Here is a 114,083-nt window from a genome sequence, read left to right on the forward strand (position 1 = left end):
TTATTCTATGTCTTTGGAGCCTCATGTTTCTCATCTGCAAAATGGGGATGCTATTCCTAACCCGACCTCACAGGATCCCCAGAAAACTTGAATAAGACAGTAGTTGTGAAGTACGACGTGACTGCCGTATAAGGAGTTAAGAAAACTCGGCAAACCCAAAGCTGCTCTAAAGCATGAAAATGCCTCTGCTATTGGTTCAGCTTCTCCTCGCTGTTCCCCAGCCCCCCAGGTACCTCCCGATGGGGTCAGAGCCTCTGCCCTTGCAATCCTGGGGAAGCTGGGGGAGAAAGGAAAGGGAGTGTTTTCAGTTCATTGAAAACAGAACTTCCTGGATTCGAATCTTCTTTTCTGGAAGGAGGAAACCACCTCTGCCTCTTGCCTCCAGCAGGTCAGGAAAACCCCCCCACCGCCCACCCCCATCTGGCTGGGCCTGATCTGGCCTTGGGTCACTGTTGCCGAGAAGCTGATTTGGGACTCAAAGCTGTGACTGCTCATAAGCAGGGAAAATCCTGGCTTAGTCCCGTCTTGGGCCCTGGACAATTCCACACTAGAAGGGGCCAGGCAGGGGCCTCGGCCAAAAGGTTTAGCAGGAAAATCCTAGGCCCCTTTAGTCTTCCTGAGACTGTTCCATCTCCTTGACTTTGCTCCAGGATGAACCCATGCCCCATAGCTTTTCTCATCATCCCCGGCCCAGAACTACATAAGGGGACTGGGAGGGACCATCGAAATCAACTCGTCCAGCCTCTCCTCTTACAGACAAGGCAGCTGAGGCCAGAGAGGGGGAGTGACATGCCCAAGGACATACAGCCCAGCTCAGCGTGCTGCCTCCTCACGGTGCCTCATTTCTAACTGTCTCGCATCTCATGGGTCCAAGACGTAGATGTTTAAATGAGAGGATGGAGTCATAAGTCAATTCTTCCAGTTATGATGTTGGCATCTGCCTGCTGTTGTATTAATGGTTGTCAACAGCTACATATCCCAAAGACTATGTCTTCACGCCGGGGTGGTGCAGGGAGTGTTAAATCTCACCCAACGCTGGGACCGTTGGGGCCAGGAGTGAGCAGTGGGCTTGAGCAGAGTCCACCACCCCAGACCCCAGATCCCTGGACTCTCCACTCAGCTCTGGGCTGAGCTGCACCCCGTTTCTCCAGGAACATTAGGCCCTGGTCTGGGATGGATGCCTGGGTGCCAGGAATAAAGGGATTCATTCAGCCCTTCCTTCCATGAACATTAATTGAGCACCTCCTGTGTACCTGGCACGAGAGGAAGCTCTGGGTTTATATTCATTTTTTACACAGTTAAATTCCTGAAAAGTGGTGGGTCACCGAAAACAACATATATCAAGATGTACTTCCTCACAAATCATCTTAACAAGCAGGAAATAGAGTCCCATGGTTTGAAAAAGTAGCCAGCCACGTCCTTTTTTGCCAGATTACATTAATGTCAATAGTAAATAAAGAGTTTATGAAAAAAAGTGAGTATATTGAGAAGTTCATGATACAAGTCACTGTCTCCATCCAGTCAAGCCATTTACAGCACTAACCCAGGAGCATGGGCTCCATCATGTCCACCTTCTCCTTATGTGGATTCTTTTTTTTTTTTTTTAAGATTTTTTTTGATGTGGACCATTTTTAAAGTCTTTATTGAATTTGTTACAATACTGCTTCTGTTTTATGTTTTGGATTTTAGGCCACGAGGCACGTGGGATCTTAGCTCCCCAGCCAGGGATCAAATCCGCACCCCCTGCAGTGGAAGGCAAAGTCTTAACCAAAGGGACCACCAGGGAGGTCCCTCCTTATGTGGACTCTTGCCAACAAAGTCTTTTTCTCTTGAAAGGAAGCTCCAGATCTAGCACTTCCCCCTAGCTTTACTGAGACATGATTGATGTATAATGTTGTGTGAGTTTAAGGTGTACAACGTCCAGCACTTTCTCCCATCCTAGTGGCCCTGCCATGTCTCAGGCTCTTACTGCAGGAGGCCTGGGCTGATGCTAGTGACCCAACATCTTTCTCATGCAGGATCCTAGTTGTGATAGCATTTCTTGGCTTCTTCCTCTGATTCCTCCCTATGGTGTTAATCTACATTTTCTAGTCAAGTGTTCTCTTAGTTTTATAGAGACACACAGAAAACACACACACTTACAGAGCAAGGTCTTGATGCCTCCAAGCCATCCAGGGTCTGGTCGTGAATGTGAAGGTGGTCCAGGCTCAGGAGGAGCCCTGTGCAATGCTGGTGTCAGGTCCCCTCGGTCCCCTCCTCCACACTGGCTTGACCACTCTGTTTGATGACCTCTGAACTAAGCCACTCCTGGGACAGCCCCAAGATTTGGGTGGGGAGTTTTAAAGTGGGTTGTCCTGAAATCAGAATGTGCATGTTTAAAAAATATTTTTATTTTAAAAAATTTTATTTATTTATTTAGGCTGCACCACTCAGCATGCGGGACCTTAGTTCCCTGACCAGGGATCGAACCTCTGCCCTCTGCAGTGGAAGCTTGAAGTCCTAATCACCTGACCGCTGGGGAAGTCCTCAAAATATTTTAATCGTGATCTTAATTTTTTAAATTCCCTAATCCTTGTAAATTAACTGCTCCTATGGGGAGGGCTGGGGGTGGTATACAAAGGAGAGCTGGGCCCTGCCCTTGGGAAGTTCACACATCAGTGGGGGAAGCAGAAGTAGCTGATGAGCGACTTTGTTGCAGTCCCCAGGGGGAGGTCACTGAGAGGTGAATGTGGAGAACTAGTGGCTCTGGTGAATTCTGCTTGGGGAGCGGGGGCAGGGAGAGTGTCCTAAGGAGATCAGGCAGGCTTCTGCTCTGTTTTTCTCCTTCCCTTTTGGAGGGGTGAAGTCTGGAGGTGCAGTGTGGAGGAGGGCCTTCTGATCATGAGGGGTCAGGGAGAATGCGGGGTGCAGGGCAAATGGGAGCAGGGCAGACTGCAGAGGCCCATCCCTGCCGGAGGGCAGAGGGGGTCCCTGAAGTTCATGCTGGGGTCAGCCTGGCTCACTCAGACAGGGAAGCAGACCAGGATTAGGGCTGAGACCCTGAGAGGGTGAGGAGAGAGCCTTTAGGAAGAGGGAGGGGGCCGTCCTGTGTCTGACCCATGAGGAATGCAGGGGAAAACTCCCAACAGCACCACCTGCGCATAACCTATTTCATGCAGCAGCTGATGCTATGAGGATATAAAACATTGCTTGAAGCCCGTCCACGGGGAGACTTCAATTGTCCACCCAACAGACTTACTGGGAAGCGCGGTCCCAGGCCCTGTGCTGGCCCTGTGCACCACGTCACAGGAGCCCGACTGGCCTCTGACACCCAGATCTAGGCTTGGGATGGACAGTTGATTAAAACTGTGCTCTTTTCTCAGGAATGAAGTGAAACTGGAAGGAGAAATGGTGAGAGGAGCAGCTGGCCCGGGATGGGGGCATGTTCCCCGCAGGGGCAGCTGAGCCCTGTGGTTCACCACCCAGAGCAGAGTCTGAGGTGGGAGCTGGGGCCCATTTCAGGGTTTTAGGAGTGATGAGCCGAATCCAACACTCACCTCAGATGGAGCTGCCCTGGCCCACTGACGCTCAGATGTTTTCACGTCTGTTCACATTCAATGAACTCCGTGTGGTAAGGCTAATGCATGAAGCTCATCATGGCTTCTACCAGCAGTTACAGAGGCCTTTGATGACAATAAATGATACCGTAAGATAACAAACAAATAACAGTGTAACAAACATAATGAAAATATGCACTTTCGCAGACAAAATCTTTCAGCATCTGATACCCATGTAGCAAAAACATGGAGGTTTTTTTGTTTTGTTTTTTTACTTCTAGGCAAAGACAATTCAGGGTCACTCCCAAATACAAAGATGAGTGGAATGAACAAATGAGCCTCCTCCTGCACCCTTCCCCCGCCCTCAGGTGGCTTCCCAGTTTGTCATCCCAGGAATCCGGAATAAAGTGTGGGAAGGACGTGTTCCCTCCAAATCCAGGGATATGCCTCAGCAACTCCTGAGTCCTGTTAATAAGTCCTCCCTGTACTAGTGACCTCTCTGATGCCTGCTGGTGCCTGGCCCGGTGCAGGGCGCCCCCCTGAGTTCTCACAAACCCTGTGGTCCTCATGAAACCTTTAGAAACTCTATTCTGGTTTCACTGCTTAGGATTCTAGGGACACTCAGGCTGCAGGCTTCTCTCCATGGAAGGGCCTGCAGTTTAAAACCATGTTCACCAGGTGGCGCAAAGCCTCTTGTGTTGGTGTTCGGGCCACTTTCTGCTGAATGTCTGTTCTGTGACAGAGCATGCCTGCCCTCTCCTACTAAGATGTGAGTACAACTCTCCAGCTCAGGCATGCTCTGTAAGGAGACATCCAGCCCCTGCTTGAATACAGGGATGGGGAGCTCACCATCTCCCTGGGCAGAGTTAGTAGCAGGAGTGAGGGTGGAATTGAAGGTACCAAAAAGCTACCTGTTCAGTGATGTCACCCACCCTCTCCCAACCAGCAGGGCAATGGTTTCTGAAATTCCTAGATTCCCAGTCTCTTTGTTGGGAATAACTTACCTGCTTTTCTTATCACCTTTTCCCTGAGTAGTTTACCAACTTTCTGAGCAGAGGCCAGGGGTGTGTCAAAAATCTATCTACCCTCACCCCACACACTCAGCCACTGATTAGGAATCAAAAGGACTGAGGCTCCCTCAGTTCCCTGGTGGCTTTAGTGCAGTCAGCCTCCTGGGCCTAAGTTTCTACAGCTGTTAAATGAGTAACAGCATCTTCTGCCCTGCTTACCACATTTTCTTGAGAAACTTCAAATGAAACAATGTATTCATTTACTTCACAAATATTTATTTAGCACCTATGATACACTAGGCACTGTTCTAGAAAGTGGGGAATACAGTGGTAACCAAGACAGATGAGTAAGTGATAAACACAGCATATGATGTCAGGTGGTGATAAGCACCATGAAGGAAAATAAGACAGAGTTAAGTGAAGGGGCCAGTTTTAAATTGAGCTGCCAGAGATGTGAAACGCTTGTGAAAGTAGAAGCAAGTCATCGTCACGTACATCAACTTTCCCCCTGTAGTCTGCTATTTATTTATTTTTGGCTGTGTTGGGTCTTCATTGCTGTGCATGGGCTTTCTCTAGTTGTGGCGAGCGGGGGCTACTCTTCGTTGTGGTGCACGGGCTTCTTGTTGCGGTGGCTTCTCTTGTTGCAGAGCATGGGCTCTAGGTGCGCGTGCTAAGTAGTTGTGGCGCACGGGCTTAGTTGCTCTGCGGCATGTGGTATCCTCCCGGACCAGGGCTCAAACCTGTGTCGCCTGCATTGGCAGGCGGATTCTTAACCACTGCACCACCAGGGAAGTCCCTGCCTGACCCCTTTTATTTGGCCTATGGTTCCAACCATAAAAGTCACGCCTGATATAGACAATGTTGTTAGTTTCTGTTATGTGCAACCAAACTCAATCCTAATGGGTATGCATAATGCAGACAGGAAGGCCGGGAGGAGAAGACCAACATGGCCCAGAGCTATCCCTCTCTATCCCCCTCCTTTGCCCATGGGGGAGCCACAAGATAAGACCAATGAGATCATAAAGTCTCCTGAACAGACCTCATCGCTCCAAGTTAGTCTAAACATCCCAACTCAAGGAAGCCCTGTGTATTGTTCACAGTGCTCTGGCTGGAAAGCCCCAGGGTTCTAAATATGGCCCTTGAAATCCCAGTAATTCTGATCAGGAAGGGATTTCCCCTCAGTCAGATGATTGCCCACTCCAGCCAGTGACACACTTAGGTTCTCAACCTGTGGCATGGGGTGGGGGTTGGGGGGTGCATATCAGGTTCTCAGGGAGCAGATGGTCACAGTATGCAAATCTCCAAGAGATTCTGAAGCACCTGAAAGGCACTTTTCTTCCCACCAGCCCTCCCAAGCATCAGGATCTGGCCCAGTTTTAGGGATGGGGAAACTGAAGATCGAAGATGTCGAGGGGAGCTTGAGGGTCTGGGATCTGGCTTTCACTCAGAGACCCCTCCAAGCTTTGGAATAGACCACGCCAACTCTACCCCTCCACAAACACTAAAGTGATTTGCAATTTTTAAAAAGTTTTGTTTCCCTGGCTGAACAGTGAATAAATCACCAACTTGGGTATTGATCGGCATCAAAAAGAGAAAAGGGACTTTGACAAGGCAGGAGATCTGAACTAGAGCTGACAGCGGAAGGTCCTCAAAGAAATAACAGAAAAAACTTGGTGGCTCAACCACATCTTATTTTGAGCAAGATGAAGTTCTTTTCTGATACTACAAATTAATTCATCTGACTCTATAGTGAGGAAGACATGCCCAGATCAAAATCCAGCCCGCCTTCAAAGGGAGCCAGTCCTGATGATTCTGCATCTACTGTATTAATTAAGGTATCTACTGTATCAGCTATAGCTGTAGCATACAAATGGAAATCTCAGCAGCTTATTAGCATGATAGACATTTTGTTTTGTTTTGTTTTGTTTTTCTTCCACTTTTATTGAGATATAATTGACATACAGCACTGTATAAGTTTAAGGGGTACAGCATAATGATTTGACTTACATACACCATGAAATGATTAGCACAATAAGTTTAGTAAACATCCATAATCTCATATATACAAAATTAAAGAAATAGAGAAAAACTTTTTCTTCCTTGTGATGAGACTCAGGATTTACTCTCAACAAGTTTCACATGTAACATACAGCAGTGTTAATTATATTTATCATGTACATTACATCCCTAATACTTATTTATCTTTTAACTGGAAGTTGGTACCTTTTTACTACCTTCCCCCACCCGACACACACTCCACCTCTGGTAACCACAAATCTGATCTCTTTTTCTATGGCTTTGTTTGTTTGTTTTTGAAGTATAATTGACCTACAACACTATGTTAGCTCCTAATACACAACATAGTGATTTGATATTTCTATACCTTTCAAAATGATCAAGATAAGCCTAGTTACCTTCCCATCACCATACAAAGATATTATGTAATTATTGACTATATTCCCCACACTGTACATTTCATACCCATGACTCATTTATTTTGTAACTTAAAGTTTGTACCTCTTAATCTCACTCACCTATTTCTCTCCTCCTCCTATCCCCTTCCCCTCTGGCAACCACCTGTTTGTTCTCTGTATCTATGACTCTGTTTCTGCTTAGTTATATTTGTTCATTTGTTTTGTTTTTTAGATTCCACATATAAGTGAAATCATACAGTGTTTGTCTTTTTCTGTCTGACTTAATTCACTTAGCATAATACCCTCTAGGTCCATCCATGCTGTCACAAATGGCAAGATTTCATTCTTTTTTATGGCTGAGTAATATTCTGGTGTGTGTGTGTGTGTGTGTGTTTGTGTATCACATCTTCTTTATCCATTCATCTATTGATGGGCACTTAGGCTGCATCCATATCTTGGCTACTGTAAACAATGAATATCTTTTTCCATCCCCTTTCGGTCTGTGTGTCTTTAGATCTGAAGTGAGTCTGTTATAGGCAGCATATATATGGGTCTTGTTTTGTTTCCATTCACCCACTCTATGTCTTTTGATTGGAACATTTAGTCCATTTACATAAAGTAATTATTGATAGGCACCTACTTATTGCCATTTTAAAAATTGCGTTTGGGTTGTTTTTGTAGTTCTTTTTTGTTCCTTTCTTCTTCTTTTGCTCTCTTCCCTTGTGATTTGATGACTATCTTTAGTGTTATGTTTGGATTCCTTTCTCTTTTTTTGTGTGTGTATCTATTATAGATTTTTGGTTTGTGGTTACCATGAAGTTTATATATAACTATACAACACACACACACACACATACACACACACACACACACACACATACAAAACCTTGCATAATCCGTGGCCTGCCATGTATCTTCTAACTTCCTCTTATAGATTGAATTGTATTCCCCCAAATTCCTGTGTTGAAGCCCTAACCTACAATACTTCAGAATATGACTATGTTTGGAGATAGGGTCTCTAAAGAGGTAATTAAATTAAAACAAGGCCATTACAGTGGGCCCTAATTCAATCAGACTGGTGTCTTATAAAAAGTGGAGATAGGAACTCAGAGGGATTCCAGGGATATGTATGCACACAAAGTAAAAACCATTTAAGGAAACAGAAGGTAGCTGTCTGCAAGCCAAGGAGAGAGGCCTCAGAAAAAATAAACCCTGCTGGCACCTGCATCTTGGACTTCCAAACTCCAGAACCGTGATAAAGTAAATATCTGTTGTTTAAGCCACCCAGTCTGTGGTACTCTGTTCTGGCAGCCCTAGCAAACTAGTACCCGTTCTTCCTTTTGAGGATTCTCTGTGTTATGGTTCAGTACTTTGATAAATTAACCTGTGATGATGTTTTAATAGAGGTGATGGAGTCCCTCAAATTTCCCTCAGTAACATATCTAAGCTTGAAACATGAATCTTCAATGCCTAACCCCTAAAAGAGATTGGCAGTGAGTTAATACAGGTATCAGCTCAGCACCCCTCTTGCCATCCTCCTGCTAATAATTGATTTTGCCTATGGAAGCAGCTCCTCTCCTACTCCATCACAGTCTCCTGGTCCTGGCAGTTGAGGAGGGCCCTGTAACCTAGGCAGGGCCACTGAGAGAAGCTCATTCCCCTGACCACAGTGATTGGTCCAGAGATGGCACATGACCCAGGACAGGCCAATCAGAGATCTTCCCTGGGATTTTTCTAATTGGAGCTGGCAAGGAAGTTATCCCCAAGCTGGTGGTGGCCATGTCCTCTGCCATGAGGGGACGCCAGGGAAGAAGGAAGGTGATGTGGGGTCCCAACAGGGGTTGGTCTCTCACGTCCAATTGGTGGGATTTCTGAGCTGTCCGAATCCCTGTGGATCTCCCTTCAATTCTCTGACAAACTCAATAGCTTTTTAATAAATCTCTCATTTAAAATGGTTTGAGCTGGGGTTCTGTCTTAGGCAAATAAGAAGAATCTGACTATATTTTGAGGAGAAGGTATAATTTTCAGTCAAACAATTGCTTGGAACCTTTCAAGTTCACTCCCAAGCCTGATACTTTTCTTTTTCTTAGGAGGTAAGTTCCCCATCATTAGAGGTTTTCAAGCAGAAAAGTGATGTCCTTTGGGATGACACAGAGGGAATTATTGCATTGGAGCTCAAGAGATTTAACTGGGTGGCAAGAATATTCTCAGTAATAATCACTGATCCCATTGTGTACAGTGTCCTCCTGCTAGGGATTAGAGGCCTAGTATTTGAATATGGTCCTAGTATTCTCTCAAACCCATGGACCAAGAGTTTATGATCATCAATGTAATACACCATATTAGTAAAATGAAAAACAAAACACACATGATCATCTCAATAGACAAAAGAAGCAGTTGACAAAGTCCAAATGCTTTTATGATAAAAAATACTCAAGGAACTAACACTATAAGAAAACACCTTCAACCTGATAAAGGCCATTTATGAAAACCCCACTGCTACCATCATAGATGCTTTCCCCCAATATCAGGAGGTTCTAGCCAGGGGAATTAGGCAAGAAAATAAAAGGCATCCAGATTGAAAAGGAAGAAGTAAAACTACATCTGTTCACAGATGACATGATATTGTATATAAAAATCTTAAGGGAAAAAAATTTATTAGAACTATTAAATGAGTTCAGCAAGGTTGCAGGATACAAGATCAATCTACAAAAGTTAACTGTATTTTTAAAACTAACAATGAACATCTGAAAATGAAATTTAAAAACAATTCTATTTATAGTAGTATCAAGAAGAATAAAATATTTAGGAATAAACTTAAACAAAGTGCTAGAGATATACTCTGAAAACTACAAAGCATTGTTGAAAGAAATTAAGGAAGACCAAAATAAATGGGCAGGAACTTCCCTGGTGTCCAATAGTTAAGACTCTGCACTCCAAATGCAAGGGGCCAGAGTTGTATCCCTGGTCAGGGAACTAGATCCTTCATGCATGCCGCAACTAAGAAGTCTGCATACTGCAACTAAGAAGTCCGCATGCCACAACTAAAAAAGATCCTACATGCCGCAACTAAGATCTCTTGCAGCCAAAATAAATAAATAAATAAAATGAATTTTTAAAAATGGGCAAACATCCCATGTTCATGGATGGGAAGATTTAATATTGTTAAGATGGCAGAACTCCTCAAATTGACCTATAGATCCAGTACAATCCCTATCAAAATTTCAACCTTTTTTTTTAGAGAATTGGAGACGCTGATACTAATAGTCATATGGAATTGCAAGTGACCCCCCCCAATAGCCAAAACTATCTTGAAAAGAAAAACAAAGTTGGAGGACCCACATTTCCTGATTTCAAAACATACTGCAAAGCTACAGTAATCAAAACAGTGTGGTACTGGCATACTGATAGACATGTAGATCAATGAAATAGAATTGAGAGTCCTGAAAAAAAAAATAAAAGAATTGAGAGTCCTGAAATAAACCCATGCATCTATGGCAACTGATTTTCAATAAGGGTGCCAAAAGTATTCAGTGGGGAAAGAACAGTCTCTTCAACAAATGGTGTTGAGAGAACTGGATATCCACATGCAAAAGAATGAAGTTGTACCCTTACTTCACACCATATACAAAAATTAACTCAGAATGTATCAAAGAGATAAATATAAGAGCTAAAACCATAATACTCAGAAGAAAATTACGAGTAAATCTTCATTACCTTGGATTAAGTAAGAGTTTCTTAAATATGACAGTAAAAGCACAAGCAACAAAAGAAAAAAACTGACAAATTAGACTTCACTAAAATTTAAAACTTTTGTGCTTCAAAGGATACCACCAAGAAACTAAAAAGACAACACAAAAATTGGAGAAAACATGAATCTGACAAGGGACTTGTATCCAGGATAAAGGAAGAATTCTTACAACCTAATAAAAAAAAGACAAATAGCCCAATTAAAAATTGGGTAAAAGACTTAAATAGATGTTTCTCCAAAAAAGATATAAAAATGGCCAGTAAGCACATGAAAAGATGCTCAACATCATTAATCATAAGGAAAATGTAATCAAACCACAATGAGATACTACTTCACATATACTAGGATGGCTGTAATAAAAAAGACGGACAATAACAAGTGTTGGAGAGGATGTGGAGAAGTTGGAACCCTCATATAAGGCAGATATGCAGCTGCTATGAAAAAACAGTTTAGCATTTTCTCAAAAAGCTAAGGTAGATTTACCATATGGTCCAGGAATCTCATTCCTAAGCATATAACCAAGAGAATTGAAAATTTATGAATATATATATATATACACACACACAAATGTTCATAGCAGCATTATTCATAAAGCCCCTCCCCCCAAAAAAAACCCCAACCCAAAGAAACAAACAACTGAAGAATGGATAAACAAACATGGCATATCCACGCAATGGAATATTATTTGGCTATAAAAGGAATAAAGTTCTGATACATGCTATAACATGGATGACCTTGAAAACATTATGCTAAGTGAAAGAAGGCAAATACAAAAGGCTACCTATTGTATGATTCCATTTATGTGAAATGTCCAGAAGAGGCAAATTCATAGAAATAGACAGTAGATTGGTGCCTGCCAGGGGCAGGAGGGAGGAGGAAACGGCAAGTGACAGCTAATGGGTATGGGATTTCTTTTCAGAGTGATGAAAACGTTCTGGAATTAGACAGTGGCAATTGACACACAACTGTATGAATATACTAAAAACCGCTGAACTGTACACTTTAAAATGGTGAACTTTATGGCATCTGAATTAGAGCTCAATAAAGGTGTTACTAAAGAGAAAAAGAGTTTATGAGCAAATAGAGCCTCTGTGTAGAGTGTCAGTTTCCTCTAAGAGAGCAGCAGGTCAGGGGCACTTTCCTAGGGATACAGGAGTGGGACACAGCATAAAAATTAAAACCCAGACTTTGAATCCTGATTGTTGTGAGTTTGAATCCTGCTTCCACCTCTTCTGAACTGTGAAATGTTAGGAAATTGACTGTGAGCCTCTCATCTGTAAAATGAAAATAATCTCTACTTTGTAGGGTTCTTATAAGGATTAACTGCATGGTAGCTTAGAGTATTCAATAAATGATAGTTATTTTTATTATTATTTCCTCTTGGACACAGAGGAAGGAGGTCTCTGGAAGGAAACTCTGGCCTTGGATGAAAAATGGGAAGAAGAGGCCCAGTTTCAATAAGTAGACAAACAGACTTCAGGTTAGCTTGGGCTAAAGGCATATGAAGGGCCCTCTCCAGGCATGGGGAGTGGTCAGTGTGGGTCCAGGGAGGATGATTGAAGAGAGAAAGAGTACAGATACTCAGCCTCCCACTACTGCTGCCAGATCTATGGATTAGAACTAGGAGACAAATTGGATAAGTTATTATTATCACATTCTGCTGCCACAACTTTTCTCCCTTATTATTGGGAAGTGGCTGGGAGCTGCTCTGCATTCTCAAATTAGATGTGAGCACCAAAATCAGCCCAGGTTCCCCTTGGCTGAGCTGGTCATTCTGCATTCAAATAAACAGCAGCAGCTGATGATTAGGACCAGCATTTTAGAGGGGCTGAATGTTTTCTTCTCATCAATATTTGATTCTTGTGGAATAACAGATGGTTTTTATTTCATTCTTTGCACGCTTTATGTACTTTTCAAATTTCCTACAGGGACGAGGTATCTGATTAAAGTGCTATTAGGAAAATCATAATAAGTGTGATTCATGCCCACATGGCCATTTGTCTAGACTTTTCTTTCTCGTATCTCGCATGGCTCCTTCAAGATAAGTATTTGTGAGCTGTATCAGTCAGGGTTCAGTTGGAGGAAAACAGAAACTATGTCAGCTAATTTTAACAGAAAATGAATCAGAGGTTTACAAAGTCATTGGAAGGGCTGGAGAAGTGGGTTCCGGGTAGGACCTCCAGCAATGTTCCAGAACACCACCACCAGACAGCAACATGCTGGAATCCTGCTGCTAAAAAGTACACAGCTTCTCTTAATCTTGCTTGTTCCAGCAGCAGCTAAATCCACAGAAAGATCTGGGAAATGTACTTTTCAGTTTTCCAGCCTATGAGGTAGAGGAAGAGACCCTTGGAGGAGGTTGGGATGAATGTGAATGGGGTCAATCCATCAGGACAATCAAGATTTTAATATTTCATAAAATTTAAATAAATTTAACATTTAATATATTAAAGTACATTTAACTTTGCTCAATACTTACTTGAGGTAAACAACTGATGGTCCTTTTTTTGTGTTATCTGTGTAAAATTTGTATCTGCAGTGTGAAATGACTTTTTCCCATCTGTGAAGTCTATAAATTTACCCCTGAAGCCCTATCTGTGACACAAGCCCTTGAAATGTGGAGAAGTGGTTTTCCTTTGAGAAGTGCTCATATCTGACTCTTGAGTGCTTTGCATTTGGCTGACACTGAAGTGAATAATTGCTTTCTCTACAGGAAGTGAGAAACTCCTGTGCGTTATGGGAAGCAAGAGCTTCCTTATATTCTCTTGAGAATAATGAGCACTTCCTGGAGGAAACAATATAACTTGATAAGTTGAATATTTCTTTTCAATTAAAGAACCAGCTGCTCAAGAATAAACTCCGAGTCCAAGAAGCATCTGAGAAGATGCTTAGCTTCACTAATAATCGAATAATTCAAACAACAGTGAGTGACTCATGGATTGACAGCAATGAACAGGCTCAGTGGTGGTGTAAGTGGGAAGCAGCCACACTCACAAACCACAGCTGGAGGTGTGAAGAGGTGCAAAGTTTTGTAAGGGAATTCGGTAGAGTCTACCAAAGATTTAAACGTGTCTCCCTTTTAACTCAGCCATTCTATTTCTAAGAACATACCTTTCAGAAATGTTCTCACATAATACAAAAATATATTTAAAGAGAGATTCTCCGAAGCACTGGGTTACAATCACAAAAGCTTGGGAAAGATCCAAATGGCTAGCGATGGGGTTTGGATAAATAAATACAATGAAATACTATGCAGCTAATGTAAAGAAAAGCAGATCTGTAAGTAGTGACGTGGAATGGACATGTGGAACCCAGGTGCAGGGCTGGGGGTCTCTTGGTCATTTGCCAAATGTTGATGCTATCCTTGTCTACGAATGTTTGGAATTGGTAAAACCGTGATTCAGAGAACATGGCACAGCGAGGCTTAGGTTTTGTTATATAAGATAATTTATATAAGCTGTATCAAGGAATTAAACTAAAAGCATGGGATATTCTCTAGTCTTCATGTCTTCCATTAAGTCATGAGAATTTTACTTACCTCTCAGTGCCTCAAGTGAAAAAGGAAAAGTTGAACTTGGATGTCCTAATTGTCAACCACCTTGGGTTTAAAAGAGGGAGGGGTGTTACCTTGGAGAGGGAGGTAGTGACCTAGCTGTGGACAAGCTGATTCGGGCCCACCCCCTTGTCCCCTCCCCTCCCCACTGCTTGCCTAAGTTGAGTTGGGAGTGGGGGCTGGGAGTTCCACTCCAACTTTTGAAAATTTCAAGGAGAAAAGTTATCTGCAGAAGGCTGAGGAGCCAGTGTGTGTAAAATGCTATTTTCTTCATGTCACCTTGCGTGGGAAATACAGGGACATTGCTGAACACCCCTCCTGAGTATTGACTGTTTCTTGGAGTTCTGAACCCTTTCACACACTGAGTTAAAAAAAGAAACTATCTGGGGCTTGGAAGGGAGAAGGGGGTCTTCCCTGCTCTTTGGCCAAAAACTCCCTTAAGACAATGTTTATTGTGGAACCACCACCACAAGAACATCTAGGGGGGAAAAAAGCAAGCTGTGGAACAGTATATATTGAATGCGCCCATCTGTGAAGAAGATGATGATAATAATAAATGAGACGATGCTATTTTCTATTAAAAGTATCCCAGAGGAGCATATTCAAAACAGCGACTCTCTCCCACATGTCAGGGTGTTTTGGGGTCCCTGGTGTTTTAAGTCTCATACACAGATATGCATTATTATAGCAGTGCAACAGCTCTGCTCTCAGCCAAGTTAGCCCAACAGGCTTGCCTGCCTGTCAATAAGGCTCTTGCTTTGATAAGACTTTCAAAGTCTGTCCTGGATAGCTCATTTTCTGGTTCCCTGGTGGAAGTAGAGTGATTTTACTTATCAACTGAGACCACAGTCACCTGCTAATGCGAAGGTCCACGTATTCCTTGAAACACAGTTCCTTCTGGGTTGGATCCTAGTGCCTGAAATCCCACCATCTGATAAGGTTCCCCAGGGAATTTCAGAAGTGTCAGAAGAGACTGGCCCTCAAGTCTCACCTTGTGGGCAACCTCTGCAGGTGGAAACCTGGTCCTACCCCATACTTAAGTGGAAGGTCAGCGCTAACTAAGAATGAAAGTCACTAAGGGCCGAAAAAAGCTGTAACGCTCTAGGGATCAAATTTGGCTTTAGTTTCCTCAATACTCGTTTCACATTTTTTATTTCAAGATGAATTATTTTCTCTTTTATTTCATTTTATTTGCTTATTTTTTAGAGCCCATAAAGGGAACACTTTGAAAGGAACAGGATGGCACTGTCATCTGTCTGTCACACACCCCTTCTGCTGGACAGACAATTAAAGTGAGTGCCCCTAAGTGCTTCCTCCAGCAGGAAGAGGACTATCCCAGTGGGTTCCTGACTCAAAGGAGATGGGCAGCTGAATCGTGAACCTGGATCAGAGTTAGCTGGGTAGGGGTGCTGGCACCTGGAGACCCTGGAGACTGCTGAATGGCCGTCTGTGAAAGAGTGTATATTAGTTCCCTGTAGCTACCGTAACAAGTTGCCACAAATTTGGGGGCTTAAAATAACAAATTTATTATCTCACAGGAGACCAGAGGTCCAAAATCAAGGTTTCAACAGGGTTGGTTCCCTCTGGAGGCTCTGAGAGAAAATCCATTCCATGCCTTTCTCCTAGATTCTAATGGTAATCCTTGGCATCCGTTGGTTTGTAGATGCTTCACGCCAATCTCTGCCTCCATCTTTACGTGGCCATCTTCCCTCTGTGTATCTAAAATAGCCTTCTGCTTTTCTCTTGTAAGAACACCTGTCATTGGATTTAGGGCCCACTCTAAATCCAGGATCTCTCATCTTGAGGTCCTTAACTTAATTACATCCACAAACACTTTTTCCCATAAGGTCACATTCACAGATTCCAGGGGTTAGGACTTGGACATATCCTTTTGGGGGTCATTGCTCAACCCACTAAAGAGAGGGATCCACTGGGACTGAGGACAGTTGCTGCTCTCATTTCCCTTCGAGCTACTGCAATTATTCCTGGCATGTTGCAAATCTCTCTTTGCCTAATAATTTGCATAACCTCCTATCTGTAAAAGAGGTCCCAGCTCCTGGGGACTAAACTGCATCATTTCAGTCTAGACCTGGCAGGAAGATGGGTGTAATGAAGCCCATTTGCAAAGGAAACTGGGATGCTGAATGGAAGGAGAAATAGACAGGCATCTGGGGTCAGGCGGCCAGCTCCTGAGGAACAGGGCCTTCTTGAAACTCCTCTCTTCCCCTCTGCTTATTGTCACTCCCAGGCCTTGTCCTCCCCACGAACCCTCCCAGATGGGAAGATTTGATTTGGGTTTGTTCAGTGGCCAGAAAGCCAGAGCCACTGCTTGGCATTCTTTGGGAGGGAGGTCGTGACAGACAGGGCCCAGCTCACAGCCAGAGTTTCTCCAGGGTGACATGTTTGAGACCCCATGTGGACAGGAAGGAAGCTTCCTGTGAGACATAGCAAACTGGAAGCTGTCACTGGGGGAGATACTCCAGGAATCCTCCCTTCAAACCCGCTTTGCTAAAGGGGCAAGCCATTTCTATAATTTGCCCGGTGGGGACCAGCCAGGGAAATACTATACTGTTAACTAATTTTCAGTAACAGGGGACTTCCTTGGTGGTGCAGTGGTTAGGAATCCACCTGCCAATGCAGGGGACACTCGTTCGATCCCTGGTCCTGGAAGATCCCACGTGTCGCGGAGCACCTAAGCCTGTGCACCACAACTACTGAGCCTGCGCTCTAGAACCTGTGAGCCACAACTACTGAGCCCGCGTGCCACAACTACTGAAGCCTGCGCACCTAGAGCCTGTGCTCCGCAACAAGAGAAGCCACAGCAATGAGAAACCCACACGCTGCAACAAAGAGTAGCCCCCGCTCGCTGCAACTAGAGAAAGCCCGTGCACAGTGACGAAGACCCAGTGCAGCCAAAAATAAATTAAAAAAATGTCAATAACAGGATATGTAAATACACATTTACTATAGAAAAGTGGCAAAGAATAAAAAAAAATAAAACCATCTATAATTCCAAAGGAAAGTTATCTAAAATATTTAGGTGGTTGTATTTCCATTTAAAAAAAACACACATGTAGGGAGTTCCCTGATGGTCCAGTGGTTAGGACTCGGCGCTTTCACTGCCATGGCCCTGGGTTCAATCCCTGGTCAGGGAATTAAGATCCCACAAGTCAAAAAAAAAAAGAAATTAAGAGGCCCCCTGTCATGGGGCTTAAAAAACAAACAAACAAACAAAAACTAAAAAACACATGTGTATGTTTTAACATCATTTGGATTACTCTGCATATGCAGTTTTATATCCCGATTTTTCTACTTAATGTTGTGTCATAACATATATAAATGAAAGTAAACTGTGTTTATGAGGTGGAGTTAAACACTGACAATGCAGTTAAATGTTTATTATGTGCTTATTGATTACTTTTAAATTTGTATTTATTTTTGCATCCTTTATAAAATAAGGAGAGTATTGCCTGTATTATTCATTGCAAATTTTTCTAGTTTTGTTATTTGCCTTTTAACCTTTTATGGTGTTTTTGATGGGCAAAAGTTTATAACTTTGACTTGTAAAGTCTACCATTCTTTTCTTATGTGATTCCTCTCATTATTGTTGGTTTTTGTTTTTATTTCAACATTCCTTTATTGAACCATGTATACTAGTGAAATATAAAGAAACCATAAGAGTTTACAGGAAGATTACCAAGACTGATGTCATTAATTCAATATGAGGCTTCATATACTGAAAACAATTCATCTTCATTATAGAGCATAGAACCTTAAATTTTTGAAAAGCTAAATAAAGCAGTCTGCCTAATTTCAAATCTGTTCCATGAACACGTCTTGCATAATCATCTGACATACTTTTAGGTGCTATACTAACAGCAAATAATTTAACAATAACTTTAACAAAACAATTTTGTTTAACTCAAAAAAAAAGTATAAAATTCTGGTCAGTCGTATTTTTTTTTAGTGATGTGGTAAAGGCTATAAATTATTGAGTTCCCTGCCCCCTGAGGATCTGGAGTATCCCTGTATACAATCAAATAATGTAAGTATAAAATGTTATTGTTAAACTATTAATTGCATAAGGAAAAAACATAGACTTCACTATAGCAAAGATGACTACTAGCTTTGGTTACTATTAGATTCAACCATCATTCATTCACCAAATTTTCTGAGTACCCACTACAAGCCTGGCACTCTTCTAGGCACTGGGGATACAATGAACAAAAACAATAATAGTTTTTAATCATCATGGGACTTGCATTCTGCTGTGGAAAACAGACAAAAACAAACACACAAAAAATAAGAATTATAAGTGTGGTAAATGCTATTAAGGAGACAAACAAGGCTTTGCTACAGATTAGTCTTTGAAAGCTGAATTGTGGAATCCTAAAACCTAAAAATAAAAAATTCATGAAAAGTTACATCAAGATGACATAGATTCTGGGACTTCCCTGGTGATGGCAGTGGTTAAGAATCCGCCTGCCAATGCAGGGGACACGGGTTCGAGCCCTGGTCTGGGAAGATTCCACATACCGCGGAGCAACCAAGACCATGTGCCACAACTACTGAGCCTGCGTGCCACAATTACTGAAGCCTGCGTGCCTAGAGCCCATGCTCCGCAACAAGAGAAGCCACCGCAATGAGAAGCCTGAGCACCACAACGAAGAGTAGCCCCCGCTCACCGCAACTAGAGAAAGCCAGCGTGCAGCAACAAAGACCCAAAGAAGCCAAAAATTAAAAAAAAAAAAAAAAGATGACATAGATTCTACAGAGCTTTGCTAATGTATAAGAAAACTACAGACACTGCCAGTGAAAACAGAGATCGATCTCTCATTGTCAAAGCTATTGGATGGTATTACTTAGCAATATAGTAGCCTCAGAAGATAATTAACCTCACAGTTCCACAGAGTTAAAAAGCACGTAAACATGATACTAAAAAAAAAAAAAATTTAAGAGGCGCTTAAGGAGACAGGACAACCAAATGTAATGTGGTATCCTGAATGGAATGCTGAAGCAGAAAAAAACAAAAACTAAGGAAGTCTGAATAAACTACAGATTTCAGTTAATAATGTATCAATATTGGTTCATTAATTATAACAAATGTACCATACTAATGTAAGATGTTAATAACGGGAAACTGGGTGGGGCTATCTGCATAATCTTAATTTTTCTGTAAATCTTAAACTGTTCTAAAAAAATCAAGTATACTTTAAAAATATATATATAAGATGGCTTCAGGAATGACAGTGGAAGGGAGGGGAGTTAGTAAAGACTTAAAGAAATTAAGAAATGAGAAGCCATAAAACTCTGCAATGTGAATTAAAATATAACTTAAGAAATTCAAAGAAAACCTGCAGATACTTAAGTTATGATCTCTATTCATACTAAAATCTTCCTAGGACAGAGATCAGTGGGTTTTTCATGCAAACTACATAACTCTGCATCACAACATAAGCAGGCAATAACATCCCTGGAGTGCACAATAAGCACTTTAGATTCTATTTAACAATAATGACCAATAGGCTACATTTTATGTATGGCGCTGTCCTGAAATTGTCATAAAATGCCTGGGCAAGGATCAACCTCATAGGTCTTACTAGGTTGCTTACTTCAAGGAACAAGTTTATACTGACTTCAAGAAAAATAAGCAAAGAGGAGACTTGGTAAGGGGGACAGGGAGAAAGGATTATGCATGAAAGGAGAAAAATGATTTCCAGGTCTAACTGGAAGCAATTTTGCCACTATTACTAACCTACTTTAATGCCATACAAATTAGTATAAATAGTTCAAGGTAGTAATAAAAAGGCTCTGAATTTATATCAGTTATCTTCTTTCCAATCAAAAGAAATAAATGTTTTCTATAGCCTAACTTAAAACACCTAGCAGGTAACTCAAAGTCTGATGACTTGGGAGGAACTAATCTCTCAATGTCTCAGTTTTAAAGATAGTCAGGAAAAGTGTGAGAAAAACAACGGAGGATGATAATCTCTAAATTGTAGAGTGTGAAGTTTGCATAACACAGCATAAAATTGGAATTACCACAAGAAGTAATTTTAGAGACAGCCATCGCAAAATTAGAACCTTATATCTAATACAAAGTACAGCCACAGCAGAAGCCTGATCAGGTAAATGAGATAACAATTTCACTCATCAGATACTATGGAATATTAACCATAGAAGAATCATTTAGCCAAGATGGTATTATATACTTAAATCTAATTGAGATAACTAGATGATGAAGTCTATTCCTTCTCTATCACTCCCCAACCCCAAAGGAAATCCTACAAAACAAAGATGTTTGTTATTCTAAAGCCTTCTCTCACAGGAATCTAAAATATATAATTGGAAAATATTTAAGAAGAAATGCAATAATTAGCATTTCCCCAGTAACTCCTGTTTGCCCCACCGTGAGGAGAATCACACACTGCTTCCTGCTGAAACGAGAAAAAGGAGAGGTGAGGTGTGAAAACTTCCAAGTAAATCGATCAATGACGTTGCATCTGGCAGAGACTGGAAAAGCATCAACATTGCCAAAAGAACTGTCAGTGATGGAAGTCAAGAGAAGAAAACGAGGTTTTCCAATAAACCACAGCCCAACCCAAGGGACAAAAATCGCCCCTGCCCCCGTCACTCCCTCACTCCCCAACCACTCCATCCTCAAGCCGCCTCCGATCCAAATAGACACCTTCTATAACCCACACCAATTCCCCATCCAGGTGAAAACAATCCAAGAATCTTCTAGAACCTCCACTTCCCACTCTCCATAAGATCTGCACTTCTGGGGGCCAGGCCTCGGGAAAACAGCGGCCAGATCCCACCCTCCTTTCAAGGTGGAAGAGGCCGGGTCCCTCGAGTGGGGCTTCCCGGGTGGGCCTCACAGAGCTGACCTACTGGGACGAGAGCAGGGACAGGGTGGGGCTCAAGAAGGCAGCTGGGGTTGGTGAGACCACGCGACGGCGGGAAGAAAGGGTTGCACTGGAGTCTGGGGCTGGGCGGTGTGAGGACCGGGGAGGCAGGTGGACGGGAGAGGGCCGGGCTGCGGGAAAGGAGCCGGCGGAGTAGGGGACGGGAGGTCAAAACCTGACCCTCGACAGCCGCGAAGAGGAACCAGTGGCCAAGAGGGGTCGACGATCGCGGGCAAGGGCTGGGGGTGGGGGGGGTGGAGCTGGGCGCGGACTGAAGGGCCGCACTGGGGGCGGTGCTGGGGAGCCGCGCACTCACTGCTCTGCGCCCCCAAGAACGGGGACCGGAATTTCATCAGCGGAGTCCGGGGGTCTCCGCCCGCGGACGTGAGGGAGCCGGCGGAGCTACCGCCGCCTCAGCCCAGGGGCCTCTCGCGCCGACGCCGCTCCCACCCGATGACAAGAGATTCTCGAGGAAGGGCGAGCGCCGAGCTCCTGCGGCTCCTGCAGGGCCCGGCGGCGAGCGAGGCTGACGGCAGGGATCCTCTACACAGAGCAGCAGCCCTCGGAGTCGTCTAGCGCCGAGCGAGGCCCGCGGCTGGGAAGCGAAGGAGGGCGGTGTCGGAAGCAGCCAGGGGTGTGCTTGGGCATCCGGAGGCTCGAACCGCTCCCTTCTCAGCGCCCGGAGACTCGGGTGAGGGCGGCGGGGCCCAAGCGCGGACGCATCCGGACCCTCTTAACCGCGCGCAGCCTCAGCGCTGCCGCAGCCACAGCCCAGCCAGCTGAGTGCCGGGCGCGGGGCGAGCCTCTCATTATTGCGTTTATTCTTACAAAGCCCTTCATACAAATTTAGTTATCTACCTTTTTTTAAAAAAGTTTTTTTTTAAGTGACGTTATTGTTATATGTAATGGTTTAATGCGTCTGGAAAGTACAGTGTTTTATACTACAGCATAAAGTGTAGATCTAAACTGATCCTCCTCTGATTTCCAGCCACTTTCTCCAATATCCATTTGCTGCGTAATAAATCCCCTCTTCTTTTTGGTTTGTGAGCTTTCTTTCTCAATAAATTCGTATGGTATTTTGAGTGGCTTCAGAGCTTTTTTTTTTTTTTCCTGATTGATTTGCCCATTAATTCTTGTGGATGCAGCCTTGTTTTACTTTTTTGTTTATAATACATTTACTATCCAGCAGAGAAAATGTCCCTTCCTCATTTCAATTATTTTTCTTTTCCAAAATTTTTACAGTAAACTCATCTAGTAATTCTCCAGTGAAATATATAGCCAGGGAAATTTTGTCAATTTCTATTTATTTTTAAAATAAATTTATTTATTTTTATTTTTGGCTGCGATGGGTCTTCGTAGCTGCGTGGGGGCTTTCTCTAGTTGGTGGGGGAGGAGGTGTGTGTGTGCACAGGCTTCTCACTGTGGTGGCTTCTGTTGTTGCAGAGCACAGGCTCTAGGCGAGTGGCCTTCAGTAGTTGTGGCACACGGGCTCAGTAGATGTGGCTCGCAGGCTCAGTAGTTGTGGCTCACGGGCTCTACAGTGCAGGCTCAGTAGTTATGGCACATGGGCTTAGTTGCTCCACCGCATGTGGGATCTTCCCAGACCAGGGCTCGGACCCATGTCCCTTGCATTAGCAGGCAGATTCTCAACCACTGCACCCCAGGGAAGCCCCGCATGTGGAATCTTCCTGTACCAAGGATCGAGCCCGTGTGCCCTGCATTGGCAGGCAGATTCTTAACCACTGTGCCACTAGGGAAGTCCTCAATTTCTAAATTCTAACTGTGTCAAATTCTTTTGAATTTTAATTGGAAATGTGATGAACTATGAATTAACAGAGAGTTGACATTTTTTTTCATCAGCTTTCCATTCAAGAATATGGATGTTTCTGTATTTTCTCACATCTTTCATATCATTTATGGATCTCATTCATTTCTTCTTAGGGGTAATTAGAATATTTTAAAATTGCTTATTGTGGCTGGAATATTTTCTGCTATCATACCTTCTAAGTGGTTATATAGAAATACAGTAGATAGTAAATAGAAAATACAGTAAATAACAGTAAATAGAAAGATTTGACTTTTTTGTGTATTCATTTTGCACAGAGGCTCTTTTGTGTTATTCTTAAAGTTTTCAGTAGGTTCCAATTTTCTGGCTGTATAATTATATTTTTACAAGTGATAACAATATTGCCTTTTTTTAAATTAAACACCATATGTATATTTTTTTAAATTAATTAATTTATTTATTTTTGGCTTTGTTGGGTCTTCGTTTCTGTGCACGGGCTTTCTCTAGTTGTGGCAAGTGGGGGCCACTCTTCATCGTGGTGTGCAGGCCTCTCACTATCGCGGCCTCGGGAGCACAGGCTCCAGACGCGCAGGCTCAGTAACCGTGGCTCACGGGCCTAGTTGCTCCGCGGCATGTGGGATCTTCCCAGACCAGGGCTCGAACCCGTGTCCCCTGCATTGGCAGGCAGATTCTCAACCACTGCACCACCAGGGAAGCCCGATATTGCCTTTCTATATGTGTATAATCCATATCTATATCTATAAAGGATTTCAATCTAACATGAATGAAAATATGAAATGGAGAATCTCACATGTGTGCCCTCAGAAGAACAGTACTTAAGAACAGCAAGACTGATTTCCATTAAACGTCTGATTTACAGAAGACTGAGGCTTATCTCCTTACCAAAGAACATTTGCCAAGAATCTCTCCCCATCCTTAAGCCAATGAACTTACTGCTTGGACTCTGGCTGGACTTCCCCACTCTTTGCACTCCTTGCCCATAAATAGAGTCCTTCTCAAACCCTCAATTGACTCAATTGACTGTAGCTTGCTACAACAGGCATTTCCCAAATTGCAATTCTTCTGCTACTCCCAAATAAACTCAAGTTTCTGGTAATTTGAGATTGCCTCGGTTTACCTCCTTATTTAGGTTGACATTCAATGGTGTCAGAAGTGAGATCCAAAGGAGATGACTCCTGGAGGGACAGTGACTCTCAGAACTGAGCGAGGTACCTGCACTGAGCCCCTTAAGCTCAATGCACCTTAGAGTCACCTTCTTCTTCTGGCTTGGTGAGTCTCCTCTTGGCTTTCAACCTCCCTCCTTTTAGTCAAGGTCTCCAACTTTATTCGGGATTTGGATAAGGACAGATTGTCCTTCTGGTGAGTGCTCTTTTGGTTTCTAAATTAGGATACACTTGGTTTAGATTTAAACTAGTGGATTTTCCTGAGAGCAAACCAAAAAATAAAATTGGTGAACACAGATTGAGCACCTAAATGCTGCCAGAGTGCTCGCCACCTGTATATGAGAGACAACCATCCTCCAAGCACAAGAGTGTAAGGATAAAATGGTCACAGGTGAGCAAGTTTTCCAGTTTTCCTCTTACCACTCACAGGAAAATTCTGTGCAACAAAGGACACCTGGTCATAGGTTGGGCAAATAGGGCAAAGGCCATCTGCCAGAAAAAAGAGGTATCCCATGAAAGGCACACTGTGAAACAAAACACAAGCTCCAACCCTAAGCATATCCCTTCGGCTCTCTAGGACTTTTTTTCTTCACTCTCGGGAAAACTCCAAAAATGGGATCCCAGTCATTTAAATGCTTTAAGGGTGGCCCCCTCTTTAGGGACCTCAGCCAGTTTTATGTTTAAAAAATTATGGTTTCTCCACATGTGCATGGACCAATCTTACTGAAGACAACCTAGAATTACAATGGCCATTATGAGGAATGTTCCAATTAGACAAGATCATTCATTTAAGAGGTGCACTTGAAGACAAGGGTTCCCAAATCAAACAAACAGAATGGGATAGCTATTTTAATTGGCATGCAGAAACCCCCAAGAAGCTTCAAAATTCCAAAAATTTGAAGACTTCGTTGAAAGATTCATTGCAAAAGGCTAATGAAAAATTAAAGATATAAAAGGTACATATAACAGAAGACTATGAGACTGATGTAGCGCCTACTGCTCCCCTCTATCCTCCTTTACTTGGTACTCATTCTATTGATACTAATCCTCTGTCTGAATTGCCTTTCCACTCTGAAGAGACTACATGACTGCAAACACAAATTCACCAATTTAGTTATCCTCATATCTACCTTCAAAAGAATGGCCCCCATATTGGTCTGTCCCAGAGTTGACAAGACTCTGAGGGATATTCTGGTAAACTGCTACTGTTCCCAGTGAATTTGAGGTTCTTTCTTCGTCGCGAGAGAATTCAGACAAGTGATACATAAAAAGTGGGTGTTTTTAAGAGAGTAACACACTCCACAGACAGAGTGTGGGCCATCTCAGAAGGTGAGAGAGAGCCTCAAAATATGGCATGGTTACTTTTTATGGGCTGGTAATTTCATAGGCTAATGAGTGGGAGGATTATTCCAATTATTTGGGGGAAGGGGTGGGGATTTCCAGGAATTGGGCCACCATCCACTTTTGGCCTTTTATGGTTAGCCTCAGAACTGTCATGGTGCTGGTGGGTGTGCCATTTAGCATGCTAATATATTACAATGAGCGTATAATGAGGCTCAAGGTCTACTGGAAGTCGAATCCTCTGCCATCTTGGACCTAGTTGGTTCTCACTAGTTTTTGTCATGTACTATGGCTATGTCATTCTTTTAAAGGTTGTGCCCTGCCCCCTTCCCTCCTGTTTCACTACCAGTTATTCCCTTAAATAGCCAAGGGGAAACTAAATTTAGAAGTAATGGAAAACCTTGCCAAATTTTGGTAAATACCTGAGCTACACTGTATTTTAAACCCCACTCACTTTGGAGCCTGCAGATTGGATCCTAGAAAAACTGGCAGAAGCCAAGTGAAGGGTGAGAATTCTTACCAGAGTCAGCTCTCCTGAATCTCTGTCTGTAGTACCCAGTCGAGGGAAAAAAATAAAATTTCATATTGTCCCTGCCTTTCCAAACCCAGATCCATTGGTTATTGGTCCTTTCTCTCCTGTGATAGCTTTTACCTTCTTGTTTGTCCCATTTTGTGTCCTTAGAACTTGGCTTGGCAATCATCAGGTTGGGGATCCCAAACTATGGTCAGACAGAAATGTCAGTTGCACCCCATTTATGACTAGATGTGGCTAGACAGAAATGTGGATTCCACTGCATTTGCAGTTAGGGTCTATGGCCAGCCCTCGGGGCAATTGTCTAAGTCTTTCTTTTATTCGGTTATCTTTGGGAATGGCTCTGGATCCTGGGAAGGCAATCCCTTTTGCACTCTCTTTGGGACGCCTGTATGTGTTTATCCCATGTGTGTCTTTCTCTTCCTAAGGAACCCTGTTTATTGTTGAATGTGTATCTTTTTGCATGTGTTCTTAACAAACCTGGCATTGTTGTTTTGCCTGTTTGTATTTTTAATTTACATAATGTTATTTGGTACGTCTCATTCTGTTTCTTACTTTTTTTCAGTAAACACTACACCTCTAGGATACTTCCGCATTGCTATGTGTTCATCCAATCAGTTGCCTCTAATATGTAAATAATTCTCCAGGGTGTACATCTACTACATTTTATCTGTCCTTCTCCCAGGATCTTTCAACTCCCTGCTAACACAAATAGTGCTGCCGTGGACACCCTTATTCAGGTGCCCTTAAGTAGCTGTGTGAGAATGGCTAGGAGTGGACTTGCTAGTCCCTGGGGAATATGGACTCCAGTTTTCACTAATACTGCCTGACTGTTGTCCAGAATGGTTGCACCAGTCCACATGCTCCCCCACCCCCAGCAGAGCATGGAATTCCTGTATCCCTACAGCCTCACTACCATTCAACACATCATAGTAATACATGAAACCCAGTTGAAGAAACCTAGCATTGCAGGAAAACTACCCTCACTTCCAATCCCTGAAGCAACTGGTCTCAATTTGTGTTTTCAGTTTTTCCAGTGGTTACTTTCATTTATCTAAATAATATTTTGGATATTTTTTAAGATAAATAATTAATTTTTATCACAAAAAAAGAAATACCCTTCCATGCCTAGTTTTAAAAATTCCCATTAGGATTGCATATAGAAATTGTCAAGCAGTTGTTTAAACCTATTGACATGGTTCCTTGATAGTAACAATTCCTTAATCTTAAATCATCTTGGATTTCTTTAAGTATGGGATGGCGAAGTCATTTAGTGTACTTTCAAGTTTAGTTTACTGCTTGATATTAAGAAATACTGTTATATTTATTGCTCTAAGTGATCCTGCTGCATCCCGGGAATGATTTGGAAAACCCAAAGCATGTGACCCTCAGTATTAATCAGGGTCAGTAAACTATGTTTTGTCACCTGTTTTTGTATGGCCTGAGAGTCTTTGAGAACGGTTGTTACATTTTTCCGATGGTTGAAAAAAACTTTTTTAAGAATAGTATTTCATTGGGTCATTTGTAGAGACATGGATGAACCTAGAGACTGTCATACAGAGTGAACTAAGTCAGAAAGAGAAAAACAAATATCATATATTAACGCATATATGTGAAATCTAGAAAAATGGTACAGATGAACCAGTTTGCAAGGCAGAAATAGAGACGCAGATGTAGAGAACAAACGTATGGACACCAAGCGGGGAAAGCGGGGGTGGTGGTGGTGGGATGAATTGGGAGATTGGGATTGACATGTATACACTAATATGCATAAAATAGATAACTAATAAGAACCTGCTACATAAAAATAAATAACTAAATAAAATAAAATTAAAAAAATAATATTTCATGACGTGAAACTAATATGAAATTCAAATTCAATGCCCATAAATAAAATTTTATTGGAACACAGCTAGGCTTATTTGTTTTCGTGTTACCTATGGCTACTTTCTTGCTCCAGCCACAGAGCTGCATAGTGGCAACAGAGATAATATGGCCCACAAAGCTGAAATTATTTACCACCTGTCCCTGTACATAAGACTTTTGCCAGCCCTTGGTATAAATGATTCAATCAACAAAAGTTTATGGCGAACCTACTAGTGAAGGACGTGCTGTTCTGGTCCCCATGGGTGTTTACTGTCCTGCTAGAGAGTCACAACCCAGGGTGACAAGTGCTAGGATGGGACAGCAAGGGGAGGTCCATGGGGATAGAGCAGAGGCCTCTGAGCCAAACTGGGGAGTTCAGGGAAAGCTTCTCACAGGCATTTCTGGTCAAGCAGAGACCTACAGAGTGAGAAGGAGCTGGCCATGTGAAGATGGATGAGGGGAGATGGCAGGAAGAATGTTCTGGGTAAGAGAACAGCAAGTCCAATGGCCAGAGGAATCAGACCATGTTGCTGGAGGAACAGGGAGATGTTTGCATTATCATTTGCATGATAGGCTTATTTGTAGTTAAACCAAGTTTAGTTTGCATATGAATAAATAACTGCCTATATAGGGCTCTTAGTGATATAAGCAAGGAAGGAAGAAAGTCTTATCACTGATTGATTGATTCACTCATCCACTCACTCATTCATTCATTCATTCATTCTTTCTTTCAATAAGAATTGATTGAGCACCTTTTTAGTGCTGAGCACTGGGTTAAGTCCTGAGGATGCAGAGGAAAACCTGAGGAGGGCTCCGCCCTAAAGGCGCTCACAGTTTATTGAGGACAGCAGACAAAAAAATAATTTCTGCAGGTGCGAGGACTGCCCATACTGCCGTATCATGGAGGGCCCACCGCATTTCCAACCCCCTTCTCTCTGGCCACCTAGTTGATTTCCCAGCCTCCTGTGCAGCTAGGGGTGGGCATATAACCGGTTTTGGCCAATAAAACGTAAGAGAGATCTGCTGAGAAGTGTCTGGGAAAACTCTTCAGATTAAAGGTGAAGCCACAAAGGATACCACCACTTTGCCCCTCTTGCCTGCCTTTGAATAGAATTGTGATGATGGCACAGTGGGTTTTGTGGCAGCCACCTTGTGATCATGAGGTGATGAGCACCAGCATAAAGCTGGTCCCTGTTGGCTTCCTCGAGCTGCTGCACCAAACCTGGAATTACACCTGCCTTCAGGGACTGCTGGTTGAATTAGATAATTGCATGTTATTATTGTGTAAGCCAGAAGTTCTCAGCTGGAGGTGATGACATCCAGGGGACCTTTGTCAATGTCTGGAGACATTTTTGGTTTTCACTATGGCAAGGGGGTTACTTCTGGCATCTAGTGAGTGAAGGCCAGGGATGGTGCTAAACATTCCACAATGCATAGGACGGTCCACACAACAAATAATTATCCAAAATGTCAATAGAGCCACGATGAGAAACCCTAGTGTAAGCCATTATTGACCAAGTGCTTTCTTTTTTGATACAGGGAGTGGGAGAGCCTGGCCAGAGCCACGGGAGGGGTAGATAGCAGGAGGGGCAATGTCTACCTTAGGACACAGGAAAGAGGAGTGCAGGGAATTATTCCAGCTGGCTTCACTCACACTGTTAGGCTTGGAGCAAGTTCCATGAGAGAGTTGTGGACCCTAGTCCCTCAGGTGAGACCCCACTGTGGGCTCCTCTAGACCTAACCCTGCCTGTACCCAACTGCCTACTCTGTGCCCCAGGCTAAGTGCTCATGTGGATCGCCTCCTCGAAATTTCCCAGTGATTCTGAATGGTCAGTATCATTTATTCCTGATGAAATAAAATTTCATATTCTAAGGCAAGTCAAGGAAAATTTAAACATAAATAATTTTCTCTGTCCTTTGGCCGCCTCTCTCCCCTCTGCTGTGCATTGTGTGTCTGCATTATGCATCAACCAAACCTCCCACTGGCAGAAATACCTGCTCAACCATAAGGAGCAACTTTCTCCTAACGCCAACAAGACAACTCCTTAAACTATAACATTCCTTCTTAATCTTGTAAGGGACCACCATGACCCATGACCCACTACTCGCTTTGTGTCACCTGTCAATAATACGTCACTTAATGTACAGCCCTGTGTCTCAAAACCTTATATAACTGTGCTTTGACCTCTAATGGGCAGAACAGTCCCCAGAACTTTCTGAGTGACTGTTCCTGGGTTATAATCCTCAATTTGGCTCGAATAAAAATTTCCATTTCTTCCTTAGACTGGTTAATTTTTTCGTTGACATTCCCATTGTACAGCTGTGAAAACTGAGGTGCAGAACAATGGGGTCCCATGGTTAATGACATGTTTTGGAGATTGACTAACAGGTTTTTTTAATCGGCCATTTAGCAGTGTCCCTTAAGCATCTTAGTTTATCATTTTGTTTTGTTTTGTTTGTTTGTTTCCCAAGTCAAAAGAGCTTTTATTCATTTTTAAAATATCACAAATGAGTCTGGCCTCTTGCGGTTTCTGTAGCTGGATCACTCAGATCTTATTCTTCAGCCTGCTGAACTGTCTCTTTTTCAGAAACATAGATACCATCCAAAAATTTTCTGATATCCTTGTTTTCAACTGTTGTGGCTTGCTGAATCAAAGCAGCCAAGTTTGACACAAGTTCAGTGCTGTTTCCTTCAAGAATCAACTCATCTTTCTGGGCTTGAGATACTGAACAAGCAATGCCTGGCCTCATCCAAACCCTGCGGATATATTTTTCACCCAAAAAATTTCAGATTTCAACAAGAGAAGCATTCTCCTGAATAACAACGTTGATGGGGAAGTAAGCATGCACAGACCTCATCTTGCAACGGAAGCCCAGTGTAACACCCTTGATCATGCTCTGTACATGGCTACAGATAGTGCAAACAGTCACCAGTTCCTTTCTAATCCCCCACCATTTGTCAACCCGGAGCCTCTTTTTCTTTCCAAGGAGACTGAGTTCTACATTGATGTGATTGAAGTCTCTCTGCAGGGTACCTCTGGGGCCCTTCACAATAACTGTGCATCCCTTCAGAGTAATGTTGACATTTTCTGGAATGTCGACAGTCTGATTGCTGAGAATGGTCTTCATTCTCACAGTAGATACAGCAAAAAGCTATTTTATCATTTTGATCATCACTTTCCAGATCTGTAAAACAACACTATCTACTTTATAAACACTATTATGCGGTAAAAATAAATAATGCATGTAAAGGGCCTGACATATGATAAACATTTCACAAATGGCTGTTGTTGTTCCTACTATTTCTTTTTTTTTTTTTTTTTAATTTATTTATTTATATTTATTTTTGGCTGTTTTGGGTCTTCGTTTCTGTGCGAGGGCTTTCTCCAGTTGCGGCAAGCGGGGGCCACTCTTCATCGCGGTGCGCGGGCCTCTCACTGTCGTGGCCTCTCTCGTTGCGGAGCACAGGCTCCAGACGCGCAGGCTCAGTAGTTGTGGTGCACGGGCTCAGTTGCTCCGCGACATGTGGGATCTTCCCAGACCAGGGCTCGAACCTGTATTCCCTGCGTTGGCAGGCAGATTCTTAACCACTGCGCCACCAGGGAAGCCCCCTACTATTTCTTAGTATGCCCACTGGGGCTAAGGAGCTGGGGCTGCAGCGCAAATGTCAAAGCCAGGCCATCGTCACGGTCGCCTGAGTCACCCACTTGCAGTGGGGACCCAGAAACAACTGAGGGAGGGGAGATTCTGGGAGACACTGGGGAGACAAAAAGTCATTGAGATAGGGGAGTGTGAATGGAGACTGAGATTCATTGAGTGTTTTAGGCACAAGACCTAAATACAGTTATTTTGCACAGGAACCAAAAGACTTCTTTTTGGCCACGCCACACGGCTTATGGGATCTTAGTTCCCTGACCAAGGATTGAACCCTGGGGCCCTTGGCAGTGAAAGCACTGAGTCCTAACCACTGGACTGCCGGGGAATACCCACAAAAGACTATTCTGAGACTACCTTCTGGCCGGGGGACTTTGGTCCTTGATCCTTACCTGGCTTGGGAATGAGTGAGGTCACAATCTTTCAGGTATGTCTCACCGAGGAGAAGGAAGAAGACATCCCTCCAGGAAACTTGGAGGGTTGGAGTCCAAACACAGATGGGGGGTGGACCTTGCATTGGTTGATTCCCGGTAGAGAGTGTGGCCCTGGGAAGGAGGGTGTGTTCACACTCTTGCTCTTTGCTCCTGGGAGTCACCAAAGGCACGTGTGCTCCATTTCCATAACGCAAATTCTCTTGCCATGTTGCAGGCAGATTTCTGGGAATTGAGGCTCCAAACATAGACAGGTGTGAGTGTCTCTCGTGAAAATTCTTCTTCTCTTAAATATGTCACTTAGAGCTACTCTACCGATGGCTCCTGAGACTGGAGCCCTCTCTTCTACCCACTCCTCTGCATTTTCACTCAAGAGCAAGTTTATCTTCTGTGTCCCCGTGTTGCACACCCAGGCCACACAAGAGGGTAAATAGTCTTTCTAAACAAACAAATATACAGACTCTCAGGAGGAAATAATATCCATTTTGTGACTATACCACCATTTATTTATTTGCTCACCTTATTGTTCTGGGGCATTTGAGTAGTTTCAAGTTTTTGAGTTTTCGGCTATTACAAATAGTGCTGATGTAAGCAGTCTTATAAATGTTGTTTTGGGGGAGCACATGCCTGCATTTCTGTTATGCACGTATCTAAGTGTAGAGGTGCTGGGTCAGCTTTACTAGATGTTACTACTCAGTTTTCCAAAGTAGCTGTACCATGGTCCACTCCCACCACCAGCAGTACATGAGAGATCAGGTGGCCCCACATCCTCTCTGACATTTGGTATCACCGGTCTGAGAATTTACAGCTACAGCTGCACACAGGAGCATGGCTGCATCTCACAAACATGAAAGAGAGTGAAAAAGGCCAGACATAAAAGTAAACATGCCACCTAATTCCCACTTACATAAAGCCCCCAAACAGGCAAAAATAATCTAAGGTGTTAGAAGTCAGGATAGTGGGACCTATGAGAAGCAGGAGGGGGGCTTCTAGGGTGCTGGTGATGTTCTGCTTCTTAATCTGGGTGCTGGTTACACTTCACTCCCTTTGTGAAAATTCATCAAGCCATGTAGTCAGGATTCATTCACTTTTCTGTTTGTTATACTTAAATAAAAATTTCAAAAAAATATTCTCTCAATCTCCCTCTCTCCCTTCCTCTGTCATCTTTCCTCATGGTACTTGGCTGGGAACTGTCCCCATCAGAGTCCCCTTCATGGCCCTGCAACCTGTACAGTTGCACAGGTTCTGCACTCAGAAGGACCTGTGATTGGTTTCATGCTCTGCCATTTTTGTCTTGAAATTCTTAATACTTTTGGAACAAGGGGCCTTTTGCTTGCTTGCTGAGCCTCACACATCACGTAGCCACCCTGGCCATGGGCAGCTGCCAGTGTCTCTGCACAGATCCCCACCTAAGGCTTGGTCTCTGATGGGCACTGAGGACAGGGCCAGGTTGCCGCCCTGCCTGATCAGGGAAGGTGCCAAATGCCCATTCTGGCCCCAGGATGGTTCTCCCTCCTGCGAGAACCTGGGATTGTATTTACCTGCGGATGGAATTACTGGGTCATAAGGTAGGTTCATGCATAATGCCCCTCATGGTTCTCTGCCCCTGTGCTTCCATCTGCCTTAAGAAAAAGATTGTAAAATATACATAACATAAAATTGACCATCTTAACCATTTTCAAGTCTGTAGCCCAGTGGCATTAAGTACATTCACATTGTTGTACAACCATCTCCACCATCTGCCTCTTGAACTTTTTCATCTTCTCAAACTGATACTTTGTACCCATGAAACAATAACTCCCCTTCCCTTTCACCTGCTTTTACGATTTTTTTCCTGTTTGTCTCTCTTCCCAGTTACACTGTGAACTCCGTGAGGGCCGAGTGGGGCTTACTCCCCTTCAAATAAGGAGGAGTATATATGATGTACACAGGGCCTGGAGGACATGGGGAAGAAAATAGTTTTGTTAAATAAATTAAAAATATGGGATATAATTTAACCCTTGTTTGAAATCTGGGCTGATTCTTGGGCTAATAAATTCTCTAAATTCAGTGCTGAGCCAGTACCCAGCACAAAGCTGGATCCAAAACCTCTTTGCTGACAGAATGAATAAGGCATTAACTCTGCTACCAATAATAAAATATTGACTCTTTATTAAGCACTTACTAGGGGCTCAATATACAGAAAGGACTTACTATTTGACACTCAGTATATTTTCTTCTTTTCTTTACGAGCATTATCACATTTGACCCTACGGTCACCTTCTAAGGTGGCCACTCAGTTTTCGAGTGAGAAACAAATTCAGAGACATTGTGTCCCCTGCCAGAGGTCACGCAGCTGGCAGATGGCTCCAGTCTGGGCGACTCCAAAGCTCAGTGCTTTCAGTGTTTACTTTACAATGCCTCCCTGGCTCAATTAACCAAAGCAGAGTTTCTGACATTTTTTTTACTTTTGTTTGAATAAAACTAGTTTTTCTTTTCTGATTACAAACATGGATAAATTCTGTTTTAAAAAAAATTCAGGGGCTTCCCTGGTGGCGCAGTGGTTAAGAATCCACCTGCCAATGCAGGGGACACGGGTTCAAGCCCTGGTCGAGGAAGATCCCACATGCCGCAGAGCAACTAAGTCCGTGCACCACAACTACTGAGCCTGCGCTCTAGAGCCCGTGAGCCACAACTACTGAGCCTGCGTGCCGCAACTACTGAAGCCCGCCTGCCTAGAGCCCATACTTCGTAACAAGTGAAGCCACTGCAATGAGAAGCCTGCACACCGCAACGAAGAGTAGCCCCCGCTCGCCGCAACTAGAGAAAGCCCGCGCACAGCAACGAAGACCCAACACAGCCAAAAATAAATAAATAAATAAAATTTAAAAAAAAAATTCAGGCACTACATAAAGTGAAAATGTGAACTTTTAAGACTTCTTAGAATGTTCTGTGAAGACTCGTGGTGACCCTACCAGGGATAGCAGAATTTGGAAAATATGCTCATCAACTCTTCCTTCTGGGTTTTATCTCCAGGTCAAGGAATATATATTACATACAATGACCTTTCTCTCTAGATCATTCCCTCTTCAGAGTTCTTTGGAGAGAACCGAGGAAGGTATGCAGGTGCTAAAACTACCTCCTCCTCCTCCTTTCCCCTGACTCGTGTTTCCCATAAGAGTTTTTCTTTCTGTTTCATGGACTGGCCTTCCTCCAGCCAGGCCTAAGTTTGTTTTCTGAGCATTGGTTTCTTTTCGGGTGTAATAAGGAAGTTGTCAAGCAAAATTGTTTTTTCTAGGGTAGCTGAGGTAAGCGTCCTATCTGTGGAGGAACGGAGAGCAGCCCTGGGATAGGGTGACGGGGCTGTAGCAGGTGGCCCCTGGATTGGCTGCCCATGAGCTCATCTCCTGGGACATGTGATATATATGGCTCTGACCAAAGCATCTTCTGCGACAGTCTGGAAACTGGCAGCATATTCTCCCTGGGAGAGCTGGGACTACTACCCCTCATTGGATACAACTTCCAGCAGACAGGGAGTGGTGCTTACACGTTGCTGGGAGTACCCAATGCAGAGCCGCCCGGTTGGGAGGTCTGGACCAAAAGTACCCTGGGACAGGAGCGACTTTCATGGTCTGAGGTTGGTTGAACGATAGTCTCCCCTTTGAAGGCTGGAGTAGTAGGTAGGTATCTTGGGGTCCTGAAAGGAGGGTAGACCCTGAATCTAGTCCAGTGCTGCTTCTAGCTTGCTAGGCTTCAGTCTCTTCATCTCTAGAAAGATAGAAAATTCAATGATGTGATCTCAACCAGGTGTCATGCAAAGAGCTCTGAACTAACTTGGACACAGAAGCGCTGAACTCAAGTCCTAGCTTAGCAATCCTGAGCAGGGAACTTCACTTCTCTGGGCCTCAGTTTCCTCATCTGTAGAACAGGGACAGCATTACATACCTCTCCTGCTCATTTCCCTAATGGAGGTTGTAGAGGTCAAGTTATAGGCTTTATGTGAAGGTACATAGTAAAGGGAAACTTCACATAAATGGGGGCGTTGTTATTTCCTATGGCTGGATGAAGATTTTATCATTTTAAGTTTCTTGGAAGCTAGCCCAAGGACAGGGAGATCTTATGAAAAGAGTTCTGGTGGCCTGCTGCTCTGACAGGGATTTGAGGGGGGATTATAACATTGCATGGTCTGTGGTCTTGCATAGAGGACAAGACGGGGGGAGAGCACAGACTCTAGTGCTGGATGGAGGGGAGCTGCGGTCGTTTTTGGAGCTCTCCAGCTTTGTGTGTGATGACCCCACTGTCCCCGCAAGTCTGCCCCACTGCTGTATCATGGGGCCTGAAGTTCCACCATTAGGGAGTTCAATCTTTGGGGTTTCGAAAGATCCTCGAAAGATGCAAATCCCCAACATTTTGGAAAACAGGTACCAGGTGATGTGTGTTTGATGGTGACAATTGGATTGGGCAGATGGTACAAGTCCAGCCCTTTACATTGAGCTGTGGGTCGGCTCAGGCAGAGCTGACCCCCACAGGGGCACCACGTGGCTGCTCAGATATCTCTGTGATCTGAAGCTTTGTGCAAAATCCCACTGGGCCCTGCTGTGGTCAGCCCGTGGCTAGAGCCCTCCGTCCCAGCCTGGCCTCACATTTTGAAGTGGGCAAGGACCAGCTGGGGAGTTCCCAGAAACGGGTGCCCAGGCAGGGGATGGGTGCAGAAGCAATGTGATTTGAGGAACCACCGAGAGACCCAGGTCATCGGGTGATGGGCTGGAACAGAGAGGACTCAGGGGGTGAGGTGACCTCTCCTCAGGGCGCAAGGGCCTGCTGCCAGCCGAGTCAGCTCAGTCTAAGGAGGACTGTCCTTAATTCCTGCTGGCTGACAGTGGAATGATTTGCCTTGAAGGGTGGTACATTCCCATTGCAGGAAGTGTTCCAACAGGGGATGCGAGTCTGCAAAGCAGTCCTACCCTACAGGAGGTGGGCTGGATACTTCTTAGGTCCCTTCCAACTCTAGGAACCTGCTAGGGACCCCACAGAGGAGAAGGAACACCTGACTTGTTCCCATCTAACACCTGGGAGCTGGGCGTGGGAGCAGGATGGGTCCGGTGTTGAGGGAAGAGTTGACCACCTTGTCCCCCACTCGAGTCCTGCCAGTGGAGGTTGGAGGTGTCCTCCCAGGAGCGTGTGGCCTGTGGATGGGAGGCACATCATCTCGGGAGCCCAGATGGAAGGCTTTGAGCTTGAACAGGCACTCACCCTTGGGGTTCTAAGTGTCCATGGGCTCACCTGTGTCGATGAAAAGTACACATGAGCTCAGGGTCAGCCCTTGACCCTCCAGCCCATTGACTGGCTTCCAGCCAAGAGTCTGTGAGCCCCGCCCTGTGTTTACAATCTTTGCCTCTGGGACACAGATTTCAATACCTGGGCACACGTGAATGTCTGACTCCACGCGGACAGGTCACGGCAGGCACGTGTGTGGACGTGGGTTATCTCTGTCAGTGTGAAATAGCAGATTTGCTCACCTCTAAGTGTGTGTGTGTGTGTGTGTGTGCTTATGGGAGGTCTCTCAGTGTGGGAGAAAGAATTTAGAATCCAGAGGAGTGGATTCAAGCCCCAACTCTCTCCCCTTCCAGGCTGTGGGACCCTGGTCAAGTCTCTTAATCGGCAGAGCCTTAATCCCCCACTGCCAGCCTGGCCCGTTGCCAGGGCTGTGGCCAAGTTGAACTGAGATCATGAAGATGAAGGAGGTGCTGGGTGCCATGTGGCTGGTGAGCTGGTTGTGTTTGCACATGTCTGTGTAGTGTATGTTTTTTCCACAAACACTGAGAGCCTCCTAGGCAGTGTGGACACACCAGAAACCAGGCAGGCTTGGGCCCTTTCTGTGGAACGTGGATCTAGACAGGAAGGGCATTCAGCAAATAAATACTCAGATAATTATTTCCTTTACACTTGGAGTAAGGGGAATTCCAGGGTGTTATGAGTCCTTGTAAGTTTACGGTATACATGAGCTTGTTGCTGGGTCACATGAGTGTCTTAGCCCGTTTGGGCTGCGATCACAAACTATCATAGACTGGGTGGCTTATAAACAACAGAAATTTATTTCTGACGGTTCTGGAGGCTGGAAGTCCAAGACTCAGGCACCGACAGATTCGGTGTCTGGTGAGAGCTTCCTGGTTCAAAGACCAGGTCTCTCCGTGTCCTCACGTGGTAGAAGTGGCAAGAGAGCACTTTGGGGCCTCTTTTATAAGGGCACTAATCCCTTTCATGAGGGCTCTTCTCAAATGACTTGATTATCCCAAAGGCCCCACCTCCTACTACCATCACACTGGGGATTAGGTTTCAACATATGAATTTGAGAGGGACACAAACATTCAGTCTACAGCAATGAGTGTCTGTGGGTGTGACTCTGGGTCCACACGAACTCTCCCTCGGAGTAACCAGCTGTTTATTGAGTATCTATTGTGTGAAGTCCAGCCGGGGGGGAGAAGGGGAGCGGCTAAATTCCTCTAGGATATGGTGCCAGAGCAGTTACAAAGTAACATGACAGGTGCATGAATTAGAGAATGGTGTACAGATGAGGTCAGGGTATAATTTAGAAAATAAACCCAAAATAGCAGCATGCTTGGGAAAAATTTGCAAACTCTCCGCTCCACAGTAACTTAAGGTCAGCTCTGTGAACTGTCTCTGTTGTTTTGCTGTTGTTACTTTTAAACACGTCACCGGTATACGTCATGTCTTATCAGAAGTCCTGTGATCTGCAGATCACTTGGGTATTTCTGAGCAGACTCGGACTTTGCCCTGAAATCCACTTCCTGCCAAGGCAATCAGCAAGTTTACAAGAGCAGCTGGGTTTCCATGCAGCTATGGTCTGCTGCTGTCTCAGGGTTGCTGTCTGGAAGCATGGACCAGACAGGGTGGGATTTCCTGACAGGCAGGCAGAACTTGGGTGAAGTCCCAGGCAAAGCAGGGGCACAAAACAAGAAAACAGAGGAAGGGAAAAGAAAGTCTTGCTTTGATGAATTCTGGATAGGCAGAGTTTTACAATCAGAAAGTCTGGAAAGATTTAATTCCAGCACACATAGAATTTGTGTGCATGTGTATGTATGGCATGTGTGTGTGTGTGGGGGGGGTAATATTAAAACACAATCTTCTTGGGCTTAGAGACTTTAAAAGTCTGAGGACACATCTGCCCCACAGAAGATCTTCCAGGGTGTCTCCCTGGGGGAGGGTAGGTTTACCCTCCTAGGTCAGCCACACTCTCTCAATCCTGTGCTTAGTGTTGGAAGACAGAATCTTTGGAACATTACAGAGGAGGAGCGGCCAGGGGGTAGGAGGAGAGAGGGTCTGAGCTCTGTCACAGCTTCCCAGAGAGGAAAGAATTGCAGGAAGAAGTAAGAGGACAAGGTATCAAACACTGCAGCACCTTGAGGGAGGATGAGGAATGGGAAGAGTTCACTGGATTAGGGTAGGAGACCTTGGGAGATCCTGAAGTTTCTCTTCACTGGGGAAACACTCTTGGATGGCCAAGGTCACACATCACCCATCCCGCCTCTCCCCGCCTCTGGGCTGGGAGTTGCTCCTCCTTCACCTCCCCTGGGCTCAGGGCACTGTTGTTCCAGGGAGGGGGTGGCCAAAACAAGGCAGTTTTCTTGAAAAAACATCACAAAAGAAAACCATTGCCAGGTGGAATTGTACTGATGCTCTGATTAGAAGTAGCAACGTGTCCTTTGAATGCAGTAGGAGGATGCTGCAACCATCAGCAATGGTGAAAACCGTTTCCATAGCAATGACAGTTTTTAAAGAAATTACTGCACCTCTTTTCTCATTAGCTGGGGAAGGATGCTGTGCCCTCATTGCAGTGGGCCCCTCGAGCCAAGTTAGCACAGGAAGAAAAGGGGCTGGTTTGGTGGTTCTCTTACTGAACAGCTTCTCTGCCAACCTCATCCAATTTGCCCTGATCACAGGAACATATGGAGTAAGCAAAGAGAACCCTGACACCATTCAGTGAATATTTCTTTCTTTTTCTTTTCTTTCTTTCTTTCTTTCTTCTTTTCTTTCTTTCTTTCTTTCTTTCTTTCTTTCTTTCTTTCTTTCTTTCTTTCTTTCTTCTTTCTTCCTTTCTTCCTTCCTTTCTTTCTCTCTCTCTTTCTTTCTCTTTTTTTTTCTTTTTTTCTCTTTCTCTTTCTCTCTTTCTTTCTTTTTTTTTTTCTTTTTTTTTTTTTTTTTTTCTTTTTCTTTTTTTTTTTCTTTTCTTTTCTTTTCAGCTGTGGGGCTTGCGGGATCTTACTTCCCCACCAGGGATCAAACCTGTGCCCTTGGCTGTGAAATGTGGAGCCCTAACCACTGGACCACCAGGGAATTCCCTTAGTGAATATTTCTGGATCAGCTTACTTGGATCTTAAAATCAAATGGACCTTCGACCTAAACTTATCTTCTCTTAAGACCACGTGCTACTAAAGAGAGAGAGTAGGGACTTCCCTGGCGGTCCAGTGGTTAAGACTTCACCCTTCCACTGCAGGGGGCGTGAGTTCGATCCCCAGTCGGGGAACTAAGATCCTGCATGCCTCACAGAGCACGGCCAAAAATAATAATAATAATGAAATAAAAAATAATAAAGAGAGAGAGTAGCTATCAGGGAAATAGAGCATTACTGTCATCACCACCTACTAACACCTCCACTCCCACCCATGTGAAGAACTGAACATTCTCTTTGAGGGCACAACCTGCATCTTGTTCCCTAGCACAGAGCAAACTTCCTGGTACATAGTGGGTGCCTATTAAAGGTTTGTTGCAAGAACTTAATGAGAAGAAAGCAAAATATTTTCTTCTGTGATTTCTTTTCTTACCCACTTATGCCACATTTGGAAGCACAACCATAAGGCAGCCTCTGAGGCTTTCAAGAACATTAGTCAATTTCCAGATAAATTAGAGATGTGTGTTGCTAAAAGTTTTCATGTAACTCAAATGTTCCTTTAAGGAACATTAAACAACAAATAAAGCCTTCCAAATTGCCTGCTTCTTCGTTTTCTCATTTCCTCCAAGACTGTCCATGTGTGGACACTCAGCAGTGCCAGTGGTACCCACTGGCCTCTAGCCATCCTCCCTACCCTTCCTCCCGAGACCCATGTTAGAAGGAAGAAAGGCATCCTTGACTGTTACTGTCACCTTCAAATCTCTCTGTTACGTCCCTGTGCCTTTTCTTCCCTCTATTTATGTATCTTCCTCACATTCACATGGATCCCTGCACATCTGAAATCATAATTATAGGTTCTTATTTTTGCCTCTAAGCTGGACATAGTAATAGAGTACATTTTAAAGTAATGAATCAGTTGGTAAACACAGAAGATATGATATGAATACATAATACATAAATACTTAATATACTAAATAATAGTAAATGCGTGATGAGGCTATAATTACAGATTAGAGTAGGCAATCCATAAATCTAAACTCCATAGGAATCTCTGGGAGCTCAGGATTGAGATTCAAAACCATATTTTATTTTTCTTTTAACTTCCACCAAAGGGCAAAGGGTTTCTGAACAACTCTGGAAAAATTGGAAAGCCCCAGGTGTTTCAGATTAAAGACACACAAATCAAGTGAGCTGCCCATGCCCCAGCCTACTTAAAAAGCTGCCCAGGAGAAGGTGGTTCTTTTGTCTTTTCCATGGGCAGCTGCTTCATTCTGGATGGAAAACGGAAGGGCCCCGGCTGCTTTAAGATGGAACTGGTGCAAATTCATTTATTGTACGTTAACTACACATTCTTAGGTATTGTTTATTTTACTAAATGTTTGTTATACATTTATTCCTTTGTCTAATAAGTACATCGTTCTAGGTACTCAGGATACAAGACCTAGCAAAACAGACAAAGGGGAGGGAGAGAGGCTCAGACAATAAACCACTAAACATGGGAAGATATGACATTGCCTAACATCGGGGGTGAGGTAAAGGGGGAGACGGTGTGCTAATGGGGGTGTGATGGGAGGGCCCCTATGGGAAGGTGACATTTGAGCAGAGCCCTGAAGGAAGTGAGGGAACAAACTGTAAGGTGGTCTAGACAGAGGGAACAGCCAGGGTGAAGACCCAAGGTGGAGCAGGCCTGAGGGACAGCAAGCAGGGCTGCATGAGGGGAGTGGAGTGAGTAAGTGAGTGAGAGGGGACGGGAGAGGTGATGGGGCCGGGTCAGTGGGGCCTTGCTGGCCATTGTAAGGACTTAGACTTTGAGCCATTGGAGACAGGAGAGTGACAGGCTCTAACTTAATTTGTAAAAGCACCCATGGCTGCTGAGGGGAGAAGTTACTGTAAGGAGGACAAGGGTAGAGCAGGGAGATCAGTCAGGAGGTGACTACAATAGTCCAGGTGAGCAGAGATGGGGCCTAGACTGGATGGTGGTGGAGGAGGAGGGGAGACGTGGTTCGGGGCCGGGTGTGCTTTTTTAAAAATTTATTTAATTAACTTATCTATTTTTGGCTGCGTTGGGTCTTTGTTGCTGCTCATGAGCTTTCTCTAGTTGTGGTTCGCGGGGGCTGCTCTTTGTTGTGGTGCGTGGGCTTCTCATTGCAGTGGCTTCTCTTGTTGCGGAGCACGGGCTCTAGGTGCGTGGGCTTCAGTAGTTGTGGCTCGTGGGCTCTAGAGCGCAGGCTCAGTAGCTGTGGTGCACGGGCTTCGTTGCTCCGCGGCATGTGGGATCTTCCCGGACCAGGGCTCGAACCTGTGTCCCCCTGCATTGGCAGGCAAATTCTTAACCACTGTGCCACCAGGGAAGCCCCGGGTGTGCTTTGAAAGTGGAGCCAACAGTCTCTGCTGATGGATCAGACGTGGGGAGCAAGAGAGAGAAAGGAGTTAGGGATGACTTCAAATGTTGGACCTGAGCAATTGGAAGAACAGAATTGCCGTTTACTGAGCTGTCTTGTGAAATATTCTTAACAGCCTGTGTGATAGACAGGTAGGTCTCAGGCACATTTCAGATGAAGACACTGGGCCAGAAAAGCTGCAGGAGCTGCCCGCAGTCCCAAGGGGCAGGACGTGGCCTCTGGCTCCAGCTGTATTCATTTCCTACTGTTGCTGTCACAAAATACCACAAACTCTGTGGCTTTGGAATAACATGAATCAATTACCTTACGGTTCTGGAGGTCAGAAGTCCAAACTCAGGGAATTCCCCGGCGATCCAGTAGTTAGGACTCAGCACTTCCACTGCAGAGGGCCGGGGTTCCATCCCCGGTCAGGGTACTAAGATCCTGCAAGCTGTGCGGTGCAGCCAAAAAAAAAAGTCCAAAATCAGTCTCAATGGACTAGAATCAAGGTGTTGGCAGGGCTGTGTTCTTCCTGGAGGCTCTGGGGGACTAGCTGTGAGACCTGGGGCATGACCCCCTGTGGATCAGTTTCCTCCTCTGGGAAATGGGACAAGGGTAGCCCTTCCTCCCAGGGATGCTGAGGAATTTAAATGAGACAACAGCTTCGAGAGCTGATAGCACTCACATTAAGGGTAGGTTGGATGGGCACTTGGGTCAGCACTGCTAGCCCACCCGGCAGACTCCGAAGCCTCTTCTAAGGGAGTTGTCTGTTTTGGTTGCAGTGCAATGGAGCCGCCGCGGGGCCCAAGGAAGCCTCTGTCAGGGAGGAGAGCCAGGTCTCTGGACAGGCTGCAGAACCCCCAGAAGGATTCAGAGTCGTGCGACCACCGGTGCATTTCCCGGCCCACCAGCCCCTCCAGGAGGATGCCGCGCCGGGCGGCCAGCGATGGGGCCAGATGTCCCAAGAGCCCAGCTCAGTCTGTGGAGGCTCAGGGCACCACGACTGCAGCCCCCAGCCCGGAGGAGACCAGGGAGTTTCTCCCCAGTGAGCAGAGACCTCCGCAGGACACCAAGAAGGACAAGGCCCAGTGTCGGGCCCAGCAGGGGTGGCTGAGGACCATGATGAACTTCTTATTTGGGATGGGCCCCGAGGAGCCCAAGGAAAAGACCAACAAGAGGGCCAAGGGGAAGGAGGGCCTCCCCGAGCCCGCAGAAACCCCCGAGACACCAGGCGAGCCAGCTCCCAGGAAGAAAGCCCATGGCAAGAAGGCCAGCCGCAAGAAACACGGTCATAAGAAACATGGTGCTGAGGAAACCAAGGGGACCCGAGATCAGGAGGCCAAAGGGCAGGAGATCAAGATGGCTGGTGCCTCATGCTGCAAGGAGGCTGATCTGGGCCCAGCACCTGGGGGTGAGCAGACCATGCCCGTTTCTATGGTAACCCCACAGCCACCATCCCCCACCCCAAGGGCTAGGGTGCTCTGAGCTGGCTGCTCAAACCTCTCAACAGAGGGGAACTTGGAAGGCAGGGCCACTATCAGGAACATCACCACTTCTTTTTTTTTTTTTATAAGATTTTTTAAAATATTTATTTTATTTATTATCATTTATTTTTGGCTGCATTGGGTCTTTGTTGCTGCACGTGAGCTTTCTCTAGCTGTGGCGAGCGGGGGCTACTCTTCATTGGGGTGCGAGGGCTTCTCATTGTGGTGGCTTCTCTTGTTGCAGAGCACAGGCTCTAGGCGCGCGGGCTTCAGTAGTTGTGGCATGCGGGCTCAGTAGTTGTGGCTCGTGGGCTCTAGAGCACAGGCTCAGTAGTTGTGGCGCACAGGTTTAGTTGCCCTGCGGCATGTGGGATCTTCCTGGACCAGGGCACGAACCCGTGTCCCCCTGCATTGGCAGGCGGATTCTTAACCACCGCGCCACCAGGGAAGCCCAGCACCACTTCTCTGAGGCAGAGCAGCACCGTGGCTGAGAACTTGAGGTCATACCCCAGTTCCACCACTCGCTGGCTGTGTGACCTGGGGCTGGCGACTTTCCTCTCTGAGCCTCCATTTTTTTTCCCCTTGATACAATGGAGATTATAACAGTTGCCATCTCGGGGGGTGGCCATGGCCCAGAGCTGACACATGGGAAGTGCTTCATAAGTGGCAAATGTTATTGTTAAGTACTCTGGTTTGAGGAGCATGGACCAGGGAGAAATAGGAAGACAGAGGGGAATCAAGGAGGGAAGCCCTACCCTCCAACACTAGTCTACATGTGAGGACTGGCTGTGGGTGACAGGGAAATAGAAGGAGCTGGCTGCTGGGGTGCAGGTTCTAGACTTGGCTCCATCAGGAATAAACTTGCTGTGTGACCTTGAGCAAGTTGCTGTCCCTCTCTGGAACCTTTGATTCTCGTTTGTAAAATGAAGGAGCTGTTCCCCAAGGTGCCTTCCTTTTCTGACGCTTAGTGTCCTGGAGTTGAATGTTCCACAGGCTGCTGGAGGAAGATGAAGCTTTGCCCTATAGGACTCAAAACTCACCATGTTTTTAATGGGGAGAAGGGATGCAAGGAAGATCCAAGATATTTTTGAGGTGGGGGGAAGGATGTCTGGGCAGAGGCAGCCTCTTTTCAAATGGAAACCTTGGTGGGTTTCTGATTTTTTTTTGGTTAAGCCTAGAGCTGCTCCAGCAGTCCCTGTCCCGCTGTGAATTCTCTGCTGTTTTATTGTGTCGATTAACAAAGTCAGAAGAATGTCACTGACACCCACACACTGCCCCACTCACTTGGTTTCACCTTTATTACAGGACGGAAAGTTTCTGACCTCCACCAGTTCTTGCTCCTTGAAGGTGGAGGTGCTGGAGTCCGGAAGGTTTCTTCCCAAGCCACAGGTCACCAGTGCGAAGAGGAGCTCGGAAAGCTTGACAGTGAGTCAGAATCTTCTCAGTGCCCTCTTTGCCTGCAGCTGGGGCAGCTGTTAGCAAACGAGATGGAATGCTCCCGATGCCTGCTTAGACCTTGGATGCTTAGACCTCTCAAAATGTGTGTGCTGATCTCGCCCCTTCTGGTGCTTCTGGTCACATTTACACTAGAGTTTCACAGAAGGGAGTCTCAGGAATTAGACTGGCTGCTGGCAAATACTCCTGCCTTGTGTGTTGAGCATGGAACTTTTTTTGTTTTTAGTTATTTTAAATTTATAGAAGGAATATATACATATATATACATATATACACACACATATATATACATATATATTTAAATATAGGGAAGAATGGAAAGAGTAGTTCTATGCACACTCATATACTCACAATTGTTAACAGTTGGCCATATTTGCTTCGTGTGTGTATAATTTTGTTGCTGAACCATTTTAAGTAAAATGATGCTTCAACCTTAAATCTTAAGCACATATCTGCAAGAAATAAGAACAGTCTCATATGCAACCATAGTCTTATTATTGCCCCTAATAAAAGAAATAATGCTGTATTAATCTAATTCCTTACAAAGAATGGGCATATTTTATTTTATTTTATATTTTATTTTTATTTATTTTTTAAATGAATTAATTTATTTACTTATTTTTGGCTGTGTTGCGTCTTCGTTGCTGTGCATGAGCTTCCTCTAGTTGCGGCGAGCGGGGGCTACTCTTTGTTGTGGTTTGCGGGCTTCTCATTGCGGTGGCTTCTCTTGTTGCAGAGCACGGGCTCTAGGCGCACGGGCTTCAGTAGTTGTGGCACATGGGCTCAGTACTTGTGGCTCGCAGGTTCTAGAACACAGGCTCAGTAGTTGTGGCGCACGGGATTAGTTGCTCCACAGCATGTGGGATCTTCCCGGACCAGGGCTCAAACCTGTGTCCCCTGCATTGGCAGGCAGATTCTTAACCACTGCGCCACCAGTGAAGTCCCAAGAATGGGCATATTTTAAATGATATGAAATGGAGAAGCTATGCATCTGTCAAAAAATAGAGAAAAGGCATTTAATTGGTTATTTTGCAGGATAATTGTTTTCTCACATGAGAGGGAGTTGGCTGGTAGACTGAGTCAAAGTACAAAAGCCTAACAGGATTTAGAAATGAGAGAGAAGAGAGGGGTGAAAAAACCTGCAGATAGCCTGGGAAGAGGGAATCTTGTTTGCACCTTCTTTTGTGTAAACTGATCAGCTGGCAACTAAGCAGAGGCTCCTTTGGGCACATTGTCTTTGGGTAGGTCGACTGGAATATCAAAGAAAACCATTTATGTTGTTTGGGCTTCTCTGTAAAGCCTTGGCAGTGTAGTTGGGGCACCAACGGGGCAGGCTACCTGTGTCATGCCTGCTGGAGTGCCTCTGTCCAGCTTAGTTAGGCCTGGTCTCCATCATTTCCCCTGCTGGAATTTTGTAGGTTGGATCAACATTAGCCTTGCAAAGTATTTCCAAGCACAGTCTCTCATTTGATGGCCTGACAGCCTTCTGAGGGGAACCAGGACGGGGATTGTGATCCACATTTCACAGAGGAAGAGATGAAGGCCCAGAGAGATTAAGAGACTTACCCAAGGTCACACAGCTTGTCAAACCCCAAGTAGATATGTACAGATCTGCAATGTTCAAAGGAAATCATGGGGCACAAGTTGAATGCTTGAAGGACTGACTTGAAACTTCCTGCATAAAATTTCGTGCTTTGGCCTAGTACCCTTCGCCTGTGGATCTTCCAACCCTCTCTCAGAAGGACCAGCCCTGGAATGTGATGCTTCTCCACACCCCACCTTCCGTGCTAGAGGAGTGTTTTAAGAGGACCGTGAAGGCCCAAGTTGGTCTCAGAACTCCAAGACAGTCATTAGAAAGAATTCTCTGTGCATCTAGAAAGATTAACTGGGTGCATTTGTTTTCTTCCAGAGGATACCATCATCCAGAAGATAGTGGAATTTCTCCAAAAAGTGGGAGACCAGTGGGAAGAAGAGGTGAGGATCAAACTGCCTGCACAGATGCCCGGGGGGCTGCTGCCTTCTCCTCCTCCTCCTTGCTCAAGCCCCACCTGTCTTTCTGGGCCCCCGTGATCCCCTGCTCCAGGCTCTGTCACCTCCCTTGCCTGGGGCCACCCTGAAGCCCTTGTTTGCTCCTCAGTTGCTTCTTGAGGAGTATTCCCTCTCCTCAAGGTCAGGGGCCTGACTCAGTTTCTCTCATCTCCCCCACAGCAGCGTCAAGCCCCTCAGCCAGAGGTGGCTCCTCAAAACCCAGCACCAGTCTTCAGGAAGAAATCCCAAGAGAGAAAGTCCAGCCTTAAGAAAGCCTTTTCTCATAAAAAACACAGTTCTGAGGAGCCCAAGAGAGCACGGGCTGCAGATGTTTCCAGCCCAGAGTCCCGGCCGCCCAGGAGGCCCAGCTTTCTGCCCCTGTGTGTTGGTGGCCATCGGCCCTCCAGCTCCAGCAGCCCTGGTGAGCAGGCTCACAGTTACCACAGCAACGCTGCAGCTGCCTACTGCGCTGGAACCTTCCCAAGGCTTGAATTGGCCATTTTCAGAGCTGCCATCCCCAGTTCTGACTTTTCCTCTGCCCTGAGCAGTGTGGGGAGGGCAAAAGGGATACCTCCACACACAAAGCCTCACTGTCCTAGGCAACCCAGCTAAGCCCTGGTGGAAATTGTGTTCAGGGATTTCCCCCAACTATCCTCACCTTTCCGCAGCCTCAGCTTCCACACCTTGGCGGGGGTAGCATGTGCAGGAAGGAACTGGAGCCTGGGAGGCAGGAGACCTGTGTTCTGGGCTCCATCTCTGTGCCTCAGTCTCCTTGTCTGTAAAATGAGACACTTCCCTGCTGTGTATCTATATGCAATCAGTCCTCATTTTATGAATTACATCTTATTATCCTCATTTCACAGACGAGGGAACTGAGGCTTAGGGAGGTAAAACAATGTGTTTGTGGTCACATGGCCCATCAGTGATGGAGCCAGAGCTACAGGGAGAAAGGGTCAGCCTGGGTGTCAGGGAGGAACGGCCCAGCAGGTCATCTTGGCCAGGAGAATGTATACTTTAAAAAGGAGAAGGCAATGTTTAACACCAGAGTGGATCCCCAGTAGTGGGATTTCAGGCCACAAGGCGAGATATTTTCATGTAGGGGGGGATCCTGGCTGTGATGAGTTTAATTCGTGCCAGGGCATCAGGCATTTACTCTCCAAGTCATGGATCAAGTCATGATGGTGGAGGGATGAGGTCTCCAGGGGAGGGAGGAGAGGGGAGCAAAGCCCAGGAAAGGCAGCTGTATGGAAGTGCAGAGGGATGAGTGAGCTTGGTCTTCAGTACATCAGAGCCACGGCCCTGCCCAGCAGCTCCCCGCCACCCCAGCAAGGCCTTTGCATGCACTAGCCACGGAGTGCACTTTGGAGTCTCTGCTGACTTCTGTGCATTAGTTAACACCCTCAGACTGATGAAGCTCACCCACCATTTCCTCTTGCTTCTCAGGTGTGGAAGAACCTGAAGTCCAAGAGGTTCTGTCTACAGACGGTGGGGATCCAAGTCCCTTCGAGCTTTCCAACCCAGCAGGAAGCCGGGGACCCGAAGAGGACCTGCACCTGGACAGAGCCTCGGAATTCAGTCAGTACCCCCTCTCCTTTTCTCAGAGGCCTGTTGGAAGATGTCTGGTCTGACCCCTCTACTTGCAGAAGAGAAACTGAACCAGAGAGAGGCAGTGACCTGTCCTTACCTGCCTCTGAGTGAAGCAGGCTGGGGAGGCAGCTCGGGGTCCAGAGCACAGGCCCTGAGCCAGGCTGCTGTTACCTTGTCTGAGCCTCAGCTGTAAAACCACAACAGTGATAACATCCTCCTTGGTGAGGCCAACATAAGGCGATACAAGGAAAGCATCGGCCCATGGCAAGGGCTCGACAGATGGTATGATCTTTGGGCCTGGATTCAAATTTGGGCTCTGACCTCTCCAGCTGTGTGATCTTGGACAAGCTACTTCATCTCTGGTCTCAGTTTCCTCATCTGTAAAATGGGGATAGTAATAGTACCTACTCTCTAGAGTTGTTGGAGGCTCTAAATGAATTAATGATGATAATGCATTTAGAGCAGTACCCATGAGCAGCTAATAAATGTCAGCTGCCATTTATTGTGACTATTAGTGTTGTTGTCATGTAGCCCAGCTTGAGAACATAGCCTCAGGAGAAGTAAAGAGGATAGGAAAGGGGGTAGGGGCCTTAGGAGAGAAGCTGAACCCATGGTAGCTGCTGTCACTATTATTATTATTTTATCATTGGCAGAGCCGAGCCTAAGATCATATAATCACTGTCAGTTCTGTGTGTCTGAAGATCTGCTTCCCCTACCTCCCCCATTCTGCCTTGTTTGCTTTTCACAGAAAATGTGCCTTGAAGGGGAATTGAGAAGGGCCCCTGTTCTACCTAGAAGAGGAGGAAAGAGCGGGGTGAGGGGACTTGTGGGGACCAGGCCTTTCCTTATGGTCTTGAGACACCTTCTCCTGGAGGCAGGGACCTCGGCTGTTTCCTGCACCTAACAAGGCACATCTAGGCCCTTCCTCAGTGGTGAATGAATAAGTGAATATGTTCCCGTGAAGCCAGCTCTGCCCGCAGGTTACCTCTGAGGAATCTGTGGTCCCCATGGGTTGGGCCTGAGACAACCTTAAGGGCAAGCTCATTAGCACCCCACCCTGGAGACCTGTGAGAATCATCCAGGGAGCCATTGGGCCTTAGGAAATGAAGACTGACCATAGAAAAGCTTTTCTCAACACTCAAGTGTGAGCAACCGCTTTGTTCTTTTTTAGAATTTATCCAGAAGATCATTGACCTACTCCAAGATGCAGAGGAGCAGGGGGGAGACAAGGTGAGGAAGACATTCCCCATGTAGACCCTGACCCTCACTATGGACACCCCTACCCCTACCTGGCACAATAACTTCCCTGCCCCTCCCCCAATTCTACATCTTGCCAGAGCCTGGCTCCAGTCTCTCCTTCCCAGAGCCTCCTCTGACCCCTGCAGGCTGTACTTGTTTCCCCAGCTCTGAGCACCAATCACCCTTCTCCCCCGACCACACCCTCTGGTCCATAGTGGGTCTCTGTTTGTTTCAGGCGATGGCCTCTTTCCTCCGCTCACTTGTAACCTCCTCAAAGTAAGGGACTCTGACTCAGTTTCTCTCATCTCCCCCGCAGCAACTTCAAGTCCAGGAGCCAGAAGTGGCTGTAGGAAACCTGGCCCCAACCTGCAGGAAGAAATCACAAGAGAAAAAGTCCAGTTTCAGAAAAGCCTTTTCTCATAAGAAACATGGCTTCAAGGAGCCCAAGAGAGGGGGTGCTGCAGGTGCTGCCAGCCCAGATGCCCGGCCGCCAAAGAGGCCCAGCTTTCTGCCCCTGTGTGTTGGTGGCCATCGGCCCTCTATCTCCAGCAACCCTGGTGAGCAGGCCTGGGGTTGCCATGGTAACAGAGGCGGCCTCTGGCCCCTAGGCTTCTCCAGGGCAGGGTTGGCCAGCTGCTTGGTGTCCTGTGCAGTCCTGACTTTCATTCTCTGCTCTGAGCAGAGTGGGGAGGTGTGGGAGGGCTGTGGAGGGGAGAAAGGGGCCGGCTGCTGCCAGGACCCACCTCTATGACACACACCTTCCCTCCCCCCAACCATAAACACCTAAAAACAAATGTGGTATGAGAGCAGTGCATCTGTTCCTCAGATACATGCATCAGGATCACCTGGAAAGCTCATCGAAAAATAGACACCCAGGTTAGATGAAGTAGGATATGGCCTGGGCCTCTGTTTTTTCACTACACCGAACTATGAGGACCACTGGTGTACAACAATTCTCCTGACATTTACGGAGTGCCCGCTGCCTGCCACGTTCACACATATTATCTCATTTAACACCCCCACGCACAACCCTGTGAGGTCAGTCCTGTTACTCCCATTTGACAGATGGAGAAAGTGAGGTTCAGACAGGCTAAGTGACTCGGCAAAGGCTCGCAGAGTTAAAGGGGAAGTGGGCTCACTTGGTGGGACCTGTTGGTAGGCCTGCTTGTTTTCCTCCCAGACTATGAGGAGGCAAAGGGGGTGGCTGGAAGAAAGAATGAGATTTCTGGAGGCGCAAAAAGCACTGTGAACTCCTCTGAGGCAGGTCCAGTGGGGCTGGGGGTTCCCAAGGAGCCTGGGAAAGCAGGACCCTTCTCGAGCCAGAGCCTTTGGACAGCTTCTTGTCAGAACCTGAGTTCAGCGATGTGCTGGTGGATTTGAGACAGGTGCAAACACACTCACACCAACTCCTCTTTGCCCTCAGATCCGGAGGATCTCGAGTTCCAGGAGTCCTCACCTGCAGAAGGGGGGCCAGTTGGATCCTCAGAAGTACCCTCCCAGGCCAGAAGCCACAATCCAGAAGCAGGACCTCAGCCGGATGGAGCAAATGAATCTAGTTAGTGCCACCCTGCTCTCTCCTGGGACAGCTGCCCCGGGGCTTCCCTTTTGCATGGATTTCACAGCCTGAATCCTAGTAGCGAACTGGGAAGGCAGCTGACAAGTACCCCAGGAGACTCTAGAAGGGCAGAGAGGAGACAGGGCTGGCCTTTGAACAGGCGCTGGTGGGGCAGAGTTGCAGGTGGACAACCTTCTTCAGGTAGAGAATACCTGTCCGTCCTGTGGGATGTAATTTCACCCCCACCACATGCCATTGCTTTGCCTGAAAGTTTCACATAAAATTCCTATCTTGCTCTGGGTCTCATAACCAGTGGTGCACTGGCACACAAACTCTGGGTAAGGGTGGGGGGATGGGGGAAGCCCTGATTTGTAGCATTTGCAGATTTCTGTGGTATAAAATTCCCACCACGGCCAATTTCAAGCTGCTGACAGTTTATAACAACAGGTCCACAAATGTCCTGAGTATTTACAATTAACTCTTGGCGCAAGCAGCCACCTGTATGTTGCTGTTTATAGCCCAGGCTGATGGTACATGCCTGTTGCATCGGTAGCCAGGGTATTTGCCCTCCCTGCATTCTGATTAGTTGCTCCTGGTCCCAACTCCCATTCCTGACTACTCTGTAGCCTGGATAAGGTCTCAGTTTCCCCACCTGTCAGAATGGAGCTGAATGTGGTGACAGGTGAGGCTCAGCAGGCCAAATTGCCTTCTATTTCTATACAGCTAACCAAAACAAAGCTCACATGCTCCAGCCCTAGTTTAGGGGAAGATTTTTCTTTGCCCTTCATGTCTAATCTGTGTACTGTGTTTTAGAGACAAAATATTTCTGCGATCGATGGATGGGTTATTACAGAACATGTCAATAATCCCTCAATCCTTCTTTATTTTCCTTAGAGGAGCTGATCATCCAGAAGCTGGTGGCCCTTCTCCAAGAAGCAGATGGCCAGTTGGGGGAGCAGGTGAGGACTGCTCAGTCTCCACAAGGACTGAACCCAAGTTCAGTCCCCATCTTTGCATCTGGGTGACCGTGGTAGGCCCCTTAACCTCTATGAGCCTCTGTTTTCTCTTTTGCAAAATGGGGGATAAATACCTACTTGCCAAGGTTAGTGCATATATAGAAAATGCCAGACACATAGCAGATGAGATCAATGTTAACTTAAAAATAATATAAACCTATGTGGCTCCGCCTGCCAGCCAGGACCTCCCCCAGTCCAAATCCTCCTTGAAGTTCAGCTCATGAGCCACCTCCCAGGAAGCATCCTTCCCTGAGTCCCTCTGATCTCGTCCTCTGCTATCTGCCTTTCACTCTGTTTTGGCACGCACTTCAGTAATTATAAGGTCTCCAATTCTTTCAGACTTCTGTTAGAGTTCCTTCCCTTGCTAGGTAGAGTGTAACATAAGGTTCCCTGCCTTTGAAAACCTCACAGACTACTTGGAGAGACAAACGCAGATCACATATGAAGAGGAGTTAGGTGTGAGCACAAGTCAGAGATGAGTAATCAGTGTAGCTGACCTTGTTAGTGCCTCTCCTTACCACCACAGAGCAGCTGGACCAGCTCCCAACTGCCAGTACCTGCATCCCTTTGCCTGGGGACTGGCCCCCAGAGCCATTTACCACCCGTAGGTTAGGCCAGAATAAGCAGGTGCAACCTCCCCAGGAGCAGCCCTCAACCACTGGCTGATGCGAGCTGGTGTACACATACCCCAGCTCCCTTATCCCTTGGAGGGAAAACTCTGGGGTGTGTGTTCTTCGAGGGTTCCCAAAGTGCCCCAAGGGGATCAGGCTCAGTTGCCAGCCTGAGTGGGGTGCCTTCCCATTCTTGCCCCAGGTCTCCATTCCCCCATCTGTGTTTGCCAGGATCACTTACCAAATAAGTGAGCTGCATCTGAGTCCTGGTCTCTGGGTCTGCCTCTGTGGGGAACTCAACCTAAGACATTTGGGTATTAAGAGGAGGAGGAACTAACTTAGGGTGGGAACTAAAATTCATCCAACATCCACTTTGCACAAAACATTAAACTATCTCACTTAATCTCCTCCCCCCAACGACAGTGTTGGGGAGGCACATATTATTACCCCCCTTTTACACATGAGAGGTCACACAGCTAGTAAATGCTATTTAAGCATCTGTTATCTGAATCCAAAACCTGCATTTTTTTTTTTTTTTTCCCCAATTTGTTCTGCTGCTTGGAACTGTACCTTGCAGAACAGATTCTGAGAGGCTGGGGATGGTGGATGAATTTAACAAGGGATGCTTGTCCCAGGGACAATGAGGCACCCAGCCTGGCTGCATGGAGTTGGGGGAGGGAGATGCTGGGGGGAGGGGGCTCCCTGCTGGCAACACTGATGGCCTGCCTTCATTTCTGCTTCCAGATCAGGCAAAACCCCAGCTTTAAGAAGTTTTTTTACAAGCTCTCAGACTCTTCCCTCAGAAAGCTGGTAGCCACCCTGAGCACCCAGGAGGCCAACTCCACCGAACCCAAGAGAACCTCCCCGTTTGTCTTTGGCTTGGCTAACAAATGTGCTGGCAGCAATTACCAAGCCGTCCACAGCCTCACGGGCCTACACTACAGGCGACCCAGTTTTAGCCAGTTCCCATACAGGGAGGACCAGCAGGTGAGAAAGGGCAATATGGCATGAGGGGCGACAGACTCACAATCACAAGGGTCTGCTTACTGTCCTCTCCCCTCCCCTGCTTACTTCAGGACTTCTGGGGTCCAGCTCAAATGCCGCCACCTTGCCAAGGCCTTCTGAGACAATTCTACACCACAGCAGCCTCTTTCTTTTCCAACCCCCGCCCCCTTCACCTGCTAATTAGCTAATTAGCATCTTCTTTATTTGACTCTGGTCTCCAACTGGATGTGCATTTTCATACTTCTTGATATCAGTATGGGATATTGGACCAGCTACGATCTTAGCTCGCCCTCTTATTATTTCATGGGTTGTGCTGCTTGGCTTTCCAATTGAGACTGTCATAAGATTTAGAGAGCAAAGTGAAGTAAGATTACATATCAAATAAGGTAGGTGAGAAGGATCCCTGGGGCTGTTTGGTTCTGGAAGGCTTCCTGGAGGCCATTCTTCACTGACCTTGCCTTGATTGATTAATTAAGAATAGCCTCTTTTTGAATTATGTTTTCTCAGGGTATATGCCCAGTAGTGCAGGACAGGTTAAAGACGCAGATGTAGAGAATGGACTTGAGGACAACGGGGAGGGGGGGAGGGTAAGCTGGGACAAGTGAGAGAGTGTCATGGACATATCTACACTACCAAATGTAAAATAGATAGCTAGTGGGAAGCAGCTGCATAGCACAGGGAGCTCGGTGCTTTGTGACCACCTAGAAGGGTGGGATAGGGAGGGTGGGAGGGAGACGCAAGAGGGAGGGGATATGGGGATATATGTATACATATAGCTGATTCACTTTGCTATACAGCAGAAATGAACACAACATTGTAAAGCAATTATACTCCAATAAAGATGTTAAAAAAAAAAAAAAAAAGAAGAGCCTCTCCCCTGCCATCACTCAGCCTTTTTTTTTTTTTTTTTTGGCATAGTGGGATCTTAGTTCCCCGACCAGGGATCGAACCTATGCCCCCTGCAGTGGAAGCTTGGAGTCCTAACCACTGGACCGCCAGGGAATTCCCCATCACTCACTCTTTTGACTGGTTTCATGCTTTTCCTAATAATCCCCCCTTCCCTGAGGCTGTAGCATGGTCCCTGTAGAGATAAAACTTAACACTGATTTCTTTTTTTAATCTGAATTTTCTGTTGGACTCTGATAGAGATCTCCCCACTCTTTTCAAATTCTCTTAAGATGACCTGCTTACAAACATTTGACCAGATCTATAGTGCAGAAACTACTGAGTGAAGTTGTGATTTTAAAGGAATGAAATGTCCTATTGGTGCTGGACACATAGGACCAGAACTTCTATATCCAAATTGTCCCCTGGGAAACCAGACCTTTATTGCAATGATGTCACCATCACTATAAGCCTTTGTCTTCTCCTCCTGGAATTACCTTTAGAAGCCATGTGATAAGGCTCTCAAGAAAGCTGGTCTTATTTCATGATACTTGTACCTCATCATTCGAATGGTTTTCCTAGTGGAAACTCCACGTGACCTTAGACCTCTCTTTTCTCAGACTCACTGTCTTCTCATGGAGAATAGGGATAATTTGTCCTCTAAGGTGGGTTAGGTAATAGCTGATGGAGTGATCTGAGTTCTTTGTGAAAGATATTATAGAAACATCAATTCTGACATCCTCAGTAGCCCTAACTCCATCTTCTGGTTTTACTAGCCATTCATTCATTTATTTATTCAACCAATAGACATTCAGAGCTTCCTATGAGCCTAACTGTGCAAGATGCTATGAGAGCCTGTGGAAGGTTCTGCTAGTGGAAAAGGATAGAATGTTTACTGATGACAAAATTAAATATCAATTAAATGCCAAATTAGCACTAACTGAGGTCAATAAAGCAAGTTGGTTCCGGGAGACTTCCAGGAAGTAGCAGGCATTGATTTTGACCTTTGAGGATGGAGAGGCTATAGATGGGGAGGAAGGACCAGGAGGACACTGCAGGCAGGAGGTACTGTGTGAGCAAAGACCCAGAGGTGGGAGCTAGTGGGTTAATGAGAAGTCAGTTGTTATCAGGGTGGGACCCATACATAATTGGGCTATGGCTAAGACCTGTATTCTTTTTCTCCTCCCAGAACGACACAAATCCTCAGAGCCAGAGTCCAGACTGAAAGCTGTGCTTTGCACTCAAGTTCCCTGAATTATCCAAACATCGGCGGCTTTAGCCAGGAAACCCTGAAGATGTCCCAATCCAGTGCTTCACAGACATGACTGAAGACAAGAGTGGGCAGCCATTCTGCATCCTTGCACCGTTGTGAGCTTATCTCAGTGGAGAATGCAGAAATGTTCTTCCGCAAAGCTGGAGGCAGAGGCCATGGGGGGGAAATAACACTGGACTGGGAGTTAGGAGACCAGGACTCCACCTGCTCCCCTGCCCCAAACTTGCTGCAAGACCCTGTCCATGTCCCATGTCCCCTCTCCTCTCCAGACCTTGGACTCTGGGCTGGATTAGTGACCCATCAGATCTCTTCTGGCTCTATTATGCTGAAGTCTCTCTAAAGAGAATTAGTAAGTGCTTTCACTCTGTGGCTAAATATACCCACCCCACAGAGCTGGAGGCAATCTTTAAGTACTGACCAAATGAATGAATGGGGGGATCTCCTGAGATCTAGGCAATTTTGCCAGGCATTCTCTGGGAGGCCTTGGTCCTCAACTGGAATTGTGCAACCCGTGGTTCTATCTCTAAACTGGGAGCTAGGGAGGAAATGGGGGAGCTACCTCAACAGGCATTGGTCCAGAGCACTGGACCGGGAATCAAGGCCTTTGCATTCTGGGGCCAATCCTAGTGTGTAGTGCCAACTTATGTGCCCTTATTTTTTTTATCATGTGTTTTCTTGATCCATCAGGGCTGAAAATATGCCTACATCATGTAGAAGGCCTGTTGATACTTTTTTCAGATGTTGGTTTTAAATGTCTTAGTTTTAAAAATAAATTTTTGTTTAATCTCTCACCAGAACGTCCACATGCATGTAAGAGATGTGCATCTATGTTTAACACAAAATTTATTCAGTTGGCTGCACTGTAGGTGTCATTCACATATGCTTGTTTGGAAGACCAGGAAGTGTTCTGGCCTCAGGGACACCTCCTGATTTCAAAGCACAGTGACTGGCACATCAAAAAACAACCCATTAGTGTCGTTGTTGTTGTTATTGTTGTTGTTTTTAAGGCATAAAAAGGAGAAAGGAACTATTAGGGTTGCCAAATTCAGCAAAGAAAAATATGGGTGGCCCAGTTAAATTTGAATTTCAGATATACAACAAATAATTGCAGTGCTGGGGGCACACTTACACTAGGTAACCATTCGCTGTTTATCTAAAATTCAAATTTAACAGGGTATCCTGTATTTTTTCTGGCAACCCTGGAACTAATGCAAGAACAATTCTCTAATTACCTCAGAGCATCTGGGGCCTAAATACAGGCTTTGAGTTAAAACAATAGTTAACATTATATTCAATCCTCCCTTGCACACCAGGGAATAAGTGTTCCTGAGTTGTACAAGATTGAAATCCTCCCTCCCCTGGCTCACATGTCTCAGGGCCTCTGGGCACATAGTCACCTGCAAACAGCAAGACCTTCCAGGGGAAAAGGACTGCAGCCAGCAGGGCTGTTCCACGTAACTCACGGGTGCTTCCCTTGACTGGTCTGGGCCGCAGAATGGGAGAAGGCAGAGGGTACAAGAACACCTGAGATTTGATTCTTCTCAGGCTTCTCAAAGGTACACTTAGGTTCCTCCAGGTAGAACCATCTGAAGGGGGCTTGTGTGGACTCTTGTTCCCTGACATGGTCCTGTTAAATGTAGCTTCCACCCAGGCCTCTGTGCCATAGCCTCCCACCCACCATGGGTTAAATTTGCATGTGTCCTTCTCAAGGGCCACAGTTCAGGGCTGTCTTCCACCCAGTCCGCCGGGGTTTGCATTCTAGGATTTGTTAAGCAAATGCATCTGAGGCCTGTGGGCAGCCCAGGCTTCCTTACTGGGTTCAGCTGGAGCTAGAGGTTATCCACACTCTGGGAAGCAGTGAGTTTTTTTTTTTTTTTTTCTTTTCTGGACAGGCTGGAAAAATTGAGGTTAAAGATGTCTTTCTTGTGGACCATTTTCACTTGGGTGTGAAGAGCCGACATAGTCTGCCCTCATTTGGGCTGGGAAAGGGGAGGGAAGGGGACATAAAGCTTCCCGTTTCCTCTACAACCATGGGAGGACTCCGTGAAGGCCAGGGCTGCCCACTCCACCCAGCTGCACCACATAATCCCTCGGGAGCTTGTAAAGGCTGCATGCCAGGTGAGCCGCACCTGGGGACTTCCATGAGTGGCTGAAGTGGAGCCCACTGGTTCCAAGTCAAGCCTTTTGTGTGCTGTGTGAACAAAAAACAAGCAACAGAAGAAGATGTGGTCTCTTGACACCACAGGAAACAGGAAAGAGTGTCCATGGCTCAGCTCTGCCTGACCCCCAACAGTTCTGCCCTGTGGATGAGATGCTGGGGGACTAGCATCTTGAAGAAGTGAACTCAGGCTAGGTTGGGAGGAAGGCCCGGAGCCCGGCCAGCTGGGAGGAAGCTGTGCTGCTCGCTCTTCAGTGCCCGTCTGCGCTGACGTCCATCTGTCTGTCCAGAGCAGAGTAGGGGAAGGACTGCAGGGAAGCTGGGAGGATGTTTAGACAAGAAGGCTCTTGCCTGGGGGAAGCAGGACCCTCTACACCAACAGGCTCGGTAGTGGGTGGCACGCAGGTCCCCGAAAGGCCTGGGGTGAGAGGAGGGCGTCTGAGAGCAGCGGGCAGAAGCCTTGGCCTTGCGGCCGTCAGGTTCTCTCCCGTTCCAGCTCAAGTTTTCTCTCTCGGCTCACAGTTTCCTAGAAAAAGGACACAAATTCATCATTTCTAAGTCCCGAATCAAGGACTTCCCTCCCCTTATTTCCACTGAGAACACTCCTCACAGATTTATATGCCTTGGGCATCCTGAGCAAGTAGCCAGGCTAATACGTGGAAATTGGAAAACTCAATTTATACCAAAAGCCAGTTCGAGGGTTCACTTTATTATACAAGGGTCTTTTGCAAAAGGAGGATTCCATTTGCAGAGCAGGAGTTGATAAAAGAGTGTTTGAAATATTATTCGACTTGCAAAAGTCTGGTTGGTATTTGGTTTTGCAGGAAGAGGGAAGAAGTGGAGTGCCCTCCAGAGTGCGGAGGACAGTTTTGCAGACTGCACACTGCCCAAGGATACACTGCCAATACAAAAGGTTAGGCACTTCACAGACACACTTATATGTCATTCATACAGCTTTCTAGCAGTTGGCAGTCAATTGTTCAAACGAAATCAGTGTATTATGACAACATTCAAGCAGCTGGCAGTCAAGTTCTCAAGGAAAGGGTGCTGTTTTCTTAGTGTACAAGGCATTATATGGGCTAGTGTTGGCCCTGACCGTGACCAGGAAGAAGCAGGTGGGGGCAGAAAGGAAGCTGGGGCAACAGGGCTCAGAGGTCACCACAGTATCCTGAGACAGAACAGGCAGCGTCTGGTCTCCAGGGACACCCTGGGGAGTTCCACACCTCAGGGCAGCTGTATTCCTTGATCCGGCTGGGATGAGGTCTGTAGGTGACCCAAACTGTCTCGGAAGTGGAGAGCAGAGAGAAGTCGAGCGGGCAGGGAGCAGATCTGGATGCGAGAAGTTGAGGTTAAGCACATGTGAGGGGAAATGAGACAAAAAGGGGGAATTGGAAGTCCTGATTTCCAAGCCCTCCTCCACCTGCTGTGTGACCCTGGGCAAGTCACTTGCCCTCTCTGGGAAATTGCAGGAAGACACCTGCAGAGCTCATCTTGGAGAAATGTTGGGATGTGGACTTGCATATTCTTGGATAATTTTCAAATCTGACTGTGTCATTCTGTTGTTTAAATCCTATGATGATTCCTTAGTAACACAGGTGAAGTTCAACCTCGTTAGCATGGCACACAAGCCAGCCTGACCTACCCCCTGCCATGTTTCCAAGTGCACCTCCAGGCCTCTCCTGCCCAAATGGAGGAACTAGACTAGACTCTGTGACTTCTGATTCTCACTCCAGTGCTCCTTCTACCCCAGGAGGCTGTACTACTTGGTCAACATCAAGATTCTGGTGACAGACGATCTGGATTCAGATCCTGGCTCTGCCATCTACCAACTGTGTGACTTTGGGCATGTTACTTAACCTCTCTGTGCCACAGTGCTTGGAACATAATAACTACTCTATAAGTTTTAGCCATTATTAAATTCACCTTTGAATAAGGGGAGATTCAATAGTAACTCAAAGGAGGGGCTCTTTAATGGTGGAAATCTGGGGAGTCTGACAGACTTGGCAGCAATTAGAAGGATGTGGGTAGCAATCAGCAAGGTGGACCTCCTCCTTTTCCATTTGCAGCCTGTAGGCAGTCTCTCAACTTCTCAATCTGTCTCTCTACTTTGAGGTCAGTTACACAACCTGAGTCCGATGACCACTGAGAAGAGATAAGACTAGCAGAGGAAAGCTAGGCTGATATATATATCTAGCCACGCTCCAGGAGAAGGGCATATCTGGCATTACTGCTGGTCCTGGAATAAAAGGGACAGGGAGCAGACTTGACCCCAACCTGTAGCCTAAGCAGAGCTATCCCAGCCAACTCATAGCCCTATGAAAGAGAAAAAAAATAAATGTTTGTTTTGTAATCCACTGAGATCTTGGGGGAAGAGGGTCATTTGTTATACAGCATTATCATAACAGCAATAACTGACTAATACAACCCACACCAGAGTATGGATTTGAACTTCTAATTTAAAACATACACACACACACACACACACACACACATGCATGCACGCACGCACATTAACGTATGGAAGATTTACCCTGAGCTTTTATTCTAGACTCTCTCCTCTGCCAGGAGAGATATCAGCTGGGGACCAGGAATTTACACAGGACTAGCCCGTGGATGTGACAATGTCTCTTGTGATTGTAGTTTGGGAACAGATCTTTCCTCTTCCTGGACCACTCCTACCTCTCTATGCCTAATATTTTTAAGATTTTTTTCCCTGCCCACTAACCTTGTATTTGAACTCAAAGCATGGAATTGCTTAAAATCAATTGGTAAATTGCCCCCAAGCAGTTTCATAACCTGTTCTATAAAGGAGCACCGCACACAGGATGTGTGACCCACTGACAACAGTGTTTTCCACAGCTTATGAATGTTGTTTTGTTTGTTTTTTTATCACAGCCTGCTTCTTTATAAAGCACCTTAATTCCTAGAAGTTTATCAACCAAGGTAGCTCTGGCTGAACTGCACAGTTCCCACTGCTCTGATGTATGGGAAGAGGCCTGGCTCTGGAATCAAAGACCCGAGTCTGGAACTGGCTTCCAGAGGGCACTCCTAGCTGCAGGGAAGCTTCTCCACACCCATAGCAGACCTGCCTACATCCTCATGACCAAACCTGACCCTGAGCTTCTAGAGACAGACTCAAAGGTCAGGGAAGTTTTGGGGATGGAGACCAAGGAACAGAGTGAGATTAATCCCAGGCAGCAGTGATCCTACAAACCCCAGAAACCACCAACTGCCCTCTGGGTCCTACACCCTTGCTGCCCATCCTTTAATCCAGAAAGTGACATGTAGGTCTGCTCTACTTCCTGCAGCAGCTCTGAATCTCCTCCCCACCATACTGCTTCCTACCACCCACCAAGTACCTACTTGCCCAGATTTTGCAGTGGGCCTATAGCTGCCAGGGTGATCCTCTGACCCTCATCTACCTGATACATCCCTGTGCCTACCCAGGGACTCCCACCCAGGACTGGATGTCTCATAGAAAGAGCTAGGAATTTTTCCAACCAATTAAGGCTTGAAGCAAATTAAATAGCAGGGTCTGTTCCATTCAGAGAATACTTCAATAATCCTGTGAAATAACTGTAGATGATAACTGGCTTGATTTGGGTTTGAGGCTGGCATTTTGAATTTGTGAGTGTGTATGTATATATGCATGTGCCTTTAAAAACAATTTTATGGTTCAGTAAAAAAATTAAGACTTGGTTTACACGGGGCTCACAGTTTGGCAGATTAGTTGGTTTTACTCTTATCTTTGGTCTAAAGTTCAACTTTGGGGTAAATTCTTGAAAGTTTGGGATCAAGCTGAATTCATCTTTGATATCCCCAGAACCCAGAAGAGTGCTTGGCATTTAGTAGGTGCTCCGTAAAGGTTGACTGATTAAATCAACAACAGTCTAATATACTCAAAAGCTATATAAGAAGCAGGACTACATTGGTCAGGACCGTTAGCTGTAGGTTGGCAGCAGTTAGGAACGCTACCTGTTGAGTCACATGAGCACGCACCTGTTTGTTTGTTTGTTTAATATTTATTTATTTATTTGGCTGCGTCAGGTCTTAGTTGCAGCATGCGGGATCTTTGTTGAGGCATGCGGGATCTTTCGTTGCTGTGTGTGGGCTTCTCTCTAGTTGTGGTGTGGGCTCTAGAGCACGCAGCCTCAGTAGTTGTGGCGCACGGGCTTAGTTGCCCCACGGCATGTGGGATCTTATGGGGTCCATGTGAGGACCCGTCTCCTCTGCATTGGAAGGCGACTTCTTAACCACTGGACCACCAGGGAAGCCCCCCGTTTGGTTTTTAAGTACAGTTCTTTCCTTTTTTTTTCTAGGACAAGGAATAACAACTTTATTCCGGAAGCTAGCAGATGGAGAAGATGGTAGACTAGTGCCCCAAAGAATCATCTTCTTAAAGTGCAGTTCTATTCAGAAGCTGAGAGGCGGCTAGTTAACCTCTGGGAGTTATATAACCATAATATCTACTAATTATTGAGTGCTATGACACATCTTGCACTCTGTGAAGCAGTTTACACAGTTGACCTTGTTAAGCCCTCACAACAACCTTATGAGCTGGCATTAGCCCTATTTGACAGATCAGGAGATAGAGGCTCAGAAAGACCAAGAGTCCTAAGTGCACTCACCAGGTGAGACTGTGGCAAAGCAGGGATTTTACGTTGGGTGTGTCCAACCCCAAAGCCCAGCTCCCCATCCCCATCCTTATTCACTCCCTCACTACCCCTGTAACCTTCCTGCAGACCATTCCCAAACCTCCTCCTCCCTGTGGAATTAGAAACATGAGTCATGCTCACTGCATTTTGCTGCCTGGTGTTTTAGATTGTGGATGTCTTGGGAAGCCTTTTCTGGTGTCACTTGTCTTTTGTTTGTTCTTCTTGAATACCTTGCTCACCCAATTGGAGTCTTCAGCAGTTCTCTCCCTGAGAAAATAGATGAAATAATGGTTGGTTCATGACAGAGCCCTGCTCCAGCTCAGAAGGTAGACAGAAACACCAATGCCATGGTTCTCAACCCTGGCTGAACATTAGAGTTCCCTGGCGAACTTTTATTTTGTAATCAATGACTGTTTATCTAAGTAACATCATGCCAACGAGTCAAATGAAACTCAGCTAAACTTTTATACAGTTATATGTCAATGCAATAAAGTTTGTCATGTGAACAAAACACATAATTTATGCCCAAGTACAAAATTATTTATGCAAACTCTTTCCAAAAGTTTTATAATTAAAACTATACTTAATGTGAGAAGCAGGTATGTTTTAATATACTTGATATGATATCGAGTGGGAATATCAAAAATAAAAGTGCCTCAGGCCCTGTTCTCTGCAACTGTGGCCATAGAAAAACTCAGCCACTGCCAGAGCTACCCAAGGCAGGAAGGGATGAGGTTGGGGGGCAGAAATACCCTTGATTCACCCTCTGATCTCCTGCTGTTGCATTCCACTGGCTAACCCCACTGGCATTCAGTCAGCAAAGGAGTCTGGGTATTGCGGTTCCCAGAGAGGAAGAAACAAACAAACAAAACAAACAAACAAAAAACAGCTTCCCAGGCCCTCTCCCAATCACTGCAAAGACAATAATGGAGTACATGTTAAACAACCCAGCAGCCCAGACAGTTGGTGCGCATTATAAGAAAAGACTTTCTGGGGACAATCTACAACATAGGAATATTACCCCTCTTTTTATGCTGATAGAAAATAATTTGGATTAAGGGAAGTTTTTGGTAGAGTCTCTCAACTTATACTGTGCAGGATCCACCAAAGGCTAGGATGTAGCATGCCTGCCAGCTCTTTTGAACTGAGACATCAACAGAGAGTCAGATACGAGGAGGGGTACACACTCTCCCACTGCATTTAGAGAAGGTACATTCCCCAGTGTGCACAGCAGGGACGGGGGGAATGACACTGTCAGTGTGAATAGGCTCATGTCCCACACGTTGCCTTCACTGGGGAAGAGAGAAGAGGGAGTGGTGGTCTGCGAACGGTAAGGGGATGGACCGAAATCACATCCAGAAAAGGAACCCAGTGCTCCTTGGGCAGCTAAAGAGATGGAAAATATCACTTAGCTGGGCCCTCTCCCCTGACCAAAGGAAAGAACATGTTCCCAATTGAGGAGACACTTACATTGCATAAGGCTTGCTCATGGTTTCCTTCACATTAGCCAGAGGCACGGTGCTTTTGGAATTTGAAGAAGCAAAGGGAGCTACAGCCAAAAATGAAAATATAGGAGACATGAGTGAGATGGGGTTGGGGAGGAGTACTTAGTCATTTTTGAAATAACAATAGGAAGTAAGTGAAATGTTCAGAAACAGTAAAGAACTTTTACTTTCAAATTCTCGTATTTGGGACCAGAATCATGTTGTTGGATTTGACTGAGATCCAGGGCAGTGGCATCTGCAGAAGGTCTGAAGCTAACCCTTGATGTAATATTATCAGCAATTCCCTCATAAAAAGTAGCCAGTTGTGTTAGGGAAAGTTTTCAAGAAAATCCCCCACAGGGGTCTAAACCTTCTAGCATCTGCTTTATGTAATGCTTTTGTCTTTTTTGCTGGAATAGGAAATAGTTTCATGATCATTGTTCTTAAGTAAGCTCCCTTTTTTTTATTTTTATTTTTTGGCTTACGGGATCTTAGTTCCCCAACCAGGGATTGAACCTGGGCCCACGGCAGTGAAAGCCTGCGTGCTAACCACCGGACCACCAGGGAATTCCCTTAAGTAAGCTCTTTGCATGTTTCCGATGAGTAGGGGGATATATAACACATGAATATTAATATGTAATTATGTAATACATGTAAATAAAAATAACATAGAATAAATTAATAAATTCCTCTATCTGAACTTCTTTCATTTGGGGACCTGCTGGATATCCCTCACTCTCCCAAATCTATTTGTGGCTCCTTTGTTTATGGATTTTCCTGGGACTTTTTGCAGCACCTCCCGCCCCCAACAACAACATGGCCACTGCCAAACGACGGCTAACATGAACCCCTGGGGCTCCACTCTGCCCAATTCCTACAGGTGGCCTAGGATGTCACTGCTGAGACCAGCTGGAGGCTCCAGCAGGATTCCTCAGCCTCAGCACGACTGACGCTAAGGGCCAGGCAATTCGTTGTTATAGGGGTTGAGCATTGCAGGATGTTTAGCGGCATCCCTGGCCTCTCCCAACTAGACGTTACCCACTTGGTGACAACCAAAAATGTCTCCAGATGTCGCCAAATGTCTCCTGGGGGGTAATATGGCCTGCAGTCGAGAATCACTGGGCTATCCATACCCTCTGTCCACCCCCAATATGAGTGAGGAATGCCAGCTCTGGGCCCAGAAGTTCTCAGGCCCCTGAAGATGGCTGCCTTTAAGTACAGGTGCGGTAACATAAAATAAATGCATTTCATGTAACAGGGAAGAAGAGAGCAGGTGAAAGACTTTGAACAATTTTCTGACTCTTAATGTTCTGATATTTTTGTCTCATTGTTAAAAGAATCAAAGTGGGACTTCCCTGGTGGCACAGTGGTTAAGAATCCGCCTGCCAAAGCAGGAGACATGGGTTCAAGCCCTCGTCCGGGAAGATCCCACATGCCGCAGAGCTACTAAGCCCGTGAGCCACAACTACTGAGCCTGCACTCTAGAGCCCGTGCTCCGCAATACGAGAAGCCACCACAATGAGAAGCCCGTGCACCTCAACGAAAAGTAGCCCCTACTCGCTGCAACTAGAGAAAGCCCGCTCACAGCAAGACCCATCGCAGCCAAAAATAAATTAAAAAAAAAAAAAAAAAAAAAGAATCAAAGTGAACCTATTCAAAAAAAAAAAAAGAAAAAAAGAAAGAAAAGAAAAGAAAAACAAAAAAAAGACAAAGAGAACCTATTCCAGAGAAAGGGGGGTCACCCCTGACTTGGGGCAGATCCACAAAGAAGGAGACCTTGCTAATGTGTGCTACTGTTGATCGTAATAACTATGGAAGCTTGGCTGGTGGACCATGAGGACCCTACCACCTGGCTTCGGTCCATCATTTGGGCCCCTCTGCCTTGGTCCCCACCCAGACCACCCACAGTGGCCAAACAGGTATCCTTTTCATCCTGAATGTACCTTGCACTTTCCTTCTCTGCACCTGAGCCTCTGGAATAAACAAAATCTGAAATGTTCTTTCTACTCTGTCGGATCCCACAAACCACAACTGTCAAAATCTTGCCCATTTCAAATCACCTGTCACCTCCAAGAAGCCTTCCTTATCTCCCCAGAGAGATGTGATCTTATTCTCTATGAATACCCTCAACACTGTTTTTGTTAGTTATATAGTACTTAAGAATTCTTTTTGCATTTTTGAGGTTGGTATCCATGCCATTCCCTCTGTTGGAGGGGAGATTTCCTGAGAGTGAGGAATTAAGAGCTGTTCATCTTTGCAGCTCCCAGAGAGGTGCTTCACCTGTAGTAAAGAACCAGTTTTTTAAAATACTATTTACAATCCATAATGGACTAGCGCTTTTGTGAAATACAATATAAATGAATTAGTAGGAAAATGACCAAGCTCTTGGATGTCATGGCTCTACTGTATTGCTATAAACATTTCTAAGTGCTTGTTCTCACTTTCTGTACTCATTTCATTGTGAACTAGTAACAAATAATACAGGGACTGGCACTGGTCCACAGACCCCTTTTTGAGTAGCATTGCCCTGGCACAGCAGCTTTCACAATAAAAAATCTACTAGAACAGCCGCTCTCAAATGTGGAGGGCTTGTAAAAAATGCAGACAGCTGGGTCCCACTCCTAGAATTTGTGATTTAGTAGGTATGTGGTAGGGCCTGAGAATTTTCATTTCTAACAACTTCTCGGGTGGTGCTATTGCTGCTAGTTGGGGAGCACACTTTGAGAATCACTGGACTAAAGAAGAAAAAACCCAAATGTCAAGTACACTGCCCTCTTGTGGTGGTCTGTCCTCATAGCAAGTAGAGCCGCTAAAGTTACGGGCTAACTTCACCAAGGCACCCCTCTAAAGCAACGGTTACCAGCAACCATGTCATTACACACTTGCCAACGGGCTCCAGACATGAGGAGTTGTGAGAAGCCAGAAGGGTCCATACCTTGGGGCTGTTCTGGGCCCAGTTCCTCCACAGGTGGCTGTGCAGGTGCTGCTGAAGAGGAACATTGGGGCAATGTTGGCGATGTCCCCACAGCGGAAGGCCCCAGGGACGTCCTGGATGAAATAGATGACTGGGGGGGTGGGGATCCGGATGGTGATCCAGTCAGTTGTACCTGCTGTGATGGTGATACAGGTGACAGCCCAGGTGTTGAGCTGGGGAGGAAGTGCACAGCTGGGCATGATACAGGTGGCAAGTCAGTTGGAGATTTTGATGGTGATGAGGCCAGTGGCGATGCAGGTGGTGAAACAGGTGACTCCACAGGCCACTCACATGTGGATTCAGATGTCTGCACAGGTGGGGACAGAGGTGGACCACGGCCACCTTTTCTTTCCCCTTTGGGAGCCCATTGTGTGTGAAGTTGTCTGGATTCTTCTGGACTGGCCCGCTCTGTTTGGAGGCTTGGTTGACAGTTTTCAGGGCACTCATTGCCAAGGGCGTGTTCTATCTGGCAGTACACTTCTACCCAGGGGAAAATCACTCTCTTGGAAGGAGAATTAAGGTAAGCAGCATCTAGGAAAAACAACAGCATGGGGTCACAGGTGGCATTACTAACCCCTGGCATCAGCATAGTATTTGCAAAAAATGGTTTCCCAAATTATTCTCATAAACAAGATTAGTGCTTTTCATTGTTTTTGTTCTGTTTTTGCTGCGCTGCACAACTTGCAGGATCTCAGTTCCCTGATCAGGGATTGAACCCCAGCAGTGAAAGCCTAGAATTCTAACCACTAGGCCACCAGGGAACTCCTGGATTAGTGCTTTTCAGTGGCCTTTCTTTACTTACTTGAATTCATATTGAATATTTGATTGTGTATTGATCCACTTATTCAATGGATACTTATTGAGCATCTAATATGTGCCAGGCATTATACCAGGCACTGAGGAGTTGAAGGAGACAAAAATAGACCTCTTGGAGCTTACAGTCTAGCCTGGGGGCAGGCACTAACCACCCCAATAACCTCAAGTTTTAACCAAGACAAGTGCTAGGAAGTGAAGATGTGGTACTAGGAGAGACGGGAGCAGGGAGGGCTTACCAGAGGGAGTGACATTTGAGCTGAGACGTGACAGGGGAGAGGTCCAGGGGGTGGTCAGGGTGGGATGAGGAGGAGCATTTCAGGCAGAGCGAACAGCACACACAAAGGTCACAGGTTCGAGGGAGCAGGAGGAAGCCAAGACCCTCCAAGGTCAGTGTAGGTGGAACAGGGGTGGGGATACTTGTGATGGGAGATGGGGCTGAGGAGGCCACAGGGGCCAGACCATGCAAGGGCTTAGAGGAGGCATCAAAGACCCTTGGTTTTCATAGAGACCATGAAGACTTATGAGCAGAGAGGTGAAGACCTGTCTCTGGTTTTGACAAGATCACTCTGGCTGCTGTGCAGAGACTCACTGAGAAAAGCAAGAGGGGACCCAGGGCACCCTGTCAGGGTTCTGAGAGAGGTGTGTGGGGCTTCCCCTTGGAAGGAGATAGAGGATTCTGCTTAGGAGGTAAAATAAATGAGAACTGACGATGGATTGATTGGAGGGTGAGGGGAAGGATGTGGCTTACACCAGCAGTCCCCAACCTTTTTGGCACCAGGGACCAGTTTTGAGGAAGACAATTTTTCCACAGACGGGGAGGGGGGGCTTACATAATTGGATGAATGTCAGTGCCATTGGCTTAGAATACAACCATGGAGGGGTGGGTCTGGGGAGAAGTGGGGAGAGTGAAGTTTGTTTTGGAGACATGTTGAGTGTAGGGGGCCTTTGAGATGTCCAAGGAGAGATGACAAGTGGGTAGCTGGATATATGTGTTTGGATCTCAGAGAAGAGATGAGGGTTAGAGATATATATTTGGGAGCCCCACCTATGGATGGTAACTGAAGCCATAATGGTGGCAGTGGAGGAGTTGGCCTAGGGAGGAAAAGCAGAGTGAGAAGAGGAAGGAGCCAGGATTGATCAGGAGAGGTGGGGAGGGGAACCCAGGGAAAGTTTTCTAAAACAGACAAGCCTGGGGTAGATTTAAACGTTGCTGGTAAGGATCCAGTTGAGAGATGGAGGTTGGAGAGAGAGAGAATAATGGAAAACTAGAGAATTCTGAGATTGGAATGGTGTCTGAGCCCGGGTGGTTGGGTGAGCTTTAGACAGGAAGAGGGACGCTTCCTTTCATATGCTAAGAAGGAGGGGGTCAGGGAAAGGTGAGTCTGTATATTTGGTGGTACAAAGTTGAGAGAACTCCCCTCTCATGGTTTTGGTTTTTCCTGTGAAGTAGGAAGTCAGGTGGGGTAGGAGGCTGGAAATCAGGAGCAGAAGGTTTGAGGTGGTAATTGCAGAGGATGAGAGAATAGGTTGACAAGAAAAACATAGTGCGATTGTTTTCTGTGTGGAAATTCACAAACCATTTCTAAAATTCATATAAAATGACAAAAGACCTAGAATAACCAAATCAACTTTGAAAATATGACAAAGGAGAAAGGCTTTTTGTGATCTTGGGTGAGGCAAAGATTTCTTAGATAAAGACACCAAAAGCATGATCCACAAAGGAAAAAATTTAATATGGACCCTATCGAAATGATAAACTTCTCCTTTTCAGAAGACACTGTTAAGGAGTTGGAAAGAGAAATCACAGACTGGGAGAAAATATTTGCAAATTCTGATAAAGGGCATTTATCTAGAATACATAAAAGCTCTTAACAAGAAAACAAACAATTCCATTTTTTAAATGGGCAAAAGATGGGAATTTCCTGGCAGTCCAGTGGTTAGCACTCTACGCTTTCATTGCTGAGGGCCCAGGTTCTATCCCTGGTTGGGGAACTAAGATCCCACAAGCTCCCACAAGCTGTGTGCGGTGAGGCCAAAAAAATAAAAATAAAAAATAAAAATAAATGGGCAAAAGAGTCAATTGAAAGGGCTCCCAATGGCCAAAGGTGGAACAATTTGAGTAACAAAATAAATAAAGTAGGACTGAGTAATAACCCACAGTATAAAATAAGTATCAACGAGTCCATACTAATATAAACAAATGATTGAATAGGTAAACAAATGATTGAATAGGCGGAGAAAGAGACAAATCTCTCATGATGAAGAATTCCCAATAATTTCTGTAGATACTCAGCCCTTAAGGAAGTGGAGAATAACTCCCTACTTCTTAGTGACTTCCTTCCAAAGAGCACAGTATGGAAAGGAAGAGTAGATTTACAGTGGAAAAACCTGACAAACACCACCTCACAGCATGTACCCTTGATACAACGTGATGAGAATGGCACTTTGCCTCTGTGGTCTTTCCCCCACACACCCACAACCCCAGTCTAATGATGAGAAAAACACCAAGCAAATCCCAACTGAGGGACATTCTACAAAATATCTGGCCAGTAGGTCATTAAAAACAAGGCGAGTCTGAGCAACTGTGACAGACAAGAGAAGCCTAAGGAGACAGCACAACTAAATGTGATGAGGGATCCTGAATGGGATCCTGGGCCAGAAAAAGGACATTAGGTAAAAACTAAGGCAATCTGAATAAAGTATGGACTTTAGTTCATAACGATTTATCAACATTGGTTCACTAATTGTAAACAATATACCATACTATGCACCAAATGTGTACCATGCTATAACATCTAACAAGTGTGAGACCTAAAACAATAGGGAAACCTAGATGTGGAGTATATGAAAACTCTCTGTATTATTTTCACATTTTTTCTGTAAATCTAAAATGATTCTAAAAAATAAAGCCTATTAAAGGTCTAGGGGAAAATGGGCAAAAGAGTTGAACAGACACTTCACCAAAGAATATATATGAACAACTAATAAGCCAAGGAAAAGATGCTCAGCATCATTAGTCATTAGGGAAATGCAAATTAAAACCACAATAAGATACTACCACATACCTATTAGAATGGCTAATATTAAAAAGACTGACCATACCAAGTGTTGGTGAGAATGTGGGGAAACTGGAATTCTCATTCACTGTTGGGAATGTAAAATGGTACAACCACTCTAGAAAACAATTTGGTAACTTCTTAAAAAGTTAGACATACATTCTGGGTGTGTTTCTCAGTCCATACACATCCAAAAGTATTGAAAATAGGATCTCGAAGAGATATCTGCACAGCCATGTTCATTGCAGTATTATTCACAATAGCCAAGAGGTGGAAGCAACCCAAATGTCCACTGATGAATGAATAGATTAAGAAAATCTGCTCTATATGCATGATAGAATATTATTTAGCCTTAAGGAAGGAAATCCTGTCACATGCTACAACATGTGTGAATCTTGAGGACGTTATACATGAAATAAACCAGTCACAAATAGACAAATACTATTATGATTCCACTTACATGAGGTACCTAAAGTATTCAAACTCATAGAAATAGAATGGTGGTTGCCAGGGTCTAGGGGGTGGGAGAAAAGGAGAGTTGGTTAATGGGTGTAGAGTTTCATTTTTGCAAGATGGAAAAGTTCAGGAGATTGGTTGCACACCAGTGTATGTTTAACACTACTGAATTGTACACTTAAAATGGCTAAGACGGTAAATTTTATGTTATGTGTGTTTTACTACAATTATATACATTACATTTTATATTAAAATATTGTATGTTATACATATATTTGTAGATATATATATATATTACATATTAAACATGCATCCACCATATGATCAGGTCATTCCATTCCTGGGTATTTACCCAAGAGAAATGAAAGCATTTGTCCATACAGAAATTCATGCATGAATGTACATAGCAGCTTTATTCGTAACAATCCCAAATTGGATACAACTTAAATGCCCATTAACAGGTGAATGGATAAATGAACTGTGGTATATTCATACAGTGGATTGGAATGCAAAAAGGAATGAACTATTTATACCATGCAATGACATGGGTGAATCTCAGAATAATTATGCTGAGTGAAAGAATGCAGACAAAAAAGAATTCATACTATAAGAGTTCATCTATCAAAAACTCTAAAAATGCAAATTAATCTATAATGACAGAAAGACATCAGGGTTTGCTTGGGGAAGGTGGGAGGGATCCCAAAGGGGCATGAGGAAACTTCAGGCATGATGGATTGTTCCCTATCCTGATTGTGGTGCTGGTTTCACAGGTGTGTGTGTCTGTGTCTGTGTGTCTGTGTCTGTGTCAAAACTTACCCAATTGTGATTGGGAGGAAGGGAGGGAGGAAGGTCAGTCTGGCCGGGCATGGCTGGATATGGCATGGATATTTCAGACATGGCATCCTCTGAGCTCCAACCTCACTCAACGCCCATGTACCTGTGTCTGTGCGGGGAATATGGATTTTCAAGGATGCCAGCAAGCCGTGTCCTTCCCTTTGGTAGAAGGCTGCTGTCGGGGAGGCCAAGGGTGGAGAGGGAGGCTCACCTGGTGGCAGGAATAATTAGGTAAATGTGAACCCTTAGGAGGGAGGAGAAAGAGGATGCCAGGCTGTGAGCAGAGGAGTTGAGGGTGACACCTTGCAGGTGTGGCTTCCTACCTGAGGTGACCCCCTTTCAGAAAGCAGGCAGGAGGCTGGAGCAGACTTCCGTTTTCTGTTCCCAGATGGTAGGTGGGGATTTCTCAGGCTATGTCAGTATTTCCTGCTTGCATCTGGTGCCGGGAGAAAACTCCAGGCCCAGCAAACCCAAGAGGATTTAGGTGCTGGAGCTGAAACTTGCACTGAGAAAGCCACACACACATTTGCCAATTGGAAGAGGAAGCAAAAACAGCTGGCAGCCAGCACGAGTTTTTTTCTCCCTTATGAGTTGTGTCTGTTCCTACTTGGAGTGATTCCAGGGCCATTGGGGAAAACCTGCCATCCTCCATATACTGCCCCAATTCAGGAGTGGTTGCCTGCAATGCTACGATTAGAGTTTCATCCTCGGGTTTAAGACTGCCGTTCATACCTGTGAAAATGTCCACACCAGCTAAGGGTGGAAGGGGGGAGGGTGAGAGGATAAGGGGCTACTGAGAAATGGGGGAGACTAGAGATGCTTAACAACCCACTGTGTAAGTCTTCCCAGGGCTTGCCCTGAGAGGAAGAGAAAGGAAAAGTTCTAGGGGAGAGACAGGTGTGGAGGCAGCCAGGTACCCAGGCTGCAATCTGAGGTGTAGCGGGATTTCCTGGGGCAGGGAATTGGTGTCTGCGCCGAGATCCAAGAAACAAATCAGGGGATCCCCAAACCTCAAGCCCTCAATATACACCATCACTGAGGAAAGAATGGAGGGGCTCCCCACCTGGAGCAGAAAGGACCACAGGCCCTAGCCAGACCCTCCTATTCCCTAAGCTCTGTAGGTGAGACCTCAGCTCCACCACCACCACACCCCTCAGGTCGTCCTCCTGTTGGACACCGGGGGCTCGGCTTCACAGCTGTCACCTGTGAAAATTTGGAAGATGGGGCAGTTGTCAGGGGACAGTCAGGGTTAGGAGGGGTCTGTCTGCAGAGAGGTGAGAGGAGGGCCCTGTCCCTGAGGTCAGAGGGGGCAGTGGACTGGATTGACCGTTGCTAGGAATAAAACTCAGAGGTAGGTTCCACCGTCAGCCACCTTGTACAGATGAGAAAACAGGCCCCAGGAGATGAATTACTTGCTCAAGGTCACATAGCTGGTGTGTCAAAAAGCAGGATCTAAACCCTTTTTACAGATTTGGAACTAAGACTCAGAGAGGGAGAGTGATTTCCTGGAGCTCACACAGCTTGGGGAATGGGGACCCTGGCCCAGGGCTACTTGCCTCCAGAGCCCACATTCTCTCCATCCTGTGCTCCTGCTCCCTACACCCCTAGTCGGGAGAATGGACCCAGGAGAAAGTAAAGAGTTAGGACAGGGGAGCTTAGGAAAGCAGGAAGCAATTTTTTGGCTGCACCACGCGGCATGCAGGATCTTATTTCCTCAACAGGGATAGAACCTGCACCCCCTGCAGTGGAAGCACAGAGTCTTAATCGCTGGACTGCCAGGGAAGTCCCAGCAGGAAGCAATTTTGAAGGAAAAAAGTGCGCATATCTTACGAGAAAAACCTCATTCAACCCCTTAATCTCACTCCTTAAATATATTTTTTAAACTACATACACAAAAAGTTCACCACAGGGTTGTCTATAATAGTGAACATTTGGAAACTCAAAGAATGATCAAAGTATTCTGTACAACTGTGATGGAATATTATACAGGTGCCAAGAAGCCAGTTACAAAGACCATACGGCAACATGGAAAAATATTTATGATATAACATTAGGTAAACACCCTTTGATCCAGAAGTCCCTTTTTTCTGGAAATATGCTCTATGGAATTAATTCTAAATATAGAAAAGCATTTTTTCTTTCCTTTTAACAAAGATGTTTGCATGGTCTTCATGGAGTTAGAGTGTTTAGTGCATGCCATTGGAGTCTTTCTTCCACCCAGATAATGCACAGAGGATACACAGGGGTGGTGGGACCATGCTTTCCAAACCAACCTAGGGCAAGGGCTCTTCTCTCTCATTTGTTGATCAATATGTCACTCAAAAGTCTCACACAAACATAAACTAGTCACATCTAGTTCTACATTAACAATACTGTTTCATTGGAAAGATAATAAAATGCAAGAAAATGTAATGATATGAGAATGGAATGCTCCAGGGAGATATGAGCTATGTATTTCCTAAGCATAGTTTTTAAATTCAGAAATACATTTGTACAAAAGCCCTAGACACTGTCCCATCAGTTAACCTAAAGCCCCTTTTCCACAGTGGTCCTAATTTCTGGCCACAGTAACATCTGGACAATGAAGGCTGTCAGGTCCCTGTGCCCATTTCCAGCTCTCCTGGGTGAAGAGCACCTCCAGTTCCCAAACTGGGGGGAAATGCTCCTCTATCCAGCCCTTCTACTTCCTGTCTTTGCCCCATCTTCCTCCTCTTCCTCGGGGCGCCACACGGTACTTACTCAGCCGCCTCAAGTACGAAACGGCATCTTCATACCCTCGGTAGTAATAATTGTGCAGGATCTGCAAGGTGGGGCACCAGGAAAATAACTAAGACTGTAGCAACAGAGAGACCCATAGTCCCCTCTCCCAAAGCAGCTGCTTTCATTGTTCTTAAGCTTTATATGATGAGCTTTTCAAAATGTGCCCATCCTTCACCACCTGCTAAGAACAGCTGATCATCAGCTTTCCCTGGGCCGGAGAGGGTGCGATGTTTATAGTAGAACCAGAGAAGGTGCATTTGGACAGTATAAAGAGCAGCATTTGGAGACTGGGTTCAAATCCCAGTGCTGCCACTTATTGGCTGGGTGGCTGTGTGAATGTAACCTCTCACAGCCTCAGTTTCTTCACTTGTAAAATGGGAATAATAACAGTATCTATCACAGAGGATGCTGGAGGATTACACCAGATATTGCCCACAATGCCTTTTCTGTAAAGGGCCAAACAGTAAATATTTGGGGCTTTGTAGGCCACATATAGTCTCTGTCACTTCTTCTTGTTTTTTTTTTTATTTTTTAAACGATGCTTTAAAAATAGAAAGTCCATTCTTAGCTCACAGGCTGTACAAAAACAAGTCATATGCTGGATTTGGCCCCTGGGCCATAGTTTGCTGAACCCACATTGCATGTCAAAATGGGAGAGTTCAGCCAACATTGCTATCAGTGGTTCTGAGATCATCTCATTTTACAGGGGAGAAAATTGAGGCTGGGAGCACTTAGGGCCCTTGTTCAAGGTCACATACCCAGTTGGCAGCAAGGCCGGGATACAGCTCTAGGAGGAAGTTTAAGGGATCATTTGAGATGGACTGAGTGGGCCTCATTGGCTCCCCCATCCCACTCCAGCCCCCATCACCCTTTCCGGCTCTCCTTGCCCACCCCCCAGGTCCCTCCTGTCTCTTACCACCAGGTCTGGGGGGAACAGGGCATGGGTCATCCTGGCGATGTTCTCCAGGGAGAACTGGAAAGAGCAGTTGAACATGCGGAAGTCACAGAAGATGGCGGGGCAGTCCCGCGGACAGATGTCCTGCTGACCACTGAAGGTGGAGATGGTGATGGAGTCTGTCCAGAAGGAGCAGGGCTGCATGCCCGAGAAGCCCCCGTCGATGTACCGCTGCAGGGCGGAGGGGGGAGGCAGAGTGAGAAATGCTCATCTGGGGTCATAGGTCCTCTCCCCCACTCAGGGAGGGCAAAGAAATGGGTCCCTTGGGAGAAGGTTTGACACCAAGGTCCGGGGGCATCCATACTCTGGATGAAGCAGGAGTGAATGCTTCCCTGTCACGTTACCCCTCGTGGAGTCCCTCAGTGTCTGAGGGCAGGGCCGGGGAAAGGAGCTCATCCACAGGGCCTTTTGAGAAGGTGCACAAGTGGTGGGTCTGAGCAGGTTGTGCAATATCCCTCCTCCAGACTGCCCTGGGTCCAAGCTGCCTCCCTCTGTTGAGGTCAGACACCCTCAACACCCTCCAGAGCACCCCTGACCACCCTGTGTCTACCCTCAAGTCCCTTCCCCTCTTGGGGCTTCTGTTTCCTCAGATGTGAACAAAGGATCACAGACACTGAGGCTCTAACTCTCTGGGTGCCTGCGAATTAAATGAATGACATGCAATACGGGGGTCCATCTACTAGCTGATTCCTAATCTCTGGATCTCATTTTCTCTATACGTAAAATGAGGAGGGGGCATGGGTTAAATCTTCCTACTCAGAGTGTCGTCCGTGGGCCGGCAGCACTGGCATCAGCTGAAGTTGATTAGAGGTACAGAGTCTCAGACCTGCTGGATTTTCCTGCTGGGGAAATCTGGCAAACCTGTGGAGCCTTGACTTGCTGGGTTCAGTAATGTGTTGGTGGGTCCAGAGAGAAGCCCAACTTAGGGGGAGAAGGTCTTCTTAAAGCCCCAGAAATCTATCTACGCTGGGAATTCTGAGTAGGAAACCACAAGGACCTTTTCAATTCTTGGTCTTGCCACTGAATTCTGAGACCACTCCTCCCAAATGTGGGTCACAGGGGCCCTGAGGCACCCCTGGATCCCAGCTCACCCCCCCTCCCACACTGAGGTACTTACCACGCCACGGTAAGTTGGAGGAATGAGGCCGCAGTACACAGGGACAAAGCAGCTGCAGTACAGGGCCTGTGGGGGAGAGAACAGGGTTGAGATGCCCAAGGCCTGGGGGCTGGGTGGGGAGGGATCACCTGCGGGCATCTGGGCCACCATCAGCCTGGCCCTCCTTAAACCCAAGGTGGAGTCACTGCCCTGGGAAGTGGAGCCCCAAGTTCAGCTCCTGGCTGGATCCTTGGTAACCTGCTTGGTCAGGCTGGGCCAGATGTCCCAGTTTTAAAGGGAGAGAGTGGCCTCAATGATCTCCAGGGTTCCTTCTAGCACCAAATTTCCATGAATCCGATGGGATTCAAAAACCATTAATGTGTCTGGCCTGGGCCTGGAATCAAAGGAGGGTGAGATGCCTACCCTTGGGAATGCTCAGAGGGGGAGCAAGCAAGTAGGTGACAGTACATGGGGTGACAGGTGCTGTGATGGAGGTGAGCATGGGCGTCGTGGTCCCAAAGAAGAAGCACCCAACCCAGGGGTTGCAAGGCAGGCAGGTGATGAAGGAAAGTTCCCTGGCAGGAGTGACTGGAGTCTCACCAAGCAGGTGAAGTGGGGTGGGAGGGAGGGAAGGGCATCCGGCACGAGGCAGGAGGCATGGCAGGTGCAGACACAGAGGCCTGCTTTGTGTGATTTGCTCTGGTTGGCATGGGTAAGAGTGGGAGGTGGTGGGAGAGGGCTGGGGAGAGAAAAGTCTTGAAGAGCTGGGTGCTAATAAACCCAGGGGACATGAGGTAGCTGGAGGAGATATCCATGTCCCTGCCTATTCATCCCCAACCCCCAGGGTCAAGGCCATGCCAGTGTGGGGATGTGAGGATGGGTGGCGAGGGTCTTGTATTCAGAGGAGGGGAGGGGAGTGGAAATATGGGTGGAGGGTCATGCAGCTCAGCTCTTGTCCTGAAAGAAAACTGGACATATCCACAGCACTCTCCAGCAATAATAAGTCATAACTAAAATATATATTAATGAGCTTAGAACAGTGCACTGTCAGAATCCCCTTTCCTAAGTGTTAACCCATTTAGTGATAACACAATCCTTTTTATCAAGGACCAGTGGAAGAGAGGGGGCAGAGGGAAGCTGTTCCCACAAACTGGGAGTAATTTAGTGGGGAAACACTGAAGTCCAGGCCCTAGAGGAGCCATGGGACCTCTGTTGGTAATACAAACGGGCCTCTGAGAAGCTGCAGGATTAGAGCAGAGGGCAAGACAGAGGCAAAAGGAGGCAGACTCTGAGTGCTGAAGTGTAGGATGGTGAGCAAGTCTGATTAGTTTTTGGCGTCTCTGGGTCCATCTTGTCTAACGGCGTGCCTGACACAGAGAGATAGATGCCAGGAGGGTGAAGGGAGGGAAAAACTAGGGAGGCAGAAAGTAGAAGGAAGGAAGTGAGGCAGACAAGTGGACCATCCCAGAGGCCCGTCAAGAGAAGCAGAGCCAGCCTCTCCTTTCCTGCCCCAACTCCCTGGGCTCCGCCCTCACCCCCTGGCCCCGCCCTTATCCCTGGCCCCGCCCCACTCTCTGGCCCCACCCTTATTCCCAGGTCCCGCCCCCTTGCCTCGATGAGCTCTTCCTTGGATGTATATTCTGAAACCACAACACTCTCTCCATCCGTGAACCGGGTGAGGCTCACGTGGAGCTTCCCCGTGGCGACCTTGTAGGAGTCCTCAGGCAGGACCCGGTACAGAAACTGCCTCATCATCTGCACCAGCTTACAGGACGGGGACAAGGGCCCCAAGAAGGATTTCTTCACCTCGGCCACACCCACATTGAGGACTCGGAGGTACTCATCTGTGGAGGAAGCAGAGAGGAGCGGGAGCTCAGCGGCCCCCGTGGCAAAAAGAGGTCAAGGGCGATTTCGCCATCTCATCCTGCATCCAACAAATGGGGAGACCTATAATTCTGATGCAGGGAAGGTCTCAGGCATCAACCTGTCATTCTGCACACAAGGGAAGCAAGGCATGGAGGAACGAAGTCACTGGCTCCAGAGAGCCCACAGCTAGTCAGGCGTCCTGACTCCTTCCTATTGAGGCAGAGGACCACTTTTCTACCCCAGATAGCTTTCCCTATCACCATGCCTGAAGTCCACCACCAGACTGCATTCTTTCGAGTCTTAGAGGCTTTTGGCCCCATATGAGATTCCCATTAAATATGGCTGAAAGCCTTCACCAAGTGACACCCACCCTGGGACGCTTGCTTAGTGCTGGCGAAGTCTGTGGGGCTGCTGACCTTGAGGCAGGGGAATTACAGGGAGGGGTGAACTTGGTCTTGAAGCCATTGCATCATCTTCCTTTTATGGCCCCTGGTACAGGCCTGAGAGGGAGAAGGCCCTAAATTACAGACCCAAAGCTGTGCTGCAGGGGTTCCCAGGAGGGCGAGATAAACCTTCTGTCTCCTTCTGAGAGGAGCACAGCCTGGGCACATAAGGGCCTACACGTGCCAGATGGGGCTTGGAGGGCAGCTGCGTTGTCCAAGGGCTGGCAGAGGAAGGTGTAACCCACCTGCCCCCCACAATCCCCAGAATTCTACCAGGGAAGTTAGAGTTGTAAGCTTAATAAGAAGTGCTATCACAGCAATACTGTGAGGTAGGTGTTTCTGTCCCCATTTACTGATCAGGAAACTGAGGTTCGGAGAGCTAATATAAGTTGCCCAAGGTCAACCATCTAGTAAGTGTACAAAGTGGGATTTTAACCTAGAGTGTGTGACCCCGGAACCCATACTCCTTCTGCTACAGTAAGCTAAAAGCTTTCAGAGCTGGGCCTGTACCTGCCTCTGGCCAATTGCTGCTAATTTCTACCTTGTGCAAACCCACTGGGAAAATCAGGAGTAGAAATAGCTCTGAAAAGAACTGCTAATTTTTTAAACAAATATTCAATTGTAAAACATCATATACAGAAGAACTTTCTTACAATTAGTGTCATGCAGCAAGAGCTACCTGGGAAGTTGTGCAGTCATGAACTCTTTGCCACTGGAGGTAACCAAGCAGAGGCAGGACAAGTACCTCAGTCAAAGAACTTATCAAAGGGATTCCTGCATGCGTGGTAAGGGCTAAGATTCCTTCCAAACCTGAGATTCTGGGATTCTCATGGGCACCTGACAATAAATCTGAGAAGCCATCACAGTGCACATTACTTTCCTGTTTACAAATAGAGCATCTGAAGCACAGAACGTTTAAGTGATTTGCCCAAGGTCACACACAGCAATCTGGGGACAAACCAAAGCTAGGGATGCTCTACTCCTCTTGCATTTTACCATTCACAGATTATTCCTCATTAATCCGGGGAGCGGGTAAGATAAGGAACTTTCATATCATTTTATAGGTGTAGAAGCTGAGGCAGAGAAAAGCTAAGTGTCCTACCCGAGGTCAGACAGCCAGGCAGTATTTGTTCTGACTCCAGACTCCACCTTCTTTCCCTGAGTGTTGGACTTATCCCAGAGGCTGAGCGAGCCTGGGTTGCCATGGTGACGGCTTTTTCTCTCCAACATTCAGAATCACAGCTGTCTCTGTGTAGTAGGGGCTGAGCTGCTCAACACAGCGCTTTAGCCATCACTCCCTTACAGGGGAGGGTGCTCCTGGCTAGCTGGGAAGGCCCCGCAGTTTTAGCAAGGTTAGCTTTACCAAGTACCAACTTGTACAAACTGTTTTGCCTCAAGGGAGGGCGGCAGCCAACCCACCAGTCGGTTATGAAGCAACTGAGCATTTTGATACCAAGGTGTTGGGTCACTGAGTTCTTGCTCGTAAGACCAGTCAGGATGGGGAGTGGAAACAGGGTGGGGACCTGCTGTTTTGGAAATTCTTAATGAGCAGCTTGAAGTGGCCTCACAAGGGTTGGTGGCCTTTCCCACAATGCCTCAGAGCCAGGAGCACCTGATTCAGCTTGCCCGTACACTCCTGGACTCCCAGCAGGAGGTGCTTGCTGGGACCACTGGAAGGAAATTTGTCCTCATTGCACAAGAAATACATGTTCATTGTGGGAAAAAAAATTTTTTTTAATGCAGATAAGCAAAAAGAAAAAAATTTTAATGTCTTAGAATCCATCCACCCAGAGATTAACATTCGGTTTATGTCTTCCTAGACTATATATTTTATATTTATTCTTACTTATGAGAATACTTATATGGAGTCACACTGTATACACTATTTTGTAACTTGCTTTTTTCACCTAATAAATCATGTCTTTCCACATCAATAAGTAACCATTTATAACCCAATTTACAAGCAGTATGGACACCTATTGTAAGGTTATACCATTATTTATTGAGCAGGTCCCCAACAGGGGTTGGCTATTTAGTTAGTTTCCTTGCTTTTCTAAACAATGCTGCAATGAATAATCTCTTGCTAAATTCTTTGCCTGTGTCCTTAATTATTTTCTGTAGGATAAATTCCTGGAGGTGGGAATGTTAGGTCAAAGGCATGCATATTTAGTCTTATAATACTTATCTAAATCATTGCTTTTGTATATTATCCACTTACAGTCAACTCTCAGCTATATAGGGGTGGTAGCGGGTGACAGGGACAAAGCAGTGGCCAAGATAACACAGACATCTCCTATATACTTACATCTGAAAAATGGTGCTATCTGGAAATTAGCAAGGTAGCCAGGGAGGAAGGGGGTGGGAGATTGCCTGATTTCTCCCACTCAGGTGCCCAGTTTAGTATTCTTTCCTGCTGCTCACCGGGGCTGTGTACCAAAGGATGCCTTTATCTCTGTCTCTCCTTGCTTCTCCTCAGGTGTCTTTCTGTGCATCTCTGTCTTCAGAGTCTCTATCTCTTTCTCTCTCTCTCTCTTCCCCTCTCTCTCTGTCTCTTTCTCAGAGAAAAACAACTAACCTTCTGGTTAAACAAGTCTCTGTTGATAGAAAGTCAGGTGTTAAGCATAGCAATTGCTGGGGGTCTACGAGGAAGGATAAATTTAGCTTGTTTCTTTACACATCTCTGTTCTTTCCAGCACCTTCTCCCATTTAAAGGCCTCCTTCCAAGCTGCAGGCTGCTGGGCTCTGAGACACAGTGTCCCACAGTGGCCAGAGCAAGTTGGGATTTAAAAGCAGCACTGTGGGAACTCAAGGCGGGCTGCTTCCACCCCCAGCCCACACTTACCACATCCACTTCTGCTCCCTCCCACCTCCTTTCACACCTTTCTATAATCTAATTGCGGGTCTGTCTCCCAAACCCAGGAGATTCTCTGAGGGCAGGTGTTTGTGGTCCTCCTCTCTCCATGGCCTATCACTGCACTTTGCCCATGGAAGACCCTTCAGAAACTTTGCTCTAAGCTGGGAACTCCTCAAGGGGAGGGATGGGCCCCACTCACCTACACCCACTAAACCTCCCACAACATTTGGTGGGTGCTCGGTGTTTGTTCAGTACATGAACATAGGAAAATAAAAACCCAACAAAGCAAGCGATGGAGATGCTTACAGGGAAGAGTTACTTGACTTAATTACGCAATAAAAACTTGAAGGCAAGATCATCACAGATAGATGGATAGATAACAGAGTTAACTATATCGATAAATGTGGCCAGTTCACCAGGTTTTACGAGCCTATTGTGCCAAGAACTTCAGCAGGAAATTAAATAAGATCCTGGGACTGGGAGGTTTTGAAGGGCATGTGGAAGCCACTCCAGTGTCAGCCACTCAGAGACTCTTTTCTGTGACCAGACCCATTTCTTGGAAAAAGCTCAGGCTTTGGAGCCAGGGAGATTTGGTTCAAATCCCAGCTTTGCCACATACTATCTGGGTTACCACTGGCAAGTCAAATAACTTCTTCCAGCCTCGATTTTGCCACCTATAAAATGGGAATAATAATAATACTTACCTTACTGGGTGGTTATGAGGAAGATAGTTTTTTAAGAGCCGGCACATAGTAAGTGCTCAATACTGGTTATGCCAGTAATTCTCCATGTGACCATGGATAGGGCTTCTTGATGTTTCTGGCTTTCAGCTTTCTCATCTGAACAGGGGACAATGATCTCCGCCCCACATCTTTATCAAGGTGCACTGAGGCTCACTTGTGGGTTCAAGAGAACAAAGTAAAAGCACTGTGGAGATGAGAGGATGTACCCCGGTTTCAGGGAGTGGTAAGGGTGTGGGTGACGTGTAATGTAGTTTAGGCATGGTTGGCAGCAGCACTCCTTACCCTGTCAACTTGGGGGACCCTACAGATTTAGTAGGGGAAAAGGGGGGCTTAGTAAAATTGACGAGGAAGGAAGGAAATAGATATGTGTTTATCTCACTTGTATGCTTCAGTGCGTAATGTTTCCCCCTTCATGAGGGCAAGGATGGCCTCCATCTCATTCATCCCTTTGTCCCTAGCACTTGATATAGTGCATGGAACATGGCAGGTACTTAATAAACATAGATGCATGCATGAATAATGAATAAATGAATGAAATCAGAAATCAAGGGAGGACACTGCAGCCCAGAGAGAGAAGAAGCTATTCAAGGTGACCCAGAGTGTAAAAACAGGGCTTCTCTTTCCGTCCCTCATGTAGCCTCTTGCTAAGTGTTAAATCCTAGAAAGATGGGCACTTGGCAGCTGACAATTTAAACTGCTGGGGATCTCGTTCACAGGGTGCCCGAATTAAATTGGCTGTGCAGGATGAATCTGCAGTGGAGGATGGGACTAGAGGCCCCAGTCTGCCTCGGACTGGTAGCCTAGCAACAACTTCCAGTTCAGCCAATCACCGTGAGGCCCCTCTCACTGCGGCCCTGCTCCCCCACCTGCGGGAGCGGTGGGCACCGGGGAATCAGGGGGCTCAGCAGCCTCTGTGGAGGCGTTGGCGAGCAGAGTCGCGTTCCCAGGAAAGCCATGCAATTCTCCGAGTCCCTGTGTGGAGACCCTGGGAGTCAACTGCTTTTACCTGATCCCTACTTGTAGGCTGAATTATAGGCTGTATTTCCCTGTGGGTATATCTTGACTGCCCGACTCCACTATGATAATTATTATTAGTATTATCTTAACAACAGTCGTTTACCCAAGCAGGTTTTCGCACTTGTAATCTCAGTTTATCCTCACAGAGACAGCGAGCCCCTGCGCGGGAGGGGGGTGGGGAACTGGTTGATTCACCATTTTTTTTCTAAATCCTACACTGCAAGGGCACTGATTGAAAAAAAAAATTGGCTTGAAGCTGCAGTGTCACCCCTGCACCACTGGAAGTTCCATAGAGACCCTCCGGGGCAGCGATTTTTCAGCCAAGGAGCCTCCGTTCAAAAGAAATCTCAAATGAAAACCTAATGTGTATTACAAAACAACTAAAAACAGGGCTGTTCTGGGTTGAAGGCAAGTGGGGTCTCAGGCCCAATTGCCCCAGCCAACCCTAGGAAAGAAGGCCCTGAAAGCGCAGCCCTGAAACTCCTAAGGATCTAGGAGCCTAGGTCAAAAATACTAAACCAGACTAATTCTCTCATTTTACAGGTAAAAACCCAGCTCAGGATAAAGGTTGAGCTCAATAAATATGGCTGAATGGGTGGCTGGATGGCTGGCTAGCTGGCTAAATGGAGAAATGAATAAAGGCTGGATATACCCTAGGTCATGCTGTCTATGTTAGCAGAAACTGGAACTAGAATATATGACAAAACTCACATTTTCCTTCTCTGTTCTGAATGCATTATTGGCTTTAGCCAAAAGCAAAACAACTCTGACTTCGTAAGCACTTAGTAAAACAAAAAACAATAAACAAAAACAATACTTCTTATGGATAATAACAATATTCCACAGACACCTTTTTCTAACCATAAGAGTTTACCAAAAAATTGGTGTAAAAAGTTCAAATCATCTTACATCAGGTTGCCATGGAAACAGCAGTGCCTGCCACTGGTTCCTCACCTGGATTCCTGTCAAGGTGCCCTCGGAGCTTTTTCTCAGGGCCTGGGGCCTCACTCAGCCCCCGTGTGCCTCTCCCCCAGAATCTAGACACAATCTCCACAACTTTCCACTGAAGGATCTACTGATTACCTTGAGATGAAACAGGCAGAGAGAATGTATCTAGAAAGTTCTCTGGAACCTCACAAAGTTCTCAGGGCCATTGCCCCTGCTCTTCTCTCTCTGTTTTCTTTGGTGGACCCAGAAGTCCATTCGGGATTCTGCTCCAAGGTAGAAACCAATACTGCGCCCCTCCAGGCTGTAGCCTATCCTACCCTACAGACTCTCCCTGAACTACTGAGGGGACACTGGGATAATGCAAATGTTGTGAACTAGTCACTCTACAGTCTTAGTGTATATGTGTGTGTGTGTTTGTGTGTATGTGGTCAGGGGACCTCCAGGTGAGCCTCTGCTATAAAGAGAAAAGACCATCTCAGAGCACCTCCTCATTTGAGATTTGCCCAAATTAGGGGACCACTACAGAGGAATGCCCATGCCTCCCTCTTTCAGAACCACTGATAGTTGAAGTTCATTTCTGCTGACTGGCAGTATTCACTGCCCCAGCTGTCCAAGACTTCAGTTGGTGGGGTCTGTTACCTACCTACCTACCTACATAGACCTCCGTCTACGTTACATGAGTCTTGAAGTTCTCATGGAACCACAGGTTTCGATCCCACCAGCTGTTTACTGCTCTTACTGACTACCACTCTTTGGTACCTCCTTGGTGCCAGGTGCTGTGCCAGGTTCTGAGGCCTCATAGTTTCATGTAATCTTCATGACACCCCTTTGAGGTAGGTACTGTGGCTATCTCCTCTTTACAGATGAGGAAACAGAAGCTCAGCCAGTAGATTGGCTACGGTCACACACTGGAAAACAGCAGAGCTAGGCCTCCAACTCCTGAGGGCCCCAAAGACAGTGTTCTTTCCACCACAGCTCACTGCCTCCACCAGGGACACGCCCTTCAACTCCAGAGCCTCCAGTTCCCACGGTGAGGTAGGGGGAGCGGGGTGGCTCTACAAAGGCTCTTGGGATCTGCCTTTCTAGGACTTAGTTTAGGCACATCTCCTAAGGGCTCAGATGTCCCTGGGAGACAGGAAGACTCTCTTTAGAGCAACAGAACTCAAATCACATCTTCAAACATACGCTCCTCTGTCTGCACACCCAGAGACCCTTCTCAAGCCAGGCTAATCTCTTCTCTCACCGGTAAACACAAAGTGCACAATCCTGCTTTTCTTCCTGCTACACAACTTCTATTTACTTATTTATTTTTTCCTATCTATGCAGACTTCACCATAAAGCCCAGCTTAAGATCTGGGCTTTCTCCTTAAAGCCTTCCCTGATCACCCTCGCTGTTAGTTCTCTCTTTCCCCGTACCGTCTGCACCATTTATTTCAGGCTGCCTTCAGTGGTCTGTCCTGTCTCTCTGGCTAGTGCATTCCTTGAGGACAGGACCTGTATCAAGAACACCCTTCTCCTGGGACTTTCCTGGCAGTCCAGTGGTTAAGACTCCTTGTTGCCACTGCAGGGGGAACGGGTTCGATCCCTGGTCGGGGAACTAAGATGCCTCGAGGGGTGGCCAAACCTAGCTCTGTGTTGAACACTTAGTAGGTATTCAAGAATAAATTAAAGAACTATTTAATGTTCCATATTTCTGTTTTGCTCCTGTTATACCCCCAGCACTTAATTCAGTACCTGGCACACTGTAGGGACTTAATGTTTGCTGAATAAATTAATAATGAATGGTAAAGAATGAATGAACTGAAGGAGGAGATCAAAGAGTATCTTCTCTATTGGACTGCTGGGACTCTTCCCAACTGGTGGTCAGGAAGGTGGAATTCTTCAGTGACTCAGCCGGACTTGGGGCTTGACCGAGCAGTTTGCTCTGTCAAGCCTGGTCCTAACTCTTGCCCCTCCATTAATGGACACGAGACCCTGAGCTGGGGCTGAAGAGGAGCTTTTTCTTTACATGTTCGTCTCAGGAGGACAGAGGTGAGTTACCCTCAGGATTGATGAGTCAACTCCTAATTCAAATGAGAGTCAAACCAGCCTGGAGATTTGTTTATCATTTGTCTGCTTCTTTTCCCTGTAGAATTAGAAATGGAATTAGAATTTGATCCCAAAGAGAAGCAAAGAAAACATCGCTATTTTAATACTCTCTAAGTGAGCTGGACTAAAAATGGATCCACCAAATGTAGTGTGGGATGCTGGATTGGATTCTGGGACAGAAAAAGGACATCAGTAGAAAAATTGGTGAAACCTATAGTTAATACTAATGTACCAATATTAATGTCTGAGGGTTGGCAAATGTACTGTGGTTATATAAGATGGCAACATTAGGGGAAACTGGGTGAAGGATGTATGGAGCTATCTGTATTATCTCAGCAACTTTTCTGTAAATCTATCATTATTCCAGAATAACAAATTAATTATTATTAAAGTAAGAAAAAGAAAGAAAGAAAAAACAGGGAATTCCCTGGCAGTCCAGTGGTTAGGACTCGGTGCTTCCACTGCACAGGGCACAGGTTCGATCCCTGGTCGGGGAACTAGGATCCCACATGCCGTGTGGCCAAAAAAAAAAAAGTGAAAAAAACCCATAGATCGACCAAGGCTGTCAGACACTCGGCAGGGGCTCAGTTAACACCTGCTGATTTAAGAGGAATGAATCAACATAGGTCACCTGCATGACTGGCTTTCCAAATAGTTAGATGTTTCTAATGTGTAACCAACACATTCAGAGTATCATTCGATTTTCCATTCAGTTGTCTTCTACTTGAGTCCAAGGAATCGTTTGGGTAAAATAAATTTTTATCCCTTTGGTTTGAGAGGTTAAACATGTAAAACACAAGTTACTTTCAGTGAACTGACAGATACTGATTCCATCACAGTAGTAGGAGGTACAGCCACGACCACCCAGCAATGTCATTTCTGTACATTTTACAAAAACTTTTTTTTTTTTTTGCACACATCATGTCATTTGATCTCACTTTCTTAACCAATGTGCAAATGATTGCTTGGCCCATGGAGTCTGGTAGGAAAGCTGGAGTGTTGCTTGCAAAGCAATTCTGAAATCATGATTAGAGAGGATATAGAAATGTAGAAATGAAGAAAGATTCCAGCCTTGGCTCATTGTGTTAGCTAATCTCTCTGAACGCCTGTTTCCCACTTTGTAAAATAGGTATAAAAAAAGTATCTAATTGATAGGATTGTGAGAAGATAAAAGTAAATGGTTCATGCAAAGCTTTGGGCAAAGTACCTGGCACATTCCAAGCGCCTGATAAATAGTATTATTAGTGTGACACGAAGATGTGAATCAGAGCAGAGTTCATTCTACAGAAAACGGTGTCATCTCAGGCAGATAAAGAACTCCGGGAATGATTTTTGATGAGGACATTTTGATTCTGAAAGTGCACCTAGCAGCCTGGGCTGAACTTCAGGTTATGTCTGGGCAACACACACACACACACACACACACACACACACACACACACACACGCCTGCAACAGGAAAAACTGGTGGTTCTACTCATGTCTTAAAGAACTTTGGAGAGACTTCTAGCTCCAGTAATAGAGTGCTAAGCTAAAAAGGAACCTCTCCAGCTTTAAGAACAATATCATCATCATCATCATCATCAACAACAACAACAACCAGAACAAAGAGCATGATATAAAATAAAATCATGAAACATGGTTGACTTCACAAGAAAGAGCAGAAATGAAGAAGGAACTGAAAGCCAGTGCCATGAGAGAGAAAGCTGATGCTGTGATTATTAGACCAGAAACTGGCAGCCACAGGGCCTGTCATTCTGGGCTGTGTGAGGGGCAGTTGAACTGAGACGCTGCTTAAAGCCGGGACCCTCCAACAGCTGCTGGGCCAATGAAACGTGCCAATGGCTTGTCTCTGAGCAGGGCTCTGGGTGAAACAACACAAAGTCTCCCATAAAAACGCAAAGCCCCAAGCCTGTATCACCTGTGGTTTAGAGCTTGAACTGACACAACCTGCAGGGTGATTACCATCAAAATTGGTCCTGAGTTGCTGATAACCCTGGGTGCCTGGCCAGGGCCAAAGCAAACCAGCTCAGACAGTCCTTCCACCGCCCAAGCCACACAGAATTCCCATAGAAAAACCAAGTCCTTGTGCAGATGAGCTCACAATTAAAGTATTAAAAAATATTAACCAGACCAGGTTGGAGTCCAGTAGTCTGTTTTAATAAGTTTAATGACTTCTCTAGGATGTTCTTCAGTTAAGTTTGAAAACTGCTGCATTACCTATGCTTTTCTATTTCAAGATCATTTTCTTTTCACTTGTTGATCCATTTATTCAACATTCATTCATCAAAAACATTTTGTGATGAATATTTGCTAGGCACTTTGCCAGGTACATCCATGACTTCTTTTGTCCCTCACCGTAATGTCCAAGGGATGTGTCCCCACTCCCAAGTTACAGATGGGAAAACTGAGGGGAAGGCAGGTCACCGGTGGGCGGAGGACCCACAGTGATTAGTGGCAGAGCTGGAACACCAGCCCAGTCCCCCTTGTTCCTGGGATATGAGTTCTCCATCAACCCTGGGGTGTCTTGTCCCTCAACTGAGTGACAAAGACAGGCACACGGGTGACTGAGGAAAGAAGTCATCAAAGTCAAGCTTCTCACAGAGGCAGTGTCATCCTCCCAGCATCCGCCCCTGAGGCCCCAGTGGGTCCACTACCCAGAACACACCTGAGCCACCTGCCAATGACAATAACTTCAGCCACACTTGGCTCCGGGGCCTCAGGAGGGGCGGCAGGATCTGCCCAAGGCAGCACTGGACCAGGCATGGGAGGCAGACCAAAACACCTGTAGTATCCCCTGCCTCCATGGGAGGAGTTGTGCCGAGTCCTGCTGTGCCCACATTTGTGGGGTGGGGATCCCCACTAGTCCTCTGGCCCGCTCAGCTCCTTTGCAAGGTCCTTTTGGAACTCACTTCCTGTCCGGAAAGACAGCTTGTCTTCCTTCTGAGAATGCAAGCACATCTGTGTGCAGGGCTGTTGCACCTGCTGATCTCAGCCTGGAACACTCCCCTCTCAGAGTGCATGGCTCTCCCACCCTTCCTTCCGCCTCAGAGTGGGCCTCCCCACCCAGCCCACCTGAAACTTTACCCTTTGATCATTCATCACACCCTTCACCTGCTTTATTTTCTTCTTTGAGCATGCATGCTGATATTTTTCTGGATGTTTAGTTATTTATGGCTTGATTTCACAAAGAGCATGTCAGCTTCATGAGGGCAGACTGTTTTGTTCGGTGCTAGATCCCTAGGACCTAGAATGAGTGACTGGACAAATGGTCTATTTTATCATTGTAAATTCAGCCAGAATCCGGTCCTCACTTCTCTGTCTTCACACTAAGTAGATTAGACTCAAACAGTGGCTTTCAAACTTAAAAAGAAAAAAAAATCATTGGAGATCAGGAGAGGCACAGAAAAAAAATCATTGGAACACTTTCTTTAAGAGAAATTTTATAAAGAGTGGACAATAGCAGGGATGTACTCATTGAAGCTGGGGTAAGGGCCCAGGGCTTCAATGTGTGTCCTCTCCCTGCTCCCCTGCTCCACCCTTCCTAACCCCACCTTGGCCCCCATAGAACCCTGGGGTTCCTCAGAACACAGTTTGGAAACCACTGGCCTAAGTGAGGTCCACTTCCAACCAGTCACTTCCTCTTCCAAAGTCTAAATACAGTCATCCATAAAGTGGAGGAGTTGGACTCGCTGACCTTCCTTCTATGACATTCTAGTATTATACGTCATATCAGGTAAACCCCAAAGTAAAAGCTGCAAAGACACATTCAGTGTCACACTTCCCAATGACCAGCAATTGTCAGGAGTCTATCAGGCAGTTCTTGTTGGACCAGCAGTTTGTGGGAGCCATGGAACCCGTAAGATGTCAGATTGCTCAACCAATTTAGTTGATGGGATGAGACACAGCGTCTGAAACAATTAAGACAGGATACTGTCAAGTGCTAGAGTAGGTGGACAGATTCTATAGGTAAACTCGAGATCATGGAAAGAGATCCAGTGGGGTAAAATGGGAGGATATGTCGGGAAGAGGTGTTATCTCTGGAGAGAAAAACAGAAGGTCATTCTAGGTAGGGGACACAGCGGGTGCCGTGAGGCACTGCCCAGGACCTCTAGCAAGACTGGAGCACTCACATGCCAGCCGCCAGGAGGGCAGTCTGCTGATGGTTCATAGCTGAGCCCCTTCCCAGCCAACACACTGGATTTTACCTGGTGGTTATGGAGTCAAGGTCTGGGTCCCAGGCAGGGACAGAGTTTTTCCATCATCATCACATATCCAATTACAGCTATTGTGACAATGACTGCTAATTGTCCCCAGTATCTATTCTCCCCTTCTTCCTTAGCAGTTGAACCTCCAATTTTTAGCTGGACACATGGCCTCCCACAATAAAGTCTACATTTCCCAGCCTCCCTTGCAGTCAGGTGTGGTCATGTAACTAAGTTCTGATCCATAGGATGTGAGGTGACATGATGTGTGTCACCTTCAAGGTCTGCCCTTAGAGGGAAGAAGTGTGCCCCCCTTTCCTTCCCCAGCTAGCTGGGATGCAGACATGGTGGGGAGCCCTCTTGGACTGTGAGCAACATGACGGAAGGAACCTGGGTCCTAATTCTGTGGAGCCACCACACCAGGCTTGGAGGGCTGGAGCGCAAAGGCCACGTGAGCGAGCAATGCTCTCGGGTCTTGTTGAGCCACTGCTATCCCAACCAGTGCAACTGCAGTATCAATCCGAGTTTGCAAAGCTTGTTCCCAGGGACCACTGCCAACCCCACTGCTGATTCCAGAGCCAGCTGTGGGGAGGGCTCAGCAGGCATTATTCCCACCCACTGCTCAGTAGCTGAGCTGAGGCTCAGGGTGGCCTGTCCAAGGCCACTCACTGCTGAATGGATTCCTGGGGCAAGAGGAAAGGGAAGGTGGACAGAGTTTGGACGTTGGGGTCAGACCAACTTTGGTTTGAAGACCACCTCCCTGTTTACTAAACCCTACTCTGAAAGACCACGTGAAAATAATGTGTGTGGCAAGCTAGGCTCACAGTCTGACTGTAGACACTTTTGTTCTCAGAATCCAGAGAGCCTGCTTCCTAGGCAAGTGCTCTTTCCCAGGGGGATTCTGGTCTCTGAGTCAAGTGCTCTCCGAGAGCGAGCTGTGGGAGCACCAAGGACTTAGTGCCTGACGGGAATGACAAGAGACTCTCAGAGGAGGTGACATCTGCGGTGGGCCTTGGAGGATGGGGAGATGCAACACAGGGGGAGAAGAAAGGGGATGGCATCCCAGGGAGAGGGAACAGCGTGAGCAAAGGCACAGAGATATGACACACCCTGAGACTATCGTGGACATGAAGAGCTCTCAATCCCAGCCCTAATCATCAGGCCCACCCTTTTAATACTTTATTTAGCAGTTTGGGTGTTTGGTGGGTTGGCTTTTTTGAGCAGGCAGCGTAAGAGGTATTGGAAAACAGTTAATTTTAGAGGCCAAAACAAAGTCACCTGATGAGCTCAGCTAAAAGTCAGCTCAGTCTCCTGTCCTACCCGCACCCAGCAGGGGAACAGCCACTGAGGCTGGTACTTCCCAGAACCATTCTGTGCCGTGAGACCAACCAGCCTCACTCCCCTGGGCTTCTCCTCAGGCTCACAGTGCTTACCTGCAGAGATACATGTTGCGAAATGTTCCCGCAAGAAAACAAAGCCTAGTGAGGTTACATGCAACTTCTATGCAGATTTTAAATTATTTCAAAATAATATAAAAAAACAAAACAAAGCAGGGTTAGGAGTATACAGATGAAACCCAGTTGGTAAGTATTGATAATAGTTGAAGTTAGATGATGGGTTCTTGAGGATTCATTATATTATTCTCTCCAAGATGTTTGAAATTTTTCTGTTTTCAAAAGTTATTTAAGGACTTCCCTGGTGGTCCAGTGGTTAGGACTCTGCGCTTCCACTGTAGGGGGCATGGATTCAATCCCTGGTTGGGGAACTAATATCTCGCAGGCTGTGTGGTATGGCCAAAAAAAAAAAAAGTTATCTAAAGTTTTTAAAATGTACATGAATGTTCATAATGACATTATTTATAATAGCCCAAAGTAAAAACAACCCAAATGTACATTCCCTGATGAATGGATTTTAAAAATGTATTATATCCACACAAGGGGATATTATTCGACAATATAAAGGAGTGAAGTACTGACCCATGCTACAATGGATGAGTTTAGAAAACATTATGCTAGGTGAAAGAAGCCAGACACAAAAGGACAAATATTGTATGATTCCATGTATATTAAATGTCCAGAATAGGCAAATCTATAGAGACAAAAAGTAGATTAATGGCTGTCAGACACTTGAATGGCGGTATTGAATGTTAACAGCTAAGGGGTAAGGGGTTTCTTCGGGGGGATAATTAAAATGTTGTATAACTGATTGTGATGTTGGGTGCACAACTTTGTGAATATACTAAAAGCCATAGAAAAAGAAAAACAGCCAGTAGAATCTCTGAGCCATGGGTCTCCACAGGCTTCTCAGAAAAGCAGACTGGATGTGGGCTTGGGCTAAGGGCAAGGGATGGACCAGCCCCTGAACCAAGGTCCGTCTTCCTCATTTGTGACCCAGCCAGAGGAATTCACAGAATCTAGTCCAGTCTAAAGCCACTGTAGGAAAACTGTTTCTCTCTATCCTGGAAAAATACATATCCCACTAATAATCAGATACGGAATTTTCATTAGTCCAGGACTGTGGTGGGCATTTTACAGGTTTCCATAAGCAATGCCTGACCCGTTTCCACCGCCTGGTCATACAGTCCTGGCGTCTCAGGGAGGTAGTACATCTTAGCTTTGCAAAGTGCACTGGGGCTTAACTGTGGCTGCACACCAGGATCACCTGGGAGTTGAATAAACACTGGTGCAGGGTTCCATCCCCAGAGATCCTGATTTAATTAGTTTGGGGGAGAAGCTTGGGCAGTGGGTGTTTTAAAAGCTCCCAGGTGATTCAGATGTGCAAGATTGAGAACCATTGACTAAGTGAAGAATTCTTTAATGACTAGAAGAAAATATCAAAATTGTAGCATAGAGTATGGTAAAGTTTCTATCATGAAACTTCTCTTTTAGATTTATGTTCACCCTGGGTCTCAATACAAAAAATACTTCTCACTGTAGGTTTCAGTCTGGGAGGCTGGAGACCTCAGGTTGACAGGTCCTGTCAGTCACCGAGCTAAATGAAGGAGACTCACCAGTAGCAATCAGGTGCTTCCCAGCCTCTCCGTGGGCCTCTCGGAGGGCAGGTGCTCCCCTGCTTCCAAAATAGCCCTTTCCCACCTTGGACAACCCTTGCCGAGTCAAAAGCTGCCTTTCTGAAACTTTTGCATCAACCCCTGACACCAGGGGACCTGCACTCTTCACCATTCCCTGGAGACATCACATTTCCCCACCACGTGACTTTGTCCTGTCGTTATGCAGCGTCCTGGCTAGAAGCTAAGGCTCCTGTCCAAACTGTCTCTACCTGTCAAATTTCTACTCACCTTTCAAGCACTAGCTCAAATGTCACTTCCATGAGGCCTTCCACGATGGGAGCTGTCTGCTCCCTCCCCCTGCACTCCTCTGCCTTTTAATTTTCTAACATTCAGTTGGAACTTTTTGTATTGTAACGACTTGGTTACTACCTTGGGGTTTGAGTAGACTGTAAGCTCTTTGAGGGCATGGGTGGAGTTTCATCTTGTATTATATCACTGTATCCTCTGCAGGACCCAGTATATGCTCAAAAAACACTCGTTGAATGAATGAATGAATGAATAATTGGCTTGCCATGCAGTTTTTATAGCGGGGGAAGGTGCCAAGTAGTAGCTTAAGTGGGGATGGGGTTTTAAGTCCATCGAATGCCCATTCTCTGATAAGACAACATTATTTTTCAAAGTTATGCAAATGCAGTTGTGAGGCAAGTTCCTAGCGCCAAATTGGAAATCATGAATCTCCGCGCTGGTTGTCAGGGAGACCAACTCTCCTCAGCTGAATAAATGAGTGAACAAACATTCATTCTCTAATGCATCTTTAATGAAAACCAGGCACTGGGTTAAGTGTTTTATAAACATTTTCACATGCCCCCAAATTGGCCCTATCACAGAACTAGGCACACATGGCCAGAAGATGGACCCACTGCTGCCTAAGCTTCCACAGAACAAAACACAATCTGAGGACAGAAAAGCCCAGACTGGGAACAAGAAGAGGGGGCATGGCCTGGAGGACAGAGGCCTGGGGGCCACATGTTGAAGAATTTTTTTTTAATTTATTAATTTTATTAATTTATTTTTGGCTGCGTTGGGTCTTCGTTGCTGCGCTCGGGCTTTCTCTAGTTGCGGTGAGCAAGGGCTACTCTTCGTTGCGGTGCGTGGGCTTCTCATTGCGGTGACTTCTCTTGTTGTGGAGCATGGGCTCTAGGCGCGCAGGCTTCAGTAGCTGTGGCATGAAGGCTCAGTAGTTGTGGCGCATGGGCTTATTTGCTCTGCGGCATGTGGGATCTTCCCGGACCAGGGCTCAAACCCATGCCCCCTGCATTGGCAGGCGGATTCTTAACTACGGCACCACGAGGGAAGCCCAAGAATTTTTTTTTTTAAAGAGACAAACCTCTAGTTATATGCAGATAGTATGATTCTTTACACATAAAGTATGAGATAATCTACCAAGAAACTTTTAGAACTATTAAGAATGTTCATGAGGTTGCTCAAAACAATATCATTTAGCAAAAACCACCAACATCCCTTTATATCAACAATAGTCAATTAGATTAGAAAACGCCATAGAAAAAAAGATCCCGGGACTTCCCTGGTGGCGCAATGGTTAAGAAACCTCCTGCCAATGCAGGGGACAAGGGTTCGATCCCTGGTCTGGGAAGATCCCACATGCCGTGGAGCAACTAAGGCCATGCGCCACAACTACTGAGCCCACGTGCCACAACTACTGAAGCCCGCACACCTAGAGCCCATGCTCCACAACAAGAGGAGCCACCGCAATGAAGAGAAGCCCCCGCTCGCCGCTACTAGAGAAAGCCCACACGCAGCAACGAAGACCCAACGCAGCCAAAAAAAAAAAAAAAAAAAAATCCCATTCCCCATAGCAACAAAAACTAATAAATCTAAGAAAAGACACACAAAATCTTTATTGAACGGCAAAAAAAAATAAAAGGCCAGAAGAAATAGAGAGATAGATAGACTATATTATAAACAGGAAGATATAATCTTAATCAAAATTCTAATAGAGCTTTTCACATAGGGGAAAAAGAGGGTTAAGAATAATAGAGTCAATATTTGAAGAAGAAACTGAAAAAGGAGAAGACGACTGCCATATACAATGTACCCCTTATTACAAGCCTATAGTGATGAAAACAGTGTGATTTGGTGCAGAAATAGACAAATTCACCAAAAGAAGAGAAGAGAGACTCCAGAGACAGACTCTTGGGACTCCAGGAACTTGAATAAGCCAGAGGCAACCTTTCAAACAAGTGTGGAAAGGGCTGCCTATAAATAGTGTGGGGTAATTGGTTATCACAATCAAAAACTTCTATTTCTACCTCAAACTAGCCACAAAATAAATTTCAGATGGATGAACTTAAATATGAAAGAGCAAAACTTTAAAACTTTTGAAAGAAAATATAGAAGTCATTGCAACAAAGATATTAAAAAACACAAATTATAAGCGGAAAAGATTTATTGATACATCTGACTGCATCAAAACTGAAATTTTCTGAATAACAACAGACATGGTCAAATAAAAAGGCAAGTCATGGAATGGGATAAGATATCTGCAATGTCCATAACTGACAAATGATTCATGTACAGACTATATAAAGAACATCTACAAGTTGAAGAGAAAAGGATAATGGTAGAAAAAACAGGAAAATGTCATGAGCAGGTAAGTTACAGAAGAGGAAACACAAGTGGTCGATAAATACATAGAGATGCTTAACATCACTAGTTATCAGGAGGTTCAGATTAAATAAGCAAAATAAAATGAGATATAATTTCACATTGATCAGATTGACTTAAAACCCTGCAGTCTTGGGAGTTCCCCGGTGGCCTAGTGGTTAGGATTCTGGGCTTTCACTGCCATGGCCTGGGCTCAATCCCTTGTTGGGGTACTGAGATCCTGTAAGCTGCGCAGCACAGCTAAAAAAACAAAAACAAAAAAACTCTGCAGTCTGATAGTACCAAGGGTTGATGACATTGTGGGGAAATTAGAACTCATATATGCTGCTAGTAGTTAAATTGTTACAACCACTTTGGAGAGTAATTTAGCCAAGTCTGGTTAATTTCATGTGACATGTACCCTAGGGAAACATTCCATGTGGGCCTGGGAGACACAAACAAGGATGCTCATTGTAGTGTTGTTTATAACAACAAAAACTTGGCCGTGTCCATCAACAGAATGACTAAATGAACCGTGATACAGTCTTAATGGAATAAACACTGAAAGAGGTAAAAGAGGTAAAGAGGATTGAAGAAAGTCAGGAGACCGAGTCCTGGTTCTTGTTCTGTTTCTAACTGATGACAGACAGCCTGTTATACAAGTCACGTGTCCCTGTTCATTGAATGCTCTCCCCAGATATTCTTGTGGCTCACTCCCTCCCCTCCTTCAGGTCTGTGTGCAAATTCCACCTGCTCAGAGAAGCTTCCCTGACCCTGGTATCCATACAACTAGCATCCACGCCCCCTGACGCTGCTTTGTCAAGAAGCAGAGTGGCTTAAAGGCCAGGCTAGGTTCAAACACCAGGTTTACCAAGTACTGTTTGTATCCCCTTAGGCAAGTTACTTAAGCTTTCTTTGACTCAGTTTCCTCCTCTGTAAATGGAGATAATAATAGTTTTCACCTCAGAGGGTTGTTGTGAGGACTGAATGAATTAATACACCAAAGAGTTAGAACAGTGCCTGATACAGAGAAAGTGCTGGTTAATAGTAAATTGCATGGCAGTTAAAAGGAATGAAGTACACTGACATGAGGTGGATCAATCTCATAAACATGCTGCTGAGTGAAAAGAGCAAGCCCCACACGCATGTCACCCTTCCCTCCCAATTGCACGCATGCGGTCCAGCACACGGACCAGCCCTTGGTTACACGGCCATCAGGTGTCCTTCTCATGGGTCTGAGTTCCTCTAGCCTGCTGTCCACATCGGTCACAGCCTGGCCAAGTCAGTTTTTGGCAGTATTTACTGAATCGATTGACTTGAATTAATTCTGAAAGTCCTCGAATGCCTGAGGATGAAGACGATGGTGTATTCTAAGAAGTTGAAGTAAAGACATGAGGAGGGTGGCAGCGATGGAGCAGGTGAGCGACACAGGTACCCGGAAAGAGAGAGACTCCCAGAGGCAGGGTGTCTCCAAGGGTAGGATTCTGTGACTCCAGGACCAGAGAGTGGGGTCCATGGTGTGACTGAAACATCAACTGCTACATTCACAGATGTCTTGGCAAAAAAAAAAAAAAAAAAGATCTAGAAGGATCCAAGCAGAGCCCTTCTACTGGCTACAAGAGGGAAAGTGGGACTGGGGACAAGGGGGAGGTGAGTAGAGGCTTTTTTAAAAAACTCTAGATACTTTTGCATTGTTTGAGAATTCTGTACAGTAAGAAAGAATTTACTCTGAATTATTAGAAAAAAAATATCTTGCACAAAAGAGGTACTCAGGAAATGGGCATTACAATTATTCTTTAAAACAAAGACTTCCCACCCAGCGCAGATCCCCAGGCAGGAAGGGGCCCTGCTCGCACCCTTCTTCACTCACTGCAGCTGGCCCTTCAGCAAGTCTCGCTGGCTCTACCTTCAAAGTGTATCCTAAATCCAACCGCTTCTCACCACCCTCACTGCCCAGGCGCCTGCCCTGCCCATCCCTCGTCTCAACGTACAACCTTCACCTACTGCTCTCCTTGTTTCTCCCTTGCCCCCTCCATCTCACTCCCCCCCAGCGGCCGGGGTTCCTTAACAACCCAAACCAGGCAGTTGACATGTACCAAGTGCTTGCCATGTGCCAGGCACTGCGATAAGCAGGTCACTCACTTGCTCCATTAACCCTTTAACAACCCCGGGAATGAGATACTAGTAGAATCTCAGCTGGAGAGATGCAGAAGCTGAGGCACAGAGCGTCCAGTAATTTGTGCCAGGTCCACATCATGAAGTGCCAGCACTGGGATCCAATCCCTGTGGATCGCGTGCTCTTAGCTGCCTCCCCACTTTGCCTCCCTCCCAGCAGCCTGTGCTCCCCACTCTCCCGGAGTGAAATCAGAGCTCATACTCCGGCTACAAGACCCCACGTGATCTAGCCCCTGCCTGCCCCTCCAGCCTTATCCACCACCTCTCTCCTCCTCATCCACCACTCCCCAACCCCACAGGCTCTCCAGCTGGTCCTCTGCCTAGAACAGTCTTTCCTTACTGATCTTCTAATGGCTTGTTCTCTCGTTTCACTCAGGTCTCTGCTTGAATGTCACCTCCTCCCAAATGGCCTCCCTGACACCCTTTCTAAAATAGTCCTCACTTCATTCTCTGACCCTTTTCTGCTGTAATTTTATTCATAGATCTTACCACTTCCTGATATGACGTTATGAGACTACTTTTTGGTTGGTTATTATGTGTCTCCTCGCTCTAGAATTTCTGTTCCATGAGGGCAGGGACTTTGTCCCCAGGGCCTGGAACAGAGGCTGGCACAAAATGGTAGTGCAGCTGACGAATAAATGCTCACCCCCTCCCCAAGCCAAGGCAGCCCAGGGCTGCTCTGGGACCAGGTCTGGGCCTGCTGTGTGGGGCTGCTCGGAACGTGCCCATCCCTTCCACGGGATGGTGCTTCTGCCTCTGGGTGTGTGGTCCCATCCTTCCCTCTGGGCCCTCTGGACTAGTGGGGCAGGAGGCAAAGTGAGATCTCCCATATTCCTTCCCAGTTTCCCTCCTCCGCCGGCCCCTCTGGCCATCCCTCCAGCCCCAGGGCTTGCACCTCCGGCCACCTGGAAGGTGGTCTGACGAATCCATCCCCACCAAGATGATGAACGTGCCAATTTGTCCTTCGCAAGGATATTTGCATTTTAAACGAGGCCACACAGGAGAAGCTCTTCACCCCAATATATGACTGTGTCATGGTGTAACTTCCAAGCCCAGGATGTTTGAGAGAGATACCGCTTTTCCCTCTCCCAGACCTTGGGGGAAAGGGCATGGCAGGTAAGGGTGTTGAGGGAGAGGGAGAAAGGGTTCCAAGCTCACCCAGTGGGTCAGAGACTGGGACCCAGCAGACCCCAACCTCAAATGCTGTCCCACTCGACCCACCTCTTCCTTTCCTGCCACCCAGAAGGCCTGGCTTTGTTCCCCAAAGCATCCCCAAGCCATCCTCAGGCTCTGCTTTGTGGAATCCCTCCAGAGGCTCCCCAGGGAACCTAGAACAAAGGCCTTACCCATTTCAATCCCACAGATGGCCAAGGCTGCAATCACCGCACCTGCCGACGTCCCAGCAAAGCGATGGGCCGTTTCCAGCATCCGGGGGGCCAGGTCCCGAAAGGCATCCACCGCCCCAGCCTGGTAGAAGGAGAGGAATCCACTTCCCGAGAAGGAGATGGAATGAGGGGTATCTGGGTCCCCCTTGAACACCTGTTCTTCCATCTCTCCAGCCTGGGGCCTCCCGGGGTGGGGAGAAAACCCTCAGCGCTGGCCTGCCCAAGCGCAGGCTGCCCTCCTGTCGGAACTCACTGCCAAGCCTCCCTGCCAGCCCGGAGCCTGGAATGTGGCCGTCTCTCCCCAGGCGGCTGGGACACCCATGGGTGGCTCAGGCAGCAGCTGCCTGGGCCTGTTGAGCTACGTCAGTAGGCAGCCCCAAAGCCTGGTAAAGGGCCCAGGCCCAGGACGAGGTGCAAGAAGCCCTGATGGGTGAGCAGCGCCCTGGCCCTGCGCGCGCGCTGCTCAGCCTTCAGCCCCGAAGGGTTCACTCATCTGGTTGCAAAACCTCCAACGATGGTTATGGGATGGCGCCTCCCTCCCCAACACACTACAGTAAAGGAACTGACCTCCCGCCAGGAGGACGGTATCCCCTTCCCGCAGGGGCAGGGCTGCCAAATTGGCTCTGGTTTTAGAGGGAAACACGGCTCAGAGCACCCATGCCTCCACAGCGATGCCCTTCCCTGGGATCCTTCTCCAGGCTTTGTGTGATGTGTTACACAATTATTTTTATTTGTTCTTCTTACATAAGTGCCCCTTTGCTTATTCACTTTTTTATTCACGTTAGGACTGGCCACCAGCAAAGTTGGAAAGGAAAAGAGTTTTGGCTTCAGGGGCACCACCCACCACCGCCTCTCCATCTCCCACCTTCTTTTCTCCTTGGCCCTTTACTGACACACTAACTCTTAGTCAGTGCCCTCTCTCCACGCCCTGAATCTTTATGCTGTATCCTAAATGTCCCAGAAGAAATCAATCTGGAATCTCGATCATTCTGTTTGGGCTTCATACTGTGCACTGTTCTCACTTTGAAATGAGAAGTCTGAGATGCCAGTATTTAACCCCAAGGATGAACAGCTTGGGACGCCAGGTATGGGGGCATCTGGGTCAGGGCAGAGAGATGATTTGGAGCCCAAAGGGAGGTGGCGGGGGGACCAGGGTTAGCTCCAGGGAGCACTGGTCATGCCCCTCTGGAGCTGTGCAACGTGGCCCTGGCAAGGAGGGCCTTCCTTACAACCGGCAGATTTCATTGCCTGAGGAGGTCGCAAAGCAGCAAAGTGGCAAATCACGTCTCCTCCTTCAACATCCCCCCAGGCCACCTAGAGGCAGGATCAGAATTGGAATCGACACACAGAGTCCCCTGCCCAATCCCCAGTCCAGCTCCATACTCTGTTAGGATGCGATAGCCATACTGAACCCGCCCTGGGGAGCTCCCACCAACTCTGTCCGCCTTACTGATCCGTATTGGAATTTCACATTGGGGGCAGCGCCCGGTGATTGGTCAGGAGGGGGTTTTCTATCTCAGGTAGGTAGTTCCAAGTATATTACCTCTGTTTGAGAAGGGAACTCCTAACTAAATGTGTCTGCAACAGAGAAAACGCGTGCTCGCCCGTGTCTCTGCGCTTGCGTGTACGTGTGCGCATGCGCACACGGGGCAGGCTCACGTATGTTAAACAGAGATCTGAGGCAACCGACTGGCTGGGGTGAAGGGGGGGGTGGGGCTGGGTGGAGTCCAATCAGCTTTTGCAACACTGAGACCCTGCCTCCTTCCTGGGAAATCCGGTTGGCCTGTCCAGCTCTGCGCTGGGGGTCCTGGGAGATGGGAGGGAGTGGAAGCCCCATCCCTTAAGTCAGACGCCTACACTTCTTGGGAACAAGACAGACAAATGAGAAATAGACAGAGACCCATACAAGGCAGTCTATAATTAAGTACCAAATTGTGCAGGGCTGAGATTCCTGCCAGAAAAGTTAAGAGATGAGGGTGAGTGGCGTGGGCTAGAACCATCAGAGAAGCTATGTGGTAGAGCTCTGGGTTGGGGTGTTTGAAGAAGCTGGAAGGAGGAGGGAGGGTATTGTGGCAAGAGCAGCATGAGGTCCTTACAGAGAGGGAAGGGGTGTGATGGCAGGCAGTTACACAGGATGAAGGGCCTTGGAACAGACAGACGTGGGTTGAAGCCCATCTCTGCTATTTATAGGCAGTGTGACGTGTGGTAACCGCTCCAGGCCTCAGTTTTCCTCGTCTGTAAAAGGGACAATAATGCCTATGCTGTACAGGAACTGTAAAATTTAAAATATAGCTGTAAAATGCCTGGCACGTGGTGTGTCTCATTATCAAAGGTCAGAAAGGGCCAAGGCTTCTGGAACAGATGGACCTGGGAGAAAAGGTGGAGTAGAAAGATGGGGTCAGCAGATGCATTTGCACTTGCAACATGCAGGAGGAGCTAGGAGAGTTCTCAGGCAGGAGAGTCTTGGAAGGGCAATGAGACAGGCTGGAGGATAAGGAAGGAGGATAGTGCTGCATCCTCCTATGGATGTTGGTGGCCAAGCCAAGGTGGCGGCTCACAAAAGATAACTTAATGAAGCCATTGCCTCAGAGACTCTCAGGACCTGGGGACTGGTTGGATGGGCAGGATGAGTCATGGCTGATGCCTCATTTTCAGCCTGGGTGCTGGGAGGGGTGGGGCTGCCTTTGGCAGTCTTGGGAAAAATGGGACAGAGCTGGGGAAACTGGATAGAGTATGAGTTTACTTTAGGACATGTCTGAGATGACAGAAGGACACTGGAGCTTTGGAGGAGAGGCAGGGAAGGCTCCAGAGACAGGGCAGAGACCCCTGCCATTGAGTAGCAGAGAAGGATGAGCAGTTGGAGGTGGGCACAGGGTCATGTTGAAGGAAGACAACCTTGGACAGGTATGCTCCTTCCCGGTCATCTTGATATTCCCAGTGAAATAGGAGGCAAGGCCACTTGTTCTACATGGACTGCAGGGCCTCGAGAAGGCTGGGGGCCCACCACCCTTTCAAAGACAGCACTGTGTCCTGACTCGGTCCCTGGCACCTTGCTCTTCAGGCCTGACTGTTGGATTAGGCCATGGTCCTCACTGAGGAAAGATAGTCTTCAGTTCCATGGGGACAGGAGACCACAGCAGGTACAGCAGAGCCTCTATGCAAACAGGCAAACTAGAAATTCACGATTGCACTTAGGAAGGCCCCATTGGAACTGTTAACATGTTCCCACGCGCTGTCCCTGGCAGAGTATTCTATACATCTGAGGAGGGCTGGGGGAGGGCCGCAGGACTCGCCCATCCAGTTCCTTGGTGTTAAGCGATTGAGAAGGTTCGTCTCATTTCCTATTGTTCCTGACATTATGCTCAAAGCCCTAAGAACTCCAAGTGGATGCCATCAAGAAAGGACCACATTCTGACATTTCTGCATTTGATTTTTAAAGTCGGCTCATAATCCTCTCAGGTGTTTTACACTAAGTTAATGCTGCTCTTATGACTCATCAGCCTCTGAGGAAATCACATGCAAGAAACTGAGACTGCTTATCACACACAATTCCAACAAGACAACCCAAAAGGAACTTATAGAAGAACCTAGAGTTTCCCTAAATATAAAATATGTGAAACCACCCAGGACACATCTCTTGGGGAAAAAGATGGCATTGAGATTCTGGGTTAGCTTTTCATTGAGGGTGCACCCCCCTTTACTTAAATCTTGTAAAATGTTTATTGAGTGAAGAACGTGGTTGTTTCTGGATGTGAAAGAATATGAAGGTCACAGCATCGCCCATGAGTAATCTTGCCAATAGTGTTTAACCTGAATCTAAGGGAGGCCTAACTTCTGGTTACTGTGAATACAGAGTATGAAGGAACAAGTTAAATGATGCCAGGTGAAAACAAAGACAGGACTTTCCTGGCGGTCCAGTGGTTAAGACTCTGCACTCCCAAAGCAGGGGGTGTAGGTTCAATCCCTGGTCAGGAAACCAGGATCCTGCATGCTGTGCCACGTGGCCAAAAAAAAAAAGAAAAGGAAACAAAGACAAAGTGAAACTGGGAGAAGGGCTGGTAGATAACTTGTTGCTACACAGCAGGCATTCCTGGCCCACTGTTCCTTGCCCACTTCCCTACAGAGCAGCTGAAAGGTTAGATACTTGATTTCCAAGCCTCCCTTGCAGCTAGAGTCCATCATAAGACCCAGTTTTGGCCAATGAGAAGTAAGGGGGAATCTGCTGGGTGGCTCCCAACAAAGGTTTTCCTCCTTGATAAAAGGAGAAAGGTACATAAGGAGAGCCCCTTTCACCCCATCCCCCTTTCTTCCTGCCTGAGATGCTATCCTGTGAGAACAAGGAGGATGGAGCTATGGCAGCCATCTTGTACCCATCAGGGGAAACAGGCAGCCACAGCCACACTGAGTGTATTAGTTATCTATGGCCGTGTCACAAATTACCTCAAAATTCAGTTCCTTCAAATAACAAACGTTTATGATCTTACACCGTTTCCAAGCATTAGGAACCCAGAAATGGATTAGTTCCAGGCTCGGGGTCTCTCATTGGGTTGTAGTCAAGCTGATAGCTAGGGTTGCAATCATCTCAAGGGTCACTGGGGTGGAACAATCCACTTCCAAACACACTTTCATGGTTGCTGGTAGGCATCAGTTCTTAGGTGGCTATTGATAGAAAGCTTCAGTGCCTCACCACATGGTCCTCTCCACTGGGCTGCTCACAAGATGACAGCTTGCTTTTCCCAGAGTGAGATGTGCAAGGGAGTGAGAGAGAATAAGAGGGATAGAGAGTGTGAACCCCCAATGGAAGCCGTAGTCTTTTTATAACACTGTGAGAAGTGATAACCATCCCTTCTGCCATATTCACACCCCTCCTACATTTTGCCAGGGTTGGTCTATGTGACCAGAAAGTGGGGATTCTTAAGGGACAATTTGGAGGCTGGCTACTTCACTGAGGATAGCAGAAGAGAGAGAAAGAAAGAGTCTGGGTCCTTGAGGAGATTGTTGAGTGACTGTACCAACCCCCAAACCATTTGTACCCTTCCTGTTATATCAGATAATTGAATGCCTTTACTTTTGAAGCCAATGTGCATTTGATATTTGCTGCTGAAAACCTCAGGACTAATGCAAGGACTATTCAGTATTTCTAGTAAAATGTAGAAATATCATCTTGAGAAGAACAAATAAAAACTAGTTCTTTGTTTTTAGGAAAAATAAAAGAATTACTTTAAGGTATAGTTTATTATAGCTGAAATCTGATTCATAAAAATTCTGAAAAATTCAATCTGAAAATTTCAGAAGAATTTTATTATACCTTTTAGAAATTGTTTACCAACTATTACCTTTGTTAGAATAGAATATTTTTCTCTTCCTTATTCCTCCTGAAAAACAAGTGAGGTTCTGCTAATTAATTGAACAGCCCTCTAATATAGCACTTGACTTTTGAGGTCTGTGACTTAATTTTTGAATACTTGATCAACATATATGTATATCCTCTGTGGGGTACAAGTTTTACACCTTTTCTAAAAAGTCAGTAATTTAAAAAAAAAAGACAAGGCGAGAGGAGAAAATTTGACACTCTTGAGATGGGGACAGAGCTTGCTAGCATCCTGTCATGTCCTTTTACATGACCTTGAGATCATTCATGCAGCCTAAATCACATCTTATTCTCATTATGAAACAGCTTAATCATACAGTAAAGTGCTGAAAATAGAATAGCAAACAACCATGTACCTACCTGACAGATTGAACTAATCTTAACATTTCATCATATCTTGGACAAATACTTGCTTGGTTTTAAAGAAATGAAACATCATAGGTAGAGGTGAAACCTCCTTTGAACTCTTTCCTAATTTTACCCCCACTCTCCCTCCCATGGGAAAACCATGTCCCAGATTGGAGAGAGTCTTTCCCTTCCCTGTTTTTATATTTTTATTACATGAATATGTTTTATAAACAATATATAGTATTGGGTTTTTTTTGTTTTTATTTAGTTATTTATTTTTGGCTGCGTTGGGTCTTCGTTTCTGTGCGAGGGCTTTGTCTAGTTGTGGCAAGCGGGGGCCACTCTTCATCGCGGTGCATGGGCCTCTCACTATCGCGGCTTCTCTTGTTGCGGAGCACAGGCTCCAGTCGCGCAGGCTCAGTAGTTGTGGCTCACGGGCCTAGTTGCTCCACGGCATGTGGGATCTTCCCAGACCAGGGCTTGAACCCATGTCCCCTGCATTGGCAGGCAGATTCTCAACCACTGCGCCACCAGGGAAGCCCTAGTATTGGTTTATAAATATTTTAAATTTCACATAAGCAAGCACATTGACTTATTCTGCAATTTGCTGTTTTCATTCAGCTTTGGGATACATGGCTCTGGTCTTTCCCATGTTACTGCTTTGGTAACCTATTATGAGACCATGGGGCAACATATTCATTATTCTCTTACTGATGGACATTCAGGTTGTTTCCATTGTTTTACTATAACCAACAATGCTACAGTGAGAACCCTTTTATACATCTCCCTTTATATCATATGGGAAATGCTCAAGGTCACAATGTGGGTATACCAGTTGTAGCCATGGGATTTTAATTTATGGAGGTAACTGAGTGGTGACATGGAGAAGCTAATGCCAATGAAAGAAAATTTTTATTATTTACACCCTGATTCAAGGGGGCTTGCCATGCCATGCAGGGCTATATGGTGAAGCACCAGGTTTGGTCAGGAGGCAGACGGGATGAGGGGAAAGCATGGCCCAGAAACTTGTTTGTGTTTTCTGCAAGAAAGGCAAGCAGGGCAGAGAAACAGCTTAGGATTGGCTGATTTAAATAGTGTCAGCAGGCTCTGGACTATAGAGGTGGTCTCAAGTTGTCTGGAACCTAGCCCTGGGTGATTAGGGCAGAGGAATATTGCTTCCTGGAGTATAACAGCCAGATAAAGGAGGTGGTTCAGAGTAAGGGCTCTGGACTGGTTACTTTGCTGTGAAAGGTGTGCTTTGAGCCCTTTGCTATCACTAAGAATTGGTTAACCCTGGGAGGGGTGGTCTCTCCCCAGTCAGGGAGGCCAAATGCCAGACCATCAAGAATACACACAATAGGAAAATAGGGCACTTCTTCCATTTGACCAGTTGTTGCCAAATTGCTCTCTGGAGTGGCTGTGCCATTTTACACTCCCAGACAATAAGAGATCTAATTGCTTCCCTTCTCTTGGTATTACCAGATTTTTAAAATGTTGCCAATCGGAAGGGTATGGACACTATCTTATTGTTTCACTGATATTTTCCTGATTATTTACGAGGCTAGGCGTCATTTCATATGTTCATTGTCCTTCTTCTTCTCTGAATTGCTTATTCTTAGCCTTTCCCCATTGGGGTGTGGACAGCGTTTGCCTTCTGTTATTAATGTGTAGACATTGATACTAATAATAGCTCCATTGAATGTGTTGCAAATATCCTCTCCCAGTTTGTGGCTTGTCTTTTAACTTTTTTATGATGTCTCTATGGTATAGAAGTTTAAAATTTTAATGTAGTAAAATATGTCATTCTTTTCCTTTATGGTTTATATGCTTGTGTCTTTAAGTCATAAAGATGCCTTCTCATATAAAAGAGAGTCTTGGTTATTTTAAATGATTTAACCATCAAGCCTAAGCTATTTGTTCAGTCTCTATTGAAAAACTGCAGTCTGGTGGGCTGTTTGGCACCATCTGTTTTAAAATAAATGCTTGTAGGAATTTATCCTGCAGAAATACCCACAGGAGTCCCCCCAGAACCCCAATATATGCACAGGGTTGTTAAATACAGCACCAATTGTAATAGCAAAAATCTAGAAGCGACCTAAGTATCTCTCAGTGGAAAGCTAGTTAAATTAATTCTGGTATATATTCATTTACCATATAATGTAATTCTCTGCAGCCATAGAAAAGAATAAGGGAGATCTGGATGTGTTCACATGGGAAGTTCTCCAAGATATATTGGTAAATGAGAAAAATAAAAATTAAAAAAAAAACCCCAAGGATCCAAAGAATAAATATGCTACCATTTATGTCAAAAACGGAAAAAAAATTCCCTATGTGTATGCACGTAAAATTTCAGAAACAAAACTACTCACAGTGGCTACTTCTGAGGAGGAGGACCAGGGTTTGAGGGTGCGAGGGAAATGCATTTTTCATTGCCAGTTTTTTCTGTTCTCCTTGTTACTTCCATTACAGTAAACAAAGAAGAATTGCTGTAGGTGGTCCCCATTGCTGTAAGTTGCTATTTGTTTTGGCATTTGAAATATTCTGAGGTGAAGAGGAGAAGAAATTGAATTATTAGAAACGGGACAGGAGACTGGGCATCACTGGGACAGTTTGATTACATGTGTTCTGCAGCTGGGTCTGAAGGCATAAGCAGCAGTGCTTGCAGCAACGTGCTGGTTGATGAGATCCAGGCTTGCCTTTGTCTGGGGGAGCGGGGAGTTGTCTGGGAACCAAGGGGAAGTGGTTGGGAGAAGCAGGAAATGAGAGGGAAGAGGGATGGAAGGTTGGGGCAGGTCTGAGCCAGTTGGATTCGCCTAGGTCCCTGCAGCCCCAAGACCAGCTGTCTGAGTCTTGCAGTCTGGGCCACCGTAGGCTCTGAGTCCCCTTGCACTGTCAGGCTGCAGGGTAGGAAGAGGCTCTGCACCCCCTCCCCCAGTGGAGGAGGAGAGCTCCCACCTCAAAGGTACTGGTAGGCAATTCTCTGGAGAGGAAGAAAAGCCAGGCTCAACCTAGGAAAATGCTCATCCAATAAATGGGAATTAAAGGCACCCCGACTTTATCCTTGTTGAGATTTAAGAAGGGAGAGGGATTGGGCCAGCATTCACAGAACAAAGACAAATTGTACCCCAGGGTTGAGTCCAGTGACCTTCCTCAGGACAGTACAGTGTAGGTGGTCAGGGACCTGGGCTGTCTGGGTTTAAATCATAGCTATGTTGATTCCAAGTTACTTAACATCTCAGTGCCTTAGTTTTCGTATGTATGGGAAAAGAATACTCATCTCCTAGAGGGTTGTCCTAGTATATGGTAAGTGCTTACAAAGTATTAACCATTGTAATTCTTTATTTACCACCTCTGTAAATTCAGGTAACTGGCGTCCTGGGCAGTGACATAGTCAGCACTGGGGGTTGGATCTGTATCTGAGGTGGATGCACGTTAACCGAGCTCACAAGCCTGATGAATAAGCTGTAACCAACTCATTCATTCACACCGGCCAGTGCTTGTAGGCGGATCTGTCACCACCTTGATCTCTCTTTTCCCCATGTGGGATCCCCGACTATACTCAGAGGCCCCTTGGGGGACTGGGAACCCTTCTGTGCTCTTATTCATTTCCCTGGCTACTCCCGCTGCGTGACTGTCAGCCCCGTGGGGGAGGGCACTTTGGTACACTGGAGGATGGCAACTCATGGTTGTCAAATAAATACTTGCTGAATGACTAAATGGTCATCACGTGTTCCGTGTCATAACCAAACACTGGAAACAACCTAAATGCCCAACAACAGGGAGTTGTTATTAAATTGTGGCCCAGTCACCCCACAAAACCAAACAGTCATTGAGAAGGATAATTATAGCAATTGTATAAAAAGATAGAGAAATGTTTGTGATGTAATCTTAGCAAAACAAAAGAAATCAAAATGGTCTTGGCATGATGTGGATCAATCTTGATATTTTGTTAAGTGAAAAAGCAAGATCCTGGAAAAAGAGTATGAGATGATGCCATCCATGTAAAAAAGGGGGCAAAAAATTGAAGACTTCACTTGCAGCTCTAAGCACAAAATACCTCTGACCAGCAAACAAGTGACTGAAAACACCTGGGCCTCTAGGGAGGGGACAGAGAAGTGGACATTTGGGAACAAGTCACTGACAACTTTTCTACCCTCTAAATGTTGAACCAGGTGAGCGTGTTTCTGATTCAAAAAATCAAATAATTTAAAACACTTCCTGGTACGTAGCAAAGTAAAATAGATTAATATCTTTTTTCCTACTATATTTCTCAACTCTAAGGCACAATTCTAACCCACATTTTAAAGTTTCTGTTATCAGAATATATCTCAATCAATGGGCATTCTTAATAGGTTCTTGTGGTGGGTTTTTTTTCCCCCTAAAAAGCTTTTACTAAATCAATGCTGAGGCTTAAATTGGATGGTATTTTAGAACCAAGGAAATATAGTACAGAAAGATGTGTCATCTAGAAAGGAACTATAACAATAAAAACCATTGTGTGGTGGGATTGTGGGGATCTTCCTTTCTCAAAATGGTGCTTACTGGTAATTTTACATCATCTTTTCAATAGTTTTTTAAAAACATATTTTAAACTGTTTTCAGGAGATAATAAATGTTTTTAGAGGGAAGCATCCCCCAGCACTGGGGTATAGAGCGCCTGTCAAGCAGTAAACCCATGAAAATCACCACTTCCTCAGCTTAGTTTAAATAATTATCAGAGCAAAACTCTGGGCCCTAACTTAAGCTATGGTTACAAGGAGAGACCCATTGTCCTTGGATATTTCCTGAGATACTCACCTTCCAGGAACAGTTTGTCAAACCCAAGACAACACTTACTTGGCCACCATGGGTGTCTATATCAGCAATCGGTTCAGACCTTGAGCTTTGATCATCTAACATGTGGGATACACTAACAACGGTCCAAACTGATGACTTGAAGTCTGTCAGGAACTGACTATCAGTAAATTTCATGTTTGCAAATTGCTGCAAACCCTTGTTACTCAAAGTGTGTGTGAACAAGCAGCAGCAGAATCTCATGTCCCAGGCCTACTGAACCTAAGATCCACATTTTAACAAGACTCCCAAGTGATTCATATGCACATTAGAGTTTGAGAAGAACTACTGTAAACTGTAAATTGCAATATAGATGTTAGCTGCATTATTATTAATGAAAACAAAAAACGAATAATAATTTCTTAATCTGTTTTCAGAGACCTTCACATTATCACCTCATTTGGTTTTTATAGCAATACTATGAGTTAGAGGTTTTTTTTTAAAATTTATTTATTATTTTATTTTTGGCTACATTGGGTCTTTGTTGCTGCGCGGGGCTTTCTCTAGTTGCAGCGAGCAGGGGCTACTCTTCGTTGCGGTGTGGGTGCTTCTCATTGCGGTGGCTTCTCTTGTTGCCGAGCACGGGTTCTAGGAGCGCTGGCTTCAGTAGTTGTGGCTCGCGGGCTCTAGAGCGCAGGCTCAGTAGTTGTGGTGCATGGGCTTAGTTGCTCCGCGGAATGTGGGATCTTCCCGGACCAGGGCTCGAACCTGTGTCTCCTTTCTTGGCAGGAGGATTCTTAACCACTGGGCAACCAGGGAAGCCCCAGAGTTTTAGAGTTTTTAAACCCCAGTTTATAGAAGAGGAAATGAGATTCAGAGAAGTAAAGGGAAACTTATTATATTGAGTTTTGATTAGGCCTGTAGTTAGGAAAAAGGTTGCCAATTCATTGTTCAGGTACTCTCGTGATTTTTCAATGATGCAGACATTTGATGTCTAGCCAAACTGGGAGGTAAACAATAAATGCTGGAGAGGGTGTGGAGAAAAGGAAACCCTCCTGCACTGTTGGTGGAAATGTAAACTGGTACAGCTACTATGGAGAACAGTATGGAGAGTCCTTAAAAAACCAAAAATAGAGCTACCATATGATCCAGCAATCCCACTCTTGGACATATATCCAGAGAAAACCATAATTCCAAAAGATACATACACCCCAATGTTCACTGAAGCACTATTTACAATAGCCAGGACATGGAAGCAACCTAAATGTCCATCAACAGAAGAATGGATAAAGAAGATGTGGTACATAGATACAATGGAATATTACTCGGCCATAAAAAAGGATGAAATAATGCCATTTGCAGCAACATGGATGGACCTAGAGATTGTCATACTGAGTGAAGTCAGACAGAGAAAGACATATATGATATCGCTTATATGTGGAGTCTAAAAAAAAAGGCTACAAATGGGAGGTAGGCCCCTGCCATCCCTTTGAGCATCCTTTTCCAGTCTCTGCTAGGATTGTGCTTCTCTCTCAATGCCCAGGACCGTCCTCTCCCTCAGGAGGAGACAGATGACAGTCCAGTTCACGTGGCTAGCCCCTCTTGTCTGCTTATCTGGGGCCCAAAGTGGTCTCAGCCTCTGTGTGGTGGGGGCAAGGGGGTAAGGGGGTCTGAGCCCAAGGCTGAGAGTTAAGTAGACTTGACAGCCAGTATAACAACAGGTTGCTCGTCTGGGAAGCCAGATAGGTCCTTACATCAGCCCTGCAAGGACTTTTTAATTCTAACTCCAGTTAGAATGGCCCATTCTAATCAGAGGACCAAGACCAGGATGAGATTAAGCTGTGCTTGAAAATAATTCAGGATTAGTGAGAAAAGAATAGAAACATTTATTTCTCAAGAAACTTAATTATTATTTAAACCTAAGAGTTTACTTTTTAAAAGCAAATCATCACGTCGAATTATTTACTTGGCTATTTAATGGTTACTTTGTTTAGCTCTTTGATGAAGGGTTGGAGTTCTGTTTCAAGAAAAGATGAGGAAGCATATTGCTTTCTAGCTCAGTTAACTATATCTCCA

General features: G+C 45.9%; 2 protein-coding genes and 1 pseudogene across 15 annotated transcripts; 1 reads left to right on the top strand and 2 right to left on the bottom strand.

Moving 5' to 3' along the window:
- Window positions 1–30,434: 30,434 nt before the first annotated feature.
- On the bottom strand, window positions 30,435–31,055 carry LOC118904198 (annotated as a pseudogene).
- A 4,366-nt stretch (window positions 31,056–35,421) lies between these two features.
- Window positions 35,422–57,509, top strand: BNIP5 (BCL2 interacting protein 5). Of its 2 annotated transcripts, none has more exons than XM_036870099.1 (12): window positions 35,422–35,582; window positions 43,519–44,147; window positions 45,526–45,645; window positions 47,585–47,649; window positions 47,884–48,124; window positions 49,147–49,278; window positions 50,462–50,520; window positions 50,846–51,086; window positions 51,953–52,084; window positions 52,979–53,043; window positions 54,456–54,698; window positions 56,791–57,509. In XM_036870099.1, exons 1-12 carry the CDS (start codon window positions 35,512–35,514, stop codon window positions 56,824–56,826), a joined length of 2,034 nt encoding a protein of 677 aa, XP_036725994.1. In that variant the 5' UTR covers window positions 35,422–35,511; the 3' UTR covers window positions 56,827–57,509. The 2 variants fall into 2 exon arrangements, with proteins under 2 accessions (XP_036725994.1, XP_036725995.1); XM_036870100.1 differs by lacking the exon at window positions 35,422–35,582 and adding an exon at window positions 43,262–43,428.
- PNPLA1 (patatin like phospholipase domain containing 1) lies at window positions 46,557–102,131 on the bottom strand. Of its 13 annotated transcripts, none has more exons than XM_036870104.1 (11): window positions 101,477–102,128; window positions 79,805–79,962; window positions 78,140–78,205; window positions 76,984–77,193; window positions 76,047–76,107; window positions 72,478–72,531; window positions 68,107–68,676; window positions 65,158–65,236; window positions 63,829–63,954; window positions 60,256–60,361; window positions 57,701–59,558 (listed from the first exon to the last, which is right to left on the bottom strand). In XM_036870104.1, the coding sequence occupies exons 1-11, from the start codon at window positions 101,679–101,681 to the stop codon at window positions 59,508–59,510; spliced, it is 1,686 nt and encodes a 561-aa protein (XP_036725999.1). In that variant the 5' UTR covers window positions 101,682–102,128; the 3' UTR covers window positions 57,701–59,507. The 13 variants fall into 13 exon arrangements, 7 of the variants coding, with proteins under 7 accessions (XP_036726004.1, XP_036726001.1, XP_036726002.1 ...); XM_036870101.1 differs by having other exon boundaries at window positions 79,730–79,962; window positions 101,477–102,127; XM_036870106.1 differs by lacking the exon at window positions 60,256–60,361 and having other exon boundaries at window positions 57,699–59,558; window positions 79,730–79,962; window positions 101,477–102,129.
- Window positions 102,132–114,083: the final 11,952 nt, after the last annotated feature.

This window comes from Balaenoptera musculus, chromosome 11 (genome assembly GCF_009873245.2).
Source record: "Balaenoptera musculus isolate JJ_BM4_2016_0621 chromosome 11, mBalMus1.pri.v3, whole genome shotgun sequence".
Taxonomy (NCBI): Eukaryota; Metazoa; Chordata; class Mammalia; order Artiodactyla; family Balaenopteridae; genus Balaenoptera; species Balaenoptera musculus.

Coding starts and splice junctions, on each gene's coding strand:
- PNPLA1 (XM_036870101.1), bottom strand. CDS start 101,681: ATGGAAGAACAGGTGTTCAAGGGGGACCCAGATACCCCTCATTCCATC. Junction 79,963..101,476: donor CATCTGTGGGATTGAAATGG/GTAAGGCCTTTG, acceptor CTTCCTCCACAG/ATGAGTACCTCCGAGTCCTC. Junction 60,362..63,828: donor ACACCAGGCAGCAAAATGCA/GTGAGCATGACT, acceptor TCTCGCATCCAG/ATCTGCTCCCTGCCCGCTCG.
- BNIP5 (XM_036870099.1), top strand. CDS start 35,512: ATGCAGAGCCGCCCGGTTGGGAGGTCTGGACCAAAAGTACCCTGGGAC. Junction 35,583..43,518: donor AGCGACTTTCATGGTCTGAG/GTTGGTTGAACG, acceptor TTTTGGTTGCAG/TGCAATGGAGCCGCCGCGGG. Junction 51,087..51,952: donor CTCTATCTCCAGCAACCCTG/GTGAGCAGGCCT, acceptor CTTTGCCCTCAG/ATCCGGAGGATCTCGAGTTC.